Below are 144,179 nucleotides of genomic sequence, written 5' to 3'. Positions count from 1 at the left end.
CGAAGGAGCAGGCGCGGGAGTCGTCCTCACATCACCAAAGGGCGACACAGTGAAGTACGTCCTGCAACTCAGATTCGAGCCATGCACCAACAACATGGCCGAGTACGAGGCGCTCCTGCACGGCATGCGAGTCGCAAAAGAGATGGGCGCAACACGGCTGCGCTGCCTCGGCGATTCCGACCTAGTCGCCAGCCAAACTTCCGGCACCTGCGACGCCACAGACGCCAACATGATCGCATACAAACGCGCCGTCGACCAAGCCGGCGCTAGCTTCGCCGGTCACGTCGTCGAGTGGGTTGACAGGCGCAAGAACGAAGAAGCCGACGCGCTAGCCAGAATCGGGTCCAAGCGACTTCAACCTCCTCCGGGCGTCGTCCTGGACATCCTCAGCCACCCCTCGGTGCGCGCACCGCGCGAGCTGGACATCGCCGAGCCACCTGCTCCCGACTCCGCCTTAGTCGCACTCGCCGTCGACAGCACCGATTGGACCGAGCCATACATAAGCTACCTCGAGAGCCAGGCACTGCCGATGGATGAAACCAAAGCACGCGCCATCGTGCGCAGATGCAAGTCCTTCACCATCATCAACAATGAGCTATACAAGCGCAGCGTCTCGGGAGTGTTCCAACGATGTGTCGCCATGGCGGAAGGACGTAACATTCTGCGCGACATCCACGCAGGGGACTGCGGCCACCACGCAGGCGCGCGTTCAATCGTCGCCAAGGCCTTTCGTCACGGCTTCTACTGGCCAACAGCCCACGAAGACGCAATCGCTCTTGTCCGTTCGTGCGCCGGGTGCCAGAAGTATGCAAGCCAGTCGCACATGCCAGGATCGGCATTGAAGACCATCCCCCTCACCTGGCCCTTCGCCGTGTGGGGCATGGACATGGTGGGAAAATTCAAAACGGCCCCCGGCGGGTATACTCACCTCCTGGTAGCGGTGGACAAGTTCACCAAATGGGTAGAAGCAAAGCCCATAAAGAAGTGCGACGGGAAGACAGCCACAAAGTTCCTACGCGAGCTTATCTATCGGTATGGCTACCCTCACAGCATCATAACCGACAACGGCACCAACTTCGCCAAAGGGGAGATGGCCGACTTCTGCGAAGAGAAGGGCATCCGACTCGACCTCGCCTCAGTCGCCCACCCCGAGTCGAACGGCCAAGCAGAAAGGGCAAACCAGAGCATCCTTCACGGACTCAAACCACGCCTGGTCGTGCCCCTAGAGCGCGCAGCCGGTTGCTGGGCAGAGGAGCTCCCTTCAGTACTATGGGGCATCCGCACAACGCCTAACAGGTGAACCGGCTTCACGCCTTTCTTCCTGGTATACGGCGCCGAAGCCGTCATGCCCACGGACATCGCCTACGACTCGCCTCGGGTCGCCAACTACGCTGAAGAAGACAACGAGCGAGCTCGCCAAGATGACGTCGACCTCCTCGACGAGGCCAGAGACCTCGCACTCTCCAGAACCGCCATCTACCAGCAGGACCTCCGTCGCTACCACAGTCGCCGCGTTCGAAGTCGCTCCTTCCAAGTCGGCGACCTAGTACTCCGGCTAATCCAGGACAAGAAAGGGATGCACAAGCTGTCCCCTCCCTGGGAAGGACCATTCGCCGTCAGCCGCGTACTCGGCAACGACTCCTACTACCTCATCGACGTCCGCAAGGACGACAAAGGCGAGCCGCTCACTAAAGAAGTGGAGCGCCCCTGGAACATCAACCTCCTCCGGCGGTTTTATACCTAAGGAAAAAATGTAACCCGAAAATTCAGAGGTTAATAAAAATCGCCGACCATTTTGATCTCAAGCTCCGACTACCCCTCTTTCACCCGCCAGATATCCCCATCTCTCAATCCCGGTACATACCGGCTTAGTCGCCGCGACAAGCGACTAGGTACTGAGAGACCTCCGGTCGCCACTGCTGGAAGAGAGAAGTCCACGATCAGCCAAGTAGCCGGGCTAACACGGGATGGCGGCGTGACCGGGGCACAACACCAGGTCCGGCCACCCACCATCCCTCACGCCGTCGGGTGAAAACGGCGACTGGAACCCACAGCAGGGCCGCACGCTCGGCCAGCCCCACGGGCCATGGCGACCGCCTTGTGCTACGCTATAAAGCACACCAATGCCCTCCTCTACCTTAGGCTGGCGAATTGCGTGGCTAAGTACTTCGACTAGGGACCCCGCAAAATGGACCCGCGGCTCGCCAAGGAAAATACGCCCGCAATGATCCCCTTTGGAGTCGCCTAGCGACTGGCTCATAGAGCCACGACGAGTGGCGCGCTACATCCGAACAGCGCAAACTACAACTCACCACTACTCCACCCATGAGGCTGCTATTCGTACTATAATGACTACGTACTGCGACTGGGGACGCCCAGCTCGAAAAGGAAAACAGTCAAGTCGATAGCCTTCATCGGGGTCGCACAGCGACTGGCCTGAAGGCCATGGATAGTCGGAACCAACTCCAACGCATCGCCGCCACAAATAACGCAAAAGCGACCACCGAATCACATTTAAGCAAAAGTCATCATTATATTTACAACTAACACCCGCTCGCGGGAAACTCCATCCACCTATTACACAGGTACTCAGCAAACTACGAGGACGACCCCGGAGCACCCTCTACGACAGGCTCGACGCCGTCATCGCCGTGACGAAACTTCGGCGTGTACACCACGACCGGATATGTCGACAACGAGCCGGCGGCCGCGGCATGGAAGAGGCGCTCCGCGGGATAGTCCACCGGGCCTGGCTCCTTCTCCGCGTCACCAGGCGCAGCTTGGCTGGGGATATGAGTCTCCAAGTCCGCGGTCGCCAGTACTCGGTCGGCGAAGGGGCGCACCGCATCCATCAGCCGCAGCACTTCGGCAACATCGAACTCGCCAGTCTCCGAGGGGAAGCCAGCAGTAACCTCCTCCACGTCGAACCCTTCGTAGTAATGCGCCGCACCATGCTCAGAGCCATGGTAATGCCAACGCGGCGGCAGAAGAACGGCGGCCGATCAACAACAGCCGGAATGTTGGACACGGCCTTGAAGACGGATGGCGTGTCCCGCGGAATCACCTCCCGCGGACTTAGGTACTGGAGTGCGGCAAGTATCTCCCCTGCACAGGCGATGATACGCGCGGTCGCGGTCGACAGGCATTCCCGCGGAGTCGCCGTCTCCACGAAGTCACACGTACCTGCAGTAAACAGCATAAGGAAAAGGAAAAAATGAGAACTTCCCCTCCAACGCCGACTCGCCACGCTCGGGGACTGACCCCCGAGGCCTGCTCGCCACGCTCGGGGACTGACCCCCGAGGCCTGCTCGCCACGCTCGGGGACTGACCCCCGAGGCCGACTCGCCACGCTCGGGGACTGACCCCCGAGGCCTGCTCGCCACGCTCGGGGACTGACCCCCGAGGCCTACTCGCCACGCTCGGGGACTGACCCCCGAGGCCGACTCGCCACACTCGAGGACTGACCCTCAAGGCCGACTCGCAGTGGTCAGATGCTCGAACGCCCGGCAAGTAAACAGAAAGTGCGAAGACAGGAACTTACCAAGAATCTGCCGCGACATCTCCCTGACGAAAGCCTCGAAGTTGGTCTTCTCGGCCTGCACCGCCAAGACGATGCCCTCGGACGCCTCCTTCTCCGCAGCAAGTTCTTTGGCGTGCTGCTGCTTCAAGGCCGCCAACTCCTCCCGCAGAGACGCGGCAGCCCCACGTGCAGAATCCCGCGCATCAGTCGCGGCCTCCAGCTTTACCTTGTACTCGGCGATGACATCCTCCAGCTCCCGGCCCTTCTGCTCCAGGACCTTCGTCAATTCCGCCGCCTCCGCTTTTGCCCTTTTCCGGGCCTCTTCGGCCTGTTGCGCCCGGAACTCGGCTTCACGGTAGAAGGATTCCTTGACGAATCCTTCCCGAGCCTCGGCAAGAGCCTTTGCCTGCGCCTCTGCTACAAGAAAAGGAAACGGTGAGAACGAACGCCAGGGCCAGTAACACTGAGAGAGGACGGCGAGCGGGCATGACTTACTGCCCAGAGCAATCAGCTTCCGGTTCTTCTGTGCCGCCTCCTCCACGAGCGCGGTCAGTCGCTTAATCTCCGCCTGCGAAAACCAAAATGCTAAGGTCAACAGACGAAAAACAGAAGAGACTCGACTCGCCCTTTCAGACCAAGTCGACCCTCGGGGACTGGGGGTGACTAGGCTACGAGTTCAGCGACACTTACCACGTGCGCTTCGCCAAGCGCCGTGTGGAGCTCGGCGAAGGTTAAGGAAGACGGCGGCGGATGACGCGACTCGGTCGCCCCGTCCGCTCGCATCACCGCCTCAGTCGACGGAATTTCGCCCGTCCGCGTGTCGGCGTCGCTAGGCGGGGCTCGGTCCCTAGCGGCCTTGGACCGGCGCTCTTTCAGCGGCCCCGATAGGCCGTCCTCCTCGACGATGTCCTCTTCAACCTCGGGTGCCTTTTGTCCCTCAGTCGATCCGACGTCGGCCGACTTCCCCTCCACCACGGGCGGAGCAGCGTCCGGACCCGTCGCCGCGCTCGCCATGCCCCCGCGAGCCATGCTGGGTAGAGGAAAAACGTCGGCGGTGGACTCAGCGTGGCCGGCGCTCGCCTTCTCTGTTTGGCTCGCGGCGGCGGGCTCTTCCGGAGCCGACCCCGTGCCCCCAAGGTCGGATGGCGCCGCTTTCCTCTCCGCGGCCTTCTTCTTCGCCTCGGCTGCCCTCGTGGCCGCCACCCCAGCCGCGGGTGGCTTTGCCAAGGTCTTCTTCTTGGACCTACAGGAAGGCGAGGTGAATCGACACCCAATCCAGCCGCAAGAACAACAAGCTCGACCAGGAGTACTTACTTCACCGTGGGAATCGCTTTTACGCCCGGACCGGCCCGAGCTCCCGCGTCGATTGCCCCCTTCAAGGGACACTGGAGCCTCATGGACCCTTCCAGGATAGTGGGGCGCAGTCGCTTCGATAGTGGCTCGGCCCCTGCCTTGGAGGGCTCCGCCTTGTCCTCCGGGCGAGAGGTCGCTTCTTCTTCGGCCGCGCCCTGGGACGAGGACTCGGCACCTCTCTTCGAACCGCGCGGGAGTCTGATGAAGTCCCGCGCCTCCGAGTCCGACTCGGTGCGCTCCTCCTCCTCGTCGACCTCTTCCTCCTCGCCTTCGGTCATCTCCGGTGGTTCCTTTCCGGCGAGAGGAGGGAGGTGGTCCGCGATCTTCTGCCAACGCTGCAATCGAATCAAAGGAACAAGTCAGAAAGGAAGAAGCGCGGCTAAGCCGTGCGAAGTCGCCATGCGAAGCATTACCTGAGGCGCTGGGGTGTCTTCGGTGTAGGGCTGCAAGCCGTCCTCAAAGGAAGTAAAGGTGGCAGTGGTGATCTTAGCGAGCGCCTTCCGGTACTCGCCCTCGTCCCACTCGGTCGCCGTCGACCGGGTGCGGTCGTTCTGTCCCCGGTACTCCCACATGGGGTGAGCTCGGCACCGCAGGGGGATCAGCCGCCGGCCAAGCCAACAGTTGTACATGTCGACCGCCGTCAGGCCGTCATCTTTTAGCGCCTGGATCGCTTGGCGCATGTCCTTCACCACCTTCTCCTGCTCGCGCGGCAGCGACCGGACATTGAGGCGCCGCGGGACGCTCGGCTCGGGACTGTATTGGGGAATGCATACCTCGCCCGGGGGAGTGTACTCCTTGGCGTAGAACCAGAAACGACGCCACGGCGATCGCGCCTTCTTGGGGAGCGCCATGTCGATGAAGCTTTCCCCGGACTTCACCTGGAAGGTGATCCCCCCGTTCGGGATGAGTGCTTCGCTGTTCTTGCTGGCCCGAGTCGCCCGCCCGTGGAAGATGGACACCCACAGCGGGAAGTAGGGCGGACAGCCCAAGTAGCATTCGCACAGCGCCACGAACAGAGAAATCTGCTGGACGCCATTTGTGCGGCCCGAGGTCGGAAACCTTGATGCTGTAGAAGGCCAGCAACTGCCGGAGGAAATCGGAGGTGGGGAGAGCGAACCCGCGATCGAGGAAGCTCATGAAGATCACGAACTCCCCGGGCCGTGGGAGGGGCTCCGTCTCGTTCGCCGGCGGAACCCGCCATCGCTCCTGGTTGAACTCCGGGATGACTCCGGAGGCGACGTACGGGAGGAGAGACTCCCGCGTGACCTTCGACTTGCCCCAACCCTTCGCCGCCATGGATGCGTGTGGAGTGTGGAATGAAGATGAGATGAAGAGAAGATGGGGGATGAATGCGGAGGAGTGTTGAACCCTAATCCTAGGGGCGACCCTTTATACCGCCCGCGCTCGCTCAGATTGAGGATGAGATCTGTTCGTTGAATTGTCCCGGAATCGCCGCCCCGCAATCAACGGTCGAGATCTGCGCCGTCACCGGCTGAATAGCCGTTAAACTAGCCGTTAGCGGTCACGTCGAGCCCAACGGTCAACAACATGCAGACGGTGTGCGCCTCGGTCAACGTGAAATCTAGCCGTTGGCCTCTCCACGTGTCTCTATGGTGACTACGCGTCGACTGGCAAACGGCGACTGGCTAGAGCCGACTGTCACACGCCGACTGACTGATCAAATTATGGCGACTGAGACTGCCACCGCACCCGCGACTTTATCTTTGGAAGCCCGGCGGCGACTCATCTTGATCCATCACCGCGCCTCTCCAAGACTTGTTCCAGATCCGCGCTTCTTCACCACCGCGCTTGGGGACTACTGATGGGGATATGCCCATAGGGGGTGGGTCGCCGATCCCGATCGCCATGAAGATAGAGGCTTGGGTGGATCGCCGATCGCCTAGCGGCCGGGCCCTAAGGCGACTGGGCCGTGATCCCAAGGAGGAGGTCCACACGGCTGGACAAGAAGATTACTTGCGAGAGGGATAGCGGATCCCGGATTAGTAGCAACTGATATGATTCGGAGTTATCTCCATGTAACCCTAGGCCGGGGGTGCTTATATAAACCCCCGAGCTTAAACCCTAGAGGACACCTTACTCGAGATCCAATCTCCCCATGTAAGCTCTCGGCGTAGCCGCCGACTGAGCCCCCCCATTGTAATTCTCCACTGAGCAATAAAGATCTAGCAGGACGTAGGCCTTTTACTCTCCGGAGGGGCTGAACCTGGGTAAAACCCTTGCGTCTCTTGCACCTCGACCCGTAGATGGCAATGTTCCCTTCCCCTCGCATCAATGAAGTGCTACCCCCTGTAGCATCTGCCGTGGTTACATCCACGACAGTACTCAACCATGTCCGCATAGTTCGCGAACCGTAGGGTGACACACTTAAGGTTTGATGTTGAAATGGTAGAACTTGAATATGGAATGGAGTTCGAATATTTGTTCGAAGTCCCGGATGAGATCCCGGACATCACGAGGAGTTCCGGAATGGTCCGGAGAATAAGATTCATATATAGGAAGTCATATTCCAAGTTTGGAAATGATCCGGTGCATTTATGGCAGGTTCTAGAAGGTTCTAGAAAAGTCCGGAAGAATGGCACTTTGGAAAGTGGAGTCCCGAAGAGACTCCACTAGCATGGCCGGCCAGCCCTAAAGGGAAGAGTCCCAGGTGGGCTCCACCTAAAGGTGGCCGGCCACCCCACCTCAAGGAAAGGTGGGAGTCCCACCTTGGGTAGGACTCCCTCCTTGAGTAGGTTTCCCACATATGGGAGGTTTTAGTGTTGGGGTCTTATTCGAAGACTTGGACTAGAACTCTTGGGGCTTCCACCTATATAATGAGGGGCATAGGAGAGGGGGCTGACAACTTCAAGCCTCAGCCTTGGCCGCACCCCTTAGAGGGCCGGCGCCCAACCCCCCTCTCTCCCCAAACCCTAGCGGTCTCTCTCCTCCACCACATTCCGCACGCTTAGCGAAGCTCCGCCGGATTTCTCCACCACCACCGACACCACGCCGTCGTGCTGTCGGATTCAAGAGGAGCTACTACTTCCGCTGCCCGCTGGAACGGGGAGGTGGACGTCGTCTTCATCAACAACCGAACGTGTGACCGAGTACGGAGGTGCTGCCCGTTCGTGGCGCCGGAACCGATCGTGATCAAGATCTTCTACGTGCTTTTGCAAGCGGCAAGTGAACGTCTACCGCAGCAACAAGAGCCTCATCTTGTAGGCTTTGGAATCTCTTCAAGGGTGAGACTCGATACCCCCTCGTTGCTACCGTCTTCTAGATTGCATCTTGGCTTGGATTGCGTGTTCGCGGTAGGAAAATTTTTGTTTTCTATGCAACGTTATCCTACAATATATTCCTTGACTAATTCATCAATTTGATGAACTAATCACCTCCTCCAGTAACTCTTGATACATTATTGTCACGGTCACAATTATTTCTTCAGTTTTGTCAGTTCACTTGTATGCATCCATTGAGTTACTGATGCATGTAAAATGCATACATGAACTTTGTCCTTTATCATATTGAATTCCCACATATTTGTGACATATATGATGACAATACCATGTTTTACATTGATTTATGGGGATTTACCAATGATCCCCTTTATTTGATTTATAACTCTGCAGAATAGGGATTTCCTGTTTTATGCATTTTTCACTTTCAGAGACCTATACAGAATCAAATTGAGCTAGGAGCATCATTATTTCATCGGGAGAATCACCCTGAGACCTGGAAGCACACCTGGAAGGGCCTGAGGCCCAAAAGAGCCCCGGGTGGCGTGCCCAAACATGTAGGGCATGCCACCTGCCCTCTTTCGGTTGTCGATTGTCCAAATCGCGCGATCTTTCGCCCACCGATGTATTTTGACCTAAAAATCACTATATGTATGGCCCAATAGATTTCTCGGGAGGAGAGCGCCACAGAAGACAGAAACACGAAAACAGAGGCTGCATCAGCGAAGATTGGAGGGGGAAACTCCGTCGGGATCACCGCTGGAGGGATCTCCACCTTCTCCAACGTCTTCATCATCATCATCATCACCATGATCAAGGGGGAGTAGTCCACCTCTGGACTACATGTTTGTGGTAGTAGGTTCTCTCATGTTCTTCATAGTTCTTATTGGCATATGAGTTTCCCTACATGATTATGGCCATTTTTTAGGGTATTATGATCACATTTGTAATACCTATGTGGTGGATCCTTATTCTATGATATTGTGCTATGAGATGCGCAAGATGTATTTTTTTCCGAGAATACACCCTGAAAGGTGTATCAATCATATAGAAACGAGCCAAGACGGCCGATACAAAGCCAAGAAGGCTACAACTCCACTCCACGACACAACTCTACACCACGATACAACGCCAAGCGGCAAACAACACACCCTCAACACACCCGATGATAAACGACTCTTCTTGCCCAACATTCTGCCACGAATGGCGAGAAGAGAGATGTATTGATAGATGCATATTATGTGCCCCATTTAAGTATTTGTTCTGATCCAAATTTTATGCAAGAGCGTGTGTGGGGAGATGTGTGTATTAGATGGAGTAGCATGGTTTTAGTGATTGAATAGTGACAACAAATTCATGATCTATTATGGTTTTTTCCTTTTCTTTTGCTACCTCACTAGGGATAAAGTGAATGCATGTGCTATGTTCATCACGTGACAAAAGTGATGATCTTTGTTAGCTCAAGGTAGCATATTTGGGATTCAAACATCATGTCAAAGTACTTATGGCTCTATTAGTTCTTAATACAAGATTGCATGGAGTTTTCCCTTTCTTGTGGAGTATAAGAGAGATGTGTTGCATCATCTCTATGTTAGGACGTGATGCCCATATGAATGTGTATCTTTCACATGTTATTATTTTGCATCTTCAGATATCACTGATGAATTTTTAATGTCCACTACAACTTAAAAGAGAGAATAGTCAAGTGAATCCATGAACCCACTTTTTATCATAAGAAACACCTTTATATTGCTTTTTATCTTACTTTCTATTTTCTGCACTATTTTAATTCAAAAATACAAAAATATTTACTTTACCTATTTGCATCGAAAATCCCAAAAACAATCAACCCTTTTACTGTTTTTTACTTAGTTATTTTGCTTTATCTATTTTTACTTATTTTATTACTACTTGTGTTTTATTTACTTACGCGAAACCTTGTGCTTGACAACCACACATTGGAGTTGGGACACACGGCTTTATTATACTTTGCAAGATTGCTAGAATAATAGAGGGAGAGATACCTCTTTGCGCGGTTCTCCGAGAGTTCGATATAACCCTCGAATCACCCTTGTGGGGGAATTGCCTCCTGGACTACACACTCTGCACTTAGAGTCCCAACGTTTCAAGAGACTTTTGCTGGTGTTGTAAAGCTCCATCAGTTACACATATTTGCTAAGTTATGTTGATAAAAAATACTTTTCTGATGATTTAATTGGATACAAATAGCTTAGCTAGGCTTTTATTTGTGCCCTGAATACATTGACTTGGTTTCTTACTGGTTGGGCCTAATAAATCTATGTACTTGCAAGTTTTAGCGACTTTGCTATTTTATTCAGTTGGTGCTTGTATTAGCTTGGCTTTAATCCAATGTATCAAATGATATCAAATCGTTCCTTCTCCAATCACAAGATAGATTGGAGAAGACTATGGCTCTAATTCCAGGTATGTGATCCATTTGATCACCATCAAGGCCATGGTAACTAGTGATTGAATTCAACCTGCTGCATGAAGAGAAGCGTTGGTCTTCTGGCTCTGGTTAACCTACTTCTTGTGGATAGCATGCTCCTCCTAGTTTCTTGTCCTGCTATTACTAAGTAACCATTTTGGCTTGTGCCCATTTTGGCTTGTGATATTCTGGTGGTTTATGAACTATTCTCCAGATTCAAAGTATGATTCTTGTGTTGAGGATGGTTCTTGTGTTCTTGAGTAACTCAACAATGTCGTGTGGTTACTTGGTCGAGCAAGGATGTATAAAGTATCTTGTTTTCTTTCAGCTGTCGACTGCATCTATTTGTAATCTCTTTACTGTTGTCCTACGTGACATCTCCCTAGATGCATGTAGTGATTGAGCTGCTTCCATGTGGATCCCCTTTCTGGTACAAGTTTCAAGCTTTACTTGTTCATCACCCCTTGTGGATGAGCTCGGATGTTAACTTGGCTTGCACTCTACCTAGTTCATTTCATATGAGATATTATTTATTACTGCTATCAATTTTCCTTGGTCACATTTTACTGCACTACTTTGGACTACCATGTTGTTTACTAATCATGCACTTGTCCACTTATGCTTGAGTATCTAATAACTTGGTAATGTCTTTGACTATTAATGTCATGATCATTTTCATTACTCTATTTTCCCTTTGCTTGCATTCAAATGAGTTTGGCAGTTTGGCTTATATCTTTGGAAATTTGGTATGTTGTCAAATTATTCGGTTGTTGTCAATGTTCTCCCCCTTGCCTCCTGCTTCAGTAAAATTGGATAGTCAAAAATATCTATCATATTGTTGCTGATCATTGCCATTTAATTTCTCTCCTGGTGACCTTGTTCATTGAATTTTTCTTATACTTTTGCTTTTCTTTGCCAACTATAGATTCTACGATTATTCCTAGAATCTATTCTCTTAAGCTCATACAGTAATTGCCTCACCGTTATGGTGTTGGCTACATTTTAACCATATCCCGTCTATTTAGTTGTGTTTGTGTGCATGTTTGAATCTTGAGCAACTTCAAGTAAAGATGTATTATAGGTCTAGTTTTAGGTCTATTATCCCTTGTTATAAAATTTGTAAAGATTCAATTTGTAACTTCATTTTATTTAATTCATTTGTAAAGATAATGTAATGTATTGGTTATCATTAAAATGGGGTCTAGTTTATTGCACGAGCGTTTTGCTTTAATATTTGTATTGTATGAGAATTTGAACACAAATTTGAATGGAACATTCAGATTCCAGTTTTGAATTCAATTGAACTTTGGTTCATATTTTCCATTTTTTTTTTGTTTTGTGCTAAATATCAACTGAGATTATCTCAATCTAAACATATGTCGAGATGCTAACCCTAATTCATCCATACCATGTCCTGATTTCAATAGCTTTGTTTTCTTAAACAAGAGTGAAAAAATTTCCCTCACTTTTTAAGATGAATGCACAAATCCTAGTTCTACCTTTGCGAAACCTAGGGTGTTACATCCTCGTCCATGAAGCACCAGGGAAGAACATCAGGAAGGACCGCTCATGTTCGCTGCACTGCCGCGCTACGTTTTCCGCCCCATGTGCGCGCGTGCCTGCGCTAGCCGAGCTGCACCCTGCTTCTCCCGCGCGTGGTCGACATCAACGAGGTGGCCGGTGGAGTGGAGGTGGTTGGGTGCCGCCGTCGGTGGTCCTCCGTGTCGCACGGAGTGGTGTCGTTGCTTGTGGCTGCCAGGATGGAGGGCTCCGCCGGAGCAGCCATCCGCCACCCTCGCATGTTCACCTTGATGTGCTGGTTGGATATGGGGATAAAGACGCGCGTTGCGCCGGTAGGCCACTCTGGCGTTGTCCTCGGTCGACTGGATTTGGTGATGGACGGGGTGCCATTCAGGTGCCCTCCTCCATGCAGCGACTCTGCGCGTTCTCTAGCAGATCTCGGAAAAGCGATAAAACCTTAAAATAACTGACTTTAAGGTTTTGGTTGGAAAGTCTGTCCATAACACATCCTAAAAAATGGTCAAACCTATAAAGTTTTTAAAGGGATCTTGAACCCACACACAAGAACATTATATTCGCAGTTTGGAACGCAACTTTACAAGGGCCATGTAAACCGGTACGACAGGATGCAGGTAATGAAGGTGTTGCAGATTCGCGACCATGGGCAGCCCAAGTTCCAGCGCACCCATAGAACTTGTGTACCCGATGCACCCATCTCCGGCTGACTATTCTAAAAGTTTCAAAAAATTGTAAAAAATGATATCTTCATATATAGTACTCAGATCTGACATATCACCAAGTTTTGAATTATAGTTCCGAACGGAGATCAAGAAAGAAAATAGACAAACCTGACAAGGAATAGTGCCAAATACAAGTTGGGCTTTTAATTTGGCCCATTTATCAGTATTGATTACAAATTTGTCATTTTTTGTTTTGAAGTTGTGTTTAAAATTTAGACTTCAAATTTTGTGACATGTTAGATATGAGTACTACCATTCCCGACCCTTTTTGTCCGATTTTTTGATACTTTTGAAGTTGTCAATTAGAGTTGGGTGCATGGGGTATTGGGGTGCACCAGGATACTTTCCCGAGGGAGATGAGGCTCAGAGGCTGGTGTGGCTGGAGATGTTCTCCCGGGGATGCTACGTCGACGGCGGGTCAACAGCTGCCTGGACACAGACGTTGCCAATGCCAGGAGAGGGAACCTGAGCTTGCACGGACTGCCATGGCCAAGAGACCTGCCCTGTTGCTGTCTCTGCTGGCACTGAGGCGCTGGCAAATTCCACCATTTCTCCAGCTTGAATCTCGTTCAATCCATAAACACGTGCAATCCCATCTCCAACTGAGCGGCCTGCCGCGCCTCACCTCCTCTCTGAACTGCCCACCCTTTTTTTTTTTTTTTGCGGGTAAACTGCCCACCCTTTACTTTGTGCACAGTTGTACCCAGCAACACAACACTGAACAAAGCATGGAAGCGCAACTCAGGCCACACAGGTGACGATCAACAGGGCATGCCTAGATCTAACCAACACGGCACAGCAACAAAAAGCAAATTTGAGCATGGAACACCGATCAAATTCAGCAAAGCGAAACAACAGGAAATAACCGAGAAAAGAATCACAGCTTCTGCAGTTCAAATGGTCACTGAAACCAAGTCACACTTCCAGTACAAGTATTCCATCCATGGAGAGCTAAAAAGAAAGTAACCGATAGTGTTCACCCCAGCACCTTGATCAATCCATCCGATAATTAAAGACATAGTATTAATCTACTTTGAGCGAACAAGAATGTCATCAGGGAGGACCATATCATGTCAGATACACCCACTCCATAACTTGAATTCAGCACTACACCTGCCACAATGCCACCTGAAAATTTCGGCACAAGAACATTAGTACTGCTGCAGCCACAGGGTCCTTATGGCGAGATCCTACAGGTACGTTGGGTGAATTTGAGCGTACCTAGGAGACTGTTAGCCCTAAACACCTGCACCATGTTCCTCCAGTTCATCCTATGAATGTCTGCCTGAAATCTCCCACCAAGTGGTAGTCCCCTGGTGACGGCTTGTATGGTCGGGTGTAGGTTTCTTCAGCCAAGTTGATCCCATCAGTCCAGTTCCCTTCAGAGGTAAGAAATAATGTTAGTTAAAAGCCATTTGACAAATCAGGATATGTAAAGGATATGTAAAGGACTAATGAAATGAGAAAATACAGGCATTACTATTTCGATGACCCAAACAACTCTATCCCCTGATAAATATCTTTCTAGCAAACCGTTTACCTATACATATGAGGTGTAATTGACTAATTGTTGTATGGTTCTTATGCTATTTGTTACAACTGATATCTCATACTCACATATGAAACCGTAGCAGTGAGTGCAAACATTCTATTAGGAATCACATATCTCAACCATTCATAAGCCACCAGCAGAAAGTTTAACACACATAACACCTACTAGTCAAGACTACTAGCATTTCAGCATCAATTTATTAAGAATCTACAAGTCGTGATACTAGTTTACCTAATTCGTATGATCGGGATTTCCATCATGGACCCCAAGTAAAAATGTTTTTGGACACTCTAGCCATACTTAAGCAATGCAATGGAGCATAACCATCCTGAAGTAGTCCACACATGAACTATTTTGAGTTTTTGACCAATACTGAACAACTGGTCTTAAGAAAAGTTGATAAGTCTGTCACACTACAGAATCACACTACATTTGATAAAAGGCTGAGGAAAACTAAAAATGGTAGAATGGAGTCCAGGGGCACGAAACCAGCACATAATATTCAAAAGAACACCATTGTTGGGGCATCATTTATATATATAATGCACACTACAAACTCAGTCCAATTAGAAGGGAATGAAATGGACATACAACATTACACAACTATATACATCAAGATAACAAACATAAAAACAGGGGAATATGAAGCAAGTACATACCCACATTCTATTAGTATTCGCATTCTCAGTCACCATCATAAATCATCAGTGAAAAGTAGTCATTTTAAAGATTACAAAGCATCTATGCGATTCCACAAGTCACAACCAATTGAGATAATTAGCATGATCGTCATGTGCATCATTTTGATCGCACTTAGTCAAAAATTAGAAACTATCCTAAGCAGTCCATGCATGATCATTTTAATATGTCAGGCATAGAAGAAGGCTTTAGGATGCAGATACAGAGAAGTCATCCCTAATTGCATTATATCCACAGATCCACCTTAGTATACTTGATGTTAGCCTTATAGTAAGTTGCAAGTATATCACGAGATGATCATGAACCGTGATCAGACACAGGCAAGAAACCTGCATTGTATCAATAAAACAGTATCCTCTTTCTGCATCACGCATATAGCAACTGAACACTACAAGCTAACGGACCACCAAATTAGAAGGTGAAACAATTGGACATTCAGCACAACTATCAAACAATAGAAAACAGACATAAGAACAGGGGAAATGGATGATGGTATCATTACCTGAGGAGAGTGCCCGAGGCAGCTCCCATGCACGGACGAAGCGGCTGGCCATGCGGCAGCTCGGCGGCGCAACCAGCCCATAGAGCTCGCACTCCACTACCTTTCGCGCACGCACGTCAACGCCGAAGAGGTGCTCTTCCAGAAAGAAGTAGACCACGTCGGGGTTCCTGGGGTGAATCAGGGCGAGCACGGGAATCTTGTTGGGCAGTCCGGTCGCCTGGTAGCTCTCATCGGCCCAGATCTCTGTAAACCTCGCCTCCTGCTCCAGCGTCCACTCCATGGAGTCCGCATCGGGCAGCGTCCACACGGCCAGAGTCCACACGGCGACATTGGGAGCGCACCCGCTACGAGGGTACATGTCCACGAAACGCAGGTTGGCGCCGCTCACCCCCACGCAGCGGTACTTGTCGGCGATTCCCCAACCTTCCCTGCACTTGAGCACCCTCTCTGCAGGGAGCGGGATGAAGCCCAGGACCGGCTCGTCGGCGAAGGGGTCGCAGGTGATGACGCCCCATGAGAGGTCGACCCACCAGAGCCTCCCGAGGTGCGAGAGCACGCAGATGGCAGCCCACGGCCGGGGCGGGAGAGGGTAATGGACGTGCTTCTCGACCCACTCCCCAACCTCCGAAGAGAAGCAGAGGAGCGTGGCCATATCCATGCCGATGATGGGCTGGAGCGCTTCTGCTCCGGTGCTCCACCCCAAGTCAAAACTTAAGTCTGTGAAACACAAGGACGGCTAAGATCCTCCGATACCCCTTCGGACTGGAGGGCATGATGGTAAACTCGCACTCTATATGGTGTACGTAGAACCCACAAGAAAGCCTGTACAGCCTGGTCACACAGTACGTGTATGCATACGCGACGTATACGTATGTGCTCGCTCCGTCTCCACCTGCACGTGTGCGCTGACAAGGGCGAGACCGAAACATCGGGGAGCTGGATACGATCGGGTATGGAAACCCTAGCAAGGAAGAGACCGAGAGCAGCCGGCGGCGATCGGATCCTGGCGGATCTGGAGCGGCGACGTGATCATTGAGGATCGCGACGAGTAGCGAGGAGAAGACGTACGTTGCGGAACCGATCCGTGCCGGCGGAGAGGCTGCGTACGGCGGCGTCCCGATGCGTGCCGGCGGAGCAGCTGCGTACGATGGCATCGATCGGATCCTGGCCGCCAAGGAGAAGAGATTCATCCGTGGCTGTTCCAAAATTCGCGTATGCATGACGGAACTGGATCGTCAGGTAGGGGCGTGCAGATTTTTTTTTTGACGTAGAGTACACATATGGTATGCATACACATAGGTATACAGGGCTTGGATATGGGTTTTAACGGGCCAAAGAAAAAAAACTGGCGGGGCAAAATTACCCCTTCAAACTTGGGGTTAGGGGGGAGCACTGAAGTAGGGCTCGGACTGGAGCTCCGCGACCATGTAGTGGCCGCCTCCGCCAGGGGAGACGACAAGGCCGAGGAGGGCCTGGTGCAGGATGGTTGCCGCGGGGTCGGGAAGCTGGAACGCGGAGCAGGTGGTCGCGTCGAGCACGAAGTAGCGCCGGTCGTCTAATTTCCAGCTGACGGACTTGGTGTAGGGACGGTCGATGGCTTCACAGGTCGGGGTGCAGCGCAGGTTGGCCTGGAGGAGGAGCATGCCGGAAGGGTCGGCGGCGAGGACGAATGGGAAGAAGTGGGGCGTTGGGGGATTCGGGAAGACGCGCGGGGACACGGTGAGGATGGAGACGCGCGGCGGCGCCGTGAGCGCGACGGAGGCGTCGGCGGCGTCCGCCGCCGTGGACACACGTGGGATGCTGCCTAGGATGACCCATGACGACGACGGCGGCGTGGACGGAGACGCCATCCGTAGATGGTCTTGGGCTTGGACTGCAACGAAGCGAAGAAAGCGGGGAAGAGTAATGGGAAAAAGCAGAGCTTGGCGCGGTGTGGTGTGTGGAGGGTGGCGTGGTGTGGAAGAAGGCGCAGAGGCAGAGCTGAGATATCAGCGGGGAAACAGGGGTGTGTCAGCCTTTCGAGTTTGAGCTTTGATGAACGTTTCTTGTCGTTTCACTTAGAGCATGGTCAATGCATGAATGTTGCCTCCCAACTTTATTTTAGTTTGGGTGGTCTAAATTAGGTTCGGATAAGAAGGTACAGGTAACTTTTTCAGTCATAAAGTGAAAACTGAGTGAAAATATGAGAGAAAGAGAAAACCAAATCAGCTTTTGAGAGAAAGACATATTAATAGGACCATAACATGGCATGCATGTGTCAAAAGTTTTATTCAATCTTAGTTGGATAGCTGCCTCTATTGCTCATGCCCTTAGGTGCTTTAGGGCATGAGCAACGGAAACGACCACAACTTGCTTCCCCACGGTAAAAAGTAGGTTGAAGCAACTCCATTGATCATATTTCTCCAATGAAAACACCCACCTAGTTATGTCCCTAGAAAAGCAAAGGCAAGCAAGTTGGTCATGCCAGATTCTCTTCTCACACTCTCTCTCCAACTTTTCTACCATTGCCATGCTTTTTCTGATGAAGCAAACGCAGCTTGCAGAAGAGACCACTTTTGCTCCGAACCAAAAACCGAGCCTACATGGCCTGCAGGGAAGTAGGTTCAAGCAGTGTGTTGGCCATGCCCTTAGGCCATCTTCAAAGGGCCCACAACATACACCAAATTGACCGTTTGCGTCCGTTTACGTTGATTCAAATGATCAAATTCGGTAGCGCGTCCGTTTGCGTCAAGTGCCTAGCGTCTCGACGCAAAAAAAATCACACCACCAGATCCACCCGTGGTGTGAGAGCACGCAAATGGGAGTCCATGGCCGGTGCTTGAGCACGTAATGGACACGCTTCTCGACCCACTCCCCAACCTCGGAAGAGAAGCAAAGGAGTGTGGTTGTGTCCATGCCGACCAGCGCTGGAGCTCCACGACCATGTAGTGGCCGCCGCCAGGGGAGACGACAAGACCGAGGTAGGCCTGGAACCAAGGAAGTGGTTGTGTCGACCACGAAATAGCGCCGGTTGTAGTGTTTCCAGCTGACGTACATGGTGCCAGGACGGTCGATGACTTCATGAGTAGGGGTTCGGTGCAGGTTGGACTGGACGAGGAGCATGCCGGAAGGGTCGGCATCGAGCACGAAGGGGAAGAAGTGGGCGCTAGGGGGTTAGGAAAGACGCGCGAGGACACGGTGAGGACCGAGATGCGCGGCGGCCCCATGAGAGCGACGAATGCATCGCCGCCATCTCTTGGTGTGGAGACACTTGGGATGCTGCCTAGGATGACCCATGGCAACGACGGCGGCGGCGAAGCCGGAGATGCCATGTGTGGGTGGTCTTGGTCAAGGTCAAGGAAGCAAAACAAGCGGAGAAGGGCAATGAAAAAAACAGCGCATTGGGGTGTCGTGGTGTGATCTGGAGGGTGGGATGGGTGGCCCCGGGTGTGGAAGAAGGCGTAGGGCTGAGATAAGCAGATAGAGCGGGGAACAGATGTGGCAGCCTTTCGAGTTTGAACGTTTCTTATGGACTGCCGTCTTTCTGAGGTGCTTTCTTTACCTCCAACCATATTCACCTGATGTATAGAGATAACAATTATTGAAGCGGTTACATAGAATTCAAATTTGAATTTGGGTAAATCGAACTTTCCACTGTGCATTTACTTTGCATCAGGTTTCCCAAAAAGAAAAAAAGTTTCCAGACAAGTGATACTGTCAGTCTAGGAGCAACCCTAGCATACACACTAAAACAAGCCCACATGCAAAAACTAGGCAAACTCAATTGACTAAAACCAAGATGTTGTTATACTCCCTCCGTGTCCCACAAATGTTATTTAAAATTTATCAAAATTTGAATATATATAGACACTAAATATTATCTAGATGCATCTAAATTTTGACAAATTTCAAACAACCTTCGTGAAATGGAGGGAGTAGCACATATCATACACAACCCGGCATGCAAAAGGTTTTAGAGGCCCTTGCATAATGGCGTTTTGGGCCTGCATGTGTAGGGGTGAGAAAATTGTGCATAACACCATGGCACCAATGTTTGGTAAAACAATTACATAAAACACAGAATCAAAACACCTTTTGCACATGATCCTAACTTTTGAGGTAATACGTTGTAGCTAGACAATATTTAGGACCCTTAACTATGTATTTGATTTGTGGGCCCAGATTTATATATCGTATATCATAACTATATGAATTTTTTAAATGGTATACCTATACCACAATGGTTTAAAAAAATATTATGGTAAACCATTTAAGAAAATTGAAACACAAGGGTACAAAACATAGACATTATACAAAAAATTGTGGTATCCCAATTTTTCTAACATTATGTTGCCTATGTTTTAAAATTAATGTGTAATTGTGATGTACGATTTTTTTAAAAGAAAATCGTAGAAATATAGGCCCAAATGTCGGATACGCTCTTAAGGTCCCTAAAACATCTATTTGGGCCGGTTGCAATGTATTACACCAAAAAGTTAGGGCTTGTTGCCAAAGGTGGTTTAATTTTGTGTTATGTGCAACTTTATTATCAAACATTTTGGTATATAAGGGATAACAAGTCTTCCTGCTTCCCACGTCATGCACCTACGGTCACTCGGCTATCCCCACATTTGCCAGTTCATAATTGGGGTCCCATTAATCCATTTCCAGGGCCAGTCGGCTTCTCTCTGTCTCCAAGGGGCGGGGCTAGGCCAATTTAAAGGTCTTCAAATGTATTCAAATATTTAGATATACGTAGTATATAATAGGTATGTATAGGAAAATTCCAAATTATACGGCATATCAGCCGAAAACAAACAAGAGGGCATCTTCGTGCCATATTTCCTTCCTCTCAATGGCCAACTAGAATATTAGCTAATTGGGCCAGTTAGCCGACTCTATCACCACTTAGTTCAACATAGTATATACTAGGTATGGATATGAAAATTTCAAAAATATATAGCATATTAAGCCCCAGACACAAGAAAACATTTGTGCCCCTATCCCCCTCCACTGAATGGCCCAACTAGGCAATTAACTAATTGGGTCTAGTAAGTTAACTCTATCGCCACTTTGTCCAGATTTTCTGCCACTCATCCATATCTTCCTGACTTCTCCTCATTTCCCAACATGCAATTGGGCACCATTGACTTAGGACTAAACCCTAGGCCGATAAGACACGCCATTGTTGATGATGGAGTCCCATCGATTATGGCGGAAGGTGGCTGGAACCGGCCATCCATCTCCCGGCGTGCCTCCTCTTCCCTCGCAAACTATGGGATCTACACGGCTCCTTAACTCATCTTCGTCATCGCGTGCTCAGGCCGATGTTTTCTCCCCGTCTCACTAATGTGCTGCAACTTTGACCTCCATCATCTCGCGCTCATGTTGCGTCACATGGTCGTTGCTCTCATGTCGGCCTGAATTTCCAAGAATTGTTCAAGTCGTTGAGGTACCGTGGGAAGTCATGATATTACTCTCCCATCAGTGGTATCAGAGCCGTGTCTATGCATAGATTGGTTGCACGAGTAGAACACAATGGTTTTGTGAGCGTTGATGCTTTGTTGTCTTTAGTCCGTGTACTTTGCATCTTGCGGCATGGTGGGATGAAGCGGCTCGGGCTAACTTTACATGACCGCGTTCATGAGACTTGCTCCACGTTTGACATGCAACTTGTATTGCATAAGTGGCTTTGCGGGTGTCTGTCTCTCCCACCATAGTGAAGATTCAATTTACTCTTTCTATTGACAACACCAATATCACCGTTGTGGTTCATGTTCGTAGGTAGATTGGATCTTAGTCGAAAACCCTAAACCACGTAAAATATGCAAACCAAATTAGAGACGTCTAACTTGTTTTGCAGGGTTTGGTGATGTGATATGGCCATGATGTGATGATGAATATGTATGAGATGATCATTATTGTATTGTGGCAACCGACAGGAGCCTTATGGTTGTCTTTAAATTTCATGTTGAGTAGTATTTCAAAGTAGTTGTAATAGTTGCTACATGAGGTGAACAACCATGAAGACGGCGCTATGGACCTTGACGCTACGTCGACGATGATGGAGATCATGCCCGTTGATGATGGAGATCATGTCTGTGCTTTGGAGATGAAGATCGAAGGCGCAAAGACTAAAGGGCCATATCATATCACATATGAATTGCATGTGATGTTAATCTTTTATGCATCTTATTTTGCTTAGAACGCGACAGTAGCATTATAAGATGATCCCTCACATTAATATCAAGATAATAAATTGTTCTCCCCTCGTATGCACCGTTGCACAGTTCGTCGTTTCGAAGCATCTCGTGATGATCGGATGTGATAGACTCTACGTTCATAAACAACGGGTGTAAGCCATGTTTGCACACGCAGAATACTTGGGTTTGCTTGACGAGCCTAGCATGTACAGACATGGCCTCGGGACAACGGAAACCGAAAGGTTGAACACGAGTCATATGGATGATATGATCAACATGTTGATGTTCACCATTGAAGCTACATCATCTCACGTGATGATCGGTTTTGGTGTAGTGGATGTGGATCGTGTACCACTTAACAACTATGAGGGATGTTGTATTAAGTGGGAGTTCATTAGTAATTAGATTAAAACATCAACTAATTATCATGAACATAGTCCGAGTAGTATTTTGAATTAATTTTGTAGTATTGGCATCCGTTTTCTACCATGCGCTAGTATTTTAATTGAGATAGAAATACTGTTAAAATCTGACAAGAAACTTTACGGATTGGTACCGTATTGTTAAAGAATCAAGAATTGATTAAGTCCTATTGCAAACTTTTAGTAAACCTCACATTGTTGATTCAAAGAGCTATGGTTTCAATTAGTACCTAAAGTTATCTTGTCTCCGTGAAACTTGAAGTTCAAATCTGTTTGAAAAGTAAGGAGCTGAAAATTTAGTTTTCAGAAATAATGAAGGTATGAGCTATATGAGATATCTAAGACCTTATTGCAAGATGATAGAATATTATTTGGTGAGACTACATAAACTCATAAGTTTTATGGGAATGTACGAAGGTTGAAGATGCAAGGCATCCCAATTCTCCAACTATTGGGGCACTAACGATATTCGCATATCCATGAAGTGATCGTCCTTAGTATGCACCGTTGCTAAGACTCGTCGTTTCGAAGCATCTCGTGATGATCGGGTGTTATAGATTCTACGTGTGCATACAACGGGTGCAAGCCAGATTTGCACATGCAAATACTAAGGTTAAACTTTATGAGCCTAGCATGTACAGACATGGTCTCAGAAAGTCGTCATGAATTGATGGATAAAATTATGAGTGAAATTGTTCATCATATTACAAAGTTACTAATAGTGAAATCTAGAACACTTGTCATATGATGATCAACTTCAAAGTAAGAACCTCAAGGTTATTGGTATTTGACCAACAAACCTAGAAGTTATTAAAGATGAAGTGTTTTCTGAATAATGAGGAAAGCTAAAAGAGAAACTACAAAAGATATTTTGGCAGAAAGAAAGAAAAGACTAGAAAGTCTAGCTCAGGTGTATATAAATGATATACATGTTATGAATGTATTCCTAGTTTGGTCACACAATGAAATTCTTGGGTATATGTACCATATTGGTTGGTATGAAGTGTCATACAAAACAACGCAATACAAGAATTCAATGGCCTAAGTGACTAACAAGGAATATGATAGGAATGCACGTCTGGAACAAAAATAAAGTGTTATTATGTTCGGCATTGGCATTCTATCTAGCCCTACAGATTTATAATAAAGAACTTCATAAGTGTTGTTTTGTTCTGGTCAAATGAAAACAATGAGTTGTTCAAATTTTGACAGTATTTCATGTACGATGGATAAGTTATTATAAATCTTTATGGTGAAACACACATGCATAACACTGACGCTAAAATGCCATAAGGCAAATGATTTGAATTCCACTTATTTGTGGAACCGCCATTTAGGTCATTTTAGAGAAGAATGCATGAAGGAACTCCATGCAAATGGATTTTTGGAGTCATTTGATTTTTTGAATCGTTTGGCGCTTGCAAATCTTTTCTAAAAGAGAATGACTAAAATACCGTTCATAGGCCAAGAGTTGAACGGTCAACTAACTTAGTGAAAACATACATGATGATGTATGTGGTTCACTGGGCATAGTTGTGTGCGGGAGATTCTTCTACTTCATGAAAACTTCCAACAATGAATTGAGTATATATATGTGGATATATTCGATAAGGAAGAAGTTTGAAACATTTGAATAGATTCAAATAAATTTCAGCATGAAGTGGAAATCATCGTAATAGAAAAGTCAAATATCTATGATTGGATCATGGTGGAAATATTTGAATTACGAGTTTTAGCGAACATCTAAGAGAGTCATGAAATTGTTCTACAACTCACATTTCTTGGAGTATCATAATGATGATATAGTATCCGAGAGATGTATCCAAACCTTGTTGGATTAATGATGAGATAAAATATTATGACGCCATTATATTTTTGTGGATTATGCTTTAGTGACTACCGCTTTTACACTGAATAGAGCATCATCATGATCCGTTGAAATGACACCATACGAGTTATGGCATGGGTATGAACCCTGATAGTCCTTTCTTAAATTTTGGTATGCATAGCATAAGTAAATAAGTTTACAACCAAAATTGGATGAATGTCTTTGTTGGTTATCCCAGAGATTTGATTGGGAATTCTTCCCACGAGACAAAGACAAAAGTGTTTGTTAATGTTTCTTATTTCTGAGAAATTGTTTCTAGCGAAGTATTTGAGTGGGAGGACAATAGAACTTGATAAGGTTTATGAACCTAAGCATAATGATCAGACTAGCGCAGCATCGGAATAGGTTCTGGAAGCGGCCACGACGATCATGGCTCCCATGACTACAAAATGTTTTAGTCATGGAGATCAAAGTGTAAGATAACGTTGCATAGAAAACAAAAATTTTCCTACCGCGAACACGCAATCCAAGCCAAGATGCAATCTAGAAGACGGTAGCAACGAGGGGATTATCGAGTCTCACCCTTGAAGAGATTCCAAAGCCTACAAGATGAGGCTCTTGTTGCTGCGGTAGACGTTCACTTGCCGCTTGCAAAAGCGCGTAGAAGATCTTGATCACGGCACCACGAACGGGCAGCACCTCCGTACTCGGTCACACGTTCGATTGTTGATGAAGACGACGTCCACCTCCCCGTTCCAGCGGGCAGCGGAAGTAGTAGCTCCTCTTGAATCCGACAGCACGACGGCGTGGTGTCGGTGGTAGTGGAGAAATCCGGCGGAGCTTCGCTAAGCGTGCAGGAAGTGGAGGAGCGGGGCGGCTAGGGTTTGGGGAGAGGGGGCGCCGGCCATCTAGGGGGTGCGGCCACCTTGGTGGTTGTTGGGGTGGCCGGCCCCCTCCCCTTGTCCCTCATTATATAGGTGGAAGCCCCAAGTGTTGGACTACAAGTCTCCGAATAAGACCCGAACCCAAAACCTTCCATGTGATAGGGAAACCTACCCAAGGTGGGAATCCCACTTGAGGTGGGATTCCCCCCTTCCATGTGGGGGGGTGGCCGGCCCCCATAGGGGGAGTCCACTTGGGACTCCTCCCCCTCTAGGGTTGGCCGGCCATGGAGGTGGAGTCCCTTTGGGACTCCGCCTTCCTTAGTGGTTTCTTCCGGACTTTTCTAGAACCTTCTAGAACCTTCCATAGAACCTTCTGGATCATTTTAAATCTCATAAAATGACTTCCTATGTATGAATCTTATTCTCCGGACCATTCCGGAACTCCTCGTGATGTCCGGGATCTCATCCGGGACTCCGAACAAATATTCGAACTCCATTCCATTTTCAAGTTCTACCATTTCAACATCCAACTTTAAGTGTGTCACCCTACGGTTCGCGAACTATGCGGACATGGTTGAGTACTCACTCCGACCAATAACCAATAGCGGGATCTGGAGATCCATAATGGCTCCCACATATTCAACGATGACTTTAGTGATCGAATGAACCATTCACATACGATACCAATTCCCTTTGTCACGCGATATTTTACTTGTCCGAGGTTTGATCATCGGTATCACTTCATACCTTGTTCAACCTCGTCTCCTGACAAGTACTCTTTACTCGTACCGTGGTATGTGGTCTCTTATGAACTCATTCATATGCTTGCAAGACATTAGACGACATTCCACCGAGAGGGCCCAGAGTATATCTATCCGTCATCGGGATGGACAAATCCCACTGTTGATCCATATGCCTCAACTCATACTTTCCGGATACTTAATCCCACCTTTATAACCACCCATTTACGCAGTGGCGTTTGGTGTAATCAAAGTACCTTTCCGCTATAAGTGATTTACATGATCTCATGGTCATAAGGACTAGGTAACTATGTATCGAAAGCTTATAGCAAATAACTTAATGACGTGATCTTATGCTACGCTTAATTGCGTGTGTCCATTACATCATTCATATAATCACATAACCTTGTTATTAATAACATCCAATGTTCATGATTATGAAACTAATCATCCATTAATCAACAAGCTAGTTAAGAGGCATACTAGGGACTCTTTGTTGTTTACATATCACACATGTACTAATGTTTCGGTTAATACAATTATAGCATGACATATAAACATTTATCATAAACATAAAGATATATAATAACCACTTTTATTATTGCCTCTTGGGCATATCTCCTTCAGTCTCACACTTGCACTAGAGTCAACAATCTAGATTACATTGTAATATACCTAACACCCATGGCATTCTGGTGTTGGTCATGCTTTGCCCTAGGGAGAGCTTTAGTCAACGGATCTGCTACATTCAGATCAGTATGTACTTTGCAAATCTTTACTTCTCCATCTTCGATGTACTCGCGAATCGAGTGGTAACGTAGCTTGATATGCTTCAGCCTCTTGTGTGACCTTGGCTCTTGTGCATTGGCGATGGCACCCATGTTATCACAGTAAATGATTAATGGGTCCAATGCACTAGGAACCACACCGAGCTCTACAATGAACCTCTTCATCCATACCGCTTCTGATGAAGCCTCTGAAGCCGCTATGTACTCTGATTCTGTTGAAGACTTCGCCACCGTGCACTGCTTCGAGCTTGCCCAGCTTACTACAGCACCATTCAATATAAACACGTACCCAGACTGTGACTTAGAGTCATCAGGATCAATGTTCCAACTTGCATCGGTGTAACCATTTACAACGAGCTCTTGGTCACCTCCATAACAAAGAAACATATCCTTAGTTCTTTTCAAGTACTTCAGGATATTCTTGACCGCTGTCCAGTGTTCCATTCCTGGATCACTTTGATATCTGCTAGTCAAACTAACAGCATGCGCTATATCCGGTCTAGTACATAGCATGGCATACATGATAGATCCTACTGCCGAGGCATAGGGGATATTACTCATCCTTTCTCTTTCTTCTACCGTAGCCGGTCCTTGAGTCTTACTCAAGACCTTGCCTGGTAACATAGGTAAGAACCCTTTCTTGCTTTCGTCCATTCTAAACTTCTTTAGAATCTTGTCCAGGTATGTACTCTGTGATAGCCCTATTAGGCGTCTTGATCTATCTCTATAAATCTTGATGCCTAATATATACGATGCTTCACCAAGGTCTTTCATTGAAAAACTATTATTCAAATAACCTTTTACACTGCTTAATAGTTCTATATCATTCCCAATCAATAATATGTCATCTACATATAATATCAGGAATGCTACAGAGCTCCCACTCACTTTCTTGTAAATACAGGCCTCTCCATGACACTGTATAAACCCGAAGTCTTTGATCACCTTATCAAAGCGTCGGTTCCAACTTCTTGATGCTTGCTTCAGTCCATAGATTGAACGCTGAAGTTTGCATACTTTGTCAGCATTTTTAGGATCGACAAAACCTTTGGGTTGTACCATATACAACTCTTCCTCAATGTCTCCATTAAGGAACGCCGTTTTGACATCCATCTGCCAAATCTCATAATCGAAAAATGCAGCTATTGCTAACAAAATCCTCACAGATTTTAGCTTCGCTACTGTGTGAGAAAGTCTCATCGTAGTCAACTCCTTGAATTTGTCGGAAACCCTTTGCGACAAGTCGAGCTTTATAGACAGTAATATTACCATCAGCATCTGTTTTTCTTTTGAAGATCCATTTATTTTCGACAGCCTTTCGGCTATCAGGTAAGTCTACCAAAGTCCATACTTTGTTATCATACATGGATCCCATCTCGGATTTCATGGTTTCTTGCCATTTGTTGGAATCTGGGCTCATCATCGCTTCTTCATACGTCGCAGGGTCCTCATCATTGTTATCCACAATCATGACATTTAGACAAGGATCATACCAATCAGGAGTGGCATGTTCCCTTGTCGATCTGCGAGGTTCGATGAGTTTCCTCGTTCAAGTTTCATGATCATTATCATTAGCTTCCTCTGTTGCCGGTGTAGGCGGTACAGGTACAACTTCCGGTACTGCGCTACTCTGATCAACGAGTATAGATTCATCAATCTCATCGAGTTCTACTTTTCTTCCAGTCACTTCTTTAGTGAGAAATTCTTTCTCAAGAAAGGTTCCGTTCTTAGCAACAAAGATTTTGCCTTCGGATCTGTGATAGAAAGTGTACCCTATAGTTTCCTTAGGGTATCCTATGAAGACGCATTTCTCCGCTTTGGGTTCTAGCTTATCCGGTTGTAACTTCTTTACATAGGCTTCGCAACCCCAAACTTTCAGGAACGACAGCTTAGGTTTCTTATTAAACCATAATTCATACGGTGTCGTTTCTACGGATTTTGATGGTGCTCTATTTAAAGTGAATGCGGCTGTCTCTAATGCATAACTCCAAAAAGATAACGGCAAATCAGTAAGAGACATCATAGAACGAACCATATCTAAGAGAGTTCGATTACGACGTTCGGACACACCGTTTCGTTGTGGTGTTCCCGGCGGTGTCAATTGTGAAAGTATTCCGCATTTCTTTAAATGCATGCCAAACTCATAACTCAGATATTCACCTCCACGATCAGATCGTAGAAATTTAATCTTCTTGTTACGTTGATTTTCTACTTCACTTTGGAATTCCTTAAACTTCTCGAAAGTTTCGGATTTATGTTTCATGAAATAGATATACCCATATCTACTCAGATCATCTGTGAAGGTTAGAACATAATGATAACCACCGCGTGATGCTACGCTCATTGGTCCGCACACATCGGTATGTATGATTTCCAATAAGTCAGTAGCTCGCTCCATCATACCAGAAAATGGAGTCTTAGTCATTTTTCCCATTAGACATGCTTCGCATCTATCAAGTGACTCAAAGTCAAGTGATTCAAGTAATCCATCGGTATGGAGTTTCTTCATGCGTTTCACTCCAATATGACCAAGACGACAGTGCCACATATAAGTAGAATTATCATTCAATTTAATTCGCTTAGCATCAATGTTATGTATATGCGTATCACTACTATCGAGATCTAACAAAAATAAGCCATTCTTTTCAGGTGCTCGACCATAAAAGATATTATTCATAAAAATAGAACAACCATTATTCTCAGACTTGAATGAATAACCGTCTTGCATTAAACAAGATCCAGATATAATGTTCATGCTCAACGCGGGTACAAAATAACAATTATTTAGGCTTAAAACTAATCCCGAAGGTAGATGTAGAGGAAGTGTGCCGACAGCGATCACATCGACTTTGGATCCGTTTCCAACGCGCATCGTCACTTCATCTTTCAGTAGTCTTCGTTTATTCTTTAGTTCCTGTTTCGAGTTACAAATATGAGCAACCGAACCAGTATCAAATACCCAGGTACTAGAACGAGAACCGTTGAGATAAACATCTATAACATGTATATCAGATATACCTTCTTTCTTTTTCTTGACAAGGCCGCTCTTCAGATCAGCCAGATACTTGGAGCAATTACGCTTCCGGTGTCCCTTCTCCTTGCAAGAATAGCACTCAAGATCGTGCTTAGGGCCGTTCTTAGGTTTCATAGGAGGCGTGGCAGCTTTCTTGCCACCCTTCTTGAATTTTCCCTTAGACTTGCCCTGTTTCTTGAAACTGGTGGTCTTGTTGACCATCAACACTTGGTGCTCTTTCTTGATCTCAATCTCAGCAGCTTTTAGCATGCCAAAGAGTTCAGGTAACTCCTTGTTCATGTTCTACATATTGTAGTTCATCACAAAGTTCTTGTAACTTGGTGGCAGTGATTGAAGGACACGATTAATCCCCAGTCTGTTAGGAATCACTATTCCCAAGTCACTGAGTTTCTTCGCATGCCCGGTCATGGCGAGCATGTGCTCACTAACGGAGCTGCCTTCTTCCATCATACAACTGAAGAAATGTTTCGATGCTTCATAGCATTCCACGGCCGCATGAGTCTCAAAAATAGCTTTCAGCTCTTTCATCAACTCATGAGGATCGTGGTGCTCAAAACGTTTTTGAAGATCGGATTCCAGACTGCACAGGATGGCACACTGAACTTGAGAGTACCGAGTTTTCCGAGTCTCGTAAACAGCTTTTACTTCATCGGTTTCAGTTTCTGCAGGAGGGTCACCTAGCGGTGCATCAAGCACATATTGCAGATTTCCACCAGAGAGGAAGATCCTCACATGACGGAACCAGTCGGTGAAGTTGCTACCGTTGCTCTTAAGCTTTTATTTCTCTAGGAACTGGTTAAAATTGATTGGGGACGCCATCTCTACAACATATATTTGCAAAAGTTTAGACTAAGTTTATGACAAATTGAGTTCAAATTTTAATTCAACATAATTAAAAATCTAGGTGAACTCCCACTCAAAACAATATCCCTCGCATTGTCTTAGTGATCACACGAACCAAATCCACCGCACCTAAGTCCGATCATCACGAGACAAGGTGTGATTTCAATGGCGAACACTCAAAGTGTTCATCATATCAACCATATGATTCATGCTCTACCTTTTGGTATCACGTGTTCCGAGACCATGTCTGTACATGCTAGGCTCGTCAAGGCCACCTTAGTATCCGCATGTGCAAAACTGTCTTGCACCCGTTGTATGCACTTGTTGATTCTATCACACCCGATCATCACGAGATGCTTCGAAACGACAAGTCTTGGCAACGGTGCTACTAAGGATGAACACTTTATTATCTTGAGATTTTAGCGAGGGGTCATCTTATAATGCTACCGTCGCGATCTAAGCAAAATAAGATGCATAAAAGGATTAACATCACATGCAGTTTATATGTGATATGATATGGCCCTTTTGTCTTTGCGCCTTTGATCTTCATCTCCAAAGCACGGACATGATCTCCATCATCTTCGGGCATGATCTCCATCATCGTCGGCGTAGCGTCAAGGTCAATGGCGCCGTCTTCATGATTGTCCTCCATGTAGCAACTATTACAATTACTTTGAAATACTACTCAACATGAAATTTAAAGACAACCATAAGGCTCCTGCCGGTTGCCACAATACAATAATGATCATCTCATACATATTCATCATCACATTATGGCCATATCACATCACCAAACCCTGCAAAAACAAGTTAGACGTCTCTAATTTGGTTTGCATATTTTACGTGGTTTAGGGTTTTCGAGAGAGATCTAATCTACCTACGAACATGAACCACAACGTTGATACTAATGTTTTCAATAGAAGAGTAAATTGAATCTTCACTATAGTAGGAGAGACAGACACCCGCAAAGCCTCTTATGCAATACAAGTTGCATGTCGAACGAGGAACAAGTCTCATGAACGCGGTCATGTAAAGTTAGTCCGAGCCGCTTCATCCCACTATGCCACAAAGATGCAAAGTACTCAAACTAAAGATAACAAGAGCATCAACGCCCACAAAACCATTGTGTTCTACTCGTGCAACCATCTATGCATAGACACGGCTCTGATACCACTGTAGGATAACGTTGCATAGAAAACAAAAAATTTCCTACCGCGAACACGCAATCCAAGCCAAGATGCAATCTAGAAGACGGTAGCAACGAGGGGATTATCGAGTCTCACCCTTGAAGAGATTCCAAAGCCTACAAGATGAGGCTCTTGTTGCTGCGGTAGACGTTCACTTGCCGCTTGCAAAAGCGCGTAGAAGATCTTGATCACGGCGCCACGAACGGGCAGCACCTCCGTACTCGGTCACACGTTCGGTTGTTGATGAAGACGATGTCCACCTCCCCGTTCCAGCGGGCAGCGGAAGTAGTAGCTCCTCTTGAATCCGACAGCACGACGGCGTGGTGTCGGTGGTAGTGGAGAAATCCAGCGGAGCTTCGCTAAGCGTGCGGGAAGTGGAGGAGCGGGGCGGCTAGGGTTTGGGGAGAGGGGGCGCCGGCCATCTAGGGGGTGCGGCCACCTTGGTGGTTGTTGGGGTGGCCGGCCCCCTCCCCTTGTCCCTCATTATATAGGTGGAAGCCCCAAGTGTTGGACTACCAGTCTCCGAATAAGACCCGAACCCAAAACCTTCCATGTGATAGGGAAACCTACCCAAGGTGGGAATCCCACTTGAGGTGGGATTCCCCCCTTCCATGTGGGGGGGTGGCCGGCCCCCATAGGGGGAGTCCACTTGGGACTCCTCCCCCTCTAGGGTTGGCCGGCCATGGAGGTGGAGTCCCTTTGGGACTCCGCCTTCCTTAGTGGTTTCTTCCGGACTTTTCTAGAACCTTCTAGAACCTTCCATAGAACCTTCCGGATCATTTTAAATCTCATAAAATGACTTCCTATATATGAATCTTATTCTCCGAACCATTCCGGAACTCGATGTCCGGGATCTCATCCGGGACTCCGAACAAATATTCGAACTCCATTCCATTTTCAAGTTCTACCATTTCAACATCCAACTTTAAGTGTGTCACCCTACGGTTCGCGAACTATGTGGACATGGTTGAGTAATCACTCCGACCAATAACCAATAGCGGGATCTGGAGATCCATAATGGCTCCCACATATTCAACGATGACTTTAGTGATCGAATGAACCATTCACATACGATACCAATTCCCTTTGTCACGCGATATTTTACTTGTCCGAGGTTTGATCATCGGTATCACTTCATACCTTGTTCAACCTCATCTCCTGACAAGTACTCTTTACTCGTACCGTGGTATGTGGTCTCTTATGAACTCATTCATATGCTTGCAAGACATTAGACGACATTCCACCGAGAGGGCCCAGAGTATATTTATCCGTCATCGGGATGGACAAATCCCACTGTTGATCCATATGCCTCAACTCATACTTTCCGGATACTTAATCCCACCTTTATAACCACCCATTTACGCAGTGGCGTTTGGTGTAATCAAAGTACCTTTCTGGTATAAGTGATTTACATGATCTCATGGTCATAAGGACTAGGTAACTATGTATCGAAAGCTTATAGCAAATAACTTAATGACGTGATCTTATGCTACGCTTAATTGGGTGTGTCCATTACATCATTCATATAATGACATAACCTTGTTATTAATAACATCCAATGTTCATGATTATGAAACTAATCATCCATTAATCAACAAGCTAGTTAAGAGGCATACTAGGGACTCCTTGTTGTTTACATATCACACATGTACTAATGTTTCGGTTAATACAATTATAGCATGACATATAAACATTTATCATAAACATAAAGATATATAATAACCACTTTTATTATTGCCTCTTAGGCATATCTCCTTCACAAAGTACCTATTGAACCTCTTAGGTATGATTTAATTTGTGATCAAATAAATGATTTGTGGACAAAGGATTGTTTTTTGAACAATGGTAAATCAACTACATACAAAGAAGTTATGATGGGCCCTGACTCCATTAAAATGGCTATACGCCATGAAATCCAAGATAGATGAATACTTTTTGAAAGTAAATGGATCTATAAAATTGATGGACTTGGATGGAATATCCTTGAAGAAGCTTGACTTATCGAAAAGTTGTTTACGACAAAGTTCAAAGAGTTGACTACGATAAGATTAGATTTTCCGTAGCAATGCTTATAGTCTATGTGGATTATTCTAGTAATCGCTACATATTTCTTTTATGAGATATGCTAGTAGGATGGCAAAATACATTACTTAACAGAAGTGTGTATTAAAGGTGTATACAAGATACAACCAATTGTTTTGCTAGTCCGTGGAATACTAGATAGGTATACGAACTTCAATTGGATGAAGTGAGTATCACGGAGTTGGAATGTTCACCAGATGAAATAGTCAAAGAGTTTTTGATTTCATCAGAAACGATGAAGAGGCTTCCATTTCCAAGAAATTAAGTGGGAGCGCTGAGACATATTTGTAATACTTTATGTAGATGACATATAGTTGGTTATAAATGATGTAATTATATACTTGATTAAAATGTTTCATTGAAAATTAACTTCAATGAAAGGATATGGACTGAAACATATTTAGTGTCAAGATCTATGAAGATAGATTGAAACACATAATAAGTTTAAGTCAAAGTACATAGAATGGATATTGAAGTAGTTCAATATCGAAATATTAAGAAAATGTTCTTGTCATGTGAAGGTTTAACAAGACTTGAGTGTATCTAACACTCGATGAGTAAAAACACATGAGTGATTTTAGATCACGAATAATATGTACAAAATCAGATATCCTGTGCTCTAAAAAGTTATGAGCATATACCAGAATGATTCATGTGATGATTATTGGACAACAGTAAGAATATCCTTGAGTACTTTAGAAGAACCAAGGATATATTTTTTTTATATGGGGTAATGACAAACAAATCGTTGTAAGGTGTTGCACCGATATTAGTTTGGTCGCATATAAAAATAAAATTCAATCTCTAATTAGCCTAAAGTGTTGTTTAAAAGGTAGCACAATGAGCTAGAAATTGTCTATGCTAGATTTAGATGAGTTCTAAATATTGTGACGGATTCTACAAACGAAGGCAGAGTATGTCATTGTTTTGACAATGACTGAGGATGTTTAAGTCGAGGAGTTCTTTGAGAACTTGGTGTAGTTCCGACAGTGTTAGAACTTTGAAGCTATATTGTGTGTGACAATATTGGTGACATATTTCAGACCGCGGAATTAAGGTTCCACCAGAAGACCAAACATATTTAATGCCAACTCATTTTGAAAATGAGTAATGCGTGAAGACGCAAATGAATTGCAAAATACATACGTTTCTGAGCGTGTCAGATCCGTTGACTAAAACCTCTCCCGTGAGCAAAACATGATAAAGCACCGGAAGGCCAAGGTGTTATATCTTTACAAATGTAAACTAGATTATTGACTCTAGTGCAAGTGGGAGACTGTTGGAGATATGCCCAAGAGGCAATAATAAAATGGTTATTATAATATATCTTTCTGTTTATGATAATGTTTACATACCATGCTATAATTGTATTAACAACATTGATACATGTGTGTTATGTGAACAACAAGGAGTCCCTAGTAAGCCTCTTGTATAACTAGCTTGTTGATTAATAGATGATCATGGTTTCGTGATCATGAACATTGGATGTTATTAATAACAAGGTTATGTCATTAATGAATTAAGTAATGGACACACCCAATTAAGCGTAGCATAAGATCACGTCATTAAGTTCATTTGCTATAAGCTTTCGATACATAGTTACCTAGTCCTTTCAACCATGAGATCATATAAATCACTTATACCGGAAGGGTACTTTGATTACATCAAACGCCACTACGTAAATGGGTGGTTATGAAGGTGGGATTAGGTATTCAGAAAGTATGAGTTGAGGCATATGGATCAACAGTGGGATTTGTCCATCCCGATGACGGATAGATATACTCTGGGCCCTCTCGGTGGAATGTCGTCTAATTAGCTTGCAAGCATATGAAAGGTTCATAAGAGACCACATACCACAGTACGAGTAAAGAGTACTTGTCATAAGACGAGGTTGAACGAGGTATAGAGATACCGATGATCAAACCTCGGACAAGTAGAATATCGCGTGACAAAGGGAATTGGTATCGTATGTGAATGGTTCATTCGATCACTAAGTCATCGTTGAATATGTGGGAGCCATTATGGATCTCCAGATCCCGCTATTGGTTATTGGTCGGAGAGAGGTCTCAACCATGTCTACATAGTTCGCGAACCGTAGGGTGACACACTTAAGGTTTGATGTCGTTTATGTACATATGGAATATGGAATGGAGTTCGAAGTTTTGTTCGGAGTCTCGGACAGGATCCAGGACATCACGAGGAGTTTCGGAATGGTCCGGAGAATAAGATTCATATATAGGAAGTCATTTTATAAGTTTGAAAATGATCCGGTGCATTTATGGAAGGTTCTAGAAGGTTCTAGAAAAGTCCGTAAGCAATCACTATGGAAGGCGAAGTCCCGGAGGGACTCCACCTAGCATGGCCGGCCAACCCTAAGGGGCTGGAGTCCCAGGTGGACTCCACCATAGGTGGCCGGCCACCCCACCTAAAGGAAAGGTGGGAGTCCCACCTTGGGTAGGACTCCCTCCTTGAGTAGGTTTCCCACCTATGGGAGGTTTTGTTGTTGGGGTCTTATTCGAAGACTTGGACTACAACTCTTGGGGATTTCCACCTATATAATAAGGAGGAGAGGGAGGGGCAGACCACTCTTGGCCGCACCACCTAGGGCCCCCCATGGCCGGCACCCTACCCCCTCTTTCTCCCCAAACCCTAGCGCTTCTCCTCCACATACTACTCCCGCAGCGCATAGGCGAAGCCCTGCCGGAGTTCTCCACCATCACCGCCACCACGTCGTCGTGCTGCCGGGATTCCGAGGAGGATCTACTACTTCCGCTGCCCGCTGGAACGGGGAGCAGAACGTCGTTTTCATCAACACCGAACGTGTGACCGAGTACGGAGGTGCTGCCCGATTGTGGCACCGTCAAGATCTTCTACGCGCTTTTGAAAGCGGCAAGTGATCATCTTCTGCAACAACGAGATCTAATCTCATAGGCTTTGGAAATCTTCAAGGGTTAGTCTCGTTCATCCCCTCGTTGCTCCCATCTTCTAGATTGCATCTTGGCTTGGATTGCGTTCTCGTGGTAGGAAATTTTTTGTTTTCTATGCTACCAATCCCATCAATGACACCTTAGATTTTGATGTGCAATTTGTGTTATATCTTTTATATAGTATCCAATTAGAACTATATCAATCAATTATTCATGTTATATCTAGGCCTCGCTCCGAGAAGGTGGGGAACATCAGGAATTCTCGGTTCGGCTTCGGGTGCACCTCCGAGCCAGGCAACCTCCAGGATTCCACTGGCAGAATGTCGGTCCTCTCGAAGGGTCTCTGCTGCTCTTCGTCACTGAAGAGTTGCTCCAACATTCCTTGGGCGGCATATTATTTGGGAGGAAAATAGGTGGAGGTGGAGAAGAAGCCTCGCGTTGGATCTGGCAGAGAACGAGAGAAAACTCGAAGCAGAGAAGCAGAGAAGCACAATGGAGAAGTGAAGTCATACGTCTCAAACGTATCTATAATTTCTTATGTTCCATTCTATTTTTATGACAATACTCACATGTTTTATATACACTTTACATCATTTATATGCATTTTCCGGCACTAACCTATTAACAAGATGCCGAAGCGCCAGTTCCTGTTTTGTGCTATTTTTGGTTTCAGAAATCCTACACAGGAAATATTCTCGGAATTGGACGAAACAAACGCCCAGGGTCTTATTTTTCCATGGAGCTTCCAGAAGACCGAAGAGGATACGAAGTGGGGCCACGAGGCGCCGACACCACAGGGCCGCGCGGCCAAAGGGGGGCTCGCGCCGGCCTATGGTTGTCTTCTCCTAATTGTGCTATCATGTTAGATCTTGTGAGCTGCCTATCATGATCAAGATCGTCTATTTGTAATGCTACATGTTGTGTTTGTTGGGATCCGATGAATATGGAATACTATGTCAAGTTGATTATCAATCTATCATATATGTGTTGTTTATGATCTTGCATGCTCTCCGTTGCTAGTAGAGGCTCTGGCCAAGTTGATACTTGTAACTCCAACAGGGAGTATTTATGCTCGATAGTGGGTTCATGCCTCCATTGAATGCAGGACGATGTGACGTAAAGTTCTAAGGTTGTGGATGTGCTGTTGCCACTAGGGATAAAAAATCAATGCTTTGTCTAAGGATATTTGTGTTGATTACATTACGCACCATACTTAATGCAATTGTCTATTGTTTGCAACTTAATACTGGAAGGGGTGCGGATGCTAACCCGAAGGTGGACTTTTTAGACATAGATGCATGCTGGATAGCGGTCTATGTAATTTGACGTAATGCCCTAAGTAAATCTCATATTAGTCATCATGATATGTATGTGCATTGTTATGCCCTCTCTATTTGTCAATTGCCCAACTGTAATTTGTTCACCCAACATGCTATTTCTTATTGGAGAGACACCACTAGTGAACTGTGGACCCCGGTCCATTCTTTTACATCTGAATACAATCTACTCCAATCATTGTTCTCTACTGTTCTTTGCAAACAAACATCATTTTCCACACCATACATTTAATCCTTTGTTTACAGCAAGCCGGTGAGATTGACAACCTCACTGTTAAGTTGGGGCAAAGTATTTTGATTGTGTTGTGCAGGTTCCACGTTGGCGCCGGAATCTCTGGTGTTGCGCCGCACTACACTCCGTCACCAACAACCTTCACGTGGCCTTCATCTCCTACTGGTTCGATAAACCTTGGTTTCTTACTGAGGGAAACTTGCTGCTGTACGCATCACACCTTCCACTTGGGGTTCCCAACGGGCGTGTGCTTTACGCGTCATCAAGCTAAATTTCTGGCGCCGTTGCCGGGGAGATCAAGACACGCTGCAAGTGGAGTCTCCCACATCCAATCTCTTTACTTTGTTATTGTCTTGCTTTACTTGACTTTATTTACTGCTTTGTTTGCTTTCTTATCAAAAAATACAAAAAAATAGTTACTTGCTTTACTTTATTTACTGTCTTGTTTGCGTTCGTTATATTAAAAACACAAAAAATTAGTTACTTGCATTTACTTTATTTACCTTTTGTTTATTTCATCATGCTTCCTCCCAAGTTCACTCTGAAAGATATACCAGTAGGGCAAGGGTCTATCATTGGAAGAGATAATATAGAAGCATTTTTCACTCATGTTAGTACAGTTGAAGATTTTGAAGATAGACACTTGGTAGAACTTGCTCCTACTTATGAAATTGCTATTGCCTCTTTAGTACACATGTTGGAAGCTAGATTTGTTAATCTCAACCCTATAATGCAACATATGTTTCTTACACTCGGTGATATGGAAGAAGGAGAAAAGAAAGATTTTGTTTTAGAAACCCTTCTTAAAGAATTCGGTGATGTAGCTAGAGAAGCTAGAAAAGTCTTTATTAAACATAAGATACTTGGCTTTTATACCGACTTTGAAAATACCCTTGAAAAGATGGAAAAAGATAGACTAAAGTACACTAATAAAGTCAATTGTGAGGGGGAGATTAAAGTACCAATACCTTGTAACCTCTTAGGAATGCATGAGGCACTAGAAAAGAATTTTGATTGGATTGTTCCTGAAAATTTATTTGAGGAGGATAGTAAGCCTAAAAGTAATGAAAGAGGAGCCTCTGAAACTTACATAGATAAGATACAATGCATAGTTGAGAAAACTCCAAACCCCTCTATTGATGCTTCATCTCTTGATAATACTTGATTCACACTTTCTGCGCCTAGCTGAAAGGCGTTAAAGAAAAGTGCTTATGGGAGACAATCAGTGCTATAGTATTTGGGAAATTTGTAGTACATGCCAAGGAAGAGAAGAACCAATCCAATATTTGCAACAAGGAAAATTTTGCATATTACTCCAAGTATATCTTAAAGGGATTTCAACCAAGCCAAGGTGACTAATAGTTTCATTGAAGAGTAACATTTCATTAAGATTTCCTCCAGGAATGTTCCTATCCTGTGGTGATCTGAGGAGATTAAAATCACCAACAAGAAGGCAACTTCCATCAACAGGTATATGTACATCATGTAACCACTGTAGAAACTCAAGTTGTTCATTATTTTTACAGGGTGCATATATACTGGTGAGTGTCCATGAAATGTCAGATCTTGTTGCATGAAGCTCAACTGAAAGGGCATATTGATTATGAAAAATAGTATGACCAGTAAAAATTGAACTATCCCAGATAGTGATGATGCCCCTAGATCGACCAACAGAAGGGACAAAAGCAAAAGAAGCAAAGTTCCTTGAGCAGAATTGTCTTAAGAAAGATATATCAACATTTTTTGTTTTTGATTCTTGAAAACAGATAACCTGACAGACACTCTCTCTAATTTTATTGAAAATGAGAGTCCATTTATCAGGATCATTGAGGCCTCTTATATTCCAGTTTAAAACCTTCCAAAATATTTTATGCATGGGATAACTTCCTGGGGTATTGCATCTCTGACAACCATAGGTTGACAGTACTATAAGACATAATAATGCATTCCAATGCCACCAAAAATATAGTGATAAATCCAAGTCACACAACATCAGTACCAAAGTAATACATAGTGGTTTCAGAGTCTAGTACAAAGCTTGGACAAATAGAAGCAACAAAAGTTTCTCAAAAGATCATCAAAATATGACAAGGACCAGAACACTAAGAAGGACTTGAAGCAGTCCTTATTTCTTCGGGTTCTTCTTTGCAGATGCATTGGGGTCCTTTTTTGTAGTCTTTGCTCTCTTGCTGCCAACTGGTACAGTTGTAGCCTGCTCATCCAGAGATTGTTCCTCCTCAGTTACCTCTTCAACATCTTCATGAATATTAAATCTAGCACATAGGTGAGTCACCACAGATTTTTTGATCTTAGGGTTAGCAGCAACATAGGCCAAACAATTCTTCTCAAAACATGTTTTGCCTTGTAGCCCTTATTTAAAGCTTTGAGCCTACTGCTTCTCCTGACAGCAGTACACACCAGAGGTGTTTTGTTTCCTTTTTCTTCATATGCAGAGCAGAAGTGGAAGAAGTTGTTAAGGATGCAGAGACATGTGTCCTGGAAGCTTGTGGGGTCATGAAGCCCTGTGTGACTTGATCACAAGAAGTAGTGAGTAAGCAGACAGGTGGGACCTGAGAGGGACAACTCTTTGGGAGAACAAATGCATGTGTGGATGGATCAGAGGAGAACTCCATGTCACTGAGAATTTGCCAAATTTTTGACTGCAGCAAGATCTTTGTCCATTCAAAATCTTCTGAAGGTTGACAACTTGGCAGTAAAGAAATCTGCCCACTGAGCAGGTACATTAACAATGTTAATTATTGAACGATCAGGCTTAAAGTGAGTTGACCAAGCAGAAGTGCCTTCCCTGGAGAATATTAAAGTCTCCTTTTCAGAATCTGAAGCAGCTAGTACAGGGTTACTAAGCAGTTCATTAGCAACAACAAGGGACAAGATCCACAGGACAATTAGGAATCAGAGCCATGCCAATATGTAATTGCTGATGTTGGGAATTATGTGGGTCCACACTGACAGATCCACCTGATTCATCAGATAAAGTATACTTTGAGCTGACAGTCACAATAATATCACTTTGATTATCTCCAATAAGCAGCATGTCCACATCCTCAAGCTGATTTTGCACAGGTGCAGGAAGAGCAAAGACTACAAGTAGCATCTCATTGTTGGGTGGTGCAGGTTGGAGTATGTCATTGAGCTCAATAAAATCAGCCTCTTCAAGTTGATGTGGCAAATGGTTTAGGTCAAGCCCATGTGGAGGGAAATCATTGAGATCAAGACCAGCATTGTGTCCAAGGATATATATGTTGCATATTTTGTCCAACCTGGTTAACAAGATCATTATGTGCAGGTGCATCATTATGTCCAAGTGCACCACCAACAAGATTCATGTGCTGCCAAAATGGCCACACATTGGCAGCATTATTCATTGGGGCATGCATAGGACCATCACCTTGATTTCCCTGGAAAGGAGCAATTGGCATTGGGTGAGGGGTTGAGCCATCAGCAGGAGGCAACTCTTCATCTGCAGGTAGGCCTCCAAGTAGTCTCTGACTGAGGATAAAAATAGGAATAGACCAAGATTCAGCAGACCATTCATTCCCAGAGGAAACCACACAAGAATGTGGGATAAAGTGGAGATTCACCACACGAACTTTAGCAATGAGTGCACCATAAGTACTAAGTTCCTTGTCCCATGAAATCAAGGCCCCAAAGTCCTTCACAGCACCTCTAATATGTTCATCAGACCATAAATCTGAGGGAAAAACAAGCAGCATGATCCAGCATTCTCTGTTATAAGTGAAAGCACGGTGGTTGATGCCCCTGTTGTGTTCAACAAAGCTAATCTCCCTACCCCGAAACTGGTGAGGACTGTGGTTGACTAACCAATTTCTGTCAGAGGGCAAACTAACCCTGATGTAAGCAGAGCCTATGGGGCACCTTTGACTCATATCCAAGGATAAACCTAGCTCGCTGTAACATCCCAGGATTTGGGGTTACAAAAAAGAGGGGAAACAAATGTGTGCATTGCATTCATGCATAGAAAATCCGGGGAATTTTCGCGCTTTCAAATAAAACATGTCACAGTAACTGAAGTTTCACTTGACTTGATGGAATTGAAGTAGCTCATCAAGCCAAGCGATATAAACCTCAATGTGACTTTTGCTAAAACCTTGTTTTGGGTAGAGAGATGATTTGATCTAATGGGTTAGCTCAAATGGAACTAAAACTAACCCAATAACACATTAATCAAGGATCAACTACTTGATCTTATAAAACATCATAATATGGTATTCCTTGCCATAACATATGAACATCTATTTAACTACAAATCTAAGAAACCAACTAAAATTATGAATCCATTCCTTACTTATCTTTTCCATGCATTTAACTAATACATGTTCCTACCATGAACCTCATGGTATCCATTCCACTTCAATCTTGGATTCATGACAAGGAGATCAACACTAGTATTGTTACCTAGTTTCCATTTATTATATTTCTTCTCTATCCAAATTAATATATATCAAAATCTAGAGAAGAGAGAGAGAGAGTTCTAAATCTATTAGAGAAGTAATGTCAACACTTGAGCTAAACCCTTGGCCACACATTCATATGCTCACATCATCATCTTTAAGAAGAACCCAATGGTATTATTCAAGACATTTCCTAGATAGAGAATCCATTTATATTAACCGTAGATCTTGATGATCACATCATTATATTTGGAGCATAAACTTAGGTTATTATTAAACTCATCTCCAAGTGAGAGAAACCAGTGATACCAACCTTGGCTATACCTCTTAAAGAAGAAAGGACAAATCTTAAACTAAAGTATTAGAAGATAAACCATCTCACCTTGGAGTGGTGAGATAACCGAGTATCAAGTGGAATAAGACCATGTCCAGGAATTGATGAGGTATGCAAGAGACTAACCCAACTAAGCTAGCCAAGTGGATCCTTAGCCTAGAGACCTAATGAGATCCTATGAGTAGCTCATTCACCCCATGTAAGAGTCTCAAGCTAAAGTGTTACACTCAAGTTAATTGAGCAAGCACTTGATCTTGGGTATGAGAGTGAAACCTTCTTAGTCAAACCTTTGGTAAGCCAAAACCCTTGATCATCACACCTTAGTAATGATCATAAACCCTAAGAACTTGAGGTAGAAGCCATTAAGAACAAGTTGATCATGTCTAATCCATGATCATGCTTTGGAGATATATAAGGATAAGTTAAACCCTAATGTGATAAGTAGATATCATCCATCACATGAAATCATAGGGAGAACACTAGTAAGCAACCCTAGATTTATATTCCAATCCTAACTTGTGAATCACCTGGTGATCATAAGTATAATACTACCACATCTATATTCCACTTGTTCCTCAATTAATGAACATAAGAAAACCTTAGTGCCAAACCCTATACTTAATTTTGTGTGAATAAACATTCATCCTTATAACTAAAGACAATCATGATGAGAACCATAGCCACTCTAGATATTTCAAAGCTAGATTAAAGATAATAATAGTAGTCAACTTCTAAGAGATAAAACCAATTCTCAAGTATTTAGCAACTAGGTGAGCACATGAAATATGAGGCAAGTGACCATCTTATCATTGATAAGGGATACTAAACCCTAGTCAACCCAACATGGTGTCATCACATACATAGACTATATCTCACCCTAACTATGTATCCCATAGTGAGCACAAGTAAACCCTATTTCCATGTCCCAAGCTTAATTGGAGTATCACTTGGTGATCAGAGGTAAAACCTAAGATCATACTTCCGACTCAAGTACGAGTGAATGGATTAGTTAATAAACCTAACATGAATTAAGATATAAAATCAACCCTACCTTTCAAACTATGCATATGTAGGTGTACCCAACTATTGTTTCCAAACACATAAAAATCATTAGGAGAGGAATAAGTAATACCTAAGCATTTAAGGACAATGGTTTAATAAATCAATACCAATGACTTTAGAATAAAACCTAAACCATTTCGAATTCCTCGTACATATTTAGGCACATGAAATCATGCCCATAAGATCACATTCCTAAATAAGAAACCAAATAATTGGCTTTACTTTGCAGATTATTTCTTGCAAAGCAATACCACATAAAACCATAACCATCACTAGATAATTAGTAAGGTCTTTTGGAAAATAAGTTAGAACCTTTTATATTTGGAATATAAAATCAAATATATGTGAAATATTCTATCCTCAATCCAATAGTGTTAATTTGTGTATGTCTTAATACACATATACAACTTCCTAAACCAACAATGTTACTCACACATTTTCATTTAGTTTCAGTCAAATTGAAATAGGCAAAATACCTACAAAAACAAAAGAGAATTCAAATTGGAAATTCAAACAAACATATAACAAAATAGAAAACAAAAAAGAGAGAGAAGCTTACCTGCTGGCCGCAGCAGCCCAACAGCCAAGCCCAGGACGCAGTCCAATCCACCGAAATGGCCAGCCCAACTTACCGTTTCATCACATAAACAACACTCCAAGGATTCCGCGCAATCGACAACGCGACGCCAATGGAGCCCCATCACCGCTGCCGATTTTGACCGCCAGTACGCCATTGACCGCCCGAGGATTCATCCTTATCCTCCACGCGTTCATCCTCATCCTCTCCGCATCAAGATTCGCACCCGTAGCACACACCGTCATCGCCGGAGTATCTCCTGTCTTACTCACCACAGTGACATCGCTCCCAACCTCGCCATGGCCTAGAAAACCACGAGCAGAACCACCGAAACCCTAGCTACATTCTCTGCCATCCCATTCTCTCTCTAGCCCTCTCTATCTCTCACAGTTCGCCATAGCATCTGGCCGATATCGAGCATGACACCATCGGTAGAGGCCACCATAATGTCCAGGAGGTATTGAGCGGCACCGCCGTGTCTCGGTGCGCATCCTGGTAGAAGGAATTGAAGAGGGAGGGGTCCAGACAACGTGAATCGACCGTTCCCTTCCGCTCGGGTTCGCCAGAAAGCTTGACATTTCGCTGTCTCCGACCACCACAATCGCTACCGACCACCTAGGAAGACTCAGGGTATGATTGCGCACCTGTAGCATCTCTTATCTCTCCAAATCATCAACTATTTCGAGTTTCAGTTGTCTCAATGTCCTTAAAAATTTAATTGCAACCACCGGGGTTTGATCCCTGACACCTGACGTGCATGAGACATGCTCCTGACCAATTAAGCTAACCTTGTTTGTTGGACAAAACAGAGACATGTTCCTTTTGTACTACTACTGCAAGGTATCAGTGAAAATTTAACCAATATAAAAGGCTTTTTGCTTTGCGGCTTTGAACTGGAGCATCCTCAAGTTGTCAAAATGCATACTTGGGTGTTCCAAGCTGTTGTTTACGGCTCAAAGCCTGTTAGTCTTGAACGCTACGTGTATTATTGTGCCAAATTTTAAGTCTAAATTCTTTTTGCACACATAATTATTTAATTAATGTAGCATTTATAAGTTAAAATATATCACTTTATATCTTAAAAAACCAGACAATGAACCAGTGAACCAGTGGTCCAACCGGTAAAAACCTAAACTGATGGCCTCATCGGTTCGATCACCGGTCCGGTTTTTAAAACTATGCCTGGTTGTTCCCTACGTGGCAACTGACGTGGAACCAGGTCCCACCAGTCAGTCCCTGTAGCTAGGTTCTATCACGGTACAATTAGTATATCCATTTATTTCAAATTCCAGAAAATACCTGAAATTTTATAGATGCATAATAAATTCATTTCAACTCAGAAAAATACAAACGAGATATCAAAATACTCATAAAAATAAACTCCATTTAATAAAAAATTAATATCAAATTTTTATTTAAAATAAAAATTTAATTGTTTAAACCTTATTATTTAAGCCTTTTCTTTTATTCTAAATTCAATTAAAATTAAATAATTAGTAAAACTTTTCAAAATAAATAAAAACCATTAAGTAAATAAACAAAACACTAAAACTAATTTTATTTAATCAATATCTTATTAAATCCTTATTTAAACCTTAAATAATATTTATCTTAATTATTAATCCTCTAAAAATAATAAAATGCTAAGTCCATTATTATTTTTATTTCAATGTTATTAATAACTTCAACTTACCATCAACTTAAGAACTATATGACAAATAGGAAACCATAGTCCATTATAAATAAAATTCTAACCTCATAATTTCATGTATGAAACCCTAATTTTATTAGGAACCCTAGCTCCATAATTTCATGTGAAACTTAAAACCCTAGGAACCATTAAATGTAATCCTACTACCTTAACACTCATCATAGATCCTTAATTAGAAACTAAATGCATATCTATGTTCACATAAAATATAAAAACCTTGTTACTAACAAATTGGTATTTCATCTATTCATACTAACAAAACCCAAATGATCTAGTAGGACCACCTAAATATAAACACTAGTTCCTATTCTCCAAGGCATCATCCTTAATTATACATGCTTAGTATCAAACCATTGTGGTAAACTCTAATAATAACCATATCCAATATTTTTGCATCATATGCTCATACCCAACTAAACCCTACTAGTATTAGATATTTACAAACCATCCTATTTAGGAACCAACTATTTCGTACTTAGTGAATCCAAGAGCAAACCCTAGAAACCATAAGCCTTAATTGAGATACTTCTTATTACTTAAGTAATATGTTCTTCAAAAGTTATTCTTTTGAAGTAAATATAGAATAGTTATCAACCATGCCTAATATGACCTATAGACCATAGCTATCTATCCCCAGTAAGATATAACCAACCATTATAGCAACCATGTTTAATCAACTTATTAATATGCTCATGCTTAACCAAACCATGCAACCAATACATGACTAGGAACTCAATCCAACTTTGTTGCGATCCATATAACTACTATATTAAACCTTAACAACTTCGTTTTTTCTCAGATTTTTTACTTTTTTTTGGGTGATTGCCGTGGTGACACTAATGCGTTTTCACCAGTTTGCTTTCATCAGGTTTTTCTTTGTGTACGAATCGGGGCTGCACAGCGTTTTAGCAGCACTCCTGATGTTGTCACGTGTGAAACTCTGTGTGTGTTCCCTTCCTTGTTAGTATTTAAATAGGGGTGAGTTTGGGTCTTTGACGTGTGATCGTAGCCGATCTGGTTGAGATGGTTGTGGGCCATCTGGGATGCGCAACAGATGTTCTGAGCGAGCTGTCGGGCGGTGATGTCGTTTACCACCGCTTTGACTCCCTAGAAAACCTCCCAAAATAATGCCTTGCTTCTTTCTTCCTCCTATCCATCAGAGTTGGGGCGCCGAAGCCACCATGGATAGGAGAGCGACGACCTCCAGCTTCTCGTGGCCATCCTCGCCACAACACCTCTTTTCACCAGCCCACCACCATCACATCGAAGAGCCACGCGCGAAGGCTGAGGACAGCGCGCCGGCGACCAAGGCGACGCGCCGCGGCGGAGGAGGTCCACGCGGTGCTGTGTCGTGTCGGCGGGCAGCAGCTTGGGAAGAGGTCTGAGGGTGATGGCCACCGCGTTTTGTTCGCAGCAGAGTGAGAGGGAGGTCGCGCGCCACCAGGGGGATCTTCACGGCGGGAACGTCTGGCCGAGCTCGCAGCCAGAGCGGATGAGCAGTCGGCCGAGAGCAACCAGGTCAACACCAGAGGAAGGAGGCCAGCAATCATCGGTCGATGATTTGGTGCGCAGGTATGAAATTCGATCTTCCTCCTTTTCTGACCAATCTTGGTCGATTTGTCTCGGCCACATCCTCTACTGTGCGTCTCACCTTCTCTCCATCTCTGTCAGGCAGCGGTGGATGTGGCGATAATGGAGACGGCAACGTCGACCACCACCGGCAGGGCCGTGCGCGATGAAGCCTCCTTGTCGGCACCGCAGAAAGCCAAGCAGGAGGAGCCAATGTTGGTGAAGCTGCGAGTCGTTGAGGCCACACCGGACTCCTTCGCGCCGTTCGGGCAGTCCAACGCCGCGTCCCCGGACGGCGACCAGTTCGGCCCCCACGACGCTCACCTCAACCTCAGCACGGCATCCCTAGGTTAGGACACGGCCATCTCTCTAGATTCTGCAGGAATCAGTACCAGCCAATCATCCTCAGCTGCTTTTAGGCTAGATCGAAGATTGTGATATTTTTCCCCTCTCCGCTTTGGCAGGTTCTACATCATGAGATTGGAGAGAAAGCATCTGAAGTTCTCGACAATCACCCACCACGCCGGCGTCATGCAGTGCCTGCTTCCATCGGCGGCCTGAATTGGTAACTCGGCGTGGCAACGCCTTCCATCGTGAACGGGGCACAGACCAGAGTGGCTGCCATGATGGCAGGAGTCCCGTGCAGTTGCTCGATGGGAATTACTACCTGCCTCCCGATCTAGCCGAGGTCTGCATCTTCTGGGTCTCTGGTCGAAATTTCTCAAGACTACTGGAGAATAAAGTGATTTGCCTAGGTGTTGTGCTCAAGTGTTTTCTTAAGAGAAGATGTCACAGGCTCACAGCTTGGCAGTGAGAATTAAGCGCTAGCTATCCAATTTTGTATACATCTCGCCTGTCGGTCAGTCTCCTCCTTCCTACTGAGTTCAGATTACTCAATCTTCCTATAGTTCAGATTGGTACTTCGAGCTGAAATCGGATGCAGACGTATGTATTGCTGCTATGGCTACTACTACTACTTGAGCACCTCAGCAATTGGTTCCCTATTTGATACTGAGAGTGAATAAGAAATAACCTGACTGCGTTAACTACATACACGGTGACGTAAAAGCTCATTGATCTGCATCAGATATACATGCATATCTATTTTTATCTTCTGGGAAGTAAATTATGTAATTTCCAATCTTTGGTACAAGCAGGTTCTTCATGTTGTGTGTTCTAGGAAAGCTTATGTAATTTAAGCCATGCCATGTTTTTCCTTCGGTTAATTTCCCTGGGTGCCAATCAAATATTTGTTCTATGGATGTGACGAGTAATTTGATTTCCATGGCCTTCATTATATTAGGATAAAGTGGTGAGATGGTGGGGTAGGCTATATTATCATGATATTCATGTAGGCTTCTTTTGTCTTACTTGATATACTTTTCCTGAATAACCCAAGATATGCGTAGCTAGCTTGATGAGGCGCATATATTAGGTGCATAATAGTTTCATGGTGTAAAAAAATAAAAGCAACTTACCTCTTTATTTCCATGCCCGGACAGGATTTTAAGTTGGAATTCGGGGTGTTGTTTGGAGAAACAGAATGCGTGTTCTCATAAAGGTGTGTCCCGGTAGAGTTAAAGAAGTTTCCTCTGCCTTACACTAGGATTTTCTGCTCCAGGCTCTAGATTACATAGACGTATTGTTAGTGTGATCCTGTTTGTACCAAAAGAATAGACTAATCAGGAAAGCCTCTGGTCACTATCATTGGGAAGCTCATTTTATTACCATCTAACAACAACTGGTCTATTTCTATTTCATGACCAATTTGGAGCTGTGTAATCATTCGCTTCTATCATGATCACTAACTTTTTTTCTTGGTTTTGTAGCTACAGAATGATGTGATGCATGATTTTAAGAGTATTGAGGTGGACATAGGTGATAGGAAACAGACTCCGGGTTATTTTTTCTTTTCCTGTATTATTTTTTATCGTTGGAGTTGCTCTGTTCATCATTTTTCCTTTTTGTACTCACTTAATGTTGCTTTTGGTTTCAAAATTGCAAAATGGAAAGGTTTTCCTATTGATTTCGCTCATCTAATCTGCTGTAGGTAAAGACACAATATTCCGTTGTTCTCTATTTTAAGGCTCACCATTAGTTTGTCATTTACTTAGTACTATATATATGATTAAGGGGGACTAAGATTTATGCTGCTATCTAGCACGTCGTAGTCTTGTGAGCCACTCAATTATCTTTTGCACGTAGAAAACAATTTTCCATTTTTTTTACTTTATTACTTACACATAGTTGAAAATAAAATTAATTCATCAGGTATAGAGTAAGGTTTGCTTAAGTTATGTGTTTTTTTTTCTTCACTCGAATTATTAGTCATCATCTGTGAGAAATGCTCTTATCCGGTGCATGGGAGATCACGTGCATGTTTGTTCCGTCGATTCCCCGCTTTAAGATTCGTGCCACAGTGTTTCACCAAGTTTTATTGAGATTCATTGTGTTTCAGTTTTATCATACACAATGAAATGCAATGATACTTAATGAAATCGTGCACGGGAGTTCCCATGCATGGGACAATCGGCAGGTTCCATCGTCTGTGCATCTTTTAGGATAAACTCTGTATGTGTTAAAATCTTTGTTTGGTTAGTTCAGTATTACTTCTGCTTAATAGAAGTAATAGTCATTGCTTATATTTTTTTTGACAAATTATTGATTCCATTGGCTCTGTGTAAGGAGAATATACTTCAGAAACGATTCGCATCAGGTTCAGACGAAGGTAGATCCCATATTTTTGTTAGTCTCCTGTACATCGTTTAGGCTAAATTAGAGGTAGTAAAAGCCTTACGTGAATAGTTCAATAGTTCTTTTCTTGAATAGGATATGATGAAATAGCACATGAAGTTCGGAAGTATGTGATACGTCTCCGACGTATCGATAATTTCTTATGTTCCATGCCACATTATTGATGTTATCTACATGTTTTATGCACACTTTATGTCATATTCGTGCATTTTCTGGAACTAACCTATTAACAAGATGCCGAAGTGCCAGTTCCTGTTTTCTGCTGTTTTTGGTTTCAGAAATCCTAGTAACGAAATATTCTCGGAATCGGACGAAATCAACGCCCAAGTTCCTATTTTCATCGGAAGCATCCAGAACACCCGGGAAGGACCAGAGGGGAGCCCTGGGGGCCCCACACCACACCCCGGCGCGGCCAGGGGGGGGCCACGCCCCCCTATAGTGTGGGCCCCCCAGAAGCCCTCCTGCGCCGCCTCTTCGCCTATATAAAGCCCCTGGATCGAAAACCCTGATGCGTTCGACGAAACCCACAGAAACCTTCCAGAGCCACCGCCATCGCGAGGCCAAGATCTGGGGGACAGGAGTCTCTGTTCCGGCACGCCGCCGGAACGGGGAAGTGCCCCCGGAAGGCTTCTCCATCGACACCGCTGCCATCTCCACCGCCATCTTCATCACCGCTGCTGCTCCCATGAGGAGGGAGTAGTTCTCCATCGAGGCTCGGGGCTGTACCGGTAGCTATGTGGTTCATCTCTCTCCTATGTACCTCAATACAATAATCTCATGAGCTGCTTTACATGATTGAGATTCATATGAGTTTTGTATCACAATTCATCTATGTGCTACTCTAGTAATGTTATTAAAGTAGTTTTATTCCTCCTGCACGTGTGTAAAGGTGACAGTGTGTGCACCGTGTTAGTACTTGGTTTATGCTATGATCATGATCTCTTGTAGATTGCGAAGTTAACTATTGCTATGATAATATTGATGTGATCTATTCCTCCTACATATGCATGAAGGTGACAGTGTGCATGCTATGTTAGTACTTGGTTTAGTCTTTTGATCTATCTTACACTATAAGGTTACTTAAATATGAACAAATTGTGGAGCTTGTTAACTCCGGCATTGAGGGTTCGTGTAATCCTACGCAATGCGTTCATCATCCAACAAAAGTGTAGAGTATGCATTTATCTATTCTGTTATGTGATCAATGTTGAGAGTGTCCACTAGTGAAAGTGTAATCCCTAGGCCTTGTTCTTAAATACTGCTATCGCTACTTGTTTACTACTGCTGCGTTACTACTGCTTGTTTGCTATTTCACTGCGTTACTGCTGCTGCAATACTACCACCATCAACTACACGCCAGCAAGCTATTTTCTGGCACCGTTGCTACTGCTCATACTTATTTATACCACCTGTATTTCACTATCTCTTCGCCGAACTAGTGCACCTATTAGGTGTGTTGGGGACACAAGAGACTTCTTGCTTTGTGGTTGCAGGGTTGCATGAGAGGGATATCTTTGACCTCTTCCTCCCTGAGTTCGATAAACCTTGGGTGATCCACTTAAGGGAAAACTTGCTGCTGTTCTACAAACCTCTGCTCTTGGAGACCCAACACTGTCTACAGGAAAGGAGGGGGAACGTAGACATCAGTATGCATGAGCCTAAACTAACATTACTGAAACTCGGTTTGGACTTCTCATTTCAGTAGGTTGTCATAATTTCTTCACTCTTGTGTTACTTCTTAAACTCAAGTGTTTAGAACTAAATATGCATAAGAAGAGCTAAAAAATGCTTGAACCTGACACTATCAAGTAATATTGGCCCGCCTTATTTATCCATTATCCTAAGCAGAAGTATGAGTGATTGGAAAATGATCTGGTACATACCGTGTAACTGGTTAAATACATTGTTTGTACATAACCATCAGCCATGCGATTTTGTGCATATTATTTTCATGCGGTGTATCAATTATCATGACCATCAATTTGTGTTGTCGTTTTGATTTATATAAAGATTATAGTGGAACAACTGCATGCTTGGTTGATATGAAATCCTAAATCAGAACTCATAACTAAGCTTGGAACTATTTTTGAGTCCGTTCATATGTACGGAACAATGTAGTAGCTAGCAAACTGATATGTGGTGGACATGTAGTCTATTTCAACTTAACATACTACTCCCTTTGATTTTTTTTAGCATAGCGTTATTTTGTTTTAAATTGGTTCTCTATAAATGGTGATACCTTCCATCGAGTTGGCACACATGGTTTTGGTTGTTCATTGGCACGGAACATTGTATTATCTGAAAAATTCATAGAATGTGGATATGTTGTCTTTTAACTCAACATGTTACTCCCTTTCAATTTCTTCACCATTTTTTTGGTTCTCTATAAAAGGAGATATCTTGCACACATGGTAACAGCTTTTCCTGTAGGGCTAGATCAGTGGTTGTGAACCAATGCAAATATTTATCTTTTCTCTCTGTCACTCTAAGATATTACTACTAAAACTTCCAAGTATGGTAGCCAGACCGTTTTGGCTGATCAGGTTCATTATATAAATTCTCTACTAAGTTCTTAATATTGTCAATTAATCTCTGATATTGCAGTTATTATAATTAGCACACAATACTAGGGGTTATTGGTGGGATCATGCAGTAGTTGGGACTCTCCTCTGGGATCAATCTGCCAGGCAGCGGTGCGCCCGCCTCCGGGATCGATCTGTCGGGCAGCGACGCGTCGGCACGCCTGCTGCAGCATACATTCGACCCACCGCTGGAGCGCAGCCTAGCGAGCATGCAACGCGAGGGCAAGCCTGACTAGCGCAGTGGAGCGAGCAGGGCAGCAGGCGACCGCGAGGGTAACTTCAGATTTTATTCCTCTTAATTCGTTCATATTTCAGCTGCATTCACATGGCGGATTATAAGTCTAGCAGATTAGCACTTTAGCAGTATCTAATTAGCACTATAGCTGTTTAAAAGAGTAGTAGACTACTAACTAGCGCTAGCAGTAGTAGATCTAATTTTCTAAATGCCATATTACTGCTATATGCAAGTTTCTAACTGACTAATTTATTGAATTTCCCCTTGTTTTCCTTGTGATGTAGATGAAGAATAGTGCTGCTAAAAGTAGCTTATTTGCATTGTGGGAAAAAACTTCAAAAACAAAAAAGAGAAGACATAAAAAGATGAATACCTAGCGTCTAAAACCTAGCGCGGCCAGTGGTACCATCTTGCAAGGATAAGAAGACAACCATAGTGTTGACGGTAGCTCGAAGACTGGGAACTCAAGAGTGGAGAAGGCATGACTAGGAGTAGGGTGCTGTCGCAGACGGTCTGGCCATGTCCTCTTGCTCCACTCCACGACATCTATCTACAAGTGATCTGGTGAGATTTGTCGAGCTCTAGATGACTATAATTGGTGCTTTATGGACTTATGAAAGTTTCTTTTTGGTGATTACATATGTGGGTAGTTGTCTGGGGTATGCGTCCTCCTTACACACGGTTGGATCCGAGAGTCCTGGTAGATTTTCGTTTGGCTCACCATAATCAACGAGAACGGCTATGTGCCTGTGTGCTCTGTGGTGTTGAGCCTCCCTAGGTGTCTGCATAATTGAGGAAGACTTCTGTAGTTGTTGCCGCAATTGAGGGTGAGCACAACATGACTGATTGCATTCTTTGTTGGTTAACTCACAATGAACATGAACATGAACAATTGACTATTGATTACTGGATGTGTTAGTTCTTCCTACCAGTTCTTCCTACCGTCTTCGATGGATTTTATCCACAATATGTCATTTGAGCAGGAGATTAGCTGATGGCCAGCTCTTCCACCTCAGAATATGTTATCCTACTTTACGATTAGTAGGATCAGCAAGAACAGTGATAGCTAAAGAGGCATGATACGTCCAATTTGCATCACTATTTTATATCATAATTTGCTGTTATTCATTGATATATTTCATATTGGGACACAATACTTATGTTATTTCATCTATTTTGCATGTTTCATCATTATTGGAGGATCGAACACCGGAGCCAGGATTCTGCTGGAAAAAGCACCGTCAGAACGCAATATTTTGGAAGATCAACTCTGGAAGGAAATTATACCAAAAATCCTATTTTTCAAGATGACGAAGGAAGCGAAGGAGGAGCCGGGGAGCAGCCAGGGTGGGCCCACACCCTAGGGCGGCGCGGCCCAGGCCCTGGCCGCGCCGGCCTATGGTCTGGGGGGCCCACAACCCTTTTCGCCTCCTTTTCTTCGCCAAACCCTTCGTCCCGAAGACCTAAGCCACAGAGGGTACCTCGCGAAGAGTTACAGCCGCCTCTGCGGGGTGGAGAACACCAGAGAGAAAAGAGCTCTCCGGCGGGCAGGAATCCGCCGGGGAAATTCCCTCCGGGAGGGGGAAATCGACGCCATCGACACCGTCATCGAGCTGGACATCATCGCCATCACCATCATCATCATCTCCACCATCATCACCGCCATCATCACCGCTGGACACCGCCACCGCCGTAGCAATTTGGGTTTGATCTTGATTGTTTGATAGGGGAAACTCTCCCGGTATCGATTTCTACTTGTTGTTGATGCTATTGAGTGAAACCATTGAACCAAGTTTATGTTCAGATTGTTATTCATCATCATATCACCTCTGATCATGTTCCGTATGATGTCTCGTGAGTAGTTCGTTTAGTTCTTGAGGACATGGGTGAAGTCTAAATGTTAGTAGTGAATTATGGTTGAGTAATATTCAATGGTGTGATATTTAAGTTGTGGTGTTATTCTTCTAGTGGTGTCATGTGAACGTCGACTACATGACACTTCACCATTTATGGGCCTAGGGGAATGCATCTTGTACTCGTTTGCCAATTGCGGGGTTGCCGGAGTGACAGAAACCTAAACCCCCGTTGGTATATCGATGCAGGAGGGATCGCAGGATCTCAGAGTTTAAGGCTGTGGTTAGATTTAATTCTTAATTACTTTCTTGTAGTTGCGGATGCTTGCAAGGGGTATAATCACAAGTATGTATTAGTCCTAGGAAGGGCGGTACATTAGCATAGGTTCACCCACACAACACTTATCACAACAATGAAGATTATTTAGCCGTATGTAGCGAAAGCACTAGACTAAAATCCCGTGTGTCCTCGAGAACGTTTGGTCATTATAAGTAAACAAACCGGCTTGTCCTTTGTGCTAAAAAGGATTGGGCCACTCGCTGCAATTATTACTCTCGCATTTTACATACTCGTACTTTATTCAACTGTTACATCAAACCCCCCTGAATACTTGTCTGTGAGCATTTACAGTGAATCCTTCATCGAAACTGCTTGTCAACACCTTCTGCTCCTCGTTGGGATCGACATTCTTACTTATCGAAGATACTACGATACACCCCCTATACTTGTGGGTCATCAAGACTATTTTCTGGCGCCGTTGCCGGGAGTGAAGCGCTATTGGTAAGTGGAATTGGTAAGGAAAACCTTTATTGTTGTGCTGATTTTATTTCTGCCTGCTGCTATAAGTCATTATGGAGAGATCTTCTCTTCAATTTCTATTTGGGAAATCTACTACTACTGCAACGGTAGTGGATGAGGCGCCAGGTGAGGAAGTGATACCATATAAAATACCTATGAAAATTATTGAACGTGTTATGGATAACCGCTATGAAGGGGATGGAACTGTCCATCCTGGTGATCATTTACTGTTTTTGCATGAATTATGCAGGTTATTCAAATGTGCAGGTATTGCTATGGATGAAGTGAGGAAGAAACTATTCTCTTTGTCGCTGTCCGGTAAAGCGGCGCATTGGTATAAATTACTGGATAATGGGGATTCTCTTGAATGGAATGATATTGTGCCCCGGTTTTATTCTAAGTTCTATCCTCCAAGTGAAATTCATAAGGATCGGAATCGCATATATAATTTTTGGCCTCATGATGGAGAGAGTATTGCCCAAGCTTGGGGGAGATTGAAGTCTTTAATGCTCAAATGCCCCATTCATGAGCTTCCTGGTAATGTTATTATTGATAATTTCTATGCAAGACTTTCTTTTCAAGACAAGACCTTGCTGGATACTTCTTGTTCTGGATCATTTACACGCAACAAAGAAGAGTTTAAAAGGGACCTTCTTGATCGGATCGAAGAAAATACTGAAGGATGGGAGAACGACAAGGATAGAGAATCAGGTATAATTTATGATTATAAATGCATTGAAGCTTTTATGGATACTGATAAATTTCGTAATATGAGTGCTATATATGGTCTTGATTCTCAAGTTGCTGTAAATCTTTATAAAGCTTTTGCCTCTCATTATGAATTGCCAAAGAAGAATTTTGATAAGTATCATGAACCGTATAAAGATAAAATTGATTCATCTATTAATAAATGCGTTGTAGTTGAAACTGCTGATCGTGTTATTCTGAAGCTTATATTGAAAAAACTCCTTTCCCTGCTAAAATGAAAGAGTACTCTGTTATAAATAGTGTGGTTCATAAAAGTGAAAAGAAAGCTGTAGAACCTGAAGAACAAATAAAAGTTGAACTCTTTGTTGCAATAGTTAAAGATCTTGTGACTGAAAGTGTGGAGGATGGTCATATTATTTTACGTGACGATGCTTCTAATATTGTCTCACATCCTAATAAACCCAAACAAGCTAGTGTTCCTATGCTATCTCGTTAAAATTGGTGATCATTGTTATTATGGATTATGTGATATTGGTGCAAGTGTTAGTGCTATTCCGTATGAGCTTTACACGGAGATTATGCACGAAATTGATTCTTGTGAACTTGAAGATATTGATGTGGTTATTCAGCTGGCTAATAGAGAAACTATTTCTCCAATTGGTATTGTTCGAGATGTGGAAGTTTTATGCGGTAAGATTAAATATCCTGCTGACTTTTTGGTACTTGGTTCTCTTGCTAGTGATTATTGTCCTATTATTTTTGGTAGACCTTTTCTAAATACTTGTGGAGCTATTATAGATTGCAAGAAAGAGAAAATTTTGACTAAATTCGCTGGTGAATCTTATGAGTTTAACTTCTCTAAATTTACTAAAACTCCTTATAAAGCTGATTTGCCTAGTAATGATTTTAAAATGGAGCAATGTGCATCTATTGTTCTTGTTCCTAATAATCCTTTGCAGCAACATTTGGAGGATAGCGAGAGCGAAATTTTTAGGAAAGAAAGAGATGAGCTTGAGGAAATTTTTCTTCGCCAACCTATTCTCAAGCATGATTTACCGGTGGAAGATTTGGGTACAACACCGCCACCAAAGGAAGATCCTGTTTTTGATTTAAAGCCTTTACGATAATCTTAAATATGCTCATATTGATGATAAGAAAATATATCCTGTTATTATTAGTTCTAAGCTTTCAGAGATTGAGGAAGAAAGGTTATTGGAAATATTGAAGAAGTATCGAGGCGCTATTGGCTACACTCTTGATGATTTGAAGGGGATTTCTCCGTCTATATGCCAACATGCTATTAATATGGAAGATGATGCAAAGCACATTGTTGAACCTCAGCGTCGTCTAATTCCGAAGATGAAGGAAGTGGTAAGGAATGAGGTATTATGACTTCTTGAAGCTGGTATTATATATCCTATTGCTGATAGTAGATGGGTTAGTCCTGTGCATTGCGTTCCCAAGAAAGGAGGTATGACTGTTGTGCCTAATGATAATGATGAGCTCATTCCTCAAAGAGTAGTTGTAGGGTATAGAATGTGCATTGATTTTCGAAAAGTTAATAAAGTTACTAAGAAAGATCATTACCCTTTACCATTTATTGATCAAATGCTAGAAAGATTGTCTAAAAATACTCATTTTTGCTTTCTTGATGGTTATTCGGGTTTTCACAAATTCTTTGTTAAAGCTAAAGATCAAGAGAAAACCACCTTTACTTGTCCTTATGGAACTTATGCTTATAGACGCATGCCTTTTGGTTTATGTAATGCTCCTGCTACTTTTCAAAGATGCATGTCTGCTATTTTTCATGGTTTTTGTGAAAGTATTGTAGAGGTATTCATGGATGATTTTTCCGTCTATGGGAATTCTTTTGATAGTTGCTTGCGAAACCTTGATAAAGTTTTGCAGAGATGTGAAGAAACTAACCTTGTTCTTAATTGGGAGAAATGCCACTTTATGGTTAATGAAGGAATTGTATTGGGACATAAAATTTCTGAGAGAGGTATTGAAGTTGATAGAGCTAAAGTTGAAGCAATTGAGAAGATGCCCTATCAGAGGGATGTTAACGGTATTCGTAGTGTTCTTGGTCATGCTTTGGGTTTTATAGGAGATTTATTAAAGATTTCTCCAAGATTTCAAAGCCTCTTACTAATCTTCTTCAAAAAGATGTACCATTTGTTTTTGATGACGATTGTAAGGAAGCTTTTGAAACTCTTAAGAAAGCCTTAACAACTGCTCCTATAGTTGAACCCCCTGATTGGAACTTACCCTTTGAAATTATGTGTGATGCTAGTGATTTTCTTTGTAGGCGCTGTTCTTGGACAACGAGTAGATAAAAAACTGAATGTTATTCATTATGCTAGTAAAACTCTTGATGCTGCTCAAAGAAATTATGCTACAACTGAAAAGGAATTATTAGCTGTAGTCTTTGCTTGTGATAAATTTAGATCTTATATTGTTGATTCAAAAGTTACTATTCATACTGATCATGCTGCAATTAGATACCTAATGACAAAGAAAGATGCTAAGCCGAGGCTTATTAGATGGGTACTTCTTTTGCAAGAATTTGATCTACATATTGTAGATAGGAAAGGTCTTGATAATCCTGTTGCTTTGATAATTTGTCTAGATTGGAAAATATTGTTTATGATCCTGTTCTGTTAATGATAGTTTTCCAAATGAACAATTGGCTGTAATAAAGGTGAGCTCGCGAGACAGTCCTTGGTATGCTGATTATGCTAACTTTATTGTTTCCAAGTACTTGCCTCCAACCTTTTCAGCTCAGCAAAGGAGGAAATTCTTTTATGATTTGAGGCATTATTTCTGGGATGACCCACACTTATATAAAGAAGGAGTGGATGGTATTATGCGAAGATGTGTCCCTGAATATGAACAACAGGAGATATTGAGTAAATGTCATGGTAGTGCTTATGGAGGACATCACGCCGGAGAAAGAACCGCGCAAAAGGTCCTACAATCAGGCTTTTATTGGCCAACTCTCTTCAAGGATGCGAGAAAGTTTATTTTATCTTGTGATGAATGCCAAAGGGTTGGTAATATCTCCAGACGCAATGAAATGCCTATGAATTATACTCTTGTTATTGAACCGTTTGATTGTTGGGGATTTGACTTCATGGGACCTTTTCCGTCTTCGGAAGGTAACACTCATATACTTGTTGCTGTTGATTATGTTACTAAATGGGTGGAAGCTATACCTACAAAAAGTGCTGATGGTGAGACCTCTTTAAGAATGCTCTTAGATATTATTTTTCCTAGATTTGGAGTACCTAGATATATTATGACTGATGGAGGTTCTCATTTTATTCATGGAGGTTTTAGAAAAACTCTTGCTAAGTATGGTATTAATCATAGAATTGCTTCTGCTTATCATCCTCAAACTAGTGGTCAAGTAGAATTATCAAATAGAGAGATTAAATCTATTTTGGGAAAGACCGTTAATAAAACTAGAAAGAATTGGGCTAGTAAATTGAAGGATGCACTTTGGGCTTATAGAACTGCGTATAAAAATCCCATGGGAATGTCACCTTATAAAATGGTTTATGGGAAAGCTTGTCATTTACCTTTAGAACTAGAGCACAAAGCTTATTGGGCTGTTAGAGAATTAAATAAAGATCCAAAACTTGCTGGTGATAAGAGGTTGTTGCAATTAAGTTCTCTAGATGAATGGAGAAGTGAAGCTTATGAAAATGCTAAACTCTTTAAGGAGAAAGTTAAAAAATGGCATGATAGAAGGATTATCAAAAGAGAATTTAATATTGGGGATAAAGTCCTATTGTATCGGTCTCGTCTCAGATTCTTTGCAGGGAAATTACTCTCGAAATGGGAAGGACCATATGTTGTCGAGGAGGTGTATCGTTCAGGAGCAATCAAAATTAGCTCTCTCCAAGGCAATGCTACGCAAGTGGTGAATGGACAAAGACTCAAGCATTATATCTCAGGTGATTCCTATAATGTTGATGTTGATATTATTCAAGTGGAAACACCGGAAGCTTTCATCAAAGGACAAATTGACGATCACGCGAACTCGACTTTGAATAGGTAACATAAAGATCTTGGTAATGAAAAGTACGCAATTTACTTTCCGAACTATATTTTTGCTGTTTTTGGAAAATATGAGAAATTACGAGTTCGAAACGGAGTGGAAAGGACGCACGAGGGGGTGCCACCATAGGGCGGCGCGGCCTGACCTGGGCCGCGCCGGCCTATGGTTTGGCCGCCCCGTCGCCCCTTTCCGACTCTGGTTCGATTTGGTACTTTCCGTTCGTCGTGAAAAATTTTGCTATATAATCCCCCGGACCCCTGGAGGTCCGTATATCGTGTTTTCGACGTGTTTTGTTTCGAGTTGTTTCTGCCAGGATTTGCTTCGGATCTAGAGCCATCATGTCTTCGTCAGAAACTCCGAAGGACAGCTCCAGCAAGGATGTTGGCAAGTTGTACATGGAGGAGCTGAGAAACTGAAGACGAAGGAGCTTATTAAGAAGCTCGGGAGGAGTTCATCACCATCATCGCCAAAGGAGTAATTCATCATCGGTATTGGCATCCCCTTGGTTTGTTCCAAGCTTGGGGGAGTGCCGCGGTATCACATTATCACTACCTTTTACTTTTATTGTCAAGTAGTATCATATCATGAGTAGGGAAGTTATCATATAAGATGGGTTGCGTTTGGAAGTATCTCTCCTTTAGTTGGTTATCTATGTATCCCTTGGTGTGAGTTATCGTTATGGAATATTAATGAGAAGTCTTATCATTTACATATTGCACATCTTATTTTAGTTTGCAATCTCTACTATATGATTCACCTTGTTGTTAGTATTGGTATCACTTTGGGAGCATTGAATAAATCTATTTGGTTTTGGCAAACTTAGCATTGGTCAATAGCAACAACACTTTGAGGTTTGAATAGAAAAGAGAAATACATGTAGATGTTTCATTGTCTTTCTTGTTAGCTCATAGCTTATTATTCTGAAGTTAAAATTGTTTGTACTTACAAGGAAGATGCATGATTGTTTCTATCACATGTATAGTTGTTTGTTTCCCTCGACTCTTATGCTTGCTAATTAACCTTGCTAGCCAAAGACCTGTACTGAGAGGGAATACTTCTCGTGCATCCAAACCTTAACCCAAACCTATGCCATTTGTGTCCACCATACCTACCTACTACATGGTATTTTCTGCCATTCCAAGTAAATACTTCATGTGCTACCTTTAAACAATTCAAAACTTAGTATCTCTTATTTGTGCCAATGTTTCATAGCTCATGAGGAAGTATGTGGTGTTTTATCTTTCAATCTTGTTGGGCAACTTCCACCAATGGACTAGTGGCTTCACCCGCTTATCCAATAATTTTGCAAAAAGAGCTGGCAATGGGATTCCCAGTCCCAAATTGATTAAACTAAATAGACACTCCTCCATGGTATGTGATTGATGGACGGCACCCGAAGGATTCGGTTAGCCATGGCTTGTGTAAGCAAAGGTTGGGGGGAGTGTCATCATCATAATAAAGCTAAAATAAAAAGACACTCCTTCATGGTATGAGATTGTTGGCGTGCACCCGAGGATTCGGTTAGCCATGGTTTGTGAAAGAAAGGTAGGAAGGACTGCCACACCAAAAGAAACTAATATGGGAGCAGCTCTTAGGAGGTTGTCTGGCAAGGGTGTTAGAGTACCCGCTACCAGTCGTTGACAACAACAAACACCTCTCAAAATGTTATTTTTATTCTCTTTATATGATTGCAAAAATTGAAAAAGCTCTAGCACATGATTTAATCCCTGCTTCCCTCTGCGAAGGGCCTGTCTTTTACTTTATGTTGAGTCAGTAAACCTATTTCCCTCCATCTCAAGCAAGCATTTGAGTAGTTGTGATCAAACCATTATATTGTGATTTGCTACATCATGTCTTTTATTCTTCTTTGTTTAGTACAAGTTTTATTTGAATGAATATAGCTTTGCAAGTTATCAATGATTATGAGTAGACCATTACGATTGAGTATGCAAGTTGTGCCTTATAAACTCTAACATGAGAGCGCTGCTCAATGAGATAAATATAATCTGTTAATTGTTCTCTGACCAAGAACGAAGTTTGCCATCACCAATCATGATTTCTCATGCACCTTTACTTGTGATTACCTTATACTTGTTTCAATATGAGTTATAAGAGATTGTTTACTATAATGTCCTGTGTGAATGAATATGATGCTTCTTGTCCGTATTTTATTTATCGACTCTTCACTCCATAAACATGTGGTCATGTCTATCGAGCTCGATTTCGCTTGGGGACAAGCGAAGTCTAAGCTTGGGGAAGTTGATACGTCCAATTTGCATCACTATTTTATATCATAATTTGCTGTTATTCATTGATATATTTCATATTGGGACACAATACTTATGTTATTTCATCTATTTTGCATGTTTCATCATTATTGGAGGATCGAACACCGGAGCCAGGATTCTGCTGGAAAAAGCACCGTCAGAACGCAATATTTCGGAAGATCAACTCTGGAAGGAAATTATACCAAAAATCCTATTTTTCAAGATGACGAAGGAAGCCGTAAGGAGGAGCCAGAGCAGCCGGGGTGGGCCCACACCCTAGGGCGGCGCGGCCCAGGCCCCGGCCGCGCCGGCCTATGGTCCGGGGGCCCACAACCCTTTTCGCCTCCTTTTCTTCTCCAAACCCTTCGTCCCGAAGACCTAAGCCACGAGAGGGTACCTCGCGAAGAGTTACACCGCCTCTGCGGGGTGGAGAACACCAGAGAGAAAAGAGCTCTCCGGCGGGCAGGAATCCTGGGAAATTCCCTCGGAGGGGGAAATCGACGCCATCGACACCGTCATCGAGCTGGACATCATCGCCATCACCATCATCATCATCTCCACCATCATCACCGCCATCATCACCGCTGGACACCGCCACCGCCGTAGCAATTTGGGTTTGATCTTGATTGTTTGATAGGGGAAACTCTCCCGGTATCGATTTCTACTTGTTGTTGATGCTATTGAGTGAAACCATTGAACCAAGTTTATGTTCAGATTGTTATTCATCATCATATCACCTCTGATCATGTTCCGTATGATGTCTCGTGAGTAGTTCGTTTAGTTCTTGAGGACATGGGTGAAGTCTAAATGTTAGTAGTGAATTATGGTTGAGTAATATTCAATGGTGTGATATTTAAGTTGTGGTGTTATTCTTCTAGTGGTGTCATGTGAACGTCGACTACATGACACTTCACCATTTATGGGCCTAGGGGAATGCATCTTGTACTCGTTTGCCAATTGCGGGGTTGCCGGAGTGACAGAAACCTAAACCCCCGTTGGTATATCGATGCAGGAGGGATCGCAGGATCTCAGAGTTTAAGGTTGTGGTTAGATTTAATTCTTAATTACTTTCTTGTAGTTGCGGATGCTTGCAAGGGGTATAATCACAAGTATGTATTAGTCCTAGGAAGGGCGGTACATTAGCATAGGTTCACCCACACAACACTTATCACAACAATGAAGATTATTTAGCCGTATGTAGCGAAAGCACTAGACTAAAATCCCGTGTGTCCTCGAGAACGTTTGGTCATTATAAGTAAACAAACCGGCTTGTCCTTTGTGCTAAAAAGGATTGGGCCACTCGCTGCAATTATTACTCTCGCATTTTACATACTCGTACTTTATTCAACTGTTACATCAAACCCCCCTGAATACTTGTCTGTGAGCATTTACAGTGAATCCTTCATCGAAACTGCTTGTCAACACCTTCTGCTCCTCGTTGGGATCGACATTCTTACTTATCGAAGATACTACGATACACCCCCTATACTTGTGGGTCATCAAGGCACACACTAATTGGATATTGATTTCTGTTTTCTAGAATGTATCTTTCCTGCAAGCAAAAAAATGAACATGGTCGTAGATACGCGATGCAGCGCTGCACTTGTAGTTCATCCTTTGTACTTTATTAATTGGGACCTTTGGGCTAGCAGGATATTAGTTATTACTTAAAGTTTTAAAGTGGTGTCCATATAGTACATAAAAATATAAGTATATCTGGTTCTTAATCTAAGCAATATGTTTAAATGTTCAAAAAAAAACAGTATGTTTATTTGAGAATTTTACATAGCCTCCACGACCGTCAGTTGTGTTTAAGTCATAGTTTCAGCAAATCACCATCAATTAGTAGGGAATGTGTTTAGCAAATTTGAGCTGTGGAGATGCCGATTTGATGTATTTTCCTTTCCAGTTTATACAACGACTTGGGATTATTATTTAGATATTGTTATCCAGACTCACAAGTGTCAAATGTATGTGTGTGGTTCAGGGAATCATTCAAATATAATACTGGCAAATGTCTACACTCTACAATGAATCTTTTATACATCTTGATGATTGTGAAGTGGGTCTTTGAATGGTTAGATTTGCGTGACTTTTTTTTAGCACAGAATAACAATTTCAATGCCATTCCTTATTGATCAAAAAAGTATCCGATTTTTTTAGATTCCATTATGTCAAAATTTCTATGCTACGAAAATAGCTTTCAATACAAATGCAGTATGTATTTTAACAATGTGATTTTGGCTTTTTATACATGTGTTAAGATTTAAGGTAGCAGAGTTGCAGTCTTGGCAACCTGCAGGGTTCCTTTGACAATGGACACAAATGGAGCTAGATTTGAGTGGTTGAGCCCTATGTCAGGCAATTATATGGCAATTTACTGATCCAAGTGTAACTGTTTTGGTTTTATGTGACTTTTGTCTTCAGTTCATATTACACAGGTTGTCACTAGATGTTCTAACTAGAATTTAGCACGAAAGTTGTGTTTGTGACTAAAAGTTTAGCATCTGTAGAACAAATAGCGTATTTTTATGCACTATTTGTCGGTTGTCGCAGAAAATAAGGTCCACATTGTTCAGCCATGTTGAGAACAGAGAAAACATGTGCAATATTAGGCATTTCATTATACAGTGGTACGTAATTAATATGTAGCTTCTCTATTTTGCGAATGACCGTCACCGTAAGCCTGAAGTTGTGGTCCTATTGAATTTTCTCCATCATATAAGGTTACTTTTTGCAGCTACGAAGTGGCTCAAGGAAAATCTTGTGTATTGTGTGGCTGACCAAAGGCAAAGACAAAGAGGCCAGGTGATTAAGTTGAATTCATTTTATTATTGTTGAATCATCTCTATTATCTTTTCTCTTACTATGGACGATACTCTTTCAGATATCACGGTGCACTTCAGTTTTTATATTTAGTGTTTAGTCATTCTAGATAGTATAAAAGATCCAACAAAAGTTTGTACTTTCTATTACAAAGTACTATGTTACAACAAAAGGAAATGTGTTATCTGTTACAACCGAGCTAGGTACTAAGGCATTTTCTTGCAAACAAAATATGTACCATACATTTACCATTTCCCTATATCCAATAAGTTTGCTTCATTGGTGCATTTGACTTACAGTCTAGAATAGCGACATGATACTTCCTTACTAATTTTGGCCGGGATGTTTAGCTCGGGTCCTCAACAACAATATGGTACCTCAATGTTTGGTCCTCCACAGCGGTATGATGTCAGAGTAACTTTAGATATAAAGAACCAGTATGATACGTAGGAACTCCAAGGTATAAAATAAACAATACTTTCCATTTTCAGTTGCATGAATGATTTGATATTTCTTAAGATTACGGGCGCAAATATCTATGGTTTTCAGGTAATAAAAAAGGAAATTTTCTCTGATATAGAGTATAACCTTACTATCTTTTTTGTTCTGTTTTAGTGGAATTCATTCTACTTCTTTGAAGACTAACCTATCAGTTTTTGTATCCATTTGACATGGAAATTCACTGATTCTTCTAGAGATTATAACAGTGAACTACCGATCAGATTATTACATCTTCATGCAATACCATTCTTTGTTTTTCTTTCGTTTAGTCTTTCAATCATGCTTATGTTATTTGTGCAAAACATTTCCTTTAGATATGTTTTCCTTAGGTGCTATCATTAAGTGATTGTTGCTACGATTCCCCCTGATGTCATCGTCTCTTTTCTAACATATTGCCACCAGCCATTCTGCCATATATGTACCTAAAATGCAACCATCTAGGTGTGAATCGTAGATGCAAATGTATTTTGTCAGGTTTCTTCCATTTTTGGCATTGGCATGATTATGCACTATGACAATTCAACTTCACTTTGATTTCGAATATCCCTTGCAAATGGCAAATATTTTTGCTCACACCTGGCTCTATCCTTGCCTCACTATCGTTGACTAACCATGTTGTACAACAAGTACTGTTTGACATCAGGAATAACAAAAGCTAGGTTGATGATTATTGCTATGTTGATGGCTGCAGAGTGGCACAATGGCAGGGTTGGTCCCCGGTAACCGGCTGGGTCGTATACATCATCAACCAAAGAAGGGATCGTATGACATGAAGAGAACATAGAAGTAAGTAAATCACCCCTTAAGGATCCGCTTCAGTGAAAAAACGGTTGTAATTGAAATGCTTCTACAACTGGAGAACTTCTCTATGCCTACAGTATTCTCCCATTAAGAGAGTGAGAAAATTGAATGGATCAAAGCATTATGTTTCCAGGTCAAAAAAAATAAATCATTGGTTTATGTATATATAGTAACCTTCAAATGCATGCAGTAATATATGCACTAACACTATTTGAATTTGCAGAAGTCTGGTTTGGTTACTGTGGTCCCTAATGTTACACCTCCTTCCAAAGCAACTAAATAGAAAAAAACGGCACATTTACATCACTCATAGGAGACACGTGGAATCATTACTGGTTTCTAAAATGTGCCATCATAAGATATATGTCAAGCTTTGTATGAAAACAGCCACCGTTAATCTATTCATGAGCCAGTTGTAGATATTTCATCGACATGGCACTTGGCCAGTTTTTTTGGGGAGATCATCCGTTCCAGCATAGAACTTTTCTCATTCTGCGACTATGTCTAACGTTTCACAATTAGACTATAAGTAGTGTCCGAATGCTGGTATGTTGGCGTTTAATAGCACTTCTTTACCAGGTGGTACATCACCATATAGTCCAAGTGGCGGCAATTCGAGAAAGGTGATGTATGTAAAGCAAGATAATACTCTTGTGAAGTATTGACCTCTGTTGACTTATAGACAAGTGATGCTTTTGTACAGTACACATACATTGCTATTTCAAATTGAGTGGCATGGTGGAAATCAAACTTGAAACGAGTAGCTTTGATGACTTATAAACAAGTGATGTGTTTGAAGAGTACAAATACAATGATGTTTTAAATTGAGTTCCACGATGAAAACAACTATTGCACATGTAACATCCCCGCACATGCGTATGCATCGTGCTGCATATACTATTACACTGAGCTTTATACATGATCTCTTCATAATTTATTGAGTTGCTTATCTGCACATTGAACTAAAACACATTCCCTATTTGTTAGATATTGGTACTTGCAACATGTTCTTTAACGTCTGCAAAATTTCAGCCATGTTTCTTGCATTTTGAAGACAAAACCGTTCGTTCTCATTTATGTACCACTTGTTGATACAAAACTTTTAAATTTTTGGAAACGGCCCCGAAGGGCCTAGGTGCTTCTCATTAAAAACAACGGAGCAGTACAAATTACAAAGAGGTCCACAACAAGTACAAGTATTACAAACAAGACATTGACAAATGCATAAAGGACAATAAAGAAAATAACAAAAACACAATTAGGTTTTTCGCAACTGCTGGCGAAAGAAGCACTCAAACGACGGCCTCCCACAGCAGGACCGGGGACAAAGAAACCACTTGGCTTCCATAAGAATTGATGCGTTCAACCACTCTACGGCATCCTGAGTCGGCGGTCAATCCTGGACCATCGAAACTGGTCTCCAAGAAATTGTAGCACCAAATTTTTTCCATCTATGCCACCAGCAACGGCTGCCACCGCCTCATCCCGCCAACAATGCAATAAGGAGGAATTGACAATCATTCTTTGCCGCGAAACAGAGCATTTTTGTTAATCTAAGTAGTGATGCAACATTCAATCACTGCGTGCTTCCCTCTGTGAGCAAATAGAGTTCTGAAACCAGAAATGCACACCTAACATGAAATGCTCCAAAGTTTCATCACTACAATACAGGTTTATCTATACCGCACCACTAGCCAACACAATTACCACTGCCGCCATGACAGACAGATCATCCAAAATAACATGCATAACATCACATGCCACTCAATGACAACCACTCTACACCAACATATACCGCCCACAAATAAAAACACCAACTCTACTACAACTTCTAGAAAACAAACAAACCCAATTCTTATTAAGCAATAAAATTAAGAAGACAATTCTCACGATCCGGTGCGGCGTGCCGCCGCGCCATTCTTTGCTAGTAATACTTAATTAGGAAACACAATTGAGTACCATAGTAAACCATAAAAATCCACAACCCTAGTTATTATGCTTGTTCTTTATTAATTAACATGTTCTTCAAAAGTTATTCTTTTGAAATATATAATAAATAATTATCAACCCTGCACTATAGGACTTAAAAATGACAATTGTTCTTTACTTATTATGCAACTACTATTCCTTGGTGTATATGATTGTTATGATGCATTATACCACTTGTTTATGATTTTAAGACAACAAAAACCTAATAAGAACCTTGTTTGTGGAATCACTCTAAAAGTACAACACACCCAAAACAAATCATTTCAACTCACTAATCCTAAATCATCGGGGTTAGGTTACGCTTAGAGCGATTGCATCTGATATTTATGCATTATAGCATATTTTCCAATCTTTTAAACATTTTCCTTACCGAATGATGATGCTATTTCAGAATTTGGAGTGATCTCGTATCGAAGTCCTTGACTGCATAATCTTGCAGTCAAAAAAGGCAAGTTCATCGCTTGCTCGTGCCATTTTGAGTATTTTTACCAAATTACTTGCAAAGTACTATACTTATCACTCTTGCATCAAAAAGCAAAATATTATTTTCATAACTATGAATATGACTATGTGGTGGGCAATGGAACCATGGTATGAGCCTGGTGGAGGTTCCATTGCAATGGGTATATATTCACATAGGACTTAACAACAAATGTCGTTCAGTGACTCTTGCGCCGTAATACCCGTGTTTACCATAAGATCTGGAGTGGGACGGAGTAGTCAGCTGTTCTTTTCCCTCTCGCATACCAATGGATACAAGTGCAGGTGGCTAGTATGCAGATACTTAGGCGGGGAGGAAGCCCTCATAGATTCTACTGCGGGTTGTATCTATGATGGATTGTAACGGGCTGGCCTAGAGGGATTGATCATATGAGTCAATCGAGGCCACTGGATTACAAAAGGGTGGGTATGCAGGGTCGCGGGAAGGCCCATTGATTGGATATGACTTATACCTAGCCCCACACCAAGGAAGTGTGGACGAGCATGCAACTAGGTTGTGCAACAAGGATAAGATCTCTTATGGGTACAGAAACATACCTCTGCAGAGTGTATCAAATTGTGGCTTGTCACTCTCTGTTCCGGGTTTGGAACTGCGAACGCCGCTGGAAAGGAACTCCATGAAGTTCTAGACATCCGGTGAAGGCTGGCGGACATAGTTCTTCAGAATAAAAACAACATTTTGAAGAAATGTTTACATAAACTTGCATTGCCTATGACTTTCTGGTCCATGGATGTAGCTAGTGCATTAAACACCTCTTTCCTATAGCGAACTTGTTGAGTACGCTCGTACTCATCCCTCTTTGAATCCCCTGCTTAGATCTGAAGGCATTAAAGGAAGATCTACAGTGCAGCTCGAAGACTGGGGAGTCAACAAGTACGCCAGGAGACATGATCGAACTAGAGGAGTCTAACACCACATTCATCATGAAGAAAACCTAGATTAGCAGTAGAAGGGAACTAGCTCCCTAATCCCAGCACCTAAGTAGCTAGAATCCAGTCATAGTCTCTCTAGTCAGTCAAGTACCTCTCTAGATAGAGTTCGAGATAGATTAGACTACGAGTCGTTCTTCTGGAATTTATTTGCAGTTTTACCTCATTGTAAAGTAGGAGGTTGTGTTGATCTTCTGTGAAGAGTCTGTTTTGTAATTCTATAGACATGCCTTGGACCCGCATATGTTTTTGTTCTACCACTCTGAGGGATGTAATACTAGTGGAACGGTGTTTCATTGGTGTTATGTCAATGATTTGCATACTACACCATGCTGTGGTATGCTGGGTCACCACACTCATCCTCGAGAAAAGACCGAAGAAACATCCGAGTAGCAGTAAATGGAAGTTCACCTGGGAAGGCAGGGTTAATGGTGGCAATGGCCACATCCTCGTTCTTGACGGAGACCGTCGTGCTGACGTGATAGCGGCACTGCTGCAGATGATTGGCGACCTCGATGAGCTCGTACTGCCCGGGGATGAACGGCGAGGGGTCGGCGGGGAAATTTTCCATCTCTAACTGCAGCAATGTAGTGGTCGGTGCGGGCGGAGACGGTGAGGAGCTACAGTTCCCGGAGAAGGGGAGTAGGGAGATGAAGGGGCAACATGTAAGCGGAGCTCTGTAAAAAATGATTCCTTAGGATACACCACCGGGGTGGCAAGCTGGGGAGGAGGGCGAGAAAATCCCACCGTCAGGCTTAGGCTTGTATCGAGATCGTGCGGCTGAGGATTGCTGTTTAGGTCAACCATTGCAACGTCATTAACCAAATTGAGGGGTAAATCCAAAGTTTCCTTAACAGGCAAATGTACTTCCTTTGGAACCCAAGTTTCCTTAACAGCAGAAAACAGTCCTTTTTGGCATGTCCAAGTTTATTGCATCCACGACAGCGAATCTTATTCCATCAATTACGCCTTAAGTGCTCAGGTTGAAGACAACGAGGACAAGGTGGGCTGGAATTTTTTTTATTAGCGTTGCGTTTCGAGGAGGGTCCAAAAAACCTTGGAGGAGTCCCGGGCGGCAAGATTTGTGACTGTTGCTGCTTCTCCGGAGGAAAAACGAGACAATCAAAGGCAACTGGGTTGGGCCTGGGCTACCTCACGAGCCGAGCCCAAGTTATATGCCTCAGTTTGAAAAGAAGGGATCCCGCTCGGAGTGGTAAATGCAGATTTATCATGTTGAATTTCCGCTGAAATAGGCTCTGATCTTGCATTACCATAGAACCTTTTTGCCAAGACTTCATCAGAGGGTTTACTATCAATAAAGACACGTAATTCATGGAGCTGAGTCGTTGCCAATAAGTCAAGGGACGATTTAATCCGGCAATCTTTGTCATCAAATCTAAAACATTTCAAAATTCAATCAAGGTTGTGCCCAAAGGAGATAGCAAGTCTCGAGTAATTCCATGTCCTTGACAGGAAGTTGATGTAAGAAAAGCAAGCCTAGGGGTAGCAGGTGTTTGCAGGACAGTAGGCTGATGAACATGCATATGACCCAAAGGAACCCTATTTGCTCCAGAGAGAGGATCACGAACAATGTTAGCAAAAGAACGCCGGCCAACAGTCTGCCACGATTGTGACTCCTCAGATTCCCAAAGACGGCGTTCTCAGACAAAATTGGGTCCTCCACAACCCCAAAGCAGGAAATGAACAACAAAATCATCACACTTGTCGGATCTCAAATTGCTAACACAAAATCCAATCTTATTGTTGCAAACAGAGAATCTAAAAGTTCTATCACGCAAGAACATCACATTGAAGTCCTGGGGTATACCACCCAGGCAGGCATGGAGCATGTGAGAAACTGAGAGAATCCAAGCGCAGTTTGGAATGCCCAAAGGAGGCGGCCATGAAGAATTCCACTAAGCTATGGGAGCTCGAGAAAGCCACAGGGAAATAAAAAAAGGTTCCAGAGTTTCTTCTAAAGGGAAATGTCCGAGCGCAGACCAAAGGAGGGTGACGATTGTTGTACTTGGGCTTGTGGTGGAGCAGGAGTCTCCAGAGGACCAACCTTCACCACATGGCACGGAAGCGCAACCTCCGATCCAGAAGAGATGACTGTTAAAATATATAGCATTAGCCCTTTCCAACAGTTCGGACTTTTGGAAAACTTGGCTAGTGCATCAATCTAATATGGTATCAGAGCCAAAAGGTCTCGGGATCAAATCCTACCCAAAGCACTATTTAATTTACTCCAAATAGTTGCGGCCCCCGATTACCCACGTCTAGTGTCTTCCCGTTTGTCCAGCCTAGACGTGAGGGGGAGTGTTAAAATATATACGTGAGGGGGAGTGTTAAAATATATAGCATTAGCCCTTTCCAACAGTTCGGACTTTTGAAAAACTTGGCTAGTGCATCAATCTAATAATGACTTCATCCTTCATGAGGAAACGCGCATCAACCGTGACGCCATCAGCATCCAGGAGGATCAGACGAAGGGCTTGAGGCCGGAGGTAGAGAAAACCATGAACTTGTTGAGATATCGCCCGCTGGGAGATGAGCGAATGGTAAGTCACACGCCAGCGCCACGGGACAGAGCTTCCATCATCCATGGCTGCTGGAGGGCTCCCTAACCGGAGCAGAAGCGGCGAGGACCGCCCCGCCAGGGGCGATCGCCGATGGCTGCGTGCTCGGATCTCATCGCCTTTTAGCGTTTTCACTTCACGTGATCAAGACCGAGCTCTCAAATGACTCGTACTTTGCCCAGTAGCACGCAAAGACCCAACGCTGAACTAGAGTCCTAAACTAAGCATGGAGGCGGGTATGGGGAAATGCACTTAGGTTTAGATGCACTTATTATTTGAAAAACCTATTTTAAAATCTAAAAAAAATGAAAAAAAAATCTAGCCATACACCCAGACATTCTACGTCTGCACACAAATTTTCGCGAAAGAATGACATTTTTTGTGACTTGTATAGAAAAGACAATTTTCGGTGCTCCAAAATGACTTCTCACCAGACATTTATTCGTCTTTTTTACCTGGCCCATAAAAAATGGTTTTTTCCACAAAACTTTGTATATGGACATAATATGTCTAGATATAAACCCAAGATTTTTTTCAGTACTTTTTAAAATAAAAAAAATATTTAAAATATATTTTTCATAATAGGTGTATTTGGACCTATGAGTCAAAACTCCATGTCCGCGGGTATGCTATTGTCATTTCACACAGGTGACAATCAACAGGTAATGGCTACCCGTCCAATGCGGAAATTACGGCAACAACCAGTCAGTGCAGAGAATCACAGCTTCGAAGTTCAAACCATCACCGGAACCATCCATCATGCCTCAAAATTACACCTCCAGTACAAGTTGTTCCATCTAAGGAGATGAAAACTAAGTAACAGATAATGTTTCACAGAATTCCCATCAGACACCATCTGATACACTAAGAAATCCGTTAAGCTACTTTGCGCTAAGATGCCAAAGCATAAATGACACCAGGACATATACTGCAGCCACTCCAGAACTTGAATTCAGCACCACCTGGAACAAAGAAAGTATCAGCACAAAGTACTACAGTACAGCCGTATGGTGTTTGAGGCTAGGGCAGAAAGATCATATACCTAGGACACTGTTAGCCGTAACCAGTTGCTCCTCCATTTCACCCGATTGATAACAGCTTGGTAAGTCCCACCAAGTGGTAATCCCCTAGAGATGGCTTGTATGGTCGAGCATAAGATTCTTCAGCCAAGTTGATGCCATTAGACCAATTCCCTTATAAAGTATAACAAATATTAGTTACAACTTAGAAGCCATTCCACAAATGTCGATATGTGCTAAAAAGAATCACTCAGATGAGAAAGAAGAACAAAGTCGGTTCCCCCAAAGGTTTTGGAATAATCTGAACTGACCTATGAAAAAACAATTCCAATTATTTAATATATGAATAATTTGGATTAATTAATTAATTCACTTTTATGTGTCCAATTAGTCAATGCAATAAAGGGCTACGTGTAGTTTGGCCTCCATTTATCCACTCTTGCTACATATCTTGATTGGAGACCGCAAGTATAAACCAAACATAATATCTGTATGAAGTGAGAATAGTTGTCTGGTTCGGTTCTTATGCTATCTGTTGCACCAAATATGTTAATTACTAGCTCTACTATAATCCAATTTTCATCGATCATAATTACATTAACTACAGTTATAAAAGGCCCACGGGAAAATAAGAACAGGACTATATTTTACGCTAGGTAGATACATCATATGTGCATCATCAAAAAATGATCATCCAGAGGCAAGAAACCAACATAGTATATTGAAGAACAATACTACATTGACGCATAATCTATATTAGTCTCGTAATTAAAATTTGAGCACTAAAAGGGGACCAAGATAATTTAGAAGGCGGATAAATTTGGCATACACCCCAGATATCAGATTAATAGGCAATATTAACATGGGACTACGAAGCGAGTATGTATGCACATTTTATTAGTAATCGCACTCACCAATTCTTGTTTCAGCATCTATACAAGTTGTGATTGGTATGTTTGTCGTGTTTTACTTAAACGCTAACAGAGCAGCAAAACCATCCAGAAGTAGTCCATGCATGAACTATTTAGCTATCGTAGAATACTGTATACCTAGCTTCAGATATGGATATTCCATGCCTATATCCACCTAAAGGTGCTTGTGCACAAATATACACATAAAATTTAGTTTTTTTGTGCAGATATTGCTCTTAGCCTGATAAGTTAATTGGTAAGTGTATCACATTCACAATCACAAACATATTAGGATTCAAAGATTCGGAGGAAACCAGAAGTGGTAGAACAGGACTAGTCTACGCCTCAGCATATGGGCATCAGGAAATGACCATGACCGTCCAGAGGCAAGAAACCATCATGATACAAAAAAAAAAAAAAGAATTCGTGAGGTAGCATGTGCATCACTCAGTCACCATCTGAATGAACAGGAATACCAGCAAGCTTAGAAGGGAAAAACTGGGACATACAGCAGACAATCAGATCAAAGGACAAGGGACATAGAAACAGGGGAATATACGAGAGGAGTCATGGCATCATTACCTGAGGAGAGTGACGGCGGAAGCTCCCAAGCCCGAACGAAGCGGCTGGCGATGCGGTTGCTGGGCGGCGCAACCAGGCCATAGACCTCACACTCGACGACCCTGCGAGCACGCACGTCAACGCCGAAGAGGTGCTCTTCCAGAAAGAAGTAGACGACGTCGGGGTTCTTGGGGTGAATCAGCGCGAGCGTGGGGATCTTCTTGGGCAGCCCGGTTGCCTTGTAGCTCCGATGGGCCCAGATCTCCGTAAACCTCGCCTCGTGCTCCAGCGTCCACTCCATGGAGTCTGCATCAGGCAGCGTCCACACGGCGATCTTGCGAGCGCCCCCGCCGCGAGCGTACGTGTCCACGAAGCGCAGCTTGCCGGCGCTCACACCCACGCATCGGTACTTGTCGATGACTCGCCGACCTTCCCAACACTTGAGCACCCTCTCCGGAGGGAACGGGATGAAGCCCAGAACCGGGTCGTCGGCGAAGGGGTCGCAGGTGATGACGCCCCATGAGAGGTCGACCCACCAGAGCCTCCCGTGTAGCGAGAGCACGCCGATGGCAGCCCACGGCCGGGGCCGGGGCTCGAGCGGGTAATGGACGGGCTTGGCGACCCACTCCCCAACCTCTGTAGAGAAGCAGAGGAGCGTGGCCGTGTTGGTGCCGATGAAAGGTTGGAGCTCCGCGACCATGTAGTGGCCACCGCCAGCAGGGGAGACGACAAGGCCAAGGAGGGCCTGGTGCAGGATGTCGGTCTTGGGGTCAGGGAGGTGGAACGCCGAGCCGGTGGTGACGTCGAGCACAAAGTAGCGCGAGGTGTAGTATTTCCAGGTGAAGCCGGTTTCGCCAGGGAGGTCGATGACTTCACGGGTCGGGGTGCAGTGCAGGTTGGCCTGCAGGAGGAGAAGGCCGGAGGGGTCGGCGGCGAGGACGAAGGGGAAGAAGTGGGGGGTGGGTGGATCCGGGAAGACTCGCGGGGTGACGGTGACGATCGAGACGCGCGGCGGCGCGGTGAGCGCGACGGAGGCGTCGGCGCCGTCCGCCGGCGTAGAGATACGTGCGATGCTGCCTAGGATGACCCACGACGACGACGGCGGCGGCGCGGACGGAGACGCCATCTGTGGGGGGGCTTGGGCTTGGGCTCGGGCTGGCATGGCAAGGGAACACCTTTTTGCAGCCCTCCGAGTTTGAACGTTGTCGTTTATCTCAGGTTCTTTCTTTACCTCGACCTCATCGGTTCTGTTCACCCCATGGATGAAGCACACAGAGCCACAATGATTGAAGCGCTGTTGCATAGGGGCGAGTTTCATTGCGCGTGTAGTAGTTTTCGGCTTCGTTGATGCACCACTACGCCACTGTGAAGAACCTCTGCGCGATCTAGACGGCCACAGACCAGATTTAGAGCATCTCTAGTCGCGTCCCCCAAACCGTTCCCCAAACCACGCCGGATTGAGCGTTTGAGGGACGTGTTTTGTTCGTGCCGCCTTTGGGGGACGTCGCTCCCCAGCCGCGTCCCCCAAACGCCGCCCCCAAACATTTAAAATACTTTTTTTAGCATTTTTATTTCAATTTCCAAAAACTAATACATAATTGGGAACGTGGTTTCCACAAACTAATACATAGTTGGAACCGTGGTGGACACAAATATAAAATATTGCAAATAAACTAAACCTAACTAGGCCGTGCATCGGAGGTTTCCTGTGTTCGCTGCTAAGAAAGAACACTCGAGAGCACACCCAGTCACCTAAACTGGAAAATCCAGCGGGAGGATGGTGCCCTTGTTGGTTCTACCGATGAGGCGAACATCCCGAAACCTCCGTGCACGTGTTCGCTGCGAAGAAAGATCACTCAGTCGTCCTCCTCGTCGGTGTTGTCGCCCTGGTAGTCCCGGCGGCACCGCGTTTCGTCGAAGACCTTGACGCTCATGTCCCTGTCGCCGAAGTAGGAGAACAGGAGGATGAAGCCGGCTTGGAGGCTGTGGTGCCGCGCGAACTTCTCCCAGCCGATGTTGAGGTACATCTTGCCGCGCGCGTCGTAGATCACGTCGACGATCCACCGGTAGTAGCTGCACGCAGCCTCCCGCAGATTCATCGTGCGCGGGCGATCGTCGCCGGCGACGTAGTCGGCGAAGGAGTCCGGCAGCCTCTGGATGCCGCACGGGTCGCCCTTGAGGACGAGGACGAACTCGAACCGCACGTCCGGCTCCACGTCCATCTCCGACGATGATGAAGCCGGCGGCGTGGAAGGCGACGGCGAGCGTTCAGCTCTGCCGCGGCCACGACCACGACCACGACCACGGCCGCGAGGTCGGCCTCCGCCTCTACCGGACATAGCGTCGAGTCTTGTTGAGATGGTGGCGGTTAGGGTTTGGGAGAGAGGCGCTAGGGTTTGTATGTGAGAGGGACGATGAGAGGCGGCCCTTTTATAGGCCGGAGGGAGGCGGGGGAGCGGTGGCGCGCATTAACGCCGGCACGCAGAGCTAGGCGCGACGGGACGCGTCGCTGCGTCGCTGCGGGAACTGCACCGTCGCTGCGTCGCTGCGGGAACTGCACCGTCGCTGCGTCGCTGCGGGAACTGCACCGCCAATAACTTCCGTCGCGAGGTAGGCGACGGTTAGGTTAAAAATTTATTGTGCCGCTGACGAGTCGGCCCCGCCACTCCCCGCGCGCTTTTCGTTGTGTCCGGCGTCCCCGGTGCGTCCCCTGTGGGACGGGGATGGGCTCGGGGCGCTCGACACCGTATGGGGGCGCGCCGGACAAAAATGGGCTTTGGGGGACGCGGCTGGAACGGTTTTTTTGTCCGGCGCGCCCCAAATCCCTTTGGGGGACGGTTTGGGGGACGCGACTGGAGATGCTCTTAGTTTGTTGTTTGGTGTCTGGGCCGACCATTTCTGCACTAGGTAGGGAAGCGAGATCCTATTGTTTGGTGTCTGCTTCCAGTTCAACTTAAACGCATGAAAACATGAATCATCTGTTTGGTTGCACAGATCATAGTTCCATATCCTTATCACACTTCAATTTGGGTGAGAATACCATGACACACCATTCAGAAGAACAAGATCCTCACGATCAGACGATGATGCAACTTTGACCCAACTCTAATGTACCTCCGGTGCTCCTTGTAGAGCATGCACTGCCTCCGGCGGTAGATGTGCTAATGGCACTGGCCGATCGATAGCCTCAACTGTCATGGCCTCATGATCCAGGAAGGTGTGGTACTTTTGTTGTGCCTCCTCCAATGTTTCATACCCTATGTAGCTATTGTTGGAGTATCTACTGACTTGGTCTTGACAGATTCTTCATAAGCTGTAGATTCCTGAAACCTGTCCGCGGAACACCACATACCACTAGCATGACATAAAAAAGAACAAGTAATCGGTCACAACCACGAACCAATTCGTAATAGTGCAATAGAACTACACAAATATTGACAACAACTGATAAACTAAGAGGGGCATGCATGGTCATTCCAAAAGTAGAGCAGAAGTTCATCCTACACTACTATGGTATCATCCTACCACCACAACAAAAGTGGGTGTCATCCTAACACCACAAGTTCACCATCACTTGAGGGGTTAGTATATAACACCTCATCATAGTTACAAAAGATGGCCATCAAATGTCTTTCAACCCTAGCTACTGCCAAAATGTACATCATCAACATCATCATCAAGTTCATCACATCCATGCATGCATCCCCTAAACCACCCCTTCAAGGGCACCACTACAACTTGTAGTGGTACTTGACAAGGTAGTTTCTTAGCCAGAGGACGGGGTGTGGCTCAACCATGCCCACAAAGCTGCAGCCATGGGCCTTGTGGTCGACGAGGTGGCTCAGTGCCGCCATGAGGTGGGATGACTATTTTTAAGGATAAGTTGTTATTGTGCGGTGGTATTTGTTATGTAAATAGTAGAAAGTGTGACATCATAATGAGTAGTGTGATATTGCATGTTTCAATTTAATAGTAAATATTTTAAGACATAGAGGGTGGGCTGGCGGCCATGGCCCACCAAAATGTTCCGAATTTTCTAGAATACTCCTAATTCTCGGGTGCTCCTATTGAAGCACGATGGAATCCAACCACACAAAAAGGAGAAAAAAGCAAGATGGAATCGGTCCCGCCTGAAGAAAACTTCGCTTGGCTAAGTCCATTTATCTGGCTGCTATTCTCTCTTTCACGCGTGTGACAACGTGAGTCACTCTATTACTTCGGTTTTCGAAAATCTGAACAAAATTCAAAATCTATAATTTTAAAAAGCTAAATTTCAAATTTGTAAAACCGTGAAGAAACCGGTAAGAACAGAAAAGAAACCTGAGAAAACCAGCGAAAAATCGAAAACTAAGGAAAAGCCCGTACATACTACTAGACGCTGGTGGGCGAACGCTATAGACATCGTTCGGTCGTTTTATTCTCTTCTTTCTCGACTCGCTCCGTCTCTCTCCACCGGGGGCTCGCCCCCCTCCCCGAATCCCCCACACCGACCGCCTCCCCTCGCCCGACCACCTCCTCCCGGAATCCCCCACAGTCAGTGATAAGGGGTTGCCCGATGTTCTCAGTAAGCACGGTGGTGATGATGATCATGGGATGAACACAGTGGAGATAACTTGATGATGAAGAGGATGATAACTTGTATGACGGGACGAAGTCTTTCGATTGGTCCCTGTCGCTAATGCAACAGCTCTCAACCCAACAAGATATTCGCAACTCCACACACTTGCGCACGTAGCCGCCGGCCACGAAGCGGTTAGTTGCAACCGTCTAATTCCCAATGGAACAACAGATCACACAAGACTTTTCAGGGTATACACCAAATCAATGCAATATGGTGTAGAAATTCGATAGAGTTGCAAAGCAATCAACTATGAACAAGGGTTTATCTTAAACATGGTCTAAACCTAATTTGGGGGCGTCCTGGGCACTTATATAGGGGTTCAGGACGACCAGGAGTCGAAAATACACATAGAAAACCGACTCATATTGGATTTGGTCGAGACAGACTCGGAGTCGGCCGGTCATACGGCCGGTCGACCGGGCCTGGGACTGGGCAGGCAGGTTGGAACCGGGCCTTGCACCGGGTGGTGACCGGACTAGGGGTCCAGGCATACTGGATAGTGCCCGGTTGGCACCAGTTGGGGATCCGGTCGGCGCCGGGCTGGGCCGGTCTGGCGCCCGGTCGGACCGGGCCTGGGACCGGGAGCGCCGGCGTGGCGGTCGGTCAGATTGGTCCTGGCGCCGGCCTGGACTTCATCTTCTTCCCTCGCGCATGCCTCCCTCTCCTCCCTCGCGCTTCCATGGGATGTCTTCATGTCCAGCTTCATGGCCAGCTCCATGTCCAGCTTCACGTCCAGCTTCTTGTCCAGCTGCTCCTCTCCTCCTCGTGCGATGCTTGCTCCTTCTTCATACCTGATCATACATAAGTAATAGGACTGGGGTAGTATAAAGTTCTCATCGATCAAAGTATCATTTAGGAACAAGTTCACCCGTTGTTTGAGTAGCTTCGCACGAGCTCGTGTCATTGGTCCAATCCTGACTTCATTGGACTTGAGCTTTACAACAGCATTTTCTTCATCTTGCAATGACGGAGGTAGTAGTGTAGTAGGGATTTCCTCATCATCTTCCCCCCTTCAAAAGGCGTCAACCTCGACGCTCCAAGGTCTTCTCCGTCATATGGTGTCAAATCAGCCACATTGAAAGAATTGCTGACACCAAACTCATCAATTGGAAGATCTATAGAGTATGCATTATGATTGATCTTGGCAAGCACTTTGTAAGGACCAGCACCACGAGGAAGCAACTTGGACTTCCGTAGCTTCGGGAACCTATCCTTGCGAAACATACCCAGACCATATCACCAGGCTTGAACAACATCTCCATGCGCTTCTTGTTCATCCTTGCAGCATTGCTCTTGCCTTTCTTCTCTATCAACTCTTTAGTCTTCACATGAATCTTTCGCACAAAATCTGCCCTCTTGGATGCCTCCATATTGGCTCTCTCATGTATGGGTAGAGGCAACAAATCAAGTGAAGTAATGGGTTTGAAACCATACACCACCTCAAAGGGACACAGCTCTGTGGTAGAATGTACCGCCCTGTGATACGTCCCAAACGTATCTATAATTTCTTATGTTCCATGTTACTTTTATGATGATACTCAGATGTTTTATACACATTATATGTCATTATTATGCATTTTCTGGCACTAACCTATTGATGAGATGCCGAAGAGCCAGTTGCTGGTTTCTGCTGTTTTTGGTTTCAGAAATCCTAGTAAGGAAATATTCTCGGAATTGGACGAAATCAACGCCCAGGGGTCTATTTTTCCACGAAGCTTCCAGAAGACCGGAGGAGATAAGAAGTGGGGCCACGAGGCGACGACACGCCAGGGCGGCGCGGCCTGGGCTCTGGCCGCGCGGCCCTGTTGTGTGGGTCCCTCGTGTGGCCCCCTGACCTGCCCTTCCGCCTACTTAAAGCCTCCGTCGCGAAACCCCCAGTACCGAGAGCCACGATACGGAAAACCTTCCAGAGACGCCGGCGCCGCCAATCCCATCTCGGGGAATTCAGGAGATCGCCTCTGGCACCCTGCCGGAGAGGGGAATCATCTCCCGGAGGTCTCTTCATCGCCATGATCGCCTCCGGATCGATGTGTGAGTAGTTCACCCCTGGACTATGGGTCCATAGCAGTAGCTAGATGGTCGTCTTCTCCTCATTGTGCTATCATGTTCGATCTTGTGAGCTGCCTATCATGATCAAGATCGTCTATTTGTAATCCTACATGTTGTGTTTGTTGGGATCCGATGGATATTGAATACTATGTCAAGTTGATTATCAATCTATCATATATGTTATTTATGTTCTTGCATGCTCTCCGTTGCTAGTAGAGGCTCTGGCCAAGTTGATACTTGTGACTCCAAGAGGGAGTATTTATGCTCGGTAGTGGGTTCATGCCTCCATTAAATGCAGGACGATGTGAGAAAGTTCTAAGGTTGTGGATGTGCTGTTGCCACTAGGGATAAAACATCGATGCTTTGTCTAAGGATATTTGTGTTGATTACATTACGCACCATACATAATGCAATTGTCTGTTGCTTGCAACTTAATACCGGAAGGGGTTCGGATGATAACCTGAAAGTGGACTTTTTAGGCATAGATGCATGCTGGATGGCGGTCTATGTACTTTGTCATAATGCCCTGATTAAATCTCATAGTACTCATCATGATATATGTATGTGCATTGTTATGCCTTCTTTATTTGTCAATTGCCCAACTGTAATTTGTTCACCCAACATCTGCTATCTTATGGGAGAGACACCACTAGTGAACTGTGGACCCCGGTCCTATTCTTTACATCTGAAATACAATCTACTGCAATTGTTCTTTACTGTTCTTCGCAAACAAACATCATCTTCCACACTATACATCTAATCCTTTGTTACAGCAAGCCGGTGAGATTGACAACCTCACTGTTACGTTGGGGCAAAGTACTTTGATTGTGTTGTGCAGGTTCCACGTTGGCGCCGGAATCCCTGGTGTTGCGCCGCACTACACTCCTCCGCCATCAACCTTCAACGTGCTTCTTGGCTCCTCCTGGTTCGATAAACCTTGGTTTCTTTCTGAGGGAAAACTTGCTACTGTCTGCATCACACCTTCCTCTTGGGGCTCCTGATACGTCTCCAACGTATCGATAATTTCTTATGTTCCATGCCACATTATTGATGATATCTACATGTTTTATGCATACTTTATGTCATTATTATGCGTTTTCCGGAACTAACCTATTGACGAGATGCCGAAGTGCCAGTTCCTGTTTTCTGCTGTTTTTGGTTTCAGAAATCCTAGTAAGGAAATATTCTCGGAATTGGACGAAATCAACGCCCAGGGTCCTATTTTCACACGAAGCTTCCAGAAGACCGGAGGAGATACGAAGTGGGGCCACGAGGTGGCGCCACACTAAGGCGGCGCGGCCAGGCTAGGGCCCGCGCCGCCCTGTTGTGTGGGTCCCTCGTGACTCCACCAACCTTGCCCTTCCGCCTACTTAAAGCCTCCGTCGCGAAAACCCTACCACGTTCGACGAAACCAGAGAAAACCTTCCAGAGCCGCCGCCATCGCGAAGCCAAGATCTGGGGGACAGGAGTCTCTGTTCCGGCACGCCGCCGGGACGGGGAAGTGCCCCCGGAAGGATTCTCCATCAACACCACTGCCATCTTCATCAACGCTGCTGTCTCCCATGAGGAGGGAGTAGTTCTCCATCGAGGCTCGGGGCTGTACCGGTAGCTATGTGGTTCATCTCTCTCCTATGTACTTCAATACAATAATCTCATGAGCTGCCTTACATGATTGAGATTCATATGATGATGCTTGTAATCTAGATGTCATTATGCTAGTCAAGTGGATTTTACTTATGTGATCTCCGGAGACTCCTTGTCCCACGTGTGTAAAGGTGACAGTGTGTGCACCGTGTGGGTCTCTTAGGCTATATTTCACAGAATACTTATTCACTGAGTTATGATTTGAGTTGGATGTCTCTATGAAATTGTGGTGTGTTAGTACCTCCTGTGAATGCTCAAAGTGACAGCGTGGGGTGTTCATTAGTACTTGGGAATGCATCTTTAAGGTTTGCCTACATGATGAATTAGTGTTCGTTATCTTGCCAGAGAGTAATTCAGAGTATCATAGTGAAGTGCTTATTTATATCTCTTTATGATTGCAATGTGTTTTGTATCACAATTTATCTGTGTGCTACTCTAGTGATGTTATTAAAGTAGTTTATTCCTCCTGCACGGTGTAATGGTGACAGTGTGTGCATCGTGTAGTACTTGGCATAGGCTATGATTGTGATCTCTTGTAGATCATGAAGTTAACTATTGCTATGATGGTATTGATGTGATCTATGCCTCCTTTCGTAGTGTGAAGGTGACAGTGTGCATGCTATGTTAGTACTTGGTTTGGTTATGTTGATTTGTTATGCACTCTAAGGTTATTTAAATATGAACATTGAATATTGTGGAGCTTGTTAACTCCGGCATTGAGGGTTCGTGTAATCCTACACAGTTAGTGGTGTTCATCATCCAATAAGAGGGTGTAGAGTCTAGCATCTATCTATTTATTCTGTTATGTGATCAATGTTGAGAGTGTCCACTAGTGAAAGTATGATCCCTAGGCCTTGTTCCTAAATACTGCTATCGCTGCTTGTTTACTGTTCTGCTGTATGTTTACTTCCTGCAATATTACTACCATCAACTACACGCCAGCAAGCACTTTTCTGGCGCCGTACTACTGCTCATATTCATTCATACCACTTGTATTTCACTATCTCTTCGCCGAACTAGTGCACCTATTAGGTGTGTTGGGGACACAAGAGACTTCTTGCTTTGTGGTTGCAGGGTTGCATGAGAGGGATATCTTTGACCTCTTCCTCCCTGAGTTCGATAAACCTTGGGTGATCCACTTAAGGGAAACTTGCTGCTGTTCTACAAACCTCTGCTCTTGGAGGCCCAACACTGTCTACAATAATAGAAGCACCCGTAGACATCAGCTCCCAACGGACGTGTGTTAACTGCACGCATCAAGCTCTTTTTCTGGCGCCGTTGCCGGGGAGATCAAGACACGCTGCAAGGGAAGTCTTCCACATCCAATCTCTTTACTTTATTTTTGTCTTGCTTTACTTTACTTTATTTACTGCTTTGTTTGCTCTTTATATCAAAAACATAAAAAAATTAGTTGCTAGCTTTACTTTATTTACTATCTTGTTTGCGTTCTCCATATTAAAAACACAAAAAAATTAGTTACTTGCATTTACTTTATTTAGTTTGCTTTATTTAGTTTGCTTTATTTACTACTGTTAAAACAACTGTGAGCTTTTTAATCTATTTCCTGAGTTAAGACATGGATGGTTTGATGCGAAAATTAAAAAACCTATGGAATCTTATTTGCATGCTAGTAGCAATGATATTAGTATGAACGCTTTGAACACCATTGTTGCTAATGATATGGAAAATTCTAAGCTTGGGGAAGCTGGTTTTGATGAGCTTGACATTTTTAGTCCCCCAAGCATTGAGGAGAAAATTTTCTTTGATGATACTTTGCCTCCTATTTATGATGATTATAATGATAGTGGTCTTTTGGTGCCGCCTACTATGGAGAGTAAATTTTATTATGATTATACTATGCCTCCTACACTTGATGAGAATAATAATGATAGCTACTTTGTTGAATTTGCTCCCACTACAACTAATAAAATTGATTATGCTTATGTGGAGAGTAATAATTTTATGCATGTAGCTCATGATAAGAATGTTTCATGTGATAGTTATATTGTTGAATTTGTTCATGATGCTACTGAAAGTTATTATGAGAGAGGAAAATATGGTTGTAGAAATTTTCATGTTACTAAAACACCTCTCTATATGCTGAAATTTGTGAAGTTACTCTTGTTTTATCTTCCTATGCGTGTTGCATTATGCTTCATGAATTTGTTTATTTACAAGATTCCTTTTCATAGAAAGTGGGTTAGGCTTAAATGTGTTTTGAATTTGCTTCTTGATGCTCTCTTTCACTTCAACTCTTATTTCTTGGGAGTGCATCATTGAAATTACTGAGCCCATCTTAATGGCTATAAAGAAAGCACTTCTTGGGAGATAACACATGTGTTTATTTTACTACAGTACTTTGTTTTATATTTGAGTCTTGGAAGTTGTTACTACTGTAGCAACCTCTCCTTATCTTTATTTTATTACATTGTTGTGCCAAGTAAAGTCTTTGATAGTAAAGTCAATACTAGATTTGGATTACTGCGCAGGAACAGATTTCTTGCTGTCACGAATCTAGGCAGAATTCTCTGTAGGTAACTCAGAAAAATCTGCAAATTTACGTGCGTGATCCTCAGATATGTACGCAACTTTCATTCAATTTGGGCATTTTCATCTGAGCAAGTCTGGTGCCACTTTAAAATTCGTCTTTACGGACTGTTCTGTTTTGACAGATTCTGCCCTTTTATTTTGCATTGTCTGTTTTGCTATGTTTGATGGATTTCTTTGTTCCATTAACTTTCAGTATCTTTGTGCAATGTCCAGAAGTATTATGAATGATTATGTCACCTCTGAATATATGAATTATGCACTGACCCTCTAATGAGTTTGTTTCGAGTTTGGTGTGGAGGAAGTTTTCAAGGGTCAAGAGAGGAGGATGATACAATATGATCAAGAAGAGTGAGAAATCAAAGCTTGGGGATGCCCCCGTGGTTCATCCCTGCATATTTTAAGAATACCCAAGCGTCTAAGCTTGGGGATGCCCAAGGCATCCCCTTCTTCATCGACAACATTACCAGGTTCCTCTAGTGAAACTATATTTTTATTCCGTCACATCTTATGTGCTTTACTTGGAGCGTCTGTTTGTTTTTGTTTTTGTTTTGTTTGAATAAAATTGGATCCCACAATCCTTTATATTGGAGATATTACGCTCCGCTGTTTAGTATGAACACATGTGTTCTTAGCTTTATTCTTAAATGTTCATTGCGAAAGTTGAACTACCTCATTCATTGATATATGGTTGGAAACGGAAAATGCCGCATGTGGTAAATGGTATAATGTCTTGAATAATGTGATACTTGGCAATTGTTGTGCTCATATAGATCTTGTTTAAGCTCTTGCATCATGTACCTTGTACCCATTAATGAATAACTACATAGAGCATGTTAAAATTTGGTTTGCATGATTGTTCTCTCTAAGTCTAGATATTTTCTGGTTGAGGTGTTTGAACAACAAGGAGACGATGTAAAGTCTTATAATGCTTACAATATGTTTATATGTGAGTCTTGCTGCACCATTTCATACTTGAGTTTGCTTCAAACAACCTTGCTAGCCTAGCCTTGTATTGAGAGGGATTCTTCTCGTGCATCCAAATTCTTGAGCCAATAACCATGCCATTTGTGTCCACCATACCTACCTACCACATGGTATTTCTCCGCCATTCCAAAGTACATTACTTGAGTGCTACCTTTAAAATTTCTATTCTTTACCTTTACAATATATAGCTCATGGGACAAAATAGCTTAAAAACTATCGTGGTGAAGAATATGTACTTATGTGTCTTATTTCTTAGTAAGTTGCTTGTTGAGCGGTAACCATGTTTTCTGGGGATGCCATCAACTCTTTTACCTTTGTTGAATATCATGTGAGTTGCTATGCATGTTCGTCTTGTCTGAAGTAAGGGCGGTTTTCACAATCAAATGGTTTGAGTATGCATACTGTTAGAGAAGAACATTGGGCCGCTAACTAAAGCCATGATTCATGGTGGAAGTTTCAGTGTGGACATAAAACCTCAATCTCTTATGAGAATATTAACTGTTGTTGAATGCTTAAGCATTAAAAGAGGAGTCCATTATTTGTTGTCTATGTTGTCCCGGTATGGATGTCTAAGTTGAGAATAATCAAAAGCGAGAAATCCAATGCGAGCTTTCTCCTTAGACCTTTGTACAGGCGGCATAGAGGTACCCCTTTGTGACACTTGGTTGAAACATATGCTATGCAATGATAATCCGTGTTAATCCAAGCTAATTAGGACAAGGTGCGAGCACTATTAGTATACTATGCATGAGGCTTGCAACTTATAAGATGTCTTATACATAACTCATATGCTTTATTACTACCGTTGACAAAATTGTTTCTTGTTTTCAAAATGAAAGCTCTAGCACAAATATAGTAAACCATGCTTCCCTCTGCGAAGGGCCTATCTTTTACTTTATTGTTGAGTCAGTTTACCTATTCTTTCTATCTTAGAAGCAAACACTTGTATCAACTATGTGCATTGATTCTTACATGTTTACCTATTGCACTTGTTATATTACTTTGTGTTGACAATTATCCATGAGATATACATGTTGAAGTTGAAAGCAACCGCTGAAACTTATATCTTCCTTTGTGTTGTTTCAAAGCTTTCTACTAAGAACTTATTGCTTATGAGTTAACTGTTATGCAAGTCTTATTGATGCTTGTCTTGAAAGTGCTATTCATGAAAAGTCTTTGCTATATGATTCATTTGTTTACTCATTATCTTCATCATTGCTTCGAATCGCTGCATTCATCTCATGTGCTTTACAATAGTATTGATCAAGATTATGATAGCATGTCACTTCAGAAATTATCTTTGTTATCGTTTACCTACTCGAGGGCGAGTAGGAACTAAGCTTGGGGATGCTTGATACGTCCCAAACGTATCTATAATTTCTTATGTTCCATGCTACTTTTATGATGATACTCACATGTTTTATACACATTATATGTCATTATTATGCATTTTCCGGCACTAACCTATTGACGAGATGCCGAAGAGCCAGTTGTTGTTTTCTGCTGTTTTTGGTTTCAGAAATCCTAGTAAGGAAATATTCTCGGGATTGGACGAAATCAACGCCCAGGGGTCTATTTTTCCACGAAGCTTCCAGAAGACCGGAGGAGATAAGAAGTGGGGCCATGATGACCCACAAGTATAGGGGATCGCAACAGTCTTCGAGGGAAGTAAAACCCAATTTATTGATTCGACACAAGGGGAGACAAAGAACACTTGGAAGCCTTAACAGCGGAGTTGTCAATTCAGCTGCACCTGGAAACAGACTTGCTCGCAAGGGTTTATCAGTAGTAACAGTTTTATAGCAGTAGCAGTAGTGAAATAACAGCAGCAGAGTAACAAAGACAGCAGTAGTGATTTTAGTAAACAACAGGATTAAAATACTGTAGGCACGGGGACGGATAACGGGCGTTGCATGGATGAGAGAAACTCATGTAACAATCATAGCAGGGCATTTGCAGATAATAATAAAACGGTGTCCAAGTACAAAGCAATCAATAGGCATGTGTTCCATATATAGTCATGCGTGCTCGCAATGAGAAACTTGCACAACATCTTTTGTCCTACCAGCCAGTGGCAGCCGGGCCTCAAGGGAAACTACTGGATATTAAGGTACTCCTTTTAATAGAGTACCGGAGCAAAGCATTAACACTCCGTGAACACATGTGATCCTCACATCGCTACCATTCCCTCCAGTTGTCCCGATTTCTGTCACTTCGGGGCCATCGGTTCCGGACAGCGACATGTGTATACAACTTATAGGTAAGACCATAAACAATGAATATCTTGATGAAGCAATAACATGTTCAGATCTGAGATCATGGCACTCGGGCCCTAGTGACAAGCATTAAGCATAACAAGTTGCAACAATATCATCAAAGTACCAATTACGGACACTAGGCACTATGCCCTAACAATCTTATGCTATTACATGACCAATCTCATCCAATCCCTACCATCCCCTTCGGCCTACAGCGGGGGAATTACTCACACATGGATGGGGGAAACATGGCTGGTTGATGTAGAGGCGTTGGCGGTGATGGCGGTGATGATCTCCTCCAATTCCCCGTCCCGGCGGAGTGCCAGAACGGAGACTTCTGGCTCCCGCGACGGAGTTTCGCGATGTGGCGGCGTTACGGAGGGTTTCGGCGACTTCGACTTCTCCCGTGCGTTTTTAGGTCGAGGCCGATAAATAGTCCGAAGGAGGGCGTCGGAGGCCGGCCGAGGGGCCACACCACAGGCCGCGTGGGCCCCCTGGGCCGCGCCGCCTATGGTGTGGGGCCCTCGGGCCTCCACCTCAATTGTCCTTACAGCTCCGTCATTATTCTGGAAAATAGGGCCTTCGCATAAATTCCGAGGATTTTCCCGAAAGTTGGATTTCTGCACAAAAACGAGACACTGAGCAGTTCTGCTGAAAACAGCGTTAGTCCGTGTTAGTTGCATCCAAAATACACAAATTAGAGGCAAAACAATAGCAAAAGTGTTCGGGAAAGTAGATACGTTTTGGACGTATCAACTCCCCCCAAGCTTAGCTTATTGCTTGTCCTCAAGCAATTCAGTTAACAACTGAGCGATAAAAGAACTTTCACGAACACATTTGCTCATATGATGTATATATTCTCATGCTATGGCTAATACTTAAGCAATTCATAATGAGATACATGCAAATAAGATCATCTAACAGCTATGTCAATCATGGAGAGGTACCAACAATTAATAATAAGCATCATGAATCATGTATATAAGCAGGATTGCAATGTTCATAAGAGAGTATGATAAAGTGGTATCTCGCTTGCCTGTATTTGATTGGCAAAACATAAATGCCCGGGCACCTCTGGAGTTCATAGAAAGACTAGAAGTAGTGATTGTCAAAGATAAAAGCATCAAAGTTATACCACAATCAATCATATTTTGAGACAAGCATATTATACTAAGAATGACAGTCGTGCTCTCAAGATAGTGCTCAAAGAAATAATGGAGACACAACATAAAAGTAAAAGATTGACCCTTCAGAGGGAAGCAGGGGATTAACATGCGCTAGAGCTTTTCATTTTTATAAATCAGGAGTAAAATTATTTTGAGAGGTGTTTGTTGTTGTCAACGAATGGTAATGGGTACACTAACTACCTCGCCAACCGGACTTTCAAGAGCGGCTCCCATGAATTATTGCATATTTATTTGGCACTCCTTCCAACCTTTCTTTCACAAACCATGGCTAACCGAATCCTCGGGTGCCTGCCAACAATCTCATACCATGAAGGAGCGCCTTTTTATTTTATTTTTATTATGATGATGACACTCCCCCCAACCTTTGCTTACACAAGCCATGGCTAACCGAATCCTTCGGGTGCCGTCCAACAATCACAAACCATGGAGGAGTGTCTATTTAAGTTAATTAATTCGGGACTGGGAATCCCATTGCCAGCTCTTTTTGCAAAATTATTGGATAAGCGGATGTGCCACTAGTCCATATGAGAGTCCGTCAAAAGTAAATGACAAGGTTGAAAGCTAAACACCACATACTTCCTCATGAGCTATGAAACATAAACACAAATTGAGAAACATTTTGAAGGTTTTAAAGGTAGCGCATGAGAATTTTCTTGGAATGGTTTGAAATGCCATGCATAGGTATTTATGGTGGACACTCTGGAATAACTTGGTTTTCATGTGTTTGGAAGCACGAGCAGCGTTCCCGCTCAGTACAAGTGAAGGCTAGCAATAGACTAGGGAGCGACAAATCAAGAGAGCAAGAATCGTCATAATCATGCTTGCGGCAAAATAAATTAACGGAGGCATAAAAGTGATACAAGAACTCTGAAGCAATATAAATCATCGAGGCTTAATTGACTTTTTGTTCAGTCATATGCATGCGTGAGCATGTGCCAAGTCGATATGAATGAATTATTCAGAGGAGGATACCACAATGCCATACTTACTTATGAATAAAACAATGCAAGCAAACATCCATGACATGCTACTCATATTAATAGATTGGTGCTAAACATGAGAGATCATGAACTACTAGACTTTCTCAAATAACATATACCTCACATGAACCAACTAAGCATGCTCACATGGATGAGTATATGTACAAAAATGAAAACAAATAGAGTTCATACCAGCCTCTCACCACAATCAGATTGTCGTAGATCGTCATTATTGCCTTTTCACTTGTGTAGCTTGGATAATATGAAATGAAAACCACGCTCCAGCCACCGAAGACCATTGAACTCATAAAGAACTTTACAAACCAAAGAAGAACAGCAAATATTTTTGGTGTTTTCGAATTTGAGAACAAGAACAAAAGGAAACAAACAAACAAAGCAAAATCTTTTTGGGTTTTCTTATAGCAAACTAGCAATAGCAAATAAAGTGAAACAAATGCAAGAAACCAAAGCAAACAAATGGTGAAGAGAAATAACAGAAATATTTTTGGTCTTTTTGTGTTTTGGGAAGAAACAAAGCAAAAACAAGAAATAGCAAACTAAAAGAAACGCAGAAAAGCGAGATGGCAGAAATCTGCCAAAACCTGACAGCAGTACAGAAATCGATTTTTACAAAAATCTTACGTTGCTCAGATCGAAAAGTGTTCAACTAATGAAAGTTAGATAACAACCTGGGGAACCTGCACAAAAATTGGCAGCTCAAAATGACGCTCTGGCTATTTTTGAGAATTTTTACGGTAACATTCCAGAATCTGTTTTCAGGCAGCACTTCCCCAAATATCATCTTCCCCTCATTAGAAAACCACTCAAACGAACAAAACAAGTATGTACAAGTATCCAGCAACCATAATATGCAAAGAATGAGTGATGCCGGTATACCTCCCCCCAAGCTTAGGCTTTTGGCCTAAGTGGAGTTCAATCCCATCGATCCCATGAGGTAGTGTCTCCGTAGTATGACGAAGATGGATCGTATTCCGGGTATGTGCTAGAGGAAGCACCCGGATACGTGACGGTGTGGTCGTAGGAGGCCCCAGCGTCCTCGGAGTCATGTTGCTGGTGGAAGTCTTTTATCTTCAAATGTTCATCCACTTCCTCCTTAGTGCACGACCATGATTGCCTGTCAATACTGAACAAACCTGGTTGGGAAAGAGGAATTTCTTTCTCATCCCCGTCAGAAAACAACATTCTATAAACCATATTATCTAAAGTAGAATCAGTGGTAACAAAATGATGACTCTTCATAGCAGTAATATCGAGTCTCCTAGGGGCCAATGGCACATCATTAGGATCAATAGGAAGATTTAGATATGTTAAAATGCGCAGTGCGATAGTTCCTCCAAAAATAGGCCCCCTGGTAGTCAGGCGGCGAGCAATAAGAGCACCAAGGTGATAGGATGTCTGACCAATAAGTGCAATATTCAAGAAAGCAAGATGGTAACTAGAAATGTTGCTAGTGTTCTCCCTACCAAGAATGCTAGTAGCAATATAGTATGCAAAATACTTAATGGCGGGGAGTTGAATGTTCCTTATCTTGCCCCGCTGAATGGTGCGACAATCATCATCGGTGATCCCTCGGTAGAGCTCCAACAAGTCCCGGGGGTTGTCATCAATCCTACTCGCTGTACCTACAGGGACAATATCCATTGCACGACAGAAATCCTCCAATTTCATAGTAACAGGATTACCATAGATCCTGAATGCAACCGTCGGCTCATATTGTTTGTTGTTGAACTGGAAACTCTCGACGAAGATCTTGGTGAGCATGTAGTATTGCTCCCTTTCATCGCGCACATAGGTAGTTAACCCTGCCCTGTTGACAAGGGTGAAGAAATCCTCCAATATCCATGCATTCCTAAGAAAATCATAGCATGGAAAAGACGAAGCATTAGGAGCCCCGTTGTCCTCTTCGGGCGCGAAGCTAGGCGCGATGATGTCTTCATTGTATGATCGCCTAATCCGGGTGGCGGCCCTAGAAGGCCTCCCGGTGCTGGTTGTCCCCTTCTTGAACAACTCTCCAAAGTTGAACTTCTTCATAGCTTCTCTGAAATTTTTAACAAATGATATAAAATTTGATTTGGTGACATATAATTGAGGGAAACTACCATAGGAACTTGCTAGAGTACTAATCATGCATCAAAACTAGTTTCTACCACTTAGAACAAGCATGCAAGCTCACTAAACATGTTACCTACAGCAGCAAAATATTCAAGATATACTCAACCAAACAAAATTCTACTTGGATGGGTGGAGGAGTCACATACCAAAGAGCAAATGTGCCAAATTTCAGCAAGAAATCTGGGCTGAGCAAAGAGATCGAGAAATCTGGAGCTCTGGAGCAAAAACGCGAGAGAGAAGAACTTGGTACGAGTTTTTTCGGGAGAGAGAAGGTGCTGGGAGGAAGAGATGACAAAGTGGGGCAAAGGGGGGCCCACACCACATGGTGGCGCGGCCACCTCCTTGGCCGCGCCGGCCTGTGGTTTGGCGCCCTCTGGTGCCCCACAGGTCATCCTCTGGTGCTCCCAGGTGCCTCGTCGAAAAATAGGACCAACGGTATAATTTTTGTGAATTTTTGAAAACTTTGAAAAATACACATTTCTGGGTATTTAATTTATTATTACTGGCCAGGAAATTTTTTGAAATCTCCAATTAACTAAGGAACTTTGCAAATTAAAAGTGCTACAGCAACTAAAGCAAGTGGAGGAAGAAAGATATGTTGTTTACCTCCTCTATGCATATAAAAAGTATTTGTTAACAAGGTTGATCAAGTCTTGTCACCAAATAAATTTTACATAGCATAAGAAGAAATAAATCTCAAATCAATCATGTTACCTTGAATTGTATTGATATGGATCCAATCACGAGAGTTTGATATTCTTCCTTAGGCTCATATATAGGACAATCAATAGTTCCCACTTTGATAGTTCTCACATTAGAAATAGTATTAACTCCACACGCTTTCTCAATCCTCTTGGGAAAATAAACGGTATGCTCCCTATCATCAACATTGAAAGTAACCTTTCCTTTATTGCAATCAATAACAGCCCCTGCGGTGTTAAGAAAAGGTCTCCCAAGAATAATAGACATATTATCATCTTCAGGCATTTCCAACACAACAAAATCAGTTAATATCAAGCAGTTAGTAGTAACTTGAACAGGAACATTCTCACATATACCAACAGGAATAGCAGTAGATTTATCAGCCATTTGCAAAGATATATCAGTAGGTATCAACTTATCTAAGTAAAGTCTCTTATAAAGAGAAAAAGGCATAACACTAACACCGGCTCCCAAGTCACATAGAGCAGTTTTAACATAATTATTCTTAATAGAACAAGGAATAGTAGGTATACCTGGGTCGCCCAACTTCTTTGGAACTTTGCCATTGAAAGAGTAATTAGCAAGCATAGTGGAAATTTCCTCATTTGGGATTTTCCTTTTGTTAGTAACAATATCTTTCATATACTTTGAATAAGGAGGCAATTTAATAGCATCAGTCAAAGGGATTTGTAAGAATAAAGGTTTCATCCAATCACAAAATTTATTATAGTGTTCTTCTTCCTTTGATTTTAGTTTCTTAGCAGGAAAAGGCATTTGCTTTTGCACCTAAGGTTCTCTTTCATTACCATGTTTCTCAGCAATAAAGTCTTCTTTAGTGTACTTTTTATTTTTAGCATGCTTTTCAGGTTCTTCTTCAACCTCTTCTTTATCAGGAGCATCATTCTTATCATTATCTTTATCATTATCATGTTCATTACCACTTTCAGTTTCAGCATCAGAAATAGAAATACTATTAGGATCATTAGCAGGTTCAGATGATTCTACAACATTTTTATGTTTCTTCTTCTTTTTCTTCCTAGAATGAGCACTAGGTTCAATGCGTTGAGAATCTTGTTCAATTCTTTTGGGATGCCCTTCAGGATATAGAGGATCCTGGGTAGAGACACCACCTCTAGTTGTTACTTCATAAGCATGTTTCTCTTTAGAATTATTCCCCAACAAGTCATTTTGCACTTTAGTGAGTTGATCAATTTGAGTTTGAATCATATGAAAATGTTTAACAAGCATCTTAACATCATTGGAGGTTCTCTCCACAATATCATGCAATTCACTAATAGCTCGAGAATTTTCCATTAAATGATTCTCTACTCTCATATTAAAATTTTCTTGTTTAACAATATAATTATCAAACTCATCTAAGCACTGTGCAGGAGGTTTCGAATACGGAATATCTTCCCTAGTAAAGCGTTGAAGGGAGTTTACCTCAATCATGGATGAAGGGGGAATTATCTCACATATATCTTCTATAGGAGGTAGATTCTTCACATCTTCAGATTTAATACCTTTCTCCTTGAGAGACTTCTTGGCTTCCCTCATATCTTCATCATTCAATTTAATTAAACCCCTCTTCTTCAATATTGGCGTTGGAGTTGGTTCAGGCGTAGTCCAATCATCATGATTCCGGCTTATTTTAGCCAATAATTCTTCATTGCCCTGAGTTCTTTTCTGAAAACACAACCAAGCACAACTATCCAGGTATGCCCTAGACTCAATGGTTAGTCCACTATAAAATATATCAAGTAAATCATGCTTTTCCGTATCATGCTCGTGCCGAGCTCTAATAAGAGAGCAAAATCTCGCCCAAGCCTCAGGCAATTTCTCTTCATCTCCCTGGTCAAAATTATAAATTCTCTGCAAAGCAATATGTTAAGCACTAGCAGGAAAGTATTTGCGGAAGAAAACATCAAGCAATTCTTTTGGACTTTTAATAGAATTAGGTGGCAAATTATTATACCAAATTTTAGCGTCATCCTTTAATGAGAATGCAAATATTTTAGCAACAAAGTAAGTACGCATCTTGACATCATCAGAAAACAAGCTACTTAGAGTAGATAACTCAGTCATGTGTTCAACAGCACTTACTTTTTCAGTACCACAAAAGGGTGTTTTCTCAACAATAGCTATATGAGATAGATCAAGAGAAAAATCATAATCTTTATCCCTAATGTTTATGGGAGATGTGGCAAACTTAGGATCAGGAGACAAGTTTATATCTAACGGCATGTTACGCAAGCAACTTTTTAATTTTTCTTGCATCAGTAGTAGCATTGCATTTTTCAATAAAATCATCATTAAGCTCCACATAATCTTCATCAGGATCATCACTAAAATAATCAAGTTCAGGTGAACTAACAGGTGTAGTAGCATTAGGAGTTTCAGTATTTTCAATTTGTCTAGACCTAGCAATTGTAGCATCTAGAAAGGATCCCAATGAACCACTATCATCAAGCACAGCAGAAACATTATCAATATTATGAGAGTTTTCAGATTCAGCAGAAGTACCCGCATGTGAAGCATGCGGCGGTGAAACAAGTTTATCAATCACAGATGGTGAATCAAGAGCAGCAGAGGTATTCAGAATTGTACCTTTTCTTGTAGTGGATGGTAATATGGCGATCTTAGTATCGCGAGGTTTACCCATGATGGAGAATTTGCAGCGAACAATATCAATCCAAGTGAACTTCCAAATAAAGCTATGCTCCCCGGCAACGGCGCCAGAAAATAGTCTTGATGACCCACAAGTATAGGGATCGCAACGAGTCTTCGAGGGAAGTAAAACCCAATTTATTGATTCGACACAAGGGGAGACAAAGAACACTTGGAAGCCTTAACAAATGAGTTGTCAATTCAGCTGCACTGGAAACAGACTTGCTCGCAAGGGTTTATCAAGAGTAACAGTTTTATAGCAAGAGCAGTAGTGAAATAACAAAGAAAGCAGAGTAACAAAGACAGCAGTAGTGATTTTAGTAAACAGCGGGATTAAAATACTGTAGGCACGGGGACGGATAACGGGCGTTGCATGGATGAGAGAAACTCATGTAACAATCATAGCAGGGCATTTGCAGATAATAATAAAACGGTGTCCAAGTACAAAGCAATCAATAGGCATGTGTTCCATATATAGTCGTGCGTGCTCGCAATGAGAAACTTGCACAACATCTTTTGTCCTACCAGCCGGTGGCAGCCGGCCTCAAGGGAAACTACTGGATATTAAGGTACTCCTTTTAATAGAGTACCGGAGCAAAGCATTAACACTCCGTGAACACATGTGATCCTCACATCGCTACCATTCCCTCCGTTGTCCCGATTTCTGTCACTTCGGGCCATCGGTTCCGGACAGCGACATGTGTATACAACTTATAGGTAAGACCATAAACAATGAATATCTTGATGAAGCAATAACATGTTCAGATCTGAGATCATGGCACTCGGGTCCTAGTGACAAGCATTAAGCATAACAAGTTGCAACAATATCATCAAAGTACCAATTACGGACACTAGGCACTATGCCCTAACAATCTTATGCTATTACATGACCAATCTCATCCAATCCCTACCATCCCCTTCGGCCTACAGCGGGGGAATTACTCACACATGGATGGGGGAAACATGGCTGGTTGATGTAGAGGCGTTGGCGGTGATGGCGGTGATGATCTCCTCCAATTCCCCGTCCGGCGAGTGCCGGAACGGAGACTTCGGCTCCCGCGACGGAGTTTCGTGATGTGGCGGCGTTACGGAGGGTTTCGGCGACTTCGACTTCTCCCGTGCGTTTTTAGGTCGAGGCCGATAAATAGTCCGAAGGAGGGCGTCGGAGGCCGGCCGAGGGGGCCACACCACGGGCCGCGCGGGCCCCCCCGGGCCGCGCCGCCTATGGTGTGGGGCCCTCGGGCCTCCACCTCAATTGTCCTTCTCTCCGTCATTATTCTGGGAAAATAGGGCCTTCTGCATAAATTCCGAGGATTTTCCCGAAAGTTGGATTTCTGCACAAAAACGAGACACCAGAGCAGTTCTGCTGAAAACAGCGTTAGTCCGTGTTAGTTGCATCCAAAATACACAAATTAGAGGCAAAACAATAGCAAAAGTGTTCGGGAAAGTAGATACGTTTTGGACGTATCAGGCCACGAGGCGACGACACGCCAGGGCGGCGCGGCCTGGGCTCTGGCCGCGCGGCCCTGTTGTGTGGGTCCCTCGTGTGGCCCCCTGACCTGCCCTTCCGTCTACTTAAAGCCTCCGTCGCGAAACCCCAGTACCGAGAGCCACGATACAGAAAACCTTCCAGAGACGCCGCCGCCGCCAATCCCATCTCGGGGGATTCAGGAGATCGCCTCCGGCACCCTGCCGGAGAGGGGAATCATCTCCCGGAGGTCTCTTCATCGCCATGATCGCATCCGGATCGATGTGTGAGTAGTTCACCCCTAGACTATGGGTCCATAGCAGTAGCTAGATGGTCGTCTTCTCCTCATTGTGCTATCATGTTCGATCTTGTGAGCTGCCTATCATGATCAAGATCGTCTATTTGTAATCCTACATGTTGTGTTTGTTGGGATCCGATGGATATTGAATACTATGTCAAGTTGATTATCAATCTATCATATATGTTATTTATGTTCTTGCATGCTCTCCATTGCTAGTAGAGGCTCTGGCCAAGTTGATACTTGTGACTCCAAGAGGGAGTATTTATGCTCGGTAGTGGGTTCATGCCTCCATTAAATCTGGGACAGTGATAGAAAGTTCTAAGGTTGTGGATGTGCTGTTGCCACTAGGGATAAAACATCGATGCTTTGTCTAAGGATATTTGTCTTGATTACTTTTATCACCTTACTTAATGCAATTGTCTGTTGCTTGCAACTTAATACCGGAAGGGGTTCGGATGATAACCTGAAAGTGGACTTTTTAGGCATAGATGCATGCTGGATGGCGGTCTATGTACTTTGTCGTAATGCCCTGATTAAATCTCATAGTACTCATCATGATATATGTATGTGCATTGTTATGCCTTCTTTATTTGTCAATTGCCCAACTGTAATTTGTTCACCCAACATCTGCTATCTTATGGGAGAGACACCACTAGTGAATTGTGGACCCCGGTCCTATTCTTTACATGTGAAATACAATCTACTGCAATTGTTCTTTACTGTTCTTCGCAAACAAACATCATCTTCCACACTATACATCTAATCCTTTGTTACAGCAAGCCGGTGAGATTGACAACCTCACTGTTACGTTGGGGCAAAGTACTTTGATTGTGTTGTGCAGGTTCCACGTTGGCGCCGGAATCCCTGGTGTTGCGCCGCACTACACTCCTCCGCCATCAACCTTCAACGTGCTTCTTGGCTCCTCCTGGTTCGATAAACCTTGGTTTCTTTCTGAGGGAAAACTTGCTACTGTCTGCATCACACCTTCCTCTTGGGGTTCCCAACGGACGTGTGTTAACTGCACGCATCACCCTGTTATAAGCAAACTCCACATGCGGCAAACAATCTTCCCACTCCTTCAGGTTCTTCTTGATCATGGATCTCAACAGTTGTGACAATGTTCTATTCACCATTTCAGTTTGACCATCAGTTTGGGGATGACACGTAGTACTGAAAAGTAGCTTCGTCCCCAGCTTTCTCCAAAGCGTCTTCCAGAAGTAGCTCATGAACTTCACGTCACGATCAGACACAATTGTCTTCGGAACTCCATGTAGACGTATAATCTCCCTGAAAAACAGGTTAGCAATATGTGGCGCATCGTCGCTCTTGTGGCAGGCAATAAAATGCGACATCTTAGAGAATCTATCCACTACCACAAATATAGAATCATAGCCTCTCTTAGTACGCGGCAAACCCAACACAAAATCCATACTAATGTCTTCTCATGGTGTACTAGGTGCCGGTAAAGGAGTATACAAACCGTGAGGCTTCAGCTTGGACTTGGACTTGTTGCAAGTAATGCATCTCTTCACATATCTGTCCACATCCCGCCTCATCTTTGGCCAATAAAAGTGGTCAGCTAGCATGAGTAGCGTCTTCTCACGCCCAAAGTGACCCATCAAACCTCCAGCATGAGATTCCTACAATAAGGGCAAACGCACAGATGATTCTGGAACACATAGTTTTTTAGCTCTAAACAAGAACTCATCATGTATGTGATATTTCTCCCATGTTTTACCAATAGCACACAGGCGATATGGTTTAGCAAAATCTTGATCAGTAGCATACAAATCACATAGTATCTCTAATCCAGGAATTTTAACATCAAGTTGAGTTAATAGCATATTCTTCCTAGATAGAGCATCAGCAACAATATTATCTTTTCCCTTCTTATGCTTAATAATGTATGGAAAAGACTCAATGAACTCAACCCACTTAGCAAGACGCCTATGCAAGTTAGATTGAGCTTTCAGATATTTTAAAGCTTCAATTTTAGACACATCTACTTCTACTCCATGCTTAGAGACAACATAACCTAGAAATATGACCTTATCTTTGCAAAATGTGCGCTTCTCAAGATTACCATAGAGTTTACTATCACGCAACACTAGCAAAACATGTCGAATATGTATAGTATGATCAGATTCATTGCGGTTGTAGATTAATATGTCATCAAAGTATACAACCACAAACTTGCCAATAAAATCACGCAAAACATGGTTCATCAGTCTCATGAAAGTGCTAGGTGCATTAGTTAAACCAAAAGGCATTACTAACCACTCATATAAATCAAATTTTGTTTTAAAGGTTGTTTTCCATTTATCCCCTCTTTCATCCTAATTTGATGATAACCACTACGCAAATCAATTTTAGAGAAAACATCAGCACCACTCAATTCATCTAGCATATCCTCTAAGCGGGGAATAGGATGACGATATCGAATAGTAATGTTGTTTATCGCTCTACAATCTACACACATGCACCATGTACCATCTTTCTTAGGAACTAGAATAGCAGGAACATCACAAGGACTAAGGCTTATGTGGATATAACCTTTATCGAGTAGCGCTTGTACTTGATTCTGTATCTCTTTCGTCTCTTCGGGGTTAGTTCTATATGGCGCCCTATTGGGCAGCGAGGCGCCGGGTATCAAGTCTATTTGATGCTCAATACCACGTAATGGTGGCAATCCTGCAGGCACCTCCTCCGGAAACACATCGCTGAATTCCTGCAAAACACTAGAAACACTAAGAGAAATAGGGGTCATGTCGTTAGAAACCAAAACCTCACCCTTGTACATGAGCACAAGAGGCATGGTTGTAGGATCCTCACTAAATTCTCTCATGTCCTCTTTGGTGGCCAATAAGAAAGGAATTCACTCTCTCACTTTTCATTATATCACTCACGACATTACAATTCTCTCGCCTATCTAGAGGTGCATCCTCCAAGTTTACTTTAATTTTCTGACGAGATTCATTGATAATTTAATGTGGTGACATAGGCTGATTTTCTTGCCCTTGAACTCCAAGTGATATGTATTGGCACGACCATTGTGTTGCACAGAACAGTCATAGAGCCATGGCCGACCCAATAATAGATGACACACCGTCATAGGAACCACATCAAAATCAATGGAATCCTTATACGGTCCAATCTCAAACTCAACACGCACCATGTGGTTTACCTTCATCTCACCATTGTCGCTCAACCACTGAATATAGTATGGATGCGGGTGCGGTAGATACTTCAACTTCAGCTTGGTACACAACTTCTTGCTTGCTGATGCGTGCAGTTGACACACATTCGTTGGGAACCCCAAGAGGAAGGTGTGATGCGTACAGTAGCAAGTTTTCCCTCAGTAAGAAACCAAGGTTATCGAACCAGTAGGAGTCAAGGAACACGTGAAGGTTGTTGGTGACGGAGTGTAGTGCGGCGCAACACCAGGGATTCCGGCGCCAACGTGGAACCTGCACAACACAATCAAAGTACTTTGCCCCAACGTAACAGTGAGGTTGTCAATCTCACCGGCTTGCTGAAAACAAAGGATTAACCGTATAGTGTGGAAGATGATGTTTGTTTGCGAAGACAGTAAAGAACAAGTATTGCAGTAGATTGTATTTCAGATGTAAAGAATGGACCGGGGTCCACAGTTCACTAGTGGTGTCTCTCCCATAAGATAAATAGCATGTTGGGTGAACAAATTACAGTTGGGCAATTGACAAATAAAGAAGGCATAACAATGCAAATACATATATCACGATGAGTACTATGAGATTTAATCAGGGCATTACGACAAAGTACATAGACCGCTATGTGGTGACCCTGCATACCACTGCATGTTGTAGTATGCCAGTCATTGATATAACATTCACGAAGTACCAATCCGCAAATATTACATCCCTCAGAGTAGTACAACAGAACATAGCAGGTCCATAACTCATTCACTTATTATTACAAGCAACATGTACATATCATCCCGGAGCTCCTCTTGGGTCCTAAGAGGGATACTCCTGGGTTCGAGGCGAACCCAACTTAACTTACAGCATAGAAGTCTAACTAGGTTATACATTTTATTCTCTTCGAGCAGTTAAGTACTAAGAGTTCGTACTGCTCGGATACTACTACTACTCGATAGGTCTAAGCTTGTTCTTCTCCGGAACCCTCCCCGGTTCCATAGACTATGAGGTAGTCTACTCCTTCGATGCCTCCTGAGAGGTCTGGTTCTTCATAGCCGATGATTTTGGCTCCTTCAGGGTTGTCGTTGTCCTCCTCCAGATGGTTCAGACAATCTAAGAAGGGGATTTAAGAGTGGTATGAGTACGAGCGTACTCAACAAGTTCATTATAGGAAAGAGGTGTTTAATGCACTAGCTACGGTATTAGACCAGAAAGTCTAATACCAATGCAAGTTTTGATAAACATTTCTTCAAGAGGTTGCTTTTATTTCAAAGAACTATGTCCGTCAGCCTTCACCGGTTTACTAGAACTTCATGGAGTTCCTTTCCGGCAGCGTTCGCAGTTCCAAATCCCGGAACAAGGAGTGACTGGTCACGATTCGTTACACTCTGCAGAGGTGTGTTGCTTTACCCATAAGAGATCTTAACCTTGGTGCCAACCGGGCAGCTTTCCCGTCTACACTTCCTTTGGTGTGAGGCCCGGTATAAGGTCCTAGTCAATCATGTTCCTCCGCTACCTCGAACACCCACCCTTTGTTGCATACCCCGACCCTGGGTCCTCGTCAGTCCCTGATGTCTACGCACGCTTCTATTCCTGTAGACAGTGTTGGGCCTCCAAGAGCAGAGGTTTGTAGAACAGCAGCAAGTTTCCCTTAAGTGGATCACCCAAGGTTTATCGAACTCAGGGAGGAAGAGGTCAAAGATATCCCTCTCAAGCAACCCTGCAATCACGATACAAGAAGTCTCTTGTGTCCCCAACACACCTAATACACTTGTTAGATGTATAGGTGCACTAGTTCGGCGAAGAGATAGTGAAATACAAGTGGTATGAATGAATATGAGCAGTAGTAACGGCGCCAGAAAAGTGCTTGCTGGCGTGCAGTTGATGGTAGTAATATTGCAGGAAGTAAAAATGCAGTAAAACAGTAAACAAGCGATGATTGCAGTATTTGGAAGCAAGGCCTAGGGATCATACTTTCACTAGTGGACACTCTCAACATTGCAATCATAATGGAATATAAATAAGCACTTCACTATGCTATTCCGAATTACTCTCTGGCAAGATAACGAACTCTAATTCATCATGTAGGCAAACCTTAAAGATGTATTCCCAAGTACTAATGAACACCCCACGCTGTCACTTTGAGCATTCATAGGAGGTACTAACACACCACAATTTCATAGAGACATCCAACTCAAATCATAACTCAGTGAATAAGTATTCTGTGAAATATAGCCTAAGAGACCCACACGGTGCACACACTGTCACCTTTACACACGTGGGACAAGGAGTCTCCGGAGATCACATAAGTAAAATCCACTTGAATAGCATAACGACATCTAGATTACAAAGCTCATCATATGAATCTCAATCATGTAAGGCAGCTCATGAGATCATTGTACTGAAGTACATGGGAGAGAGATTAACCACATAGCTACCGGTACAGCCCTTAGCCTCGATGGAGAACTACTCCCTCCTCATGGGAGACAGCAGCGTTGATGAAGATGGCGGTGGTGTCGATGGAGAAGCCTTCCGGGGGCACTTCCTCGTCCCTGCGGCGTGCCGGAACAGAGACTCCTGTCCCCCAGATCTTGGCTTCGCGATGGCGGCGGCTCTGGAAGGTTTCTCGTACCGTGGCTTTTTTCGTATCGAAGATTTAGGTCAGGGACCTTTAAATAGGCGAAGAGGCGGAGTCGGAGGGCTGACGAGGCGGTGACACAATAGGGGGGCGCGGCCCTGGCCCTGGCCGCGCCACCCTGTCATCTGGTGGCCCTGTGGCCCCCCTCTGCTGGCTCTCGGGTGTTCTGGAAGCTTCGTGGAAAAATAGGATGCTGGGCATTGATTTCGTCCGATTCCGAGAATATTTCCTTACTAGGATTTCTGAAACCAAAAACAGCAGAAAACAGGAACTGGCCCTTCGGCATCTCGTCAATAGGTTAGTTCCGGAAAACGCATCAAAACGATATAAAGTGTGAACAAAACATGTAGGTACTGTCATAAAACTAGCATGGAACATAAGAAATTATAGATACGTTTGAGACGTATCAAGCATCCCCAAGCTTAGTTCCTACTCGCCCTCGAGTAGGTAAACGATAACAAGGATAATTTCTTAAGTGACATGTTACCAACATAATCTTGATCAACATTATTGTAAAGCATATGAGATGAATGCAGCGATTCAAAGCAATGATGAAGACAATGAGTAAACAAATGAATCATATAGCAAAGACTTTTCATTAATAATACTTTCAAGACAAGCATCAATAGGACTTGCATAAGAGTTACTCATAAAGCAATAGATTCAAAGTAGAAGGCATTGAAGCAACACAAAGGATGATTAAGTTTCAGCAATTGCTTTCAACTTGCAACATGTATATCTCATGGATAGTTGTCAACATAAAGCAATATAACAAGTGCAATAGGTAAATGTGACGCCCCGGAACCGGTACCATGAGGATTCCAGCGATCCCGCCAAAATCTGCACGATATCGATTCAGAGACGCCCTCCGACACGACGTGCGCGACGAATCACACACGTGATGCCAGAGGAATTAACACGAGCGGTAACATTACAACAGGATTACAATAGAGCCCACAAGGTACATATATTACAACAACGACTCCAACGAGTCAAGATACAAATATACAATACAAAGATCCAAATCATACAGAAGATCGAATACGTCCGAGTACGGACAAGATACAAATTGGACTAAGAGTCCTGAAGATAACCAGTGGCGTCCATAACCCTGCCCAGGCCAAGCTGGAAGGGTAACCTTGCTAACGTCGTCATCTCGTACCTATCAAAGTCGGGCCATCGGTTGCCGACAAAAGGGAGGAAGCAAAAGAGAAAGAGGAAAGGCGAGAGTAAGTACCAAGGAACGAACTCCGGTACGTACTTAGCGAGACTAGAAATGGCTATGCTCGCCGGGCGAATATATATATCGCCTGGGGCTATATGGTAGGTTTAGCGGCAGCAAAACTATAACCAATAGAGACACACTACAACATCCGTCTACTTAGAGAAGATAAGAGAGCGCACAAGGTAACAGATAAATATTACACAAGCATAACCCAGCCAAATACACATATCCCCTTCAACAAAGCGAAGAGGCAATGTAAAAGGCACTCAACGGTGGACAAGTTTTATTAGGTATCGGTTGTAGTAATGCTATATTACTAATCAAGTTATTAGCAAATTATTATCAACAACATAAAGGTGTAAGTTGTTCTATGATCAAGCTATACAATTCCAAGTCGTCCATAACCGCGGACACGGCTTATCGATAAGATGTACATCCTGCAGGGGTTGCCCAAATGTAACCATACGCATGCTCGACCCACTTACGACAGGTGGATGTCTCACAACAAGACCGTTCCCAGTTCAACAAGAAAGTCTAGGGGGGGCACCCAACTAAGCTACCCGTGACGAAGTTCGACCGTACTCCGAGACGGACCCAGAGGTTGCGTAGGCGTCTAGGCGGGCACTAACGGCCAAGCACTAGATAAGTCGTCTAGCAATTATGCAGTGCAGTATAGAAATAAACCACCCAAAGGCAACAGGAAGTAAACACCCGAAGGCAACAGTATATAAACATGCATGCGCCAAATAAAACCAAGGTTGTGGCCCCCTTTTCAACTGACTTGAGAAAAGGTAATGGGTGAGGGGGTCCCGATAATCGTCCCCACGCATGGGTAGAGCGCTCAGTCTCGGAACAGATAACAAGAACTCGGATCCTAGGGGACATTAGCGAGTCAAAGTTCCGATGCTTTCGCAAAGGGGCTCACAGATGCCTCTGCTTACAATTTTAGTTGTTAACAAGTAAGTAAAACATGTGTATCTCCAACAACTGATATAGCATGTGATAACCTCCCAACAACCCAACATATCCCGATAACAGATCGAGATAAACATCAGAGCCTAAACACGCCTACGACTCGCAAGGCTCAAACATCAAGCAACGGCTATGGGTAAGGAATGATACATATAGGATTATTATGGTAACAAGTGGAATAGGGCACGTGACTCGATAAAGAAGCGCAACATAAGCATAGCAATGCGAGGGAGAGTATATAATAGGTGAAGAGAGAGGGCTCGCCTGTGGAAAGCTGCAGGAGAACTTGCCGGAGAACTCGTCGTATCTCACATCATCACTTCGTGGTCCTATCCGGGACGAAGCAAATGCTGGAACAAGCAACGAATGCAAACTTACTACTACAAATAAAGATCCAGCATGATCAAGATGATATGCATGACATGGCAGCGATGGTGCAATGCATCTTATCCACATTAAGCGGGATCGGAACCCGGGCAAACAATTAGGGTTGAAGTTGCATTTTCTACCGGCAAATTTAAGTGTTGATTAGCATGGCAGGGGTGCGCTACATCAAAATTAAACGGAGCGGGAAAAACCTAGGTGAAGTTCCGAAATACTCCGCATATATGTTAGGTGGGATTTAGGTGGGATGCATGAACTATCACGTCACGACATGATGCGAGATGCGAACAAATGAATGGATGGCATATTAATGTTCCTTGCATTTTTCTGATCAAAATGAATATAAAGTTTGTAGCAATTGGATTTGTAAAAGTACATATTAGAATCAATTGAAAAACCATCTGATTGCCAATTTTATGGAAACTGAGTTTGGAATTGGGCGGGAACATGATGCGAGATGCGAACAAATGAATGGATGGCATATTAATGTTCCTTGCATTTTTCTGATCAAAATGAATATAAAGTTTGTAGCAATTGGATTTGTAAAAGTACATATTAGAATCAATATGAATATAAAGTTTGGAATTGGGCGGGAACAGATGCAAAAAGGTTGGCTTTATTCCGCGCCAAGGGGATTCAAACTCAGGCCGTTCGGATCAAGAAGCAGGGATGGTACCAGTGGGCTGCTGAATTGGATTTGATAGAATACAGGAAACAGACCAGGTGAAGTGTAGCCCGTGGCGTAACTGAAGAATTAACACTGCTAACTGAAAACGTAACAGAGGGTGTTCCTGTAGATAGCGAATGTGCACAGATTTTAAAGTCATGACCGCGACGAAAATCGGGCACGGTTTTGCGCGAACCAAAAACAAAGATGGAGCTGGTTGTGGGGAGCATCGAAAGGAACCATTGGCTTGTGCTGAAGTTGTCTGGAATGCCGGTGAACTTCGCCTGAAAAACGGATCAGCGACGAGACCCTGCCAGCTGAAAACTGAAAACTGTTTCTGGGTCGAACTTTGAACGACGATGGCGTCGCCTACACTGCACGGTTTTAAACGATTCAAAGACCAGAAGAAAGAGGTTGAAGTTTTGCATCTACTGGAACAAACCGTTTGAAATTATACGATCAGTGTCGACGGGGATCTTCGTCGAAAGTGGCCACCGTGAAACAGCAAAAACTGTAACCTTTTCGTTTTCGTTTTCGCTCAGATCGTTCTCACGTCGATGATGCAGAGATGTTGGGGCATGCAGGGAAGAGGAGAGGGGGTGTGCTCACCCTGGTGGTGCTCGATGATGAGGGATGGGAGGCAGTGGAGCTATCGGCGTTGTGGAAGAAGGAAGGCCGGGGTAGACGTTGATGCAGATGTGGACGAGGGCGAGCAGCTGCGGGCGTCTCCGGCTCCGTGAAGCAGACGTCGAGGAAGAGGAGGTCACGGCAAACCCGTTCCCGCGCTCAGGCGAGGTCGACGGCGACCATGGTGTCGACGGCGAGGTGTATACAGCGGCGCTGTCTTCGGTGGGGTTTTGGTGGAAGAAGAAGAGAGGGTGGCGGCGCCGTTTGGAGGAGGGAAAAGATGGCTAGGGTTCTGCAGGTGGAAGATTTTATAGGAAGCAGCAGAGCTCCCAGGAACCGTCCCATCGCTAGACAGCGACCTGTAGGTGGCCAGATGCGCTGCCGTACATGGGAAAGAAGAAAAGAAGATGAGGGAAGAAGGTGGGCTGCATGCCACGATGTGGTTTGGCTCAAAAAGGAGCAAGCCAGGAAGAAAGAAAGGAGCTTCGGTTGAGACTTGGGCCAAAAAGGTTGGGCTGCTGCGGCTTCACTCTCACATTCTCTAAACATTTTGAATTGAGGAGAGAAATAGAGAAATAGGATTGGAAAGGAAACTATAAACATGTTTCAAACAAATTTTGAGACTTCAAAAATATTTAAACTAGATTTGAAATTGGTTTCCAAGATATCCAAAATAATAATATTTTGGTTTTATTATTATTTGAAATAAGACAAGGAGAAGGGGTTTATTAAAATAATTTTATTTTTGTCAAAGCATGTATATGATGTATGCATGATGATGATGACGCACAAAATAAAAGAACAAGCAAAATCTATTAGAGGTACTACCCGGGGCCGTTACAATCGACACCACTAACAAGGAACCTCGCCCCGACATTTGATCATGAAAATCGCCCTTACTTCAGACAAGACGAACATGCATAGCAACTCACATGATATTCAACAAAGGTAAAAGTTGATGGCGTCCCCAGAAACATGGTTACCGCTCAACAAGCAACTTATTAAGAAATAAGATACATAAGTACATATTCTTCACCACAATAGTTTTTAAGGCTATTTTCCCATGAGCTATGTATTGTAAAGGCAAAGTATAGAAGTTTAAAGGTAGCACTCAAGTAATGTACTTTGGAATGGCAGAGAAATACCATGTGGTAGGTAGGTATGGTGGACACAAATGGCATAGTTTTTGGCTCAAGGATTTGGATGCACGAGAAGAATCCCTCTCAATACAAGGCTAGGCTAGCAAGGTTGTTTGAAGCAAACTCAAGTATAAAATGGTGCAGCAAGACTCACATATGAACATATTGTAAGCATTATAAGACTTTACATCGTCTTCCTTGTTGTTCAAACACCTTAACCAGAAAATATCTAGACTCTAGAGACCAATCATGCAAACCAAATTTTAACAAGCTCTATGTAGTTCTTCATTAATAGGTGCAAGGTACATGATACAAGAGCTTAAACATGATCTATATGAGCACAACAATTTCCAAGTATCAAATTATTCAAGACATTATACCAATTACCACATGCGGTATTTTCCGTTTCCAACCATATATCAATGAACGAAGTAGTTCAACCTTCGCAATGAATATTAAGAATAAAGCTAAGAACACATGTGTTCATATGCAACAGCGGAGCGTGTCTCTCTCCCACACAAGCATGAATTTATTCAAACATAAACAAAAACAAACAGACGCTCCAAGTAAAGTACATAAGATGTGACCGAATAAAAATATAGTTTCAAGAGAAGAAACCTGATAGATTGTTGATGAAGAAGGGGATGCCTTGGGCATCCCCAAGCTTAGATGCTTGAGTATTCTTGAAATATGCAGGGATGAACCACGGGGGCATCCCCAAGCTTAGACTTTTCACTCTTCTTGATCATAGTATATCATCCTCCTCTCTTGACCCTTGAAAACTTCCTCCACACCAAACTCGAAACAACTCATTAGAGGGTTAGTGCATAATAAAAATTTCACATGTTCAGAGGTGACACAATCATTCTTAACACTTCTGGACATTGCCCAAAGCTACTGGAAGTCAATGGAACAAAGAAATCCATCCAACACAGCAAAAGAGGCAATGCGAAATAAAAGGCAGAATCTGTCAAAACAGAATAGTTCGTAAAGACGAATTTTTTAGAGGCACTGGACTTGCTCAGATGAAAATGCTTAAATTGAATGAAAGTTGCGTACATATCTGAGGATCACGCACGTAAATTGGCAGATTTTTCTGAGTTACCTACAGAGAACCCTGCCCAAATTCGTGACAGACAGAAATCTGTTTCTGCGCAATAATCCAAATCTAGTATCAACATTACTATCAAAGACTTTACTTGGCACAACAATGCAATAAAATAAGATATGGAGAGGTTGCTACAGTAGTAACAACTTCCAAGACTCAAATATAAAACAAAAGTACTGTAGTAAAATAAACACATGGGTTATCTCCCAAGAAGTTCTTTCTTTATAGCCATTAAGATGGGCTCAGCAATTTTTATGATGCACTCGCAAGAAATAAGAGTTGAAGCAAAAGAGAGCATCAAGAAGCAAATTCAAAACACATTTAAGCCTAACCCACTTCCTATAAAAAGGAATCTTGTAAATAAACAAATTCATGAAGCATAATGCAACAAGCATAGAAAGATAAAACAAGAGTAACTTCACAATTCTCAACATAAAGAGGGGAAACTTAACATTATTAAGATGCATACAACCATGTTTCCCTCTCTCATAATAACTTTCAGTAGTGTCATGAACAAATTCAACAATATAAGTATCACATAAAGCATTCTTATTCACATGCATAAAAGTGGCATTACTCTCCACATAAGCATAATCAATTTTATTAGTTGTAGTGGGAGCAAATTCAACAAAGTAGCTATCATTATTATTCTCATCATCAAATATAGGAGGTATAGTATCATCATAATAAAATTTACTCTCCATAGTAGGTGGCACCAAAAGACCACTATTATTATAATCATCATATATGGGAGGCATATCATAATCAACATAAACTTTCTCCTCAATACCCGGAGGGCTAAAGAGATCATTTTCATCAAAACCGACCTCCCCAAGCTTAGAATTTTCCATAGCATTAGCAACAATGGTGTTCAAAGCATTCATACTAATAACATTCCCATTAGCATGCATATAAAGTTCCATGGGTTTATTAATTCTCTCTTCAAACACATCATGTCCTAATTCAAGATAAAGTTCATAAAGATCTCTCATTGTGTTGTTGTTTTCCATTAAGCCTAACTAGTGTTTAACAAGAAACAAAAAGATGCAATTGCGGGATCTAAAGGAAATAGCTTCGAGCGCACACACAACGGCAACAGAAAAGTACTTAGTTACCTGGGACCGGAGTATGAGTGTCTTTTACCTTTCCTCCCCGGCAACGGCGCCAGAAAAGTGCTTGATGTCTACGCACGCTTCTATTCCTGTAGACAGTGTTGGGCCTCCAAGAGCAGAGGTTTGTAGAACAGCAGCAAGTTTCCCTTAAGTGGATCACCCAAGGTTTATCGAACTCAGGGAGGAAGAGGTCAAAGATATCCCTCTCAAGCAACCCTGCAATCACGATACAAGAAGTCTCTTGTGTCCCCAACACACCTAATACACTTGTCAGATGTATAGGTGCACTAGTTCGGCGAAGAGATAGTGAAATACAAGTGGTATGAATGAATATGAGCAGTAGTAACGGCTCCAGAAAAGTGCTTGTTGGTGTGCAGTTGATGGTAGTAATATTGCAGGAAGTAAAGATGCAGTAAAACAGTAAACAAGCGATGATTGCAGTATTTGGAAGCAAGGCCTAGGGATCATACTTTCACTAGTGGACACTCTCAACATTGCAATCATAATGGAATATAAATAAGCACTTCACTATGCTATTCCGAATTACTCTCTAGCAAGATAACGAACTCTAATTCATCATGTAGGCAAACCTTAAAGATGTATTCCCAAGTACTAATGAACACCCCACGCTGTCACTTTGAGCATTCATAGGAGGTACTAACACACCACAATTTCATAGAGACATCCAACTCAAATCATAACTCAGTGAATAAGTATTCTGTGAAATATAGCCTAAGAGACCCACACGGTGCACACACTGTCACCTTTGCACACGTGGGACAAGGAGTCTCCGGAGATCACATAAGTAAAATCCACTTGAATAGCATAACGACATCTAGATTACAAAGCTCATCATATGAATCTCAATCATATAAGGCAGCTCATGAGATCATTGTATTGAAGTACATGGGAGAGAGATTAACCACATAGCTACCGGTACAGCCCTTAGCCTCGATGGAGAACTACTCCCTCCTCATGGGAGACAGCAGCGTTGATGAAGATGGCGGTGGTGTCGATGGAGAAGCCTTCCGGGGGCACTTCCCCGTCCCGGCGGCGTGCCGGAACAGAGACTCCTGTCCCCCAGATCTTGAATTCGCGATGGCGGCGGCTCTGGAAGGTTTCTCGTACCGTGGCTTTTTTCGTATCGAAGATTTAGGTCAGGGACCTTTAAATAGGCGAAGAGGCGGAGTCGGAGGGCTGACGAGGCGGTGACACAATAGGGGGCGCGGCCCAGGCCCTGGCCGCGCCACCCTGTCATCTGGTGGCCCTGTGGCCCCCTCTGCCGGCTCTCGGGTGTTACGAAGCTTCGTGGAAAAATAGGATGCTGGGCATTGATTTCGTCCGATTCCGAGAATATTTCCTTACTAGGATTTCTGAAACCAAAAACAGCAGAAAACAGGAACTGGCCCTTCGGCATCTCGTCAATAGGTTAGTTCCGGAAAACGCATCAAAACGATATAAAGTGTGAACAAAACATGTAGGTATTGTCATAAAACTAGCATGGAACATAAGAAATTATAGATACGTTTGAGACGTATCAGTCCCATTATTCCCACTCACGGGTGGACCCCGACCACGACAACAGTTTGGGATCGAACCAAACTCCTTCGCCGGTAGCTGCAACCCATCATAGACCGCAATACCGTGGGGACTTAGGACTCCCCAGCCTCACCAGCTTGCTCCTTCGGGCGACAAGTGTACTACGGACAATGCCGTGGGGACTTAGGACTCCCCAGCCTCACCAGCTTGCCCCCTTGGATTACAAGTGTACTATGGTAAAGCGCATCCGTTGATGAACGAGAGGTGGAAACACTTTTGACTACTCCGTCCCACTCCAGATCTTATGGTTAACACGGGTATTACGGCACAAGAATCACTGGACGACATTTGTTGTTTAATCCTAGATGGATATAAACCCTTGCAATGGAACCTCCACCATATCAACACAATCCATGGTTCCATTGCCCACCACTTAGTCATATTCATAGTTATGAAAATAGTGGTTTTTGCTTTTTATGCAATAGTGATAAACATAGTACTTTGCAAGTAATTTGATAAAAATACTCAAATGACATGAGCAAGCGATAAACTTGCCTGAATACTGCAAAGTGTTGCAGTTGGATGGTGTGGACTGACCCTTGTCCTTTGCTGCTGAAAAATAGCATCATTGTCCGATAAGGGCAATGGTTAAAGAAGCATTGATGCATGATTCCAATTTTTAGGGTTTGTTTCCCCCTTCCGATGTCTTTATCATTTTATGAGAGGTTAATACTAAGAATAATTTAGGGATACTCTATTTAGGGCAAAATACAACCTTGAAATGTTGTCAAGGTGTTTTTAGAGTCCAAATGAATTTATGGACTTATTTTCATTATTGAAATTAAAATGTGTGATTTAAATGATTATTTAAATCATCAAATTTGAACTTATTCTTGTTTAACTTCAAAAATTCTATTTCATATTTTATTGTGATAGAGTTTCTTATACTGAGTGGTTTTCATATTTTTAATTATTTTTTAGAGCTATAATGATTTTATAGAATTTGGTCAAAGTTTGTGTTTTTACATAAATTTGTAAATGACCAAATTACCCCTGGGCCCACCTGTCGGTGTAACCCAGTGGGGTTAGGTCGAACCGACCCACCTGGTCCGGCTCGACCAGCCTCACTCCTCTCTCTCTCGCGCGCGTGTGCCCGAACCCTAACCCTAATCCCCTCTCTGGCGACCCGCGTCGCCTCCGCCGTCGCCGCTCGATTCCGGCGATCTCCGGCCGTCGCCGCCGGCGAGATCATGTGGATCTGGACCGCCTCTCGACGGCGGACATGACCGCGTCGATCTGACGCCCGCGTCCATGTTCGCTCGCCCTCGACCCTCCAGTGCGCCTGGCTCTCGGCGTTCGCCGCCGCCGTGCGCTGGAGATGTCGTGGTCCTTCTTCCTGGCGCTCCTGGTGCTAAGACGCCGCCTTGGCTTCGCCGCCGTGGTGCGGTTGGTGTTGTGGTGCCGCCATGGCTTGGCTTGGCCTGGCGCCGCCGCACTCCGGCGTGTGTCGCCGTGGCCGCCATGGCTGCGCCAGTCTGCTCGACCCCGGGTAAGTGCGCCACCCCCTCTTCTCCTACTTGTTCTGTTTCTTCTCCTCCTCCTCCTCTTCGCCTAGCTTGGTCACTGGCCTGCCTCTACTCGTAGAGGTGCGGCCATGCTGTGATGCTGCTGCTGATTTACTTGTGTTCTTTGTCTTTCTTTGTGCTATGGTCTTGCTACCTACATGTCTTTGTATTTGCCATTTGTGGTGCTTGCTCTCTTGCTATGCATATGTCGCTCTTTGTCTTTGCTATCATGGCCATTGCTTATGTATCCATGCTTGTGCTTGTGCTGCTGCTTCCCTGTGCCTCTGTTCTTGATGCTACTTCTGCTAGATCATCAAGTGTATTCAATTACTTGCCCTGGCTTGATTAATGTGTGTGATCCTTGCAAATTTGCAAGAGCCAGAGCCTCTGGTGTGCTTTCCTGTGTGCTATAATTTATGGAGATGCTCCATTGAGCATAGTTGTGCCTGTACAGCTCCATCCCTTGATGAACTGCTTCTGGATACTACCATAACTAGCTTATTTGATTATATGTGACATATTTGTTCATGTCCTGTGGCTGATTTGATTATCTGGCCCATGTGTTGATGCTATACTTGGTTGTGGTGATCTGTAGCAAGAGCTAGTGATGCTCTGATGATCAATTGATCACTTCTTGCTTGTGAGTGAGTGTGTGCTCCTCTCTGTGACTCACTGGTGCTCATCCAGTGCTGTTTGTGCTTCATACAGGCTTAGCCTGTGTATGCTGGTGCTTGTCCAAGCATCAGTGGATGCTTGCAATGATCTATTGGATCATCTGCAAGACTCTGTGCATCAATAGCTTGTCTGTTTCATTTATCTGATTAATTTTCCCTGATATTTGGATAAATGATGTGAACTGCCTTGCAGTGATGATCATATAAGTGGATTTAGAAGAGCTAGAGGGATGCCAATCATTTATTGGGGACCCTAGCTCCCTTTGAACCCTTCTGGGTAATGATATATGTGCTGGGCTTGGTGGTTTGATTGTGTCAGTGGTAGAGGTGGCCTCAACAGCCATTCCTGGCTGTTCAGGAAGCTCCCACACTTGTTGGCTTGAGTTGTATGGACAGTTGCTTTCTGGCCTGACCAAATTTGGTTGCCAGATGCTTTTGATGTTGACAAATACTTGCAGAAACATATTTCTCTGCATGTCTGATGGTTTTTAATGGGCTAGAGTAATCTGGTTATACTTGGGTGAGTCTCTAGGATGATTTTATTTCCTGTTTCCATTTGGAAGATGCTACCACTATTCTGGTTGGCATAACCATGGGCATGGGCTTGATTGATCCCTGGTCCTTGCCATTTCTACCAGGTTACACTTGGTCTATAACCAAATGATGATCAAATCAGGGTTATCCACCCTTTGTGTGCTTGTGATCATGCCTGTGCAATTTATGAACAAAACCATCTGGTTTGTTCATGATAATGCGTATACCTCACTCTAGCTCCTAGGATGAGTTGTTGGTGTAGAGGATTGCTTCTGGTGATTTTGGTTTGCTTGCCCTGCTCCTCCTGGCTAGCTGATGCTGCTTGGTTTGTTCCAGTGAACTGCTGGAGGTGGAGCAGCTCTAGTTGTTCACCTGTTCTTGCTGTTCTTGTTGTGTTCTTACCCTTTGGAGATTCTGCCGATGAGCTGCTAGGGTTCCTGGCTATGAAAAGGTTTTATACTGGCTCTCTCCATGCTTCTCTTGGTCGACAGCACTATCCTGGTCACTTTGGTGACCCTCCCCTGGCTAGTGTGTGTTGTTGTGCATGTAGCAACCCCTGGCTTGTTGTTGAGCATGCACACAAGCTGTGTAAGCTGCTTGTGTGTGTGTGTGACTGGGGCCTGTGAGTGGATCAGCTCGGCTGATCCCTGGTAATATCCTCTCAAAATTCATTCTTTTGCTAAACTGCCAAGTGGCAATGCCACTTGGCATCACTTGTGTTTCATTTGTGTGTGTTTGCAGGGATCAAGAGTTGATCAAGAGGACAATTGTAACATCCCTGTTTTAGCAAACCCTAATTTGGAATTGTTTGTGCATTCATGAGCATCATGTAAATTGCATTAAGAAAAATTCACATTTTTCTTATAAAGTGGAAATTCAAAATGTATGCAAACCTTCCTCTATTTTAAATTCTCCCAATTTGTTTCAAATCTTGAAAACCAAAATATGTGGAACCTCAATTACATGAGGAAGACCACTAAATATTTTTCCCTAAAAGTTTTAAGTTATTTTGTATCCCTAAAGGGTTGCAAATGCCAAAAATCTATTTGTTTTTAGCCCTGTTTTACAAATTCCAGAAAAATCCCCAGAACCTAGGGGGTTATGCGCAAATTTGCTTGTCTTCTTCGACAGGCAGAGGCACAGCTGCCTGGCGCCCGCGCTGCCATCGATGGCGCCGGCGGCCTGGATGGCCCCGCCGCCCCCTGGCCGCTTTAAAGCCCCGCAGCGGCGCCGGAGCAAACCCTAGCCCGCCTCCTTTTCCCCATTTCTCCTCATCTCTGCAAGGGCGCGACCAAACCCTAGCCCACGGCCGCTCGCCGTCGCCGCCGTTCCGGCCACCCCCGCGCCCAGCCGCGACCACCATCGGCTCCGCCTCCTCCTGCTGCTCCTCCCCATCGAAGGAATCGACGAGGGGAGGCCCCAATCGGCCGCCAAGACCTCTTCTTCCCCGCAGCCGCCGAAGCTTCCGGCGACCGCCGTGGCGCCTGCAGGCCTCCTTCGGCCTCGCCGCCAACCTCGACGAGCTCCTAGTGAGCACATGGTACTCAGGCGCCCCTCCGTTCGCCCCCTCTCGCTCTGCAGCGTGCCCGCGACGTGCGGCTCCGTCCGCCGCCGTTCGGCCTCGTCGCCGGCCTCGCTCACGGCGACCCCCGATCACGGCGCCGCCACCATTCGAGTCGCCCCGCTCGCGCACATCCAATGCACCCGCCCGCGCGTGCAGGCGTGCACGGGAGCGGCGGCTCCGCTCGTCCCTGGCGCCGGTCCGCTGTGGTCAACCACCGGCGGTTGACTCCGGTGGGACCCGGCCCTTTTTCTTTTCTTTTATTTTGTTTTTATTTTCTGTAAATAGAAAAATCATGACAGGTGGGCCCCATCCGTCAGATATTTATTCTTTTCATAAATGTTTATAAATGATTAAAACCCTGACAGTGGGTCCAGGATGTCAGCGATTTAATATTTTCCAGAAATTCCAGAATTTGATTAAACCTTGTTTAATTCATAACTTATTCGTTTTAAATCAGAAAAATATGTATAATATATCAAAATCTTCAGAAAAATGAGATCTACACTTTAGTATCAAAATCATGCATGATTAAGCAACTTTGAACCCTGTCCTTAATAGAAAAACAAACGAACCCTTTTCTTTAATATGTGGGGTTTATGGAATTGCAAAGTATTATGCATTCCAACCCTACTTAAATTGATAAACATGTTATAGGATCACTTTCATTACTATTAACATGTCATATCATCATCCTTGAGTGTGCATTGCATTATGCCATGTATTGAATGTTACTTCTCTATTTCTAGTATTTGCTTCTTCGCGACCGATAGAGCACGAGCCCGAGACGATGAAGAACGACAACACCGAAGATCAATAATTGTCCATCGACGAACAATTCAAGCATGGGATCTCGAAGATCCATATTGGTTTGTCAGGGACAAAGGCAAGCCCTAGCCTGGTTCATATATGTTTCGAAATGCTTTTACTCTAGTTCCTACATATTGCATACGATTTAACTGTCTTTTATCAATAGGTAGAGTTATCCTATCCGTTGCATGTTTCACCCTTGTAGCCTCAAATCCATGATCCACTGCTCCTAGCATAACTAGGTTTGGCATGTGTGCATCGCTAGAGCCTTTATATCTTTATGCTTAGCCATGCTTAGTTTGTTACGCTACTACTCCGGTCTTCGGACTGGAGCCTTACAATGAAATGAAACTAGCATGACAGGTTGACGTGGTAAGTGTAGAGATGTTGTTAAAATATGACTAAAGGCTCAGACGAGAGGCCACATTGGGATGTGGTGGGTTGTTTCGTTTCTGCCGACCCTAGGAACCGAGTTCTCGCCTCTTGAACCAAGACCGAGCGTACAACCACACGAGGCCCTATTATGGTACCCTCTCGACTCACTAACTTGCCTAGTAGATTCCATGAGTCACATAGTTTGCGCGTTACCTGGTCATATGCATTGCATTCTGCTTGGGGGAAAAGGTACATAACAGGTAGGTAAGCGTGGTCTAGGTGGCGGGAGGTTGCGGCCTCTGGGGAAACCCACCTCGACACACATCGTTAAGGACCGACTTCGGGACTTGACCCGTCACGGCGGAACAATCCTTAGCGCGTGACTCATGGTCTCGGCGACAGCAAGGTAAAGGTCGTGGTCAACCACTCTCTGCCGGCTTTCCAAGGAAGAGAGCTAATGTCTGGCACTAAGAATCGGTTGGCACGTGTGGGTAAAGTTGTGCACCCCTGCAGGGTTAAATCTTTTCGAAAAGCCATGTCCACGGTTACGGACGACTTGGAATGGATTCTGTGATCATAGACAACTTTAACCTGATCGTAAAACTTGGCAAACAATGTGTGTTTACGGATACCTTCTCCGGGTGTTGAGGGGGTGATCCGAGGATAGTGGTTCGAGATGATGAAGATTGGTGGATACAATATGATGATCAATGGAGATAGAGATATCGCTCTCTTATCCCCTTTTAAAGGTTCTGAGTAGTCGAGCTTCTCCTCTCTTTTGTCTTACAAAGGAAAACTGGCTTTACGCAAAAGAAGCTCCACAGAAAGCCCGCATACCCGCTTTGCTAAAAGGTTGTACTAAGTCTTGCTGAGTCCCTGTACTCAGCTTTGCATGCTTTTGTTTCAGACAAAGTTGCTCCGACAGATGGTGGTTTCTAGTCGACATCGATGAGTAGCTTGGGGTTCCCAGGTGGCAGCCTGGAATCTATGGGCTGGGACGTCGCCGTTATGCTCCTGGCCTCTTAGGCCTTTTTGATATCTTGCTATGTCTAATAGCATAACTTCGCTTCCGTTGATTGATGTATGTCAGGTCAGTGACCTCTGCTTGTAATGCTTTGGTTCTTCGCTCAGTTATGAGCTTGTATTACTTCTTGAGTCATAGAGTCACTGTTGTGTTACCGATTCTCTCACTGTAGTCTCTTGAGCTCTAGGTTAGGCTTATGTCAGACGGAGATCTGGTATTTGTCTAACCCTGATCCCGGGGGTGCCACAACAATCAAGATCATCTGGATCAAGCCTTTCAAGAAGATTATTTTGTGTAGTTTAGGATATTTCATTACTTGTAATTTTCCTTTTTCTTTTTCTATTTCTTCAATTCTTGTAATATGTTGTAAATTCATATTTCAATTCAGGATATTGTAATTGACATTGTATTTTGTGTGAATATCAATAAAGCTCAAGGTTTTCTCTAATAAGCTTGATTTATTATTTGTATTCTTCATTAAGTGTATTGTTATTAATTACTTAATGAATTTCCTCATAATTAAAATGTAGGGTATTATTTAATGTTTGAATTTGAAATTCAAATTCAACTTAAGTTTGAATTCAATCATGCAACTTAAATTTGAATTCAATCATGCAACTTAAGTTTGTGATGCAATATCCCTTCTCTCTTCTCAAAATCCTAACCTAGTTGAATAAGAAACATGTTTGTCGCACTCTCGAAACCCTAACCCTGTAAGGTGTCGAGAGAGAAACTTGTCCCCCTCCGATGCAGTTTTTGTTTAAAAGCGCGAAATTTCTCCAGAATTTACCATGCAATGCACATCCCTTTATAAAATCTACCCCTCGATCGTCTCCAAACCTGGGACATTACAGCCTTTCCCCCTTAAACAAAACTTCGTCCCGAAGTTGTGGTTGAAATACCTGAAGAGTTTGGGGTATGTTTTCCTCAGGTCTTCCTCCTTTTCCCAGGTGGCTTCCCTCTCAGGGTGATGCTTCCATTGTATCTTGCAGTACTTTATTGCTCGATTCCTGAGTTGTTTCCAGTTCTCCTCGAGAATCTTTGTTGGTTTCTCGATATATGTTAAATCTGGTTGTAACTCGAGCTCATCATGTGATACTGGCTCATCTGGGGTCTTTAAACATTTCCTGAGTTGTGACACATGGAACACATTGTGCACTTGAGCTAGCCTTCCCGGTAGATCCAATTCAAAGGCTAACCCTCGGTTCTGACTCAGTATCTTGAAAGGTCCGATGTATCTAGGGCTCAACTTCCCCTTTACTCCAAATCTCTGAAGACCTTTCATCGGATTTACCTTAAGATACACCATGTCTCCGACTTGTGGCTCCCAAGTCCTTCTCTTCTGGTCTGCATAGCTCTTCTGTCGACTTTGAGCTATCTTCAGCCTATCTCTTATAATGTCAATGATCTGTTGCTTTTCCTTGACATAATCAGGATTAAACTCTTTGCTTGATCCTGCCTCATACCAACATATCGGTGATCTACACTTCCTTCCATACAGTGCTTCAAATGGTGCCATCTTGATGCTGCTTTGGTAGCTATTATTGTATGAAAACTCTGCTAGTGGTAGATGCTCCTCCCATGATCCTCCGAAGTCTAGGGCACAAGCCCTAAGCATATCCTCTAGGATCTGGTTAGTTCTCTCTGTTTGTCCACCTGTCTGAGGATGATAGGCGGTGCTATAATCTAACTTGGATCCTAAAGCTTCGTGTAGTTGCTTCCAAATGCCGATGTGAACACGGATCCTCGATCTGACACGATCTTCTTGGGCACTCCATGTTTACTCACGATTTTTTTTATGTAAAGGTCGATGAGTTTCTCCCCTTTATCCTGCTGGTTTACTGCTAAGAAGTGTGCACTTTTCGTCAACCGGTCCACGATTACCCATATCATGTCCTTCTTTTTATTAGTCATGGGTAGTCCGGTGATGAAATCCATTCCTATCTCCTCCCATTTCCATTCTGGGATTGGTAAAGGTTGTAACTTTCCTGCCGGACTTTGATGTTCAGCTTTCACTCTTTGGCAGGTATGGCATTCCGCCACATATTGTGCTATCTCTCTCTTCATGTTATTCCATCAGAATAATTCCTTGAGATCCATGTACATCTTTGTACTTCCTGGATGTATAGAGTATGGTGTTTGATGTGCTTCCCGGAGTATAACTTCTTTGATTTCATCAATATCCGGAACGCAAATCCTTTTCTGGAACCATAATGATCCCATGTCTCCTCGGTGAAATTCTGATGGTCTTCCCTCATCAATCCTTCTCATCTCCTCCATGATGAATGGATCATCTAATTGACCCATGATTATCTCATTCTTTAGGTTGACACTTAGTTCATCTGCTACTTGTAAAGCCGAAAGTCCTTCATGAGCTTCTTTCTCCCAAAGTTGTATTTGGGCTTGGCTTATTTCTTTCTTCAACTCCGGTGATAACTCTTGTTCCACTCCTCCAGTGCTCTTCCTACTCAAGGCATCTGCTACAACATTAGCCTTTCCTGGAGAAATTGATGGTTAGGTCCTAATCCTTGATTAGTTCAAGCCATCTTTTCTGCCTCATATTGAGTTCCTTCTGAGTGAAGAAGTACTTGAGACTCTTATGATCCGTATAGAGCTCACACTTGGCTCCATAGAGAAAATGTCTCCAAGTTTTAAGTGCAAATACTACTGCTGCTAATTCTAGATCATGTGTTGGATAATTCACTTCATGAGGTCTGAGTTGCCTCGATCCATAAGATATTACTTTCCGATCCTGCATGAGTACACATCCCAATCCATGTTTGGATGCGTCGCAGTACACGGTGTAATCCTTGCCAACTTCCGGAACTGCTAACACCGGTGCTGTGGTGAGTTTCTCTTTCAGAGTCTGGAAACTCTTCTCACACTCATCAGACCACACGAATGGTGTGTTCTTCCTTAACAGCTTGGTCATTGGCCCTGCTATCTTAGAGAATCCTTCGATGAATCTCCGGTAGTATCCTGCCATTCCCAAGAATCCTCGGATTTCTTTGACAGTCTTGGGTGCTTCCCAATCCAAAACTGCTGCTACTTTGCTTGGGTTTACTGCTATCCCATCCTTGCTAATTACATGACCAAGAAATTCTACTTGATCTAGCCAAAACTCACACTTGCTGAATTTGACATAGAGTTGATGTTCTCTTAGTGTTTGCAACACTGTCCTAAGATGTTCAGCATGTTCAGCTTTATTCTTGGAATAAATCAAGATATCATCGATGAATACGATGACAAACTTGTCTAAACATGGCATGAAGATCTTATTCATAAGATTCATGAATATTGCTGGGGCATTGGTTAATCCAAAAGGTACTACTAGGTATTCATGATGTCCGTACCTCGAGACAAAGGTTGTTTTCGGAACGTCCTCCTTCTTGATCTTTATCTGATGATAACCGGATCTTAGATCAATCTTGGAAAAGACTCCCGCGCCTCTAACTTGATCAATAGATCTTGTATTCTAGGAAGTGGATACTTGTTCTTGATAGTAACATTATTCAAATTCCTATAGTCTCCGCACATCCTTCTACCTCCATCTCTTTTATCCACGAAGATAACAGGTGATCCCCATGGTGAAATACTCTCCTGTATGAATCCTTTCTATTCCAGGTCATCCAATTGCTCTTTAAGTTCTTTCAACTCCTTAGGCCCCATCTTGTATGGTGCCTTGGCAATTGGAGCTGTTCCTGGAATTAGGTCGATAGTAAATTCTATCTCCCTATCTGGTGGCATTCCAGGTAATTCCTTAGGAAAAACATCCTGGAATTCATTGACAATTGGAATGCCCTCGAGTTTCACCTCCTTCATACTATTTAACTGTAGCTCTACTTCAATCTGTGTATGCTTATCCCCTTGGTAGATCATTCTACTACCATCGGGACTTTTCAAAGACACTGTCTTTTTCACACAGTCTATTAATGCTCCATTTGACTCTAACCAGTTTATACCTAGAATGACATCAATGTCCTTCATTGGTAGAATGAACAGGTCTGCGTCAAACGCGCACTTATTGATCATAATGATATGTCCTTGTTTGACATGGGTTATTACTATCGTTCCCCCCGCAGAAAGTATGGTTATGGGTTTATCTAACTTAGTGCAACTAATCCCATGTTTGATGATGAATTGCTGAGAAATGAATGATGTAGTTGCACCAGTATCAAAAAGTACTTTGCCAGGATTAGTGAGTATCTGAAGCGTACCTATCACTGCCTGATCGGAGTTCACCACCTCCTCCAAGCTGGTGTAGTTTAACTTGCCGAAGGGTTTCTTGTTCTTCCAATTCCCTCCGGTGTTCCCGCCTCGGTTTCCTCCTCCTCCTGGCTGGCCTCCTCCATTCTTTCTCTTGGGGCAATCCTTCAACATGTGCCCCTCCTGGCGACGCCCAAAGCAAATTATCTTGGGTTTACGACACTCTGTTGAGAGATGTCCTTTCATTCCACAGACACGGCAAACAACCTGGTTTGCCTGCTGGAATCCTTGGTTCCTCCTGTTGTTGTTGTTGTTGTTGTACCTTGGCTTGAAGCTCAAGCCAGTGTTTGGCTTATTACTCACAAATCTCTTAGGCTCAAACTTAGCCTTCTTCCTCTTTTCTTCTTGCAGCTGCTTGAAGTCATCTTCAAGAGTGATGGCTGCATCCACTAACTCCTGGAACTCAGTAGCTCTCAACATCCTGAGATGTACCTTGAACTGAGGATTCAATCCTCGCATAAACCTCTTCTTTTTATTATCCTCGGTGTTGACCTCCTCAATGGCATACCGAGACAACTTCGAGAACTCCCTGACATAAGTCAGAATAGCCTTGTCTTTCTGCTCGAGACTCTCAAATTCTCGATGCTTCAGTTCCACTATGCTTTCAGGGACATTGGATTCCGTGAACTTCCTCTTGAACTCCTCCCAAGTGAACACCTTCTCAGCCGGATATACGGCTACTATATTATCCCACCATGATGCGGCGGGTCCACACAACAAGTGTGTTGCGTACCTGACCTTCTCCAGGTCATTGCATCCAACCGTGTTGAGCTTACGCTCAGTGTCCATCAACCAATCCTCCGCGTCCATAGGTTCGGGCGCGTATGCAAAGGATATAGGCTTGGTGTTTTGGAAGTCTGACAGAGTGACTCCCTGATTCTCAGGTCTTTCCACCTTGTTCTGTTGCAGCAGATCATGGAAGAATTTATTCTGCTGCTCCATGGTAATCCTTTGCCTTTCCTCCATCATTTGCATATACTGGAGGAAGTTTTGCTGCGTCATTGGTGGTGGTGGTGGAAACTGGTTTCTGGATGCTTCATCCGCCTCCTATTTCTGCTTTGCCTCACGCTCGAGGCGCTGTTCTTCGCTCTCCTCACCCGACGCTCCCGACATAACCCCCTAGTTTTGCAACACAAAGTGGTACTCATAATTACTCCATGCGCAAGTTTTCCGAGCTCAACTTTGTGCACAGAACTAGTCACGCAATGGAAATCAAGAAGCAAATCCAAATCATACAAAACATATGCCGTGTATATACATACTTAAGTGGTCTTATTACAATACTCAGTGACATTGTGAGTATGCAAACTCACTTATTGAAGTATATGTACAAATTTATACAAATATTACATACTACAATACATGTGGTACAACTGTATTGTAGTGCCGCCTCCCATGGTAGTCCCTAGTCGTGCTTCACTCCCGGTACATTCCAGGCTTCCATCCGGTCGAACGTGTAGTCCTCCTGACAAAACCTGGAACATAAGGTCTCCCCGTCGGCTGGTAGTCGAAATCAGAGGATGATCCCAGGGAGAAATCTGTGTTAATGAACTGGTCATTCAGTGCATCATAATCCACCCATCGGGTGTACTCCCCTGTGACTCCACCATAGGTATTTCCAACATTCGTATCCAAGTCGATCTGTATCGGATACCCTCCATCGTCTTCCCCATTATACTGGCAACTCTGGTTCTGGGTTGTGGCGTCCTCATTCATCTCCGGATTATATCTAACTGAATCACTATGGGTTCCAGTATCTGATCCCCAACGCCAACCTGTGGAGTTTTCTATAGGAGTCTCAGAACGCTGATTGTTTCTGGATTCCTCTCCACCCTCATAACCTCCATGGGAACTACTATGAAAGTGTAGGATAATGTTGCATAGAAAACAAAAATTTTCCTACCGCGAACACGCAATCCAAGCCAAGATGCAATCTAGAAGACGGTAGCAACGAGGGGGTATCGAGTCTCACCCTTGAAGAGATTCCAAAGCCTACAAGAGGAGGCTCTTGTTGCTGCGGTAGACGTTCACTTGCCGCTTGCAAAAGCGCGTAGAAGATCTTGATCACGATCGGTTCCGGCGCCACGAACGGGCAGCACCTCCGTACTCGGTCACACGTTCGGTTGTTGATGAAGACGACGTCCACCTCCCCGTTCCAGCGGGCAGCGGAAGTAGTAGCTCCTCTTGAATCCGACAGCACGACGGCGTGGTGTCGGTGGCGGTGGAGAACTCCGGCGGAGCTTCGCTAAAGCTACGCGGGAGATATGGAGGAGAGGGGGCGGCTAGGGTTTGGGAGGGGGTGGCCGGCCTCAAGGGGGTGCGGCCAACTTGTGGCTCTGTGGTGGCCGGCCCCCTCCCCTATGCCCCTCATTATATAGGTGGATCCCCAAGTGTTGGTGTCCAAGTCTTCGAATAAGACCCGAACCAAAAACCTTCCATATGAGGGGGAAACCTAGCCAAGCTAGGACTCCCACTAGAGGTGGGAGTTCCACCTCCCATCTGGGGGGGTGGCCGGCCCCCTAAGGGGGAGTCCACTTGGGACTCCTCCCCCACTAGGGTTGGCCGGCCATGGAGGTGGAGTCCCATGTGGACTCCACCTTCCTTGGTGGTTTCTTCCGGACTTTTCTAGAACCTTCTAGAACCTTCCATAGAACCTTCCGCGACATTTTAATTCACATAAAATGACATCCTATATATGAATCTTATTCTTCGGACCATTCCGGAACTCCTCGTGATGTCCGGGATCTCATCCGGGACTCCGAACAAATATTCGAACTCCATTCCATATTCAAGTTCTACCATTTCAACATCCAACTTTAAGTGTGTCACCCTACGGTTCGTGAACTATGCGGACATGGTTGAGTACTCACTCCGACCAATAACCAATAGTGGGATCTGGAGATCCATAATGGCTCCCACATACTCAACGATGACTTTAGTGATCGAATGAACCATTCACATACAATACCAATTCCCTTTGTCACGCGATATTTTACTTGTCCGAGGTTTGATCTTCGGTATCACTCTATACCTTGTTCAACCTCGTCTCCTGACAAGTACTCTTTACTCGTACCGTGGTGTGTGTTCTCTTATGAACTCATTCATATGCTTGCAAGACATTAGACGACATTCCACCGAGAGGGCCCAGAGTATATCTATCCGTCATCGGGATGGACAAATCCCACTGTTGATCCATATGCCTCAACTCATACTTTCCGGATACTTAATCCCACCTTTATAGCCACCCATTTACGCAGTGGTGTTTGATGTAATCAAAGTACCTTTCCGGTATAAGTGATTTACATGATCTCATGGTCATAAGGACTAGGTAACTATGTATCGAAAGCTTATAGCAAATAACTTAATGACGAGATCTTATGCTACGCTTAATTGGGTGTGTCCATTACATCATTCATATAATGATATAACCTTGTTATTAATAACATCCAATGTTCATGATTATGAAACTAATCATCCATTAATCAACAAGCTGGTTTAAGAGGCATACTAGGGACTTCTTGCTTGTCTACATATCACACATGTACTAATGTTTCGGTTAATACAATTATAGCATGATATATAAACATTTATCATAAACATAAAGATATAAATAATAACAACTTTATTATTGCCTCTAGGGCATATCTCCTTCAGAAAGTACCTGGGTGCAATGGGTGTGGTTTGTTGTTCGGGATGGTCAATACTAATGTAATCACCAGCTGAATAAACTGGTGTGTGAACCTCATTCCCCATTGGTTCCTTCCCCTTAGTCTCCTCCTTGGGCGCAGTGAACTCTTCCAGCATTGTATCAATCGCTCCCGACAAATGTCGGTTCAATTGAAAGAACAATGAGAGTAGGTTGCGACTATTGTCCATATACTTAGCGGCTTCTGCTGGTTTGCGTTTTGCATACTTGAAGTGGTTAAGCATAGGATCATCTTCCTCCTCCATATGAGGAATGTGGGTGAATTCGGAACCAATAAGCTCTTTCGTCTTATGTTCCCGAATGTCAGTGATTGCTCTCATGATAGCTATGTGGTAGGCTATTTGGATAGTTCTTGCCTCACCTGCTGGCATCACTACACTCATTCCTAGGGATTCTGGAAGTCTTAGTCCTACCCTACACTTTGCCAATACTGGACCGTCATAGTACCAGTATTTCATCACTTGGATTTGGGGATCGCACCCAAATTCAAGTAACATGGCACGAAGAATGTCTGCAAGTCCTCCGTCGTATTCACTCAAGTTTGACGGCTTCACTTTCACATTACGCCCCGGGCGTGAACTTGCCATAGTTGGCTGTAGAAAAGAGAGAACATAAGATTAGTAATAATGCATCATAATAGAGATAATAAAGAATTATCGCACTAAAACATATGATTGTTTTATTCTCAAGTGAATATACACCATATTTTTAGAGAATTCTTTACTAATCCTATTTGACTCCTAACGTTTCGTCCCATTTACTAGGTTCCAACCTAAGGTCAAAACTTTTGCTCTGATACCAACTGTGGTGACCCTGCATACCACTGCATGTTGTAGTATGCCAGTCGTTGATATAACATTCACGAAGTACCAATCCACAAATATTACATCCCTCAGAGTAGTACAACAGAACATAGCAGGTCCATAACTCATTCACTTATTATTACAAGCAACATGTACATATCATCCCGGAGCTCCTCTTGGGTCCTAAGAGGGATACTCCTGGGTTCGAGGCGAACCCAACTTAACTTACAGCATAGAAGTCTAACTAGGTTATACATTTTATTCTCTTCGAGCAGTTAAGTACTAAGAGTTCGTACTGCTCGGATACTACTACTACTCGATAGGTCTAAGCTTGTTCTTCTCCGGAACCCTCCCCGGTTCCATAGACTATGAGGTAGTCTACTCCTTCGATGCCTCCTGAGAGGTCTGGTTCTTCATAGCCGATGATTTCGGCTCCTTCAGGGTTGTCGTTGTCCTCCTCCAGATGGTCCAGACAATCTAAGAAGGGGATTTAAGAGTGGTATGAGTACGAGCGTACTCAACAAGTTCATTATAGGAAAGAGGTGTTTAATGCACTAGCTACGGTATTAGACCAGAAAGTCTAATACCAATGCAAGTTTTGATAAACATTTCTTCAAGAGGTTGCTTTTATTTCAAAGAACTATGTCCGTCAGCCTTCACCGTTTTACTAGAACTTCATGGAGTTCCTTTCCGGCAGCGTTCGCAGTTCCAAATCCCGGAACAAGGAGTGACTGGTCACGATTCGTTACACTCTGCAAAGGTGTGTTGCTTTACCCATAAGAGATCTTAACCTTGGTGCCAACCGGGCAGCTTTCCCGTCCACACTTCCTTTGGTGTGAGGCCCGGTATAAGGTCCTAGTCAATCATGTTCCTCCGCTACCTCGAACACCCACCCTTTGTTGCATACCCCGACCCTGGGTCCTCGTCGGTCCCATTATTCCCACTCACGGGTGGACCCCGACCACGACAACAGTTTGGGATCGAACCAAACTCCTTCGCCGGTAGCTGCAACCCATCATAGACCACAATACCGTGGGGACTTAGGACTCCCCAGCCTCACCAGCTTGCTCCTTCGGGCGACAAGTGTACTACGAACAATGCCATGGGGACTTAGGACTCCCCAGCCTCACCAGCTTGCCCCCTTGGATTACAAGTTTACTACGGTAAAGCGCATCCGTTGATGAACGAGAGGTGGAAACACTTTTGACTACTCCGTCCCACTCCAGATCTTATGGTTAACACGGGTATTACGGCACAAGAATCACTGGACGACATTTGTTGTTTAATCCTAGATGGATATAAACCCTTGCAATGGAACCTCCACCATATCAACACAATCCATGGTTCCATTGCCCACCACTTAGTCATATTCATAGTTATGAAAATAGTGGTTTTTGCTTTTTATGCAATAGTGATAAACATAGTACTTTGCAAGTAATTTGATAAAAATACTCAAATGACATGAGCAAGCGATAAACTTGTCTGAATACTGCAAAGTGTTGCAGTTGGATGGTGTGGACTGACCCTTGTCCTCTGTTGCTGAAAAATAGCATCATTGTCCGATAAGGGCAATGGTTAAAGAAGCATTGATGCATGATTCCAATTTGTAGGGTTTGTTTCCCCCTTCCGATGTCTTTATCATTTTATGAGAGGTTAATACTAAGAATAATTTAGGGATACTCTATTTAGGGCAAAATACAACCTTGAAATGTTGTCAAGGTGTTTTTAGAGTCCAAATGAATTTATGGACTTGTTTTCATTATTGAAAATAAAATGTGTGATTTAAATGATTATTTAAATCATCAAATTTGAACTTATTCTTGTTTAACTTCAAAAATTCTATTTCATATTTTATTGTGATAGAGTTTTTTATACTGAGTGGTTTTCATAATGATTTTATAGAATTTGGTCAAAGTTTGTGTTTTTACATAAATTTGTAAATGACCAAATTACCCCTGGGCCCACCTGTCGGTGTAACCCAGTGGGGTTAGGTCGTACCGACCCACCTGGTCCGGCTCGACCAGCCTCACTCCTCTCTCTCTCTCGCGCGTGTGCCCGAACCCTAACCCTAATCCCCTGTCTGGCGACCCGCATCGCCTCCGCCGTCGCCGCTCGATTCCGGCGATCTCCGGCCGTCGCCGCCGGCGAGATCATGTGGATCTGGACCGCCTCTCAACGGCGGACATGATGGTCCGCGTCGATCTGACGCCCGCGTCCACGTTCGCTCGCCCTCGACCCTCCAGTTCGCCTGGCTCTCGGCGTTCGCCGCCGCCGTGCGCTGGAGATGCCGTGGTCCTTCTTCCTGGCGCTCCTGGTGCTAAGACGCCGCCTTGGCTTCGCCACAGTGGTGCGGTTGGTGCCGTGGTGCCGCCATGGCTTGGCTTGGCCTGGCGCCGCCGCGCTCCGGCGTGTGCCGCCGTGGCCGCCATGGCTGCGCCAGTCTGCTCGACCCCGGGTAAGTGCGCCACCCCCTCTTCTCCTACTTGTTCTGTTTCTTCTCCTCCTCCTCCTCTTCGCCTAGCTTGGTCACTGGCCTGCCTCTACTCGTAGAGGTGCGGCCATGCCGTGATGCTGCTGCTGATTTACTTGTGTTCTTTGTCTTCTTTGTGCTATGGTCTTCTTGCTACCTACATGTCTTGTGGATTCATTTGTGGTGCTTGCTCTCTTGCTATGCATATCTTTCTTTGTCTTTGCTATAATGGCCATTACTTATGTATCCATGCTTGTGCTTGTGCTGCTGCTTCCCTGTGCCTTTGTTCTTGATGCTACTTCTGCTAGATCATCAAGTGTATTCAATTACTTGCCCTGGCTTGATTAATGTGTGTGATCCTTGCAAATTTGCAAGAGCCAGAGCCTCTGGTGTGCTTTCCTGTGTGCTATAATTTATGGAGATGCTCCATTGAGCATAGTTGTGCATGTACAGCTCCATCCCTTGATGAACTGCTTCTGGATACTACCATAACTAGCTTATTTGATTATCTGTGACATATTTGTTCATGTCCTGTGGCTGATTTAATTATCTGGTCCATGTGTTGATGCTATACTTGGCTGTGGTGATCTGTAGCAAGAGCTAGTGATGCTCTGATGATCAATTGATCACTTCTTGCTTGTGAGTGAGTGTGTGCTCCTCTCTGTGACTCACTGGTGCTCATCCAGTGCTGTTTGTGCTTCATACAGGCTTATCCTGTGTGTGCTGGTGCTTGTCCAAGCATCAGTGGATGCTTGCAATGATCTATTGGATCATCTGCAAGACTCTGTGCATCAATAGCTTGTCTGTTTCATTTATCTGCTTAATTTGCCCTGATATTTGGATAAATGATGTGAACTGCCTTGCAGTGATGATCATATAAGTGGATTTATTAGAGATAGAGGGATGTCAATCATTTATTGGGGACCCTAGCTCCCTTTGAACCCTTCTGGGTAATGATATATGTGCTGGGCTTGGTGGTTTGATTGTGTCAGTGGTAGAGGTGGCCTCAACAGCCATTCCTGGCTGTTCAGGAAGCTCCCACACTTGTTGGCTTGAGTTGTATGGACAGTTGCTTTCTGGCCTGACCAAATTTGGTTGCCAGATGCTTTTGATGTTGACAAATACTTGCAGAAACATATTTCTCTGCATGTCTGATGGTTTTAAATGGGCTAGAGTAATCTGGTTATACTTGGGTGAGTCTCTGGGATGATTTTCTTTCCTGTTTCCATTTGGAAGATGCTACCACTATTCTGGTTGGCATAACCATGGGCATGGGCTTGATTGATCCCTGGTCCTTGCCATTTCTACCAGGTTACACTTGGTCTATAACCAAATGATGATCAAAACAGGGTTATCCACCCTTTGTGTGCTTGTGATCATGCCTGTGCAATTTATGAACAAAACCATCTGGTTTGTTCATGATAATGCGTATACCTCACTCTAGCTCCTAGGATGAGTTGTTGGTGTAGAGGATTGCTTCTGGTGATTTTGGTTTGCTTGCCCTGCTCCTCCTGGCTAGCTGATGCTGCTTGGTTTGTTCCTGTGAATTGCTGGAATAGGTGGAGCAGCTCTAGCTGTTCACCTGTTCTTGTTGTTCTTGTTGTGTTCTTACCCTTTGGAGATTCTGCCGATGAGCTGCTAGGGTTCCTGGCTATGAAAAGGTTTTATACTGGCTCTCTCCATGCTTCTCTTGGTCGACAGCACTATCCTGGTTACTTTGGTGACCCTCCCCTGGCTAGTGTGTGCTGTTGTGCATGCAGCAACCCCTGGCTTGTTGTTGAGCATGCACACAAGCTGTGTAAGCTGCTTGTGTGTGTGTGTGTGTGTGACTGGGGCCTGTGAGTGGATCAGCTCGGCTGATCCCTGGTAATATCCTCTCAAAATTCATTCTTTTGCTAAACTGCCAAGTGGCAATGCCACTTGGCATCACTTGTGTTTCATTTGTGTGTGTTTGCAGGGATCAAGAGTTGATCAAGAGGACAATCAAGATCATCTGGATCAAGCCTTTCAAGAAGATTATTTTGTGTAGTTTAGGATATTTCATTATTTGTAATTTTCCTTTTCCTTTTTTCTATTTCTTCAATTCTTGTAATATGTTGTAAATTCATATTTCAATTCAGGATATTGTAATTGACATTGTATTTTGTGTGAATATCAATAAAGCTCAAGGTTTTCTCTAATGAGCTTGATTTATTATTTGTATTCTTCATTAAGTGTATTGTTATTAATTACTTAATGAATTTCCTCATAATTAAAATATAGGGTATTATTTAATGTTTGAATTTGAAATTCAAATTCAACTTAAGTTTGAATTCAATCATGCAACTTAAATTTGAATTCAATCATGCAACTTAAGTTTGTGATGCAATATCCCTTCTCTCTTCTCAAAATCCTAACCTAGTTGAATAAGAAACAAGTTTGTCGCACTCTCGAAACCCTAACCCTATAAGGTGTCGAGAGAGAAACTTGTCCCCCTCCGATGCAGTTTTTGTTTAAAAGCGCGAAATTTCTCCAGAATTTACCATGCAATGCACATCCCTTTCTAAAATCTACCCCTCGATCGTCTCCAAACCTGGGACATTACACGCTATCCAGCATGCATCTATGCCTAAAAAGTCCACTTTCAGGTTATCATCCGAACCCCTTCCAGTATTAAGTTGCAAACAACAGACAATTGCATTAAGTATGGTGCGTAATGTAATCAACACAAATATCCTTAGACAAAGCATCGATGTTTTATCCCTAGTGGCAACAACACATCCACAACCTTAGAACTTTACATCCTTTGTCCCAGATTCAATGGAGGCATGAACCCACTATCGAGCATAAATACTCCCTCTTAGAGTTACAAGTATCAACTTGGCCAGAGCCTCTACTAGCAACGGAGAGCATGCAAGAACATAAACAACATATATGATAGATTGATAATCAACTTGACATAGTATTCCATATTCATCGGATCCCAACAAACACAACATGTAGCATTACAAATAGATGATCTTGATCATGATAGGCAGCTCACAAGATCTAAACATGATAGCACAATGAGGAGAAGACAACCATCTAGCTACTGCTATGGACCCATAGTCCAAGAATGAACTACTCACACATCAATCCGGAGGCGATCATGGCAATGAAGAGCCCTCCGGGAGATGATTCCCCTCTCCGGCAGGGTGCCGAAGGCGATCTCCTGAATCCCCCCGAGATGGGATTGGCGGCGGCTGCGTCTCTGGAAGGTTTTCCGTATCGTGGCTCTCGGTACAGGGGGTTTCACGACGAAGGCTATAAGTAGGCGGAAGGGCAGCGTCGGAGGGCTGACGAGGGGCCCACCCCATAGGGCGGCGCGGCCCCCCCTTAGGTCGCGCGGTCCTATGGTGGCGGCGCCTCGTGGCCCCACTTCGTATCCTCTCCGGTCTTCTGGAAGCTTCGTGGAAATATAAGACCCTGGGCGTTGATCTCGTCCAATTCCGAGAATATTTCCTTTCTAGGATTTCTGAAACCAAAAACAGCAGAAAACAGCAACTGGCTCTTCGGCATCTCGTCAATAGGTTAGTGCCGGAAAATGCATAATAATGACATAAAGTGTGTATAAAACATGTGAGTATCATCATATAAGTAGCATGGAACATTAGAAATTATGGATACGTTTGAGACATATCAAGCATCCCCAAGCTTAGTTCCTACTCGCCCTCGAGTAGGTAAACGATAACAAGGATAATTTCTGAAGTGACATGCTATCATAATCTTGATCAATACTATTGTAACGCACATGAGATGAATGCAGCGATTCGAAGCAATGGTAAAGACAATGAGTAAACAACTGAATCATATAGCAAAGACTTTTCATGAATAGTACTTTCAGGACAAGCATCAATAAGACTTGCATAACAGTTAACTCATAAGCAATAAATTCTTAGTAGAAAGCTTTGAAGCAACACAAAGGAAGATATAAGTTTCAGCGGTTGCTTTCAACTTCAACATGTTTATCTCATGGATAATTGTCAACATAAAGCAATATAACAAGTGCAATAGGTAGATACGTAAGAATCAATGCACACAGTTGACACAAGTGTTTGCTTCTAAGATAGAAAGAAGTAGGTAAACTGACTCAACAATAAAGTAAAAGAATGGCCCTTCGCAGAGGGAAGCATGGATTACTATTTTTGTGCTAGAGCTTTTCATTTTGAAAACATAGAAACATTTTTGTCAACGGTAGTAATAATTCATATGTGTTATGTATAAGACATCTTATAAGTTGCAAGCCTCATGCATAGAATACTAATAGTGCCCGCACCTTGTCCTAATTAGCTTGGATTAACACGGATTATCATTGCATAACATATGTTTCAACCAAGTGTCACAAAGGGTACCTCTATGCCGCCTGTACAGAGGTCTAAGGAGAAAGTTCGCATTGGATTTCTCGCTTTTGATTATTCTCAACTTAGACATCCATACCGGGACAACATAGACAACAGATAATGGACTCCTCTTTTAATGCTTAAGCATTCAACAATAGATAATATTCTCATAAGAGATTGAGGATTTGTGTCCAAACTGAAACTTCCACCATGATTCATGGCTTTATTTAGCGGCCCAATGTTCTTCTCTAACAATATGCATACTCAAACCATTTGATCATGAAAATCACCCTTACTTTAGACAAGACGAACATGCATAGCAACTCACATGATATTCAACAAAGGTGTAAAAGTTGATGGCGTCCCCAGAAACATGGTTACCGCTCAACAAGCAACTTATAAGAAATAAGATACATAACTACATATTCAATACCACAATAGTTTTTAAGGCTATTTTCCCATGAGCTATATATTGCGGAGACAAAGAATAGAATTTTAAAGGTAGCACTCAAGTAATGTACTTTGGAATGGCAGAGAAATACCATGTAGTAGGTAGGTATGGTGGACACAAATGGCATAGTTTTTGGCTCAAGGATTTGGATGCACGAGAAGTAATCCCTCTCAATACAAGGCTTAGGCTAGCAAGGTTGTTTGAAGCAAACTCAAGTATAAAAGGGTACAGCAAAACTTACATAAGAACATATTGCAAGCATTATAAGACTCTACACTGTCTCCTTGTTGTTCAAACACCTTAACCAGAAAATATCTAGACTTAGAGAGACCAATCATGCAAACCAAATTTTAACAAGCTCTATGTAGTTCTTCATTAATAGGTGCAAAGTACATGATGCAAGAGCTTAAACATGATCTATATGAGCACAACAACTGCCAAGTATCAAATTATTCAAGACATTATACCAATTACCACATGAAGCATTTTCTGTTTCCAACCATATAACGATGAACGAAGCAGTTTCAACCTTCGCCATGAACATTAAAAGTAGCACTAAGAACACATGTGTTCATATGCAACAGCGGAGCGTGTCTCTCTCCCACATAAAGAATGCTAGGATCTGATTTTATTCAAACAAAAACAAAAACAAAAGCAAACCGACGCTCCAAGCAAAGCACATAAGATGTGACTGAATAAAAATATAGTTTCACTAGAGGTGACCTGATAAGTTGTCGATGAAGAAGGGGATGCCTTGGGCATCCCCAAGCTTAGATGCTTGAGTATTCTTGAAATATGCAGGGATGAACCACGGGGGCATCCCCAAGCTTAGACTTTTCACTCTTCTTGATCATATTGTATCATCCTCCTCTCTTTCTCTTGACTCTTGAAATGTTCCTCCACACCAAACTCGAAACAAACTCATTAGAGGGTTAGTGCATAATTGAAAATTCATATATTCAGAGGTGACATAATCATTCTTAACACTTCTGGACATTGCACAAAGCTACTGAAAGTCAATGGAACAAAGAAATCCATCAAACCTAGCAAAACAGGCAATGCGAAATAAAAGGCAGAATCTGTCAAAACAGAACAGTCCGTAAAGATGAATTTTTCTGGGGCACTTAACTTGCTCAGATGAAAAAGCTCAAATTGAATGAAAGTTGCGTACATATCTGTGGATCACGTACGTAAATTGGCAGAATTTTATGAGTTACCTACAGACGGGGCTACTCAATTTCGTGACAGTAAGAAATCTGTTTCTGCGCAGTAATCCAAATCTAGTATCAATATTACTATCAAAGACTTCACTTGGCACAACAATGCAATAAAATAAAGATAAGGAGAGGTTGCTACAGTAGTAACAACTTCCAAGACTCAAATATAAAACATGAGTGCTGTAGTAAAATAATGGGTTGTCTCCCATAAGCGCTTTTCTTTAACGCCTTTCAGCTAGGCGCAGAAAGTGTGAATCAAGTATTATCAAGAGATGAAGCATCGACATCATAATTTGTTCTAATAATAGAATCATAAGGTAACTTCATTCTATTTCTAGGGAAGTGTTCCATACCTTTCTTGAGAGGAAATTGATACTTAATATTACCTTCCTTCATATCAATAGTAGCACCAATAGTTCGAAGAAAAGGTCTTCCCAATATAATGGGACAAGATGCATTGCATTCAATATCCAAGACAACAAAATCAACGGGGACAAGGTTATTGTTAACCGTAATGTGAACATTATCAATCCTCCCCAAAGGTTTCTTTATAGCATTATCAGCAAGATTAACATCCAAATAACAATTTTTCAATGGTGGCAAGTCAAGCATATCATAGATTTTATTAGGCATAACAGAAATAATTGCACCAAGATCACATAAAGCATTACAATCAAAATCATTGACCTTCATCTTAATGAAGGGCTCCCAACCATCTTCATGTTTTGTAAAGGCCAAATTTATAGCACTAGCATTGGGACTTTTAGCAAGTTTTTGTAAGAACTTTATAACTTCAGAGATATGACAATCATCAAAATCTAAACCATTATGATCTACATCAATGGCATCATTGTCCCCAATATTTTGAAAAATTTCAGCAGTTTTATCACAAACAGTTTCAGCAGTTTTAGCAGTTTCAATCAGTTTTGTACGCTTTGCACTTGGAGTAGAAACGTTGCCAACACCAATTATTTTATCATTGATAGTAGGAGGTTTAGCAACATGTGAAGCATCAACATTACTAGTGGTGGTAATAGTCCAAACTTTAGCTACATTATTCTATTTAGCAAGTTTTTCGTTTTCTTCTCTTTCCCACCTAGCATGCAATTCAGACATCAATCTAATATTTTCATTAATTCGAAATTGTATGGCGTTTGCTGTAGCAAATGACTTAATATCTTTATCTTCATTAGGCATAACTTTCAATTTTAAAAGATCAACATCAGCAGCAAGACTATCAACCTTAGAAGCAAGAATATCAATTTTACCAAGCTTTTCTTCAACAGATTTGCTAAAAGCAGTTTGTGTACTAATAAATTCTTTAAGCATGGCTTCAAGACCAGAGGGTACATTCCTATTATTGTTGTAAGAATTACCATAAGAATTACCATAACCATTACCATTATTAGAAGGATATGGCCTATAGTTGTTACCAGAATTATTCCTATAAGCATTGTTGTTGAAATTATTATTTTTTAATGAAGTTCACATCAACATGTTCTTCTTGGGCAACCAATGAAGCTAAAGGAACATTATTAGGATCAACATTGGATCTACCATTCACAATCATAGACATAATCACATCAATCTTATCACTCAAGGAAGAGGTTTCTTCAACAGAATTTACCTTCTTACCTTGTGGAGCCCTTTCAGTGTGCCATTCAGAGTAATTTATCATCATATCATCAAGAAGCTTTGTTGCCGCCCCCAAAGTGATGGACATAAAGGTACCTCCAGCAGCTGAATCCAATAGGTTCCGTGAAGAAAAATTTAATCTTGCATAGAAGGTTTGGATGATCATCCAAGTAGTTAGTCCATGGGTTGGGCAATTCTTCACCAAAGATTTCATTCTTTCCCATGCTTGAGCAACATGTTCATTATCCAATTGCTTAAAATTCATTATGCTACTTCTCAAAGATATAATTTTAGCAGGAGGATAATATCTACCAATGAAAGCATCTTTACATTTAGTCCATGAATCAATACTATTCTTAGGCAAAGATAGCAACCAATCTTTAGCTCTTCCTCTTAAAGAGAAAGGAAACAATTTCAATTTTATAATGTCACCATCTACATCCTTATACTTTTGCATTTCACAAAGTTCAACAAAATTATTAAGATGGGCAGCAGCATCATCAGAACTAACACCAGAAAATTGCTCTCTCATGACAAGATTTAGTAAAGCAGGTTTAATTTCAAAGAATTCTGCTGTAGTAGCAGGTGGAGCAATAGGTGTGCATAGGAAATCATTATTATTTGTGCTAGTGAAGTCACACAACTTAGTGTTTTCAGGAGTATTCATTTTAACAGTAGTAAATAAAGCAAAGTAAATAAAGTAAATGCAAGTAACTAATTTTTTTGTGTTTTTAATATAGAGAACGCAAACAAGACAGTAAATAAAGTAAAACTAGCAAGACAAAAACAAACTAAAGAGATTGGATGTGGGAGACTCCCCTTGCAGCGTGTCTTGATCTCCCCGGCAACAGCGCCAGAAAAAGAGCTTGATGCGTGCAGTTGACACATGTCCGTTGGGAACCCCAAGAGGAAGGTGTGATGCGTACAGTAGCAAGTTTTCCCTCAGTAAGAAACCAAGGTTATCGAACCAGTAGGAGTCAAGGAACACGTGAAGGTTGTTGTTGACGGAATGTAGTGCGGCGCAACACCAGGGATTCCGGCGCCAACGTGGAACCTGCACAACACAGTCAAAGTACTTTGCCCCAACGTAACAGTGAGGTTGTCAATCTCACCGGCTTGCTAAAAACAAAGGATTAACCGTATAGTGTGGAAGATGATGTTTGTTTGCGAAGAACAGTAAAGAACAAGTATTGCAGTAGATTGTATTTCAGATGTAAAGAATGGACCGGGGTCCACAGTTCACTAGTTGTGTCTCTCCCATAAGATAAATAGCATGTTGGGTGAACAAATTACAGTTGGGCAATTGACAAATAAAGAAGGCATAACAATGCACATACATATATCACGATGAGTACTATGAGATTTAATCAGGGCATTACGACAACGTACATAGACCGCTATCCAGCATGCATCTATGCCTAAAAAGTCCACTTTCAGGTTATCATCCGAACCCCTTCCAATATTAAGTTGCAAACAACAGACAATTGCATTAAGTATGGTGCGTAATGTAATCAACACAAATATCCTTAGACAAAGCATCGATGTTTTATCCCTAGTGGCAACAGCACATCCACAACCTTAGAACTTTCTGTCACTGTCCCAGATTCAATGGAGGCATGAACCCACTATCGAGCATAAATAATCCCTCTTGGAGTTACAAGTATCAACTTGGCCAGAGCCTCTACTAGCAACAGAGAGCATGCAAGAACATAAACAACATATATGATAGATTGATAATCAACTTGACATAGTATTCCATATTCATCGGATCCCAACAAACACAACATGTAGCATTACAAATAGATGATCTTGATCATGATAGGCAGCTCACAAGATCTAAACATGATAGCACAATGAGGAGAAGACAACCATCTAGCTACTGCTATGGACCCATAGTCCAAGAATGAACTACTCACACATCAATCCGGAGGCGATCATGGCGATGAAGAGCCCTCCGAGAGATGATTCCCCTCTCCGGCAGGGTGCCAGAGGCGATCTCCTGAATCCCCCGAGATGGGATTGGCGGCGGCTGCGTCTCTGGAAGGTTTTCCGTATCGTGGCTCTCGGTACAGGGGGTTTCGCGACGAAGGCTATAAGTAGGCGGAAGGGCAGCGTCGGAGAGCTGACGAGGGGCCCACCCCATTGGCGGCGCGGGCCCCCCTTAGGCCGCACGGCCCTATGGTGGCGGCGCCTCGTGGACCCACTTCGTATCCTCTCCGGTCTTCTGGAAGCTTCATGGAAATATAAGACCCTGGGCGTTGATTTCGTCCAATTCCGAGAATATTTCCTTTGTAGGATTTCTGAAACCAAAAACAGCAGAAAACATCAACTGGCTCTTCGGCATCTCGTCAATAGGTTAGTGCCGGAAAATGCATAATAATGACATAAAGTTGTATAAAACATGTGAGTATCATCATAAAAGTAGCATGGAACATAAGAAATTATGGATACGTTTGAGACGTATCACTAGCTAAATTACGGCAACTCCCGCCATCAATAATGACCTTACAAGCCTTGTCAGGACCAACCAAAGCCTTTGTTTGGAACAAATTGCAGCGCTGAGTAGATGCACTTGGCAACACATTAAGAGAACGCTGAGACACGACAATAGTGTGAGCGTCAGACAGATAAGCATGTACACCATCACTGTCATAGTCATCATCTTCTGGAGCATATGGATCAACATCATGTCCAGTCTCATACTCATTGTCCTCATTGATAATCATAACTTTGCGGTTATGACAATCTCTCTTGAAGTGACCCTTGCCACCACATCTATGACAAGCCATATCACGGTTGCGCGCAGTAGACATGCTAGAACCACTTGTACTTGCAGCAGGTTCGGACCTCTTTGTGTTGGACACATTGGAAACCGGCTTGCTAGACGAAGTAGGAAACTGTGCGGAGCGCGATGATGACACCGGCGCCGTAGATGGGGGCGCCCTAGGCGTGTAGCGCCCAGCTCCCATAACACGACCTTTAATTTGCGCTTCTTCAGCCAACTGTGCTTCGGCTTCTCTTGCATGATGTAGCAACTCATTCATTGTAGTGTAACTGTGATGACTAACAATGCCTTTGATATCATACTTCAAACCATGTAGAAAATGCTGCATTGTCATCTCAAGTGACTCACGGACACGGCCACGCTGCATAAGCATCTCCATCTCCATGAAATAAGTATCAACAGTCTTCACACCTTGTCTCAATAGGGTCAACTTATCATATATTGTTCGCAAATAATTAGTGGGGACGAAACGAGCTTGCATAATGGCCTTCATCTCGCGCCATGTAAGAACTGGCAACTTGTTGTCTTCCTGACGAGTACGTGTAACTCCATTCCACCAACGCAATACATAACCATCAAATTATGAAGAAGCAAGCTTAACCATCCTATCTTCAGTATAGTCATGTAGGCGCCACAACTTCTCAATCTCCAGCTCCCAAGTGAGGTATTCTTCAACATCAGCACCTCCTTCAAATTTGGGTATTGAAAACTTTGGCTTACCCAAATCATCGTCTTGCTGTTGTGGATAGGCACGGCGAGCTCCGAGTTCAACAAATCCACGACCGCGGTTACTGATAACGCGTGAAGCACACGTCCGTTGGGAACCCCAAGAGGAAGGTGTGATGCGTACAACAGCAAGTTTTCCCTCAGTAAGAAACCAAGGTTATCGAACCAGTAGGAGATGAAGGCCACGTGAAGGTTGTTGGCGGAGGAGTGTAGTGCGGCGCAACACCAGGGATTCCAGCGCCAACGTGGAACCTGCACAACACAATCAAAATACTTTGCCCCAACTTAACAGTGAGGTTGTCAATCTCACCGGCTTGCTGTAAACAAATGATTAAACGTATGGTGTGGAGAATGATGTTTGCTTGTAGAAAACAACAGAGAACAGAGTTTGCAGTAGATTGTATTTCAGATGTAAAAGAATGGACCGGGGTCCACAGTTCACTAGTGGTGTCTCTCCCATAAGATAAATAGCATGTTGGGTGAACAAATTACAGTTGGGCAATTGACAAATAAAGATGCACATACATATCATGATGATTACTATGAGATTTAATCAGGGCATTACGACAAAGTACATAGACCGCTATCCAGCATGCATCTATGCCTAAAAAGTCCACTTTTGGGTTAGCATATGCACCCCTTCCAGTATTAAGTTGCAAACAACAGACAATTGCATTAAGTATGGTGCGTAATGTAATCAACACAAATAACCGTAGACAAAGCATTGATGTTTTATCCCTAGTGGCAACAACATATCCACAACCTTAGAACTTTCTGTCACTGTCCCAGATTCAATGGAGGCATGAACCCACTATCGAGCATAAATACTCCCTCTTGGAGTCACAAGTATCAACTTGGCCAGAGCCTCTACTAGCAACGGAGAGCATGCAAGAACATAAACAACACATATATGATAGATTGATAATCAACTTGACATAGTATTCAATATTCATCGGATCCCAACAAACACAACATGTAGCATTACAAATTGATCTTGATCATGATAGGCAGCTCACAAGATCTAACATGATAACACAATGAGGAGAAGACAACCATCTAGCTACTGCTATGGACCCATAGTCCAAGGATGAACTACTCACAGATCAATCCGGAGGCGGGCATGATGATGTAGAGCCCTCCGGTGATGATTCCCCTCTCCGGCAGGGTGCCGGAGGCGATCTCCTGAATCCCCCGAGATGGGATTGGCGGCGGCGTCTCTGGAACTTTTTCCGTATCGTGGCTCTCGGTAATAGGGTTTTCGCGACGGAGAGTTTAAGTAGGCGGAAGGGCAGAGTCGAGGGGCGCTCGAGGGGCCCACACCATAGGCCGGCGCGGGCCCCTCCTTGGCCGCGCCGCCCTATGGTGTGGCCACCTCGTGGCCCCACTCCGTATCCTCTTCGGTCTTCTGGAAACTCCGTGGAAAAATAAGACCCTGGGCATTAATTTCATCCAATTCCGAGAATAT

General features: G+C 43.6%; 2 protein-coding genes and 2 long non-coding RNA genes across 27 annotated transcripts; 1 reads left to right on the top strand and 3 right to left on the bottom strand.

Moving 5' to 3' along the window:
• Positions 1-13,667: 13,667 nt before the first annotated feature.
• Positions 13,668-17,600, bottom strand: LOC127342517 (uncharacterized). Its single transcript, XM_071828153.1, has 5 exons — positions 16,983-17,600; position 16,533; positions 15,573-16,242; positions 14,041-14,198; positions 13,668-13,947 (listed from the first exon to the last, which is right to left on the bottom strand). Exons 1-4 carry the CDS (start codon positions 17,420-17,422, stop codon positions 14,086-14,088), a joined length of 1,224 nt encoding a protein of 407 aa, XP_071684254.1. The 5' UTR covers positions 17,423-17,600; the 3' UTR covers positions 13,668-13,947; positions 14,041-14,085.
• Positions 17,601-46,948: 29,348 nt separating this feature from the next.
• LOC127342519 (uncharacterized) lies at positions 46,949-67,979 on the top strand. Of its 24 annotated transcripts, none has more exons than XR_011755437.1 (9): positions 46,949-47,747; positions 47,847-48,093; positions 48,209-50,472; positions 53,103-53,353; positions 53,600-54,389; positions 64,510-65,638; positions 65,746-67,118; positions 67,211-67,266; positions 67,357-67,592. It is a non-coding gene; the product is annotated as an uncharacterized lncRNA (long non-coding RNA). The 24 variants fall into 24 exon arrangements; XR_011755428.1 differs by lacking the exons at positions 67,211-67,266; positions 67,357-67,592 and adding an exon at positions 67,713-67,979 and having other exon boundaries at positions 46,951-47,747; positions 65,746-65,813; positions 67,024-67,118; XR_011755438.1 differs by having other exon boundaries at positions 46,951-47,747; positions 65,746-65,813; positions 67,024-67,118; positions 67,211-67,592.
• A 5,862-nt stretch (positions 67,980-73,841) lies between these two features.
• On the bottom strand, positions 73,842-76,880 carry LOC127342516 (uncharacterized). Its single transcript, XM_051368478.2, has 3 exons — positions 75,645-76,880; positions 74,175-74,325; positions 73,842-74,094 (listed from the first exon to the last, which is right to left on the bottom strand). Exons 1-2 carry the CDS (start codon positions 76,783-76,785, stop codon positions 74,213-74,215), a joined length of 1,254 nt encoding a protein of 417 aa, XP_051224438.1. The 5' UTR covers positions 76,786-76,880; the 3' UTR covers positions 73,842-74,094; positions 74,175-74,212.
• A 29,027-nt stretch (positions 76,881-105,907) lies between these two features.
• On the bottom strand, positions 105,908-109,112 carry LOC127342515 (uncharacterized). The gene is made up of 2 exons (XR_007876719.2): positions 108,839-109,112; positions 105,908-107,528 (listed from the first exon to the last, which is right to left on the bottom strand). It is a non-coding gene; the product is annotated as an uncharacterized lncRNA (long non-coding RNA).
• Positions 109,113-144,179: the final 35,067 nt, after the last annotated feature.

Source organism: Lolium perenne, chromosome 3 (genome assembly GCF_019359855.2).
Source record: "Lolium perenne isolate Kyuss_39 chromosome 3, Kyuss_2.0, whole genome shotgun sequence".
NCBI lineage: Eukaryota > Viridiplantae > Streptophyta > Magnoliopsida > Poales > Poaceae > Lolium > Lolium perenne.
Note: the sequence above shows the minus strand (reverse complement) of the source record. Positions and strands in the feature narration are given on the sequence as shown.

Excerpts from the sequence above, each read along its gene's own strand:
- LOC127342517 (XM_071828153.1), bottom strand. The coding sequence starts at position 17,422 with ATGGCGTCTCCGTCCACGCCGCCGTCGTCGTCATGGGTCATCCTAGGC. Across the intron at positions 14,199-15,572 it reads GCCTCGGGCACTCTCCTCAG|GGAACTGGACTGATGGGATC; the intron begins GTAATGATACCA and ends TTACCTCTGAAG.
- LOC127342516 (XM_051368478.2), bottom strand. The coding sequence starts at position 76,785 with ATGCCAGCCCGAGCCCAAGCCCAAGCCCCCCCACAGATGGCGTCTCCG. Across the intron at positions 74,326-75,644 it reads TCCGCCGTCACTCTCCTCAG|GGAATTGGTCTAATGGCATC; the intron begins GTAATGATGCCA and ends ATACTTTATAAG.